The sequence below is a fragment of the Ichthyophthirius multifiliis genome, assembly GCF_000220395.1.
Source record: "Ichthyophthirius multifiliis unplaced genomic scaffold scaff_1120509250976, whole genome shotgun sequence".
In the NCBI taxonomy this organism is placed as follows: domain Eukaryota; phylum Ciliophora; class Oligohymenophorea; order Hymenostomatida; genus Ichthyophthirius; species Ichthyophthirius multifiliis.
This window is the reverse complement of record NW_004086321.1, coordinates 1-114,467: the sequence shown is the minus strand read 5'-3', so window position 1 is coordinate 114,467 and position 114,467 is coordinate 1. Positions and strand designations below refer to the sequence as shown.

At 16.2% G+C, this 114,467-nt stretch overlaps 19 protein-coding genes and 1 non-coding gene across 20 annotated transcripts, besides 231 other annotated features; 7 read left to right on the top strand and 13 right to left on the bottom strand. All coding sequences in view use genetic code 6, as the record gives it.

Annotated features, from left to right (window-relative positions):
• Window positions 1-10: 10 nt before the first annotated feature.
• Window positions 11-88: a microsatellite.
• Window positions 89-454: 366 nt separating this feature from the next.
• Window positions 455-498: a microsatellite.
• A 134-nt stretch (window positions 499-632) lies between these two features.
• Window positions 633-684: a microsatellite.
• A 656-nt stretch (window positions 685-1,340) lies between these two features.
• Window positions 1,341-1,407: a microsatellite.
• Window positions 1,354-1,413: a microsatellite.
• Window positions 1,414-2,648: 1,235 nt separating this feature from the next.
• Window positions 2,649-2,717: a microsatellite.
• Window positions 2,668-2,710: a microsatellite.
• Window positions 2,718-2,817: 100 nt separating the features above from the next.
• Window positions 2,818-2,875: a microsatellite.
• Window positions 2,835-2,884: a microsatellite.
• Window positions 2,885-3,181: 297 nt separating this feature from the next.
• Window positions 3,182-3,245: a microsatellite.
• Window positions 3,246-3,692: 447 nt separating this feature from the next.
• Window positions 3,693-3,742: a microsatellite.
• Window positions 3,696-3,743: a microsatellite.
• A 158-nt stretch (window positions 3,744-3,901) lies between these two features.
• Window positions 3,902-3,935: a microsatellite.
• Window positions 3,915-3,966: a microsatellite.
• A 2,138-nt stretch (window positions 3,967-6,104) lies between these two features.
• Window positions 6,105-6,148: a microsatellite.
• Window positions 6,106-6,149: a microsatellite.
• Window positions 6,150-6,189: 40 nt separating this feature from the next.
• Window positions 6,190-6,233: a microsatellite.
• Window positions 6,195-6,233: a microsatellite.
• A 610-nt stretch (window positions 6,234-6,843) lies between these two features.
• Window positions 6,844-6,899: a microsatellite.
• A 275-nt stretch (window positions 6,900-7,174) lies between these two features.
• Window positions 7,175-7,217: a microsatellite.
• A 379-nt stretch (window positions 7,218-7,596) lies between these two features.
• Window positions 7,597-7,663: a microsatellite.
• Window positions 7,597-7,693: a microsatellite.
• Window positions 7,608-7,676: a microsatellite.
• Window positions 7,637-7,686: a microsatellite.
• Window positions 7,638-7,692: a microsatellite.
• A 1,434-nt stretch (window positions 7,694-9,127) lies between the features above and the next one.
• Window positions 9,128-9,166: a microsatellite.
• A 2,926-nt stretch (window positions 9,167-12,092) lies between these two features.
• Window positions 12,093-12,124: a microsatellite.
• Window positions 12,125-13,432: 1,308 nt separating this feature from the next.
• Window positions 13,433-13,493: a microsatellite.
• Window positions 13,452-13,490: a microsatellite.
• A 102-nt stretch (window positions 13,494-13,595) lies between the features above and the next one.
• Window positions 13,596-13,638: a microsatellite.
• Window positions 13,605-13,638: a microsatellite.
• Window positions 13,639-13,697: 59 nt separating this feature from the next.
• Window positions 13,698-15,343, bottom strand: IMG5_123030 (hypothetical protein). The gene is made up of 2 exons (XM_004032370.1): window positions 15,178-15,343; window positions 13,698-15,120 (listed from the first exon to the last, which is right to left on the bottom strand). Exons 1-2 carry the CDS (start codon window positions 15,247-15,249, stop codon window positions 13,726-13,728), a joined length of 1,467 nt encoding a protein of 488 aa, XP_004032418.1. The 5' UTR covers window positions 15,250-15,343; the 3' UTR covers window positions 13,698-13,725.
• Window positions 15,123-15,171: a microsatellite.
• Window positions 15,344-15,505: 162 nt separating the features above from the next.
• Window positions 15,506-15,551: a microsatellite.
• Window positions 15,552-16,864: 1,313 nt separating this feature from the next.
• Window positions 16,865-16,927: a microsatellite.
• Window positions 16,928-16,939: 12 nt separating this feature from the next.
• IMG5_123020 (WD repeat protein) lies at window positions 16,940-18,373 on the bottom strand (the record flags this gene model as incomplete). The annotated part of the gene is made up of 1 exon (XM_004032369.1): window positions 16,940-18,373. One exon carries the CDS (start codon window positions 18,371-18,373, stop codon window positions 16,940-16,942), a length of 1,434 nt encoding a protein of 477 aa, XP_004032417.1.
• Window positions 18,374-18,772: 399 nt separating this feature from the next.
• On the bottom strand, window positions 18,773-20,155 carry IMG5_123010 (hypothetical protein; the record flags this gene model as incomplete). The annotated part of the gene is made up of 2 exons (XM_004032368.1): window positions 18,773-19,843; window positions 19,903-20,155. Coding segments are annotated over 2 exons (1,323 nt in total), but the record flags the coding sequence as incomplete, so codon positions are not given.
• Window positions 18,952-19,023: a microsatellite.
• Window positions 20,099-20,129: a microsatellite.
• Window positions 20,099-20,140: a microsatellite.
• Window positions 20,156-21,042: 887 nt separating the features above from the next.
• Window positions 21,043-21,085: a microsatellite.
• Window positions 21,056-21,110: a microsatellite.
• A 61-nt stretch (window positions 21,111-21,171) lies between these two features.
• IMG5_123000 (hypothetical protein) lies at window positions 21,172-21,998 on the bottom strand. Its single transcript, XM_004032367.1, has one exon. The coding sequence runs from the start codon at window positions 21,720-21,722 to the stop codon at window positions 21,393-21,395; it is 330 nt and encodes a 109-aa protein (XP_004032415.1). The 5' UTR covers window positions 21,723-21,998; the 3' UTR covers window positions 21,172-21,392.
• Window positions 21,999-22,205: 207 nt separating this feature from the next.
• Window positions 22,206-22,267: a microsatellite.
• Window positions 22,206-22,276: a microsatellite.
• Window positions 22,209-22,275: a microsatellite.
• A 390-nt stretch (window positions 22,277-22,666) lies between the features above and the next one.
• Window positions 22,667-22,724: a microsatellite.
• A 2,407-nt stretch (window positions 22,725-25,131) lies between these two features.
• Window positions 25,132-25,201: a microsatellite.
• Window positions 25,202-25,377: 176 nt separating this feature from the next.
• On the bottom strand, window positions 25,378-26,186 carry IMG5_122990 (hypothetical protein; the record flags this gene model as incomplete). The annotated part of the gene is made up of 3 exons (XM_004032366.1): window positions 25,378-25,682; window positions 25,929-26,024; window positions 26,121-26,186. Coding segments are annotated over 3 exons (462 nt in total), but the record flags the coding sequence as incomplete, so codon positions are not given.
• A 451-nt stretch (window positions 26,187-26,637) lies between these two features.
• Window positions 26,638-26,671: a microsatellite.
• A 540-nt stretch (window positions 26,672-27,211) lies between these two features.
• Window positions 27,212-27,274: a microsatellite.
• A 149-nt stretch (window positions 27,275-27,423) lies between these two features.
• IMG5_122980 (hypothetical protein) lies at window positions 27,424-32,330 on the top strand (the record flags this gene model as incomplete). The annotated part of the gene is made up of 10 exons (XM_004032365.1): window positions 27,424-27,504; window positions 27,573-27,669; window positions 28,219-28,358; window positions 28,422-29,623; window positions 29,689-29,923; window positions 29,986-30,922; window positions 30,970-31,101; window positions 31,144-31,340; window positions 31,392-31,999; window positions 32,053-32,330. The coding sequence occupies 10 exons, from the start codon at window positions 27,424-27,426 to the stop codon at window positions 32,186-32,188; spliced, it is 3,765 nt and encodes a 1,254-aa protein (XP_004032413.1). The 3' UTR covers window positions 32,189-32,330.
• Window positions 28,088-28,149: a microsatellite.
• Window positions 29,636-29,683: a microsatellite.
• Window positions 29,637-29,682: a microsatellite.
• Window positions 30,447-30,496: a microsatellite.
• Window positions 32,331-32,888: 558 nt separating the features above from the next.
• Window positions 32,889-33,762: a microsatellite.
• Window positions 33,763-33,814: 52 nt separating this feature from the next.
• Window positions 33,815-33,876: a microsatellite.
• A 765-nt stretch (window positions 33,877-34,641) lies between these two features.
• Window positions 34,642-34,680: a microsatellite.
• A 1,085-nt stretch (window positions 34,681-35,765) lies between these two features.
• Window positions 35,766-35,833: a microsatellite.
• A 512-nt stretch (window positions 35,834-36,345) lies between these two features.
• Window positions 36,346-36,384: a microsatellite.
• Window positions 36,349-36,385: a microsatellite.
• Window positions 36,386-38,266: 1,881 nt separating this feature from the next.
• Window positions 38,267-38,315: a microsatellite.
• A 183-nt stretch (window positions 38,316-38,498) lies between these two features.
• IMG5_122970 (hypothetical protein) lies at window positions 38,499-42,304 on the bottom strand (the record flags this gene model as incomplete). Its single annotated transcript, XM_004032364.1, has 8 exons — window positions 41,898-42,304; window positions 41,387-41,613; window positions 41,211-41,344; window positions 40,805-41,060; window positions 39,834-40,746; window positions 39,491-39,739; window positions 39,290-39,362; window positions 38,499-39,249 (listed from the first exon to the last, which is right to left on the bottom strand). Exons 1-8 carry the CDS (start codon window positions 42,223-42,225, stop codon window positions 38,499-38,501), a joined length of 2,931 nt encoding a protein of 976 aa, XP_004032412.1. The 5' UTR covers window positions 42,226-42,304.
• Window positions 38,778-38,819: a microsatellite.
• Window positions 39,388-39,489: a microsatellite.
• Window positions 39,389-39,489: a microsatellite.
• Window positions 41,062-41,199: a microsatellite.
• Window positions 41,062-41,205: a microsatellite.
• Window positions 41,063-41,168: a microsatellite.
• Window positions 41,065-41,193: a microsatellite.
• Window positions 41,346-41,384: a microsatellite.
• Window positions 42,305-44,932: 2,628 nt separating the features above from the next.
• Window positions 44,933-44,998: a microsatellite.
• A 113-nt stretch (window positions 44,999-45,111) lies between these two features.
• Window positions 45,112-45,178: a microsatellite.
• Window positions 45,132-45,174: a microsatellite.
• IMG5_122960 (hypothetical protein) lies at window positions 45,140-46,127 on the bottom strand (the record flags this gene model as incomplete). Its single annotated transcript, XM_004032363.1, has 2 exons — window positions 45,140-45,223; window positions 45,708-46,127. 2 exons carry the CDS (start codon window positions 46,125-46,127, stop codon window positions 45,140-45,142), a joined length of 504 nt encoding a protein of 167 aa, XP_004032411.1.
• A 189-nt stretch (window positions 46,128-46,316) lies between these two features.
• Window positions 46,317-46,355: a microsatellite.
• A 1,102-nt stretch (window positions 46,356-47,457) lies between these two features.
• Window positions 47,458-47,498: a microsatellite.
• Window positions 47,499-47,811: 313 nt separating this feature from the next.
• Window positions 47,812-47,874: a microsatellite.
• Window positions 47,830-47,879: a microsatellite.
• Window positions 47,839-47,877: a microsatellite.
• A 228-nt stretch (window positions 47,880-48,107) lies between the features above and the next one.
• Window positions 48,108-48,156: a microsatellite.
• Window positions 48,157-49,589: 1,433 nt separating this feature from the next.
• Window positions 49,590-50,005, top strand: IMG5_122950 (hypothetical protein; the record flags this gene model as incomplete). Its single annotated transcript, XM_004032362.1, has 2 exons — window positions 49,590-49,808; window positions 49,886-50,005. 2 exons carry the CDS (start codon window positions 49,590-49,592, stop codon window positions 50,003-50,005), a joined length of 339 nt encoding a protein of 112 aa, XP_004032410.1.
• Window positions 50,006-50,143: 138 nt separating this feature from the next.
• On the top strand, window positions 50,144-52,425 carry IMG5_122940 (protein kinase domain protein; the record flags this gene model as incomplete). Its single annotated transcript, XM_004032361.1, has 8 exons — window positions 50,144-50,170; window positions 50,852-50,906; window positions 50,953-51,399; window positions 51,580-51,617; window positions 51,663-51,727; window positions 51,773-51,863; window positions 51,913-52,065; window positions 52,309-52,425. The coding sequence occupies 8 exons, from the start codon at window positions 50,144-50,146 to the stop codon at window positions 52,423-52,425; spliced, it is 993 nt and encodes a 330-aa protein (XP_004032409.1).
• Window positions 50,270-50,339: a microsatellite.
• Window positions 50,368-50,399: a microsatellite.
• Window positions 50,558-50,601: a microsatellite.
• Window positions 50,922-50,951: a microsatellite.
• Window positions 51,409-51,482: a microsatellite.
• Window positions 51,448-51,561: a microsatellite.
• Window positions 51,448-51,576: a microsatellite.
• Window positions 51,483-51,578: a microsatellite.
• Window positions 52,091-52,129: a microsatellite.
• Window positions 52,091-52,135: a microsatellite.
• Window positions 52,203-52,280: a microsatellite.
• A 91-nt stretch (window positions 52,426-52,516) lies between the features above and the next one.
• Window positions 52,517-52,554: a microsatellite.
• Window positions 52,555-52,935: 381 nt separating this feature from the next.
• IMG5_122930 (initiation factor if-2, putative) lies at window positions 52,936-54,976 on the top strand (the record flags this gene model as incomplete). Its single annotated transcript, XM_004032360.1, has 3 exons — window positions 52,936-53,568; window positions 53,610-53,819; window positions 53,912-54,976. The coding sequence occupies 3 exons, from the start codon at window positions 52,936-52,938 to the stop codon at window positions 54,974-54,976; spliced, it is 1,908 nt and encodes a 635-aa protein (XP_004032408.1).
• Window positions 53,825-53,891: a microsatellite.
• Window positions 54,977-55,135: 159 nt separating the features above from the next.
• Window positions 55,136-55,201: a microsatellite.
• Window positions 55,137-55,188: a microsatellite.
• Window positions 55,152-55,188: a microsatellite.
• Window positions 55,185-55,233: a microsatellite.
• Window positions 55,185-55,238: a microsatellite.
• Window positions 55,239-55,563: 325 nt separating this feature from the next.
• Window positions 55,564-55,625: a microsatellite.
• Window positions 55,626-56,394: 769 nt separating this feature from the next.
• Window positions 56,395-56,419: a microsatellite.
• Window positions 56,420-56,538: 119 nt separating this feature from the next.
• Window positions 56,539-57,203, bottom strand: IMG5_122920 (hypothetical protein; the record flags this gene model as incomplete). Its single annotated transcript, XM_004032359.1, has 1 exon — window positions 56,539-57,203. Exon 1 carries the CDS (start codon window positions 57,196-57,198, stop codon window positions 56,539-56,541), a length of 660 nt encoding a protein of 219 aa, XP_004032407.1. The 5' UTR covers window positions 57,199-57,203.
• Window positions 57,204-57,418: 215 nt separating this feature from the next.
• Window positions 57,419-57,499: a microsatellite.
• A 1,938-nt stretch (window positions 57,500-59,437) lies between these two features.
• Window positions 59,438-59,473: a microsatellite.
• Window positions 59,474-59,847: 374 nt separating this feature from the next.
• Window positions 59,848-59,891: a microsatellite.
• Window positions 59,892-60,327: 436 nt separating this feature from the next.
• Window positions 60,328-60,394: a microsatellite.
• A 23-nt stretch (window positions 60,395-60,417) lies between these two features.
• Window positions 60,418-60,447: a microsatellite.
• A 34-nt stretch (window positions 60,448-60,481) lies between these two features.
• Window positions 60,482-60,537: a microsatellite.
• A 62-nt stretch (window positions 60,538-60,599) lies between these two features.
• Window positions 60,600-60,725: a microsatellite.
• Window positions 60,726-61,885: 1,160 nt separating this feature from the next.
• Window positions 61,886-61,922: a microsatellite.
• Window positions 61,890-61,953: a microsatellite.
• A 9-nt stretch (window positions 61,954-61,962) lies between these two features.
• Window positions 61,963-62,012: a microsatellite.
• Window positions 61,989-62,058: a microsatellite.
• A 778-nt stretch (window positions 62,059-62,836) lies between these two features.
• Window positions 62,837-62,871: a microsatellite.
• Window positions 62,858-62,890: a microsatellite.
• A 456-nt stretch (window positions 62,891-63,346) lies between these two features.
• Window positions 63,347-63,388: a microsatellite.
• Window positions 63,361-63,409: a microsatellite.
• A 16-nt stretch (window positions 63,410-63,425) lies between these two features.
• Window positions 63,426-63,492: a microsatellite.
• Window positions 63,493-64,022: 530 nt separating this feature from the next.
• Window positions 64,023-64,067: a microsatellite.
• A 110-nt stretch (window positions 64,068-64,177) lies between these two features.
• Window positions 64,178-64,222: a microsatellite.
• Window positions 64,223-64,341: 119 nt separating this feature from the next.
• Window positions 64,342-64,373: a microsatellite.
• Window positions 64,374-64,413: 40 nt separating this feature from the next.
• Window positions 64,414-64,449: a microsatellite.
• A 1,568-nt stretch (window positions 64,450-66,017) lies between these two features.
• IMG5_122910 (vacuolar ATP synthase subunit e, putative) lies at window positions 66,018-66,931 on the bottom strand (the record flags this gene model as incomplete). Its single annotated transcript, XM_004032358.1, has 4 exons — window positions 66,018-66,174; window positions 66,258-66,451; window positions 66,523-66,679; window positions 66,726-66,931. The coding sequence occupies 4 exons, from the start codon at window positions 66,929-66,931 to the stop codon at window positions 66,018-66,020; spliced, it is 714 nt and encodes a 237-aa protein (XP_004032406.1).
• A 468-nt stretch (window positions 66,932-67,399) lies between these two features.
• Window positions 67,400-67,441: a microsatellite.
• Window positions 67,442-68,631: 1,190 nt separating this feature from the next.
• Window positions 68,632-68,739: a microsatellite.
• Window positions 68,740-68,958: 219 nt separating this feature from the next.
• Window positions 68,959-69,113: a microsatellite.
• Window positions 68,960-69,008: a microsatellite.
• Window positions 68,996-69,069: a microsatellite.
• Window positions 69,085-69,126: a microsatellite.
• Window positions 69,127-69,502: 376 nt separating this feature from the next.
• Window positions 69,503-69,602: a microsatellite.
• Window positions 69,507-69,594: a microsatellite.
• Window positions 69,541-69,632: a microsatellite.
• Window positions 69,633-69,717: 85 nt separating this feature from the next.
• Window positions 69,718-69,768: a microsatellite.
• A 733-nt stretch (window positions 69,769-70,501) lies between these two features.
• Window positions 70,502-70,584: a microsatellite.
• Window positions 70,507-70,546: a microsatellite.
• A 40-nt stretch (window positions 70,585-70,624) lies between the features above and the next one.
• Window positions 70,625-71,371: a microsatellite.
• Window positions 70,753-70,806: a microsatellite.
• Window positions 71,122-71,179: a microsatellite.
• Window positions 71,372-72,643: 1,272 nt separating the features above from the next.
• Window positions 72,644-72,689: a microsatellite.
• Window positions 72,687-72,746: a microsatellite.
• Window positions 72,693-72,753: a microsatellite.
• Window positions 72,754-73,249: 496 nt separating this feature from the next.
• Window positions 73,250-73,295: a microsatellite.
• Window positions 73,263-73,301: a microsatellite.
• A 692-nt stretch (window positions 73,302-73,993) lies between these two features.
• Window positions 73,994-74,058: a microsatellite.
• Window positions 74,059-75,418: 1,360 nt separating this feature from the next.
• Window positions 75,419-75,477: a microsatellite.
• Window positions 75,478-75,721: 244 nt separating this feature from the next.
• Window positions 75,722-75,777: a microsatellite.
• Window positions 75,734-75,932: a microsatellite.
• Window positions 75,734-75,934: a microsatellite.
• Window positions 75,766-75,921: a microsatellite.
• Window positions 75,935-76,394: 460 nt separating the features above from the next.
• Window positions 76,395-76,428: a microsatellite.
• Window positions 76,429-76,563: 135 nt separating this feature from the next.
• Window positions 76,564-76,642: a microsatellite.
• Window positions 76,567-76,641: a microsatellite.
• Window positions 76,608-76,642: a microsatellite.
• Window positions 76,643-76,810: 168 nt separating this feature from the next.
• IMG5_122900 (hypothetical protein) lies at window positions 76,811-77,334 on the bottom strand. The gene has a single exon (XM_004032357.1). It carries the CDS (start codon window positions 77,204-77,206, stop codon window positions 76,892-76,894), a length of 315 nt encoding a protein of 104 aa, XP_004032405.1. The 5' UTR covers window positions 77,207-77,334; the 3' UTR covers window positions 76,811-76,891.
• A 128-nt stretch (window positions 77,335-77,462) lies between these two features.
• Window positions 77,463-77,524: a microsatellite.
• An 875-nt stretch (window positions 77,525-78,399) lies between these two features.
• Window positions 78,400-78,436: a microsatellite.
• A 185-nt stretch (window positions 78,437-78,621) lies between these two features.
• Window positions 78,622-78,699: a microsatellite.
• Window positions 78,700-79,310: 611 nt separating this feature from the next.
• Window positions 79,311-79,356: a microsatellite.
• Window positions 79,357-79,553: 197 nt separating this feature from the next.
• Window positions 79,554-79,592: a microsatellite.
• A 15-nt stretch (window positions 79,593-79,607) lies between these two features.
• IMG5_122890 (hypothetical protein) lies at window positions 79,608-88,851 on the top strand (the record flags this gene model as incomplete). Its single annotated transcript, XM_004032356.1, has 19 exons — window positions 79,608-79,869; window positions 79,965-80,714; window positions 80,769-80,977; window positions 81,133-81,307; window positions 81,361-82,264; window positions 82,313-82,456; window positions 83,080-83,170; window positions 83,783-83,906; window positions 83,956-84,128; window positions 84,198-84,608; window positions 84,658-85,073; window positions 85,207-85,366; window positions 85,439-85,703; window positions 85,761-85,986; window positions 86,199-86,696; window positions 86,741-86,804; window positions 86,910-87,154; window positions 87,318-88,345; window positions 88,457-88,851. The coding sequence occupies 19 exons, from the start codon at window positions 79,608-79,610 to the stop codon at window positions 88,849-88,851; spliced, it is 6,540 nt and encodes a 2,179-aa protein (XP_004032404.1).
• Window positions 79,965-80,043: a microsatellite.
• Window positions 80,261-80,327: a microsatellite.
• Window positions 80,721-80,750: a microsatellite.
• Window positions 80,987-81,115: a microsatellite.
• Window positions 81,049-81,124: a microsatellite.
• Window positions 82,609-82,673: a microsatellite.
• Window positions 82,761-82,795: a microsatellite.
• Window positions 83,630-83,689: a microsatellite.
• Window positions 83,655-83,751: a microsatellite.
• Window positions 85,075-85,142: a microsatellite.
• Window positions 85,076-85,145: a microsatellite.
• Window positions 85,081-85,155: a microsatellite.
• Window positions 85,091-85,160: a microsatellite.
• Window positions 85,368-85,420: a microsatellite.
• Window positions 85,921-85,961: a microsatellite.
• Window positions 86,000-86,051: a microsatellite.
• Window positions 86,657-86,706: a microsatellite.
• Window positions 86,819-86,905: a microsatellite.
• Window positions 87,186-87,259: a microsatellite.
• Window positions 87,230-87,260: a microsatellite.
• Window positions 87,692-87,740: a microsatellite.
• A 2-nt stretch (window positions 88,852-88,853) lies between the features above and the next one.
• Window positions 88,854-88,941: a microsatellite.
• Window positions 88,859-88,941: a microsatellite.
• Window positions 88,942-89,380: 439 nt separating this feature from the next.
• Window positions 89,381-90,540, top strand: IMG5_122880 (hypothetical protein; the record flags this gene model as incomplete). The annotated part of the gene is made up of 3 exons (XM_004032355.1): window positions 89,381-89,492; window positions 89,610-89,789; window positions 89,978-90,540. 3 exons carry the CDS (start codon window positions 89,381-89,383, stop codon window positions 90,538-90,540), a joined length of 855 nt encoding a protein of 284 aa, XP_004032403.1.
• Window positions 90,541-91,193: 653 nt separating this feature from the next.
• Window positions 91,194-91,232: a microsatellite.
• Window positions 91,233-92,489: 1,257 nt separating this feature from the next.
• Window positions 92,490-92,531: a microsatellite.
• A 1,424-nt stretch (window positions 92,532-93,955) lies between these two features.
• Window positions 93,956-94,019: a microsatellite.
• Window positions 94,017-94,049: a microsatellite.
• An 86-nt stretch (window positions 94,050-94,135) lies between these two features.
• Window positions 94,136-94,171: a microsatellite.
• A 118-nt stretch (window positions 94,172-94,289) lies between these two features.
• Window positions 94,290-94,327: a microsatellite.
• Window positions 94,296-94,362: a microsatellite.
• Window positions 94,314-94,374: a microsatellite.
• Window positions 94,319-94,368: a microsatellite.
• Window positions 94,331-94,399: a microsatellite.
• Window positions 94,355-94,397: a microsatellite.
• A 189-nt stretch (window positions 94,400-94,588) lies between the features above and the next one.
• Window positions 94,589-94,630: a microsatellite.
• Window positions 94,631-95,707: 1,077 nt separating this feature from the next.
• Window positions 95,708-95,797: a microsatellite.
• Window positions 95,708-95,818: a microsatellite.
• Window positions 95,710-95,863: a microsatellite.
• A 705-nt stretch (window positions 95,864-96,568) lies between these two features.
• Window positions 96,569-96,605: a microsatellite.
• A 383-nt stretch (window positions 96,606-96,988) lies between these two features.
• Window positions 96,989-97,068: a microsatellite.
• Window positions 96,989-97,087: a microsatellite.
• Window positions 97,055-97,091: a microsatellite.
• Window positions 97,092-97,260: 169 nt separating this feature from the next.
• Window positions 97,261-97,299: a microsatellite.
• Window positions 97,265-97,304: a microsatellite.
• Window positions 97,305-97,726: 422 nt separating this feature from the next.
• Window positions 97,727-97,769: a microsatellite.
• A 103-nt stretch (window positions 97,770-97,872) lies between these two features.
• Window positions 97,873-97,927: a microsatellite.
• Window positions 97,928-98,048: 121 nt separating this feature from the next.
• Window positions 98,049-98,089: a microsatellite.
• A 215-nt stretch (window positions 98,090-98,304) lies between these two features.
• IMG5_122870 lies at window positions 98,305-98,376 on the bottom strand. The gene has a single exon. It is a non-coding gene; the product is annotated as a tRNA-OTHER (tRNA).
• Window positions 98,377-99,496: 1,120 nt separating this feature from the next.
• Window positions 99,497-99,532: a microsatellite.
• Window positions 99,502-99,532: a microsatellite.
• A 47-nt stretch (window positions 99,533-99,579) lies between these two features.
• Window positions 99,580-99,623: a microsatellite.
• Window positions 99,580-99,625: a microsatellite.
• Window position 99,626: 1 nt separating this feature from the next.
• IMG5_122860 (hypothetical protein) lies at window positions 99,627-100,612 on the bottom strand (the record flags this gene model as incomplete). Its single annotated transcript, XM_004032354.1, has 1 exon — window positions 99,627-100,612. A coding segment is annotated over one exon (909 nt), but the record flags the coding sequence as incomplete, so codon positions are not given.
• Window positions 99,770-99,835: a microsatellite.
• Window positions 99,835-99,910: a microsatellite.
• Window positions 100,571-100,612: a microsatellite.
• Window positions 100,574-100,628: a microsatellite.
• A 90-nt stretch (window positions 100,629-100,718) lies between these two features.
• Window positions 100,719-100,761: a microsatellite.
• A 20-nt stretch (window positions 100,762-100,781) lies between these two features.
• Window positions 100,782-100,886: a microsatellite.
• Window positions 100,824-100,855: a microsatellite.
• A 360-nt stretch (window positions 100,887-101,246) lies between the features above and the next one.
• Window positions 101,247-101,329: a microsatellite.
• A 393-nt stretch (window positions 101,330-101,722) lies between these two features.
• Window positions 101,723-101,771: a microsatellite.
• Window positions 101,772-102,677: 906 nt separating this feature from the next.
• Window positions 102,678-102,702: a microsatellite.
• A 699-nt stretch (window positions 102,703-103,401) lies between these two features.
• Window positions 103,402-103,467: a microsatellite.
• Window positions 103,468-103,853: 386 nt separating this feature from the next.
• Window positions 103,854-103,899: a microsatellite.
• Window positions 103,900-104,046: 147 nt separating this feature from the next.
• Window positions 104,047-104,085: a microsatellite.
• A 193-nt stretch (window positions 104,086-104,278) lies between these two features.
• Window positions 104,279-104,345: a microsatellite.
• Window position 104,346: 1 nt separating this feature from the next.
• Window positions 104,347-104,412: a microsatellite.
• Window positions 104,370-104,395: a microsatellite.
• A 503-nt stretch (window positions 104,413-104,915) lies between the features above and the next one.
• Window positions 104,916-104,946: a microsatellite.
• Window positions 104,947-105,019: 73 nt separating this feature from the next.
• Window positions 105,020-105,048: a microsatellite.
• Window positions 105,022-105,068: a microsatellite.
• A 29-nt stretch (window positions 105,069-105,097) lies between these two features.
• Window positions 105,098-106,948, bottom strand: IMG5_122850 (hypothetical protein; the record flags this gene model as incomplete). Its single annotated transcript, XM_004032353.1, has 2 exons — window positions 105,098-106,782; window positions 106,930-106,948. 2 exons carry the CDS (start codon window positions 106,946-106,948, stop codon window positions 105,098-105,100), a joined length of 1,704 nt encoding a protein of 567 aa, XP_004032401.1.
• Window positions 106,949-107,014: 66 nt separating this feature from the next.
• Window positions 107,015-107,093: a microsatellite.
• Window positions 107,094-107,449: 356 nt separating this feature from the next.
• IMG5_122840 (Ran binding protein, putative) lies at window positions 107,450-110,295 on the top strand (the record flags this gene model as incomplete). The annotated part of the gene is made up of 3 exons (XM_004032352.1): window positions 107,450-107,611; window positions 107,649-110,079; window positions 110,120-110,295. Coding segments are annotated over 3 exons (2,769 nt in total), but the record flags the coding sequence as incomplete, so codon positions are not given.
• A 1-nt stretch (window position 110,296) lies between these two features.
• Window positions 110,297-110,371: a microsatellite.
• Window positions 110,297-110,465: a microsatellite.
• Window positions 110,417-110,470: a microsatellite.
• A 1,533-nt stretch (window positions 110,471-112,003) lies between these two features.
• Window positions 112,004-112,035: a microsatellite.
• Window positions 112,036-112,156: 121 nt separating this feature from the next.
• Window positions 112,157-112,195: a microsatellite.
• Window positions 112,196-112,646: 451 nt separating this feature from the next.
• Window positions 112,647-112,727: a microsatellite.
• Window positions 112,710-112,759: a microsatellite.
• Window positions 112,760-112,932: 173 nt separating this feature from the next.
• Window positions 112,933-112,960: a microsatellite.
• An 837-nt stretch (window positions 112,961-113,797) lies between these two features.
• Window positions 113,798-113,831: a microsatellite.
• A 254-nt stretch (window positions 113,832-114,085) lies between these two features.
• Window positions 114,086-114,131: a microsatellite.
• A 260-nt stretch (window positions 114,132-114,391) lies between these two features.
• Window positions 114,392-114,464: a microsatellite.
• Between the last annotated feature and the right edge of the window lie 3 nt (window positions 114,465-114,467).

The window sequence follows — 114,467 nt, the reverse complement described above, 5'->3', positions numbered from 1 at the left end:
ATATATATATTTATAATTATTTTAATTATTATTATTTTAATATTTATTATCTTGTTCTATTTTATTTTTATATATTATTTTTTAATTAATTTTTTTTTTTTTAATCTTTATATCATTGTATAAACTATTTTTTTTATAATTTATTAACATTTATAATTTTATTATTTATCATTATAAGTTAATTAAAAATATATATTTTTTTACTTTTGTAAAAAATACATAATAGATTTTTTATTTTACATTAATTTAAATTATTATAACTTATATAACTATTGCAAATTTTATTTTTTATATATTTTTACAATTTTATATAAATAATACTTCAATTAATATTTGTACATTATTTTTATAGTTTTTTTAATTATTTACAATATTATTATGTTTTCCAGTTTCCCTTTTTATTTTATAGATTTTTTTATCAATTAATATTTAATAATAAATTTAAATTTTATAATATTTATTACAAATATTTTTTTATTTATTATAAAAACTTTTTTTCTATAATTAAATAATAGTGAAAAAAATTAGCTATTATTATGTAATAAATTATAAATTTAAAAATTTATAATAATTTAATATTATACTTAGAAATTATTCTTTTTTATTAGTTTTTAGTTTATTTATATTTAAAAATATTAAAATATTAATAATTTATATTAAATTATTATATAAATAATATTAAATAAAGAAATAGTATATTATATATAATTTATTTATTATTTATAATAATAAATTATTATTATTTTTATTTAAATACATTATATATACATATCAATATTTTCTTTATTTTAATCTTTTTTAATATATTTACTGATATTTCTAAAATAATTCATATACAATTTAAAAAAAAAAAAAAAATAGTTTAAATTTATTCCTTCTTTTTATTTATTTCTTGTTTATTAATTTTATAATTTGTATGGGCATTTTATTTAAAATTTTATAAACGATATATTTAAAATATTTTATTATTTAAATTATTTATAGAGATATTATTCATTTAGTTTTTATATATTGTTTTCATAATTCTTTTCACCTGAACTTTATTTTACATATTAAAATATGAATACAAATAAATTTTATTATTTAATTTTTATTTTAGATATAATAATATTTTTAATATTTAATTTTAAATTTGAAAATACGTATATTTATTTATTCATATTATCATAAAAAAATTAATTTTATGCTTATTATTTTGTATATTTAAATAATTGCATTTCATAATATTTATGTATGTAAATAAACTAGATTATATATTTTATATCTATCTATTCATACTTTGTTTTAATTTAATAACCAGGAATATTAATATAATTAAAATCTATTTATCGATTTTAAATAAAACTAAAGAAAAAAATAAAAAGAAACAAATTAACAAAAAAAAATAAAAAAAAGAAAATTAAAAAAGCAAAAATACATTATTTTAGATAAATTCGAATAAAAATAAATGCAAATTAATAATAAAAAATCTTTTTATTTAAATAGATCTATAAATAAAAATATCCTATTATATTTATTAAGATTAGATTATAATTTATAAAATAGAATAGTTTTAATTTATTTTTATATAATTTAAAAATTTATATAAATTATATTAAAAATATTTTATAATATACAAGATTTTCTAATATTAATAATTTATAAATTAATAAATTCTAGAAATATTTAATTTTAAAAATTAAATTAAATTTGAAAATAAAATGTTTGTAACCAATAAATTGGTAAATAAATATATTTATTTTAAATAAATATATTAAAATTACATATATTTGAAAAAAAAAAACTAATAATTTCATAATTAATAATATAAATAATTTATAATTTAAAAATGAATTTATGTAATTCGTACTGTTATTTTGCTTTTCTATATTATTTGTTATAAAAACTCAATCAAATAAAAAACGATGAGAAAAAATGAAATTATAGCCTTTTTTTATTTATTTAAGTTATTAAAAAAAAAAAAAAAACACATTAATTGAGAAATTTTAAACGGTCTTTTTAAATTCATGAAAATATATATAATATATCATAAAAACCTAATAGAAAAATAATTAATAAGAAATCAAAAATAAAAAGATAATTATAATAATTTTATAAATAAATCTATTTACTTTTTAATTTAACTTACTTTAAAATTAATAATTAGTATGATTTTTATAATAATTTAATGAAGTTAAAACATTTATATAAATTAATAATTTTAATTATAATATTAAAATATAAAATAAAAAAATAAAATAATGGGAAATTCAACGTCTAACTATAAGAATTAAAAAAAGACATTTCCAATTCCATAATAATAAACATAATAATCCACAATAATGACTATTAAATATGAAAATGACAATCTCAATAATAAAAATAGTTTGGTTTAATTTATTGATGATAAAAATAAACAATTAAATACATAAAGTACTTTAAAATAAGAAGCTTAAGAAAATAAAAAAGAAGATAATATACAATAATCACAAAATAATATGAATACTATTGAAAACTAAAATAAGTAAAAGAAAAAATATTAAAATCTTTTTGATGAAGATGATTTTGACTAATAAATAAATAAATATTCGAATTTAAAATAAAATAAAGAAATAAAAGTATTAAAATATTATTTTTTATAATTTATTAAATTTATTTATAATTTTTTTAAATAGATAAATATAGAATAAAAAATAAATATTTAAAAAAAATAATAATATATTTAAAAAAATCATAAAATAAAATTTATTTTATATGATGATTATTAAAAATAGAATTATTTAATTTATAATTTAATAAATTAGAATATAAATATAACTGACTACATAATTGGAAATTAATAAAATATATAAAAAAATATCAAATAATAATAAATATAAAACTAATAATAATATAATAACAATAAGAATTGTTAAAAAGAATTAAAAATTCAATTTACAGAAGAATGGGATATATTAATGAAATAAAATGCTGAAAATGCAATTTATGCTTGATATAAAAAAAAAAAAAATATAAAAAAAACTATAATTAATAATTATATTACTTTTCTAGAAAAAATTAAAAATTTAAATAATAATGTTTATATCTTAATTAATACATATAGTTTTTTTAATTAATAATAATTATATATCAAATTTACAATAATCAAAATTATTTTTATAAATAGATTTTAATGAAAATTACTATTAGTAATATTATTTTGTATAGAAAATATATAATAGTATATAAATTATATAAAATTTTGTAAAATTATAAAATATATAAAAAACTATTTAATTTAAATAACTTAAAAAAATATATATTAAAAGTTAAAATACTAATTTAAATTAAGTAGATTACTTATACTTACATATAAAAAAAGTATAAAATAATATATTTAAATTAATAACATAATATTTTAATAATAAAAAAAAAATATATATATTCGATAAGATTTTAATAATATTAAATTATTTTACAAAGTAAAATTTTTTATAATAATAAACATATTTTAAATAATTATTAATATACAAAATAATAAAGTTTGAATTAAAAAATAAAATTATCATATATATTTTTTGATATTTATTTATAAAGTGCTTATTTAATAAAAAAAATATGTCATTTTTAAATGGTTTAATGAATATCAATTTAATATTTATTCTAATAATAGAAATATATAAATTAGGTTAAATCTATAATTATTAATTTAAATATAGTATAAAAAATTTAATTAAAAAAATAATAATAATAAAAATTATTATAATAATAAAATATATAATAAATAGTTATTAATAAATATTAATATATAATGAATTATATATTTATTTATGTATAATAAATACGTATATTTTGTTATTTTTATTTTAATCAAAAAAAAATATGAAAATTTATATGGATATTAATAAATATTGAAAGCAATTTTAATAATATTGATAATTAAAAAATGATATAAAAATTTAAAATATATATAAATTATAATTAAAATATATTTAAATTTATAATTTATATTTTATTATACACTTAATATTATATTTTTAAAGTATGTAATTTTTTTCTTATAATCTATTTAAAATATCCTTTTATTTAAATTAATGATTTTTATTAATATATTTGTAATTGATTTAATTTTTGCTATTTAAAATATAATTCATAAATTAACATTTATATATTTAAATACATAATTTTTCGTTTAAAAAGTAAATATGGGATCATAACCTATTAAAAATATAAATATTAACCATTAAAATAAAGCCAATCCTTAAAATATAATTAATATATAAAATTAAAATGAAATATAATAATATAACACAATAATTGATTAAGTTAGAGAATACTATCCTTAAAAATGTATAACTTTTCTTTATTTTTTAATTATAATTATTTTTATTAATCATATATTAATTACATTCATTTTTTTTTATATAATTTATATCAAATTAAAAAAAGAATACGAAAGAAATTTGAAAATATAAAAATTACAAGAATAATTGAATTCATAAGACCCTTATTTTGAAAAATACTTAAATTTTTTAGAAATAGAAAATTAAATTTAACTAGGTTCTTAAGTATTAGGTAAAGGTGGTTTTGGTATAGTTTTAAGTGCATTGGATGAATACAACGATAAAATAGCTATAAAAATAGTTAAATATAATAGTGAATAAGAAAAGGAGTAAACATATAAAGAATTTTTGTAATATTAAAAATTTAATACTTAATATGTTGTTAAGTAAAAATAAATATTAAACTATTAAATTAATAAAAACGAAGGAGCTCACTTTTTTATTTTAGAAATGTGCAAATGTATATATTTATTATTGTTATATTTTTTAATTTTTTTAATTTTAGATGATCTTAAAAAAATTATAAAAGAAATTGATTTTAATTATAATATTCAATAGGTTTATAATATTTGTTTATAATTGGCTTTAGGATTAGTAGAAATTCATGAAAAAAATTTATTACATTTAGATATTAAACCTTCTAATATTTTATTGGGATTTGACTAGATTTGGAAATATAGTAATTATCAAAAATTATTCTAATAAATTATTTAAAAATTAAAATAATATATTTTTATTTATATATAAGCTGATTTTGGTATTTCTAAAAATGTTTCATAAATTTATTAATTTACAAATAATGCTGTATGAAATATATTTTTTTTTATTTTTATAGAAATTATAATTTAGTTTATTTAAATAAGTAAGGATTTACAGAAAATTATTCTTCTCCAGAACAATATTAATCTTTTTTATTTAAATCAAATAAAAAGATATCGAAACAAGTATTACTTATTTTTTTAACAAAAATTAATAAAAATTAATAATAAAAAGAGTGATATTTATAGTTTAGGTATAGTATTCTTAGAATTAACTGGGGTAAAAGTAAATAGCAAATGGATAATTAAAATTAAATTAGAAGATAAAAACTATGATAGATATTTAAATTAAAATTATGAAAAACTTAATGAATATGTAATTAAAAATATGGTATAATACAATCACTAATAAAGAATAGAATTAAAATAAATAATATATTGTCTTAAATAACTAATAAACAATGAAAATTTGATTGAATTAAAAACGGAAGAAAAAAATAAAAATAGAAGTATTACACGAGAAAATTAACTAAATATAAAAAATGATCAACTAAATAATTAAAATGATAATAAAAGTTAACTTCCTATAATAAATGCTATTTAAAAATTAGATAAAAATTAAAATAAAATAAAAAATTCTGAAATGAATTTACAATTTGAAATAGATAAATATTAAATTTAAAATAATATAATTAGACAATAGCCATAATTTTCTAGAAACAGTTTTTATTAAGCAAACGACTAATATTATAAGATTTAAACATCACCCTAAAGTGCTAAAAATATTTAATTTAGAAATGAATTCAATAATAAAAATGTAAATATTTAAGTTAATCAAATATTTAGTTCTATTGAAAAACTTAATTAAATTGATGATAAATTAAATAATATATTAAATAAGTAATCTAAAAGAATAAAAAATAATTCCTTAGATATTAATGTAATAATTATAAAATGCTTATTTATTTAAATATATTTTTTTTTTAAAAAAGGTTAATTATGATAATAAATAATTATTTTAATAATAATAATAAATTGATGATAAATTAAATAATGTATTAAATAAAGTTTAAATAATGTATTAAATAAATAATCTTCAAAAATAAAAAATAATTCTTTAAATATTAATGTAATAAAAATACATATTTATTAAAATATATATTTTAATAAAATAAATAAAGATTAATAATGACAATAAATAACTTTTTTAATAAATATATTTAAATTAATTTTAATAATAAAGATAAAATAATTTGAAACATATTATAAATAATAATATTAATTATTTATTAAATTAAGAGATTTAGTAAAGTAATTAAATATAGTATTCAAATTGTTTTACTATTGGAATTTAAGAAAGATCTAAAAGTAATACTAATTCTAATAGAATCCAGTATTTTCCATAAATTTAGACACCAGAATAAAAATATCAAAAAAATCAAAAATACTTTTAAGATAAAAAAAATATAGATAATATTGATACTTTTGATTAGTAAAATATTTTGAATTAAAAATCAAGCAGGAATAATAATATTTGAAGTATATGATGAAAATAATATTTTTTTATAATTTAATAAATATATAATTTAAATATATAGGTGATAACAATTAATAGTTTTCTATTTATATATATTTACATACTAATAAATTATTATTTAATAAAATGATATTAAATAAATTTATACTAATTTTATCAAGTTAATTTATATAAAATAAATATTAAATAAATAAAATAGATATTTTATAGTCTTTAATAATATTTTTTATTTAATATGAATAAATTTTAAATATATATTAAATAAATATTTTCAAATAATATATATTTATAATTTAAATATATATATAATAATATTTTTTTTTTTATTTATTAAATTAAAAAATTAATATAAAATAAATATATGTTTATTTTGTAATTTTAAAATGACTTAAATATATAGACTTAAAGTATATTTTACAATTAATATATTATTTTATTAAATATTAAACAAATTTTAGTAAATAAAAACTTATAAAGCTTGTTCAATATTGAATTCAATAAAAAAAAAATTGAACAATTGATATAAGACTTTAAAGATAACAATATAACAAAAGCGCTATTATAATCAAAATAATGTTTTATATAATTTTATATAAAAATTATATATATATATATATAAAAGTAATTAATAATTATTATGAATTTGATGATGATTGTGTTAATACTGTTAATAAAATAATTAAAATTTTAAATAAATAAGCATTAATATAATTAAATAAAAACTAATTTTAAAAAAGTTAGTAAATTTTAGAAGAATGTCATCAAATAACAAAGGATATTTATAATAATTTTAAAGAATAGATTCCTTTATATGCTTTAACATTAAATAATATTGCTATTTTGTAAAGGAAGTAAAATTAATTGAATAATTCTTTATAATCATTAAAATAAGCTTTACTTTTTATAGAAAAATATAAATTAAATAAATATTTAGGATTAACATATTTAAATATTTGTACAACTACTTCATAAATGAAATAGTATTATAAAATTATAAAAAATAAAAATAACATATAAATATAATATATGAATATAAAAAAATATAAATATATATAAATATATATATATATTTATATATATTTTATATATAATTATAACAATTAAGTTTTGAGCCTTCTTTAGAAAATGCTTAAAAATCTATTTTTTATCTTAAATAAATATAAAAATAATTTCATTAATAAAGCTATTAAGAATAGTTAATAAATTAAGAAAATTATATTGAAGTTTGTTAAGGATTAGCAGTTTGTTTTTATAATTTGGGAATATAATAATTTCATTTAAAAAAATATTCTGAAACAAATAAAAGTTTTATAAAAGCTGCTAAAATTGCAGAAAATAATTTAGGCGATTCAAATAAACTTACTTAATTTTTAAAATAATTTTATTTTCATTTTAAAAATGTAAAACATTTTTTTTATTTTTTTATTTTTTCCTATTTTTAATATAGAATATTTAATTTTCATAAAAATGTTTTTTTTCTACTTAGGATATAGATATTTCAAATGAAATGCCTTATAATTATTGTTTATGTTAATTTTTTAATATTTAAGATGAATAATAAAATAACTGTATTAAATTAAATTAACATTAGTCACATGTTTATCCAATTAATAATATAAAATAGAAATTTAAAATTAATTAAGAAAATAACTATTTACTTATGAACTAGATTTAAAATAATAAATTTAAAGAAGAAGAAAAATAAATAAAAATTAATTTGAGTACTTTAAATTTTAGTAAAGTAAAAGAATAAAAAAAAGACTAAAATTTTTCTTTCTAAAAATAAATGGAAAATAAACTAGCTTAAATAAATGTTAATAATAATAACTATGATTGTGTTTAATATTTTTAAAAAAATCTAAATAATATTTCTTAAAAAAGGATTGTAATAAAAAAAAATATATATTGTAAATTAAGAAGGTTTTTATTATTATAATAAAAATATATTTTATAATATATATATTTTAGGTATAAAAAAAAAGTGAATTGTACAATAATGTTAATGTTAATTCAAAATAAAGGGATTATTTGAATGATTAAGATATCAATAATTTATAATTATAATTAAGCAAAATAAATTAATAAAAAGATTTCTTTTACAATAAAATGAACTAAGATTTTGTTAATTTAGATTATTAAGAGTTAATTTAAAACATTAATGATAATAATAAGGAATAGGAATAAAGAAACAATTAAAATATTGTTTTTTTAAAATAAATTATTAATGATTATTTAAATAAATAATATTACTAATAAATTTAAAGCTTTATTATTTTAAGTTCAAAAAAACTTATATAAAGAAATATTCTCTAATTTTTAAAATAAAAAAAATAAATTTTTTTCAAATTTATCTTTGAAAAATACTGTAGAAAATGGCTAATATAAATATAAAAGAAAAATAACAAAAACTTTTTATTATTAAAAACAATTGATAAATTATAAAAAATTTATATCATTTAGTAAATACCTATATTTTTAAAATGGCATATTAAAAATCTTAAGGAATTTAATTTTTTTGAAAATGTAAAATTTATTATTAATTTTGTTTGTATTAATTATATTTTAGTTTGAAATAGATATAGAAAAAAAGAATTTAATTTTTAAAGAAAAAATAAAAAATACATATGTTAAATTCATATAATAAGTATTTAAATTTAAATTTAGGCATATTTAAAAAGTTTGGAAATTTAATATAAAATAAGTATAAGTGATTTTTTTTTAAAGAGAAAACTATTTTATAACAAATATAAATATACATAGAATTATTTAGCTTGCTTTTATTATAAAAATAGATATTTACAAATACCTTTGTATAATTTTTATGCTAAATAAATCTTAAAATATATGATCAATGCCTAATAGTTTAATTATAGAAATTATGTAAAGAAATAACATTTTTTTATATGATTTTTAAATAGTTTGAGTTTAATGATTAGAATTAAAAATTTAATGTTAGTATTGATAAAGCTTAATTTATTTGTAAATATAAGCTTTTTTAAATTCTAAAAGGAAAAATATTATACTATATCTAATATAAAAAAGTATAAAGGAAGTTTTCACCAACTAACATTTAAATTAATTCTTAGTTAATTATATTTTTCTAATTATAAAAGTAATTAAATATCATAAAATATAATGCCTAAATGACTTTCATTATTAACCTTAGTTAAAATAATATATTGAAAAAATTAGTCGAATGTAATTAATATTCAATTAGTTTAAAAAGTTATGAATTTAAATATTTAAAATATAAATTAAATTAAAATTAATTAAAAAATACAATTATTTTTTCATAATATGTAAAAAAAAAAATATACATATATAAATTTTTAAATTTAATAAAAAAATTAGTTTAAATTTAATAAAAATGAAATGAAGTTTGCATTTAAATAAAATGCTTAATATGAAATTAAAATTTGCATTATTTAATTGTTTTTTAAAATGAGAATTGCCAAATATAAATTAAAAAATAATAACAATTGCTTAAAAATTACTTGCTTAAAATTAATTAAAAGAATAACAAACAATTGTGTATTATTCCTAATTAATGATATATAATAAAATAGATTTTGGTTAAGTTTAGAAAGAATTCAAAGGATTAATAAAAATTAAAAGTTTATGTATTAATTGTAAATAAATTAATAATAATATAAGTACTTCTTTAGGAATTCAATTTCTTAAAAAAATTATGATTTTATATATGAACAAGTATTTTCAAAATTAAAAATTAAAATTTAATTTTTATTAAAAAAAAAATTAATTATCTATTTATTAAATAATAAATAAAAAATTAGTTAAACTTTAATTTTTACTTGTTATAAATTGAGATAAATCAGAATTAAGATTAAATTGAAAATTAGATATAAATATAAAATTTTACTGAGAAATTTATTATAAATTTTTTAGTAGTAAATTATTTATTTTAAAATGAAATTTATATTTAAAAATAAAATAGGCTGAAAAATATATTGTTAGTTGTATTTTAAAAGAGTTTACATTAGAAATATCAGATAAGTAATATAATAATTTTTTATAGATAAATAATTAAATTATATATTCTAATGATGTTTTTGATTCACTTAAAACTTTAAAAGATAAATAGAAAGATTTATATTAACTTTCAAAAAATATATTTTACAAAAACTAATTTATATTTAATAAAATTCTTATGGATGAAAAAATAATATAAAATAATATTATAAGTATTTTTTTAATCACAGATATTAAAGGAGTTTAATAATTAGAATTTAAAGTTTTAGATAATAAGAATATTCAAAAGGAATTATTAAATATTGAAAATAAAAAAACAAAAAAATTAAAAACCTAATAAATTATATTAATAGTCTGAAAATTTCTATAATAATTATTAAAAAAAATTAAGAGCAATAAAATGCTACACACAAGACTAAAAAAAGTAAGCCTAAAAAATATCAAATAAATTTTACTTTTAAATATATAATAAATGTTTAGAATTTGAAATAAATAATAATAATATAATATTAAACGTAAGAATAATATTAGGAAAATTCAAAAATATATTATATCTTAAATTATATTTATTGAAAGAAGGAAAATTTATATATGATAAATTATTAAAACTTTATAATATTGATTAATATAATTTAATGAAATATAAATATATAACTTTAAAATAAGCTATATTTTATAAATACAACTAAGGTTTATTTATTGATTTATCAAGACTAAAATTAAACTATTTATTTTTATATTAATTAAAAAAAATTTTGTTTGATACAAAATAATAAAAATTAATAAAAGCTTTTTATGAAGAAAAAAACTAAATTTTATTAATTTCTTAAAATTAAAAATTTAATTAAATTTATTCAGTTTAAAATATAAATGATTGTATTAAAATAGTTAATAACATAATTGTATTTAAAGATAAATTATAAATATATAGCCTAGAATAAATTGACAGTATTTTAAAACTGTAAAACTTTTATAAAAATTAAAGACTAATTAAAAAAGAAAGATTTAAATTATTTATAAATGATATTGATGGTAATTAGTAAATAATATAAGGTGAAGCTCGTTTAATTTAAAAGTTTATAAATTGGAATATTTAATTATATATAATTGATTTTCATAATTAAAAAAATAATTTTATAATTTAAGAAATTATAAACTTGAATAAAATAGATAAAACTTAAAAATAATTATTAATAAAGTATTTTTTCTATTTTGTAAACAGTAATATTGAATAATCTGAAAATGATAACTAAAAAATAAAATTTAAAAATTAAAATATTTTTAAATATCCATTGAAAGCAATTTAATTATTCTAAAAAAACTAAATTTGAAGAAATAAAATAAAAAAAATTAAATTTTTAATAAATATAATTAATTAAATATATTTTTATTAATTTTTAGAAATTTATAATAATTTAAAAATAATTATAATAAAATTAATTTAATTTAGTTTAATTATATATAACTTTTAATATTTTTTTTAGTTTTTTTTTTTTTTTTAAAATTTTTATTTTATATATTTATTTTCTATATTTATTCATATAATTGTATTTTTTTCTAATTTATGATAATATCTAATACATTTAAAATTAAATAATTTTTAAGAAATATAATAAAATACGTAGTTTAAATTAAGGTTTATAGGTTTTTAGCAGATGCAAGCTGTTTTCCATTTATAAAAAGAGATTAAAATATAAATATATATTTTGATATAATTTTATTTTTAATAATAAAAATAGTATTAATTAGTATTAAAGGGGTTATATATTAATAAAATATAATTTATAATTTGATTCCTTTAATTTATTTTACATTTTTATTTAAATACATTATTATTATAATAATGTTCAATATTTTATTTATAATTATACAATAAGACATTCATAAATAAATTTGGTTTTTTTTTATAATATTATTTATTAATATATCCTTTTATTATTTATATAATAATATAGAAAAGAAAAAATATCTTTAATAATAATTAATTACATTTAAAAAATGTATCGCATTCCTGAATATAAAAAAATATTAATTATTATTTTTATATATATATATTATTAATATTTATTAAATTATTTAATTATAAGATTTTTTCTTTTATAATAAAAAAATTATTTATTTATAAATATTTTTTTCTTTTATATTTTATATATCTATATATAATTTTTTTATTATTTTCATTTTTTTTTATTTATTAAAATTTACGTTTTTAAAATATATAAAAATCTTTTGTATTCTTTATCATTCTATAGGAATAATAGTTTTTTATAGTAATATAAGTAAAACACTATTTATTTATATATTTAAAAAAAACATTACATATATTATGTTCTATTAAAATCAGAATATTTCAGAAAATTATGTACTTGATAAGCTAAATTAAAGATTAATGGGTAATATATAAGATATAAAGAAACAAAGGGGAAAAGTTTTAATGAACAATAATAAACAAGGTTATAAATAAAAAAATAATTAAAATTAAATATTTTATAAAAATATATAGGATGAGAATCTATTTTTCGAATAACATTTCAAATTAATACTTTTAATATAAAACATTTAAGATATGTGTAAAATACATATATTTAAAAAAAAATATTTTAAGTTAATAAAATTTTCTGTATGTCAAATCATGGGGAAAACTCATCCAGATTATTCATTACTACAGAATAATGCAAATAACTTAATGAAAAAAAAAAAAAAAAAACTCTATTTTTGGAAAAAATTAGTTGAAGATTAATAATAATTAATTTTTTACTTTTATAAAGAAAGTAATATTAGTGAAATAAATAAAAAAATTAGTAATTAAAAATTGTGGAGAATTTTAGAGTATTAATTTTATAATGAATTAAATAATATAAATTGTTAATTTATAATTAAAATAATTAATTTTTTAATTTAAATTAATAAATTATATTGTAATATTTTTATATTAATTTGAGTTTTATAAAATTAAAAGGAAAATAATTATCATATATAATAAAAAATACTGTTTGAATAAATATAAGAAATAAAAATTAATAAAACAAATAATAAAAAAATAAAAAACAAAATCTTAATTTTTATTATAAAATTTCGAAATAAAATATATATATATGATTTTTTTATCTTCTAAAACTAAGTATTCTTAAAGAAAAAATCATTTTTTTTTCTTTAGCCCTGTATCAACCGCTTCCCTTGGTTTTCTTTCAATTTTTGTTTACCTAACATCACTAAGTGCTGTTTTTATTTTGAATTTAGCGTCAAGAAATTTATCTTCAGCAATCCCGTTTCCACCATAATCACCAGGACCTGGAGATTATTCAATATTTTCTTTGAACCTTTGTTATTCAGGAATAGAATATTTAGGTACACTCATTTTAAGAGAAGTGGAACTTTCAATAGTTGAAAATCCAGTTCCATGAACATTTCTGAAATATTCTTTTGAATACAAAACAGGGACTAATAGATGATTATTAGTAGTTACATAAGGAAGTTTTACAGGGATAGTATCTAGTACAATATCTTTTTTTTCAAGTAATAACTATTAGTTTATTTTTGAAAAAATAGAGCTAGATTAGTTTGCTTTTTCTAAATGTGTAAATGATCTCATATTCATTTTTCTTTTTTCGAGTAGTTATTTTTTTTTTAGCAATTCTTATAATTCCTGTCTTTCGGGAGATATCCAATATTTACTTTATTTTTACATTTATTCTAATTGTTTCTATAAATCCTCTTTTGTTAGCTTGTTTTTTAATAATATTTATATGTTATTATTTGCTTTATTGTTTTATTGATATTATATATATTAGGTTTCAAATATTAACTTCCCTATAATTTTTCCCTATATTTTTATAATTATTTCTTATTTTAAAGGATTTTATTCTTCTTTTGTGGCTTTTTCGATTTATAAAATTGCTAATCCTAAAAACTCGTCGACTAAAACTTCCTATTTATCTTCATCATAAAGTACTTCTTGTATATCAAAATAAATAAGCTTTTAATTACTTATGTATATATTATAAGAATTCTAAAATTAAATCTGTCCTTGCTTTCCTTTTTAAAAGTCTGATTTTTGGAATGTATCTCCGCTCCTTATTTTCACATAATAAGATAAATCATGTATTTTTTCAGAAATTATTTGTATTTTAGATATTTAGATGTGCCCTTTATGATTTTTACGCTTTTGATTTTCCTCTAGTTCTCTCTATAGTTTTTATGAATTGCTGGTTTTTTCAAATTGTATTTCAGCGTATACCTTTCCTGCTAGTTTATTATCATAATCAAACAATAAGTCTATTTCAATTTACTGTCTTCCCTTTTGCTTTGCGTTTTGCATGGCATTATATATTCCTTATCCAATTAATATATCTCTTTCTAACAGATTCTTTAACGGTCCATAATAATATTCCTTTTTGAATATTTATATAATTATTTTATAATCTGAATTTCTTTAAAACTCATATTCAATGTTAAATTCTGGCTCTAAATTTCCATTTTTTACTTCTTCAGTTGTTTTTCTTTGACCATCAAATTATATTACAGCCCAAGGACTCTTTTTTTTTATTATTGTTTTTTTTAATATTAATTATTTTTAATTTTGTTTACTTACCATACTTTAAAATTAATCACCTTTTCTGATTATTTTTGCATTTAATAATTTAAAAATTAATTTTCTGAGCATTTTTGTTATGTTTTGATTATATTAGTTCTTTGGTTTATTTTTTTGTATTTTAAAAAGTGTAAAAACTTTTATTTTTAATTATTTATATATATATTTTGGTATATAAATTTATTTAATTATATTAAATTATTATAAAATATTTTATATTGTTTCATTTTTTATTTGTATTATATTAATATACAAATTTATAATATAAATAATTTAAATTATTTAAATTTTAAGTAAAAATATATTTAATTTTTCAAAAACAAAAATTATTTAATTGATATTAAAAAAAAAAATTTATTTCATATAAATAAAAATCAATTAACTATTATATTTATGCTTCCTGTATATCATCAAAATAAGGTTCTTTAAATAAAATTGATTTCCTGAAATCTTACATGGACACTCTTTTTTAAAATTTAAAACTTTAATTAGAAATATTAATAACCAATTTATTGATAACTCTATAAATAATTTTATCATTTTTTTAAAAATAATATTCCTCAATACATCTAAAGTTTATTAAAAAGAAAATCAAAATTGATTTTTTTTTAATTATTTTATAAAACTTGATAACTAAAAATATAATTTTTAAAACTTATATGCAAACAATATTTATATTTAATTAAAGTTTAGCGATATAATTAATTATCTATCTAAACTAATATACAACAAAAAATCAAGTTTTATTGATTTTTTATATCTAAAATAAATAAAATATGAAATATTTTGTAAATAAGATATTAACTATAATGTTATTTCTTCCTTTTAAATATTAAATATTTTATATCTGGGTTTTTTTTATTGATCTTAATGAAAGCCCATAATTACTTAATTTTTCGATTTTTGTAAATGAACTTTCAATTTATGAGTTTTTGGAATTTTCGAAAATATTTTAATATAGAAATATTAAGATACTAATCTTTTATATATTTTTATTTTCTCTAAATATGTTAAATGCTTATATTTTATTTTTTTATAAAATTTCAATTAAAAAAAACTGAATTTATATAGAATAAGTATTATTAAATTACTCTATGTTATATTTTTTTATCTATTGACATTAATTATTTAGATTTCTTATAATTAAGGCTATTAAGTAAATATAACTGCTTTCTTATTATATTCAATTAATACGTTTACATATTAGGCTGTTTTTCTTTTTAATATTCGTGTGTTTAACTGTGTTTACTTTGTTAATCATTTATATTTTTTGCTTTTCTTATACCTTTATGTTGTTTTTATTTATCTATAGTTTATTTAATTTTAAATAATTTTCGCTTTGATTTTTATTCCACCTATAGTGCTAATTATTAATGATCATAAATTTTATTTTAAAGCTTATTCTGACAATATATTTAAAAATTTATATGTATTTAAAAAATTGTTTTTATTTGATTACTTTTTATATTGATATATGTTTATCCTTATCCTTTTTATTTTTAATTTTTTAAAATTAAATAAAAAATCATAGTTCAGAATATTAATCTAAATTTTAAAATGCTTAGACTATATTTTTAAAAGTGATATTTTTTTAATCGAATTACATTAGAATTTAATTATTATATTAAGATATTAATTAAAAAAAGAATAAAACAATTAAACTAAAAAAAAAAAAAAAAAGCTTTACAAAATAATACATAATAATTATAAAATAAAAAAAATACAAATTAATTAATTAAAAAAATAAATAAAAAATATGTAATCAATTATAATGCTTAAAATTATAAATATGAGTAAGCCCAGCATCATTACCTATAGCAAGATATTTTCCATTATGACTAAATTTGCAGGCACTAATAAGCTTAACCTAAGTTTTGAAATTAGGCCAATTAGCAAATACTGTAAAAGAGGGTACATGAACTAATCTAATAGCATTTATTTTCCATTTCGAAGCACAAAGAAGAATTTCATTTTATGAATTAAATGAAAGATTATCAATTGATGTAGTGAGGTTTTATATTTCTTTAATAACTTCCTTTTTCATTTTGTTTGTATTTTTTTCGTATTCAAATACATTCACAACTCCACTATCGGAAGAAGCTGCAAAAAAACCTCCGTTTGAAGACATTTTTATATTATTAGTACATTAACTTCCTTCATTAAGAAATACATCAAAAATACTTCTTTTAGAAAGATCCCATTAGTATATTTTGTTAGTTTTTCCTCCTGAAAAGAGGAATTTACTATCAAAGGAAAAGCAAAGAGATTTACATTCTTCATTCATTTTAAATTCAAATAAGAATTATTTAGTATGAGCATTAAGAATCATAATATAGCCCTCTGAACTATAAACTGCGATGTAGTTTTGGTCTGGAGAAATTACGAATTTGTCGATTTTGGATGAAAATCTTTAAGTAAATAAATGAGAGGATATTTTTTCGACTTTATCAGAAACTAAGTCATAATATAGGAGGTGTCTTTTATTTTAACTTGCGAGTAAAATTTAATTTTTTTAAAGAAGAAATTAGGCTGTAGATATAGGAAAGTTTTCTACATAAACTTATTTTAAAAGTTTAATATTATCCCTAAAAGCAGGTTTATTTTCTCTTATAGTGAAAATTTTGATTAATTAATCTAATCCAGAAGTGAAAAAAACTAGATTATTAGTGTGAAAATCTATATCTTGGATAACTGCGTTGTGTTTATCCTTGATTGGAATTTATCCTATTCTTTCTATATCGACTATTTCGTTTAGAAGATTTTAGGGTTTGTAGTTATCAGTGTAAACAGAATATTGTGTTTGGAGCATTTTATCTAATATTTAGTTTGGGTTATTATCATATTCGTTGTCTTAAATTACGGATTGTTAATGGATTTAGTTTTATTCATCATCAAATGCCCAACCGTAGAAATTTGTGGTTTTTAATTTATCGTTGTAAAATTATTTTAGACGGGTTTAATATTCTTGGCCGGTTATAGTTTTTTCTTCTTCAGTTTTACGTAGTTTTCGTAATCTCGCAACTTTTGTGATATCGATTTCTATTTTAGAATCTTCTACGTCAAACCATGCTGCGTCTTCGATTTGGTTTGTTATTTTTATATTTATTGGTTAATCTATTTAGGGCTTTTTTGTGGGTATATTGGTTAGACTTTCATCATTTATTATGTCGTCTAATTTTTCTAATTACTTTTCCATTTTTACCTTTTTTATTGCTCTTTAATTTAAGAGCTTGGACATTTTTTTTATTGTTTTTTTATTTTTATTGCCAGACTTGTTTTCAGGTAGAGTGCTTTTCAGTGTTTCTTTTGCCATTATTTTATTTATGTTATTTTTTATTTAATATTTTATTCTTTATTAATAATATAAATTTATTTTCTTGTTATTTTTATCCTACTTTTATTATAATTTATTTTTAAAAAAATTAACAATTATATTTTTAATAGTTTTACCAAAAAAAAAGTAATTTATATATTTTTAACAAATAAAGAATAATTAAAATTTAAGTATTTTTTTTTAAAAAAAAAATAAATAAATATAATTATAATAAAAGTTCAGAAAAATAATCGGCTATATAAATATATAATTAATACACAGTCATAAATATTCTAATTTCTTATAATTTACATAAAAAAATTATTTATATATTTTGATAAACTTTTTTAAGTAAAAGAAAATAATAATTTAATATAAATTTTTTGTTGTTTAAGAGATATTTTAATTTTTTACTGAAAGGAAAATTAAATTATATATTTTTTAAAAGATTTAATAAGTTTTATAATATATTATATATTAATTATATATACAATTGTGTAGATAATATTTATATAATATATATATATATATATTTATTTTAAATATATATTTTTTATTTATTGAATATTAATTATTATATAAAATCAATTTATTCAACTCTAAAATTAATTAATACTATCTAAAAAAATAAAAAAAATATATAATCAATATTATTATAATATAATTTTAATTACTATTTGAATTTATTATATATTATTTTTTTCTTTTCTTATTTCCTTCACTAATCTCTTCTGTGACTGTTTTAGTGCCATCTTGATTAGTAACAACAGTTTTTCTAATTGTTTATTACTATCCATTTCTTTTAAATAATATACTAAAAATTAAAATATATAATTACACTATTTTCGTTGAACTTTAAATACTCTAAGAAGATCCAAATCCTCTTCCAGAGCTAAACTACTATTACGTTTATAAATTTCCTTATTATCCGGAGAAGAAATCATTACTAACAAAAGGACCATTATTAAAGAAATTACTACTTCCAAAGAAATTATTATTAAAAAAATTGTTATTATTAAGTAAAGACTATCTTTACAACATATCATTTTAATTATTAAAATAGTTATTATTAAAGAAATCAGGTTAATTATTAAATGCTTATTATTGGAAAGTATTACTTTTAAAAAAGCCTTATTTTTGATTTGCTTTATGGACTTTTTTAAACGGAAAATTGTTTCCAAAAAACTAAGAAAGAAAAGGATCATCGTCATCTCCAAATCCAAAATTAGTAAAGAAATTTTTAAATATATCATTGGCATGTTGATAATTTTATTAATTAAATTAATAATTTTATTATTATGCTCCTTATCCTAATCCATCGAATCCATATCTATCATAAGCAGCCCTTTTTTGCTGTTTTTTTTGTTTAGTTTTTAATATTATTAATGTATTTATTATATTATATTATTTACTGAATCAGATAAAATTTCATATGCTTCTGAGATTTATTTAAACTTAGTTGTGGCCTCATCTTTTTTGTTTTGATTTTTGTCTGGATGCCATTACAAAGCTAATTTTTTATATGCTTTTTTAATTTATTCTTCTTTAGCATTTTTATTAATACCAAGAGTTTTGTAATAGCATTCCTTTTATTAAGATTTATTACTCATATTTTTTATATATTTTTTGTATATTTTTTAATTTGTTTTTTTTTAATTTAAAATTAAATATATATTGATAATTAAATAATTTTAATTACATATATAAATATTTTTTTTTTTTTTTATATTTTTAATTTATATTTATAGAATAGAATATTGAATTTTGTTTATATTAAAATGAAAAAAAATCAATTTATATTAATTTTTTCATATAATTACGAATTATTTTTAATTTATGTGGATAATTATTTTTTTATATCTTTTTAAATTAAAAAATAAATGTTTTATTTTTGTTTTTTTTATGGAAATATATATATATAATAAATTAGTTATTAAATTATTTAAAAAAAAAAATTAATAAAAATATAAAAGAATGAACAAATATATATAAAAGTAAATTTAATAATCATATCAATTATTATCTCCATTAAGGCATTTTTAATTTCCCTCCAATTCCAAGGACATTACCTCCAAAAGTATTACAAGAAGGTCCAAATCTATCAACTTTACCTAGATTATCATATTTTTGAGTAACTCTTCTTTCAGCAGTTTTTGTTTAGTCTTGGAATTTAGTTTAAACATAATTAAATTTATCCTTATTAATTTATTATAAATGATTAATTTTTTCTTATTCTTCTTAAACTATAGCTTTTTTAAGAATAGATTTGAATTATAATTTTTTAATAAGAAAATCTTATTTTTATTTAAATTAAGTAAATTTATTTAAGTCGAAGTTTTTTTTTTATTTTTCAAGAATTTATTATTATAATTTATCTTAAAATATTTTTTTTTCTTTATTATATTTTTAAATTAACATTTTCTATTCTTCTCTTTTTTTTTGGAATTTTTTATAATTTTCCTTTTCTATTATTAATTTTTCTTGTCTTTAAATTTCCTCTATTTAATTTTATGAAAAAAACTTTTTTTTTTAATTTTCTTTCCATTTATTAATATTTTCCTTTATTTCTTTTTTATTTTCTTATATTCTTTTTTACTCTTCTATCATTTTTTATTTCTCTATATTTTCATTTTCTTTTTTTTTTTTCTTATTATTTCTTTTTAACCTTCTTTTATATTTTTATATTCATTTATAGTTTTTTTTTTCTCTTCTTCAAGTTCTTTATACTTTACATAATCCATTGTATGTGCTATTATTTATTGTTTAGTGAATAAACCTAATGTAATTATGCATTCATCTACAAATTTTTGATTTTAATAATCATTTTTATATTTAGATACTATTTTTATGTAATCATTATGATCTTCCTTCTGCCAATTTAAATATTTGCCACCTAAATCCTTCATTTTTTTTTCTAATTAAATAATTTTTTGTTTATATTCTTCCATTTTTTATTCGAAAATAAGAAATTCTTCGCTCTATTGTTCATCTTCATATTCAAATTCATATTCTTTTTCAATTTCCTTTTATAATTTTTCATTTCTATCTTATTATTAATCTTCTTAATCAAATTCTTCGACTTCTTCATTATATATACCATATTATTATAGAATAAATTGTATTTCATCTTCTTCTTGAAGTTCTTATAGTAATTAATTATTTTCTAGTTTTTAATTGGAATTATTAATATCTAATTAATTAAAAAAATTTTCGTTATCATAATATCCGTCATTTATATTATCTTAAATTTTATATAAAATATTATTTATTTCGGTTTATTTTGTTTCTAAATCTTAGTATATTTTTTGTTGAACGCTTTTAAAATTTTCTATTTCTAGTTTTTAATTATTTTTTTATTTTAATTAATTTCGGATATTTATTATTTTCAAAAATAATTCTTATCTTTCTATTTCTCTATCGAATTAATTACATTCTATTTCTTCATTCATTTTTAATATTACACCTTTAAATTTTTATGTGGCATAATTAAAACCGAGTTATTTAGTTAAATTTAATTATTTTTGTTCAAAAATTTCATGGCGTAATTAATTATATTACATTTGCCATTATGAAATGTCCATTATTAAAATTGTATATATGTTTTTAAATTTTTACAATAATTTGATATATATTAATATTTTAAAAAAACATAATTTAATTATTATTTTTATAAAAAAAGTTTTTATATTTGAAAGAATGTTGTTAAAAATATTAAATATATATATATAGATATATATATATATATATATTTATATATATTTATATGTATTTATATATTTTTATATAAAATACTTATAAAAATATAAATATATATTTATTATTTTTATTAATTTTAAATATATTTTTATAAAAAAAATATTTAAATATTTATAATTATTTATTTTGAAACCCATAATAATTAAATTTTATCTTTTATATATAAATAAATAATATATTTCAAATCAAAAAAAAATTTCACCATCACAGAACTCAGTTCATAACGATTTAATTTTTCGCCTTTTACTAAAGATTACCGTGGACTGGGTTTATAAATGTGAATATTACAAATTTTTGTAGGAATCTTTTTAGATTCCTCTAACCAAACACACCCTTAAAATAATTAAACAAAATTTTTTTTTTTTATATAAAATTATTTATATATAAAGAAATAAAAGTAAATAAAAAATAATGTATAAAATAAAAATAAATATATTTTTATATTTATATAAAATAAAAATTTATTATATATATTTATTTTAAATAAAATAAAATAAAAAAATCTATTATGCATACAATTAAAATAAATTTCTAACTCTAAAAGCTTTTTAATAAAAAATATAATATTGTTTAATTTAAGAAAACATATATAAGTTATAAATATATAAGATATATCTAATATCTAATACATTAATTTTATTTAAAAAAATATCTTATTAAAAAATATGAAAATAATAATAATATTAAATTCAATATACATATTTTAAATATATTATATTAATAAGTCTATATTTATATATAGTTTTTCAATTATTTAATTTATATATAGCAGCGGTATATAAATACTATTTAAATTTTATATTAATATAAATACACAACATAATTTTTTTTATTATATAAATAATATAATAATTACAAAATACAAAAGATATTTAATATAAAAAAAATAAGTGTATTTTTTAATATATAAAAATATTATTGATTATTAATGAATTATTTTTATAATAATACTAAAAATATTATTTATTAAAAATTTAGTTAGAAATATTTGATTTATTATATTTAAAAGTTTTATTTAAAAAACCTTTTCTTTAATTATATACCATTTGTATTCCTATTATAATTAAAAAATTAAGAAATATTAAAACATGAAATTTTTTAATTTAAAACGAATTTAATATTATTTATAAGAAATAATTTTTTTTTTTTTTGAGGAAGTCATATATTATTTTATAAAACTAAAAATTTATTAATTTCTTTTTAAAATAAATAATAAGATTTTAATTATTTATAATAAAATTGAAATTTTTATTTTATTTTTATATATTTTTTTCCTGCGTTAAAAATAATAATTATTGTTTATACAATAAAATGGAAGAATATATTGATTAAATAAAAAACTATTTTAATAGCTTTTAATTAAAATTAGATATTGATTATATAGCATATCAAAAAAGTTTAAAGTAAAATTTAGATTGGGTTGTAGATAATGTTAACCCAGTCCCATATATCAAAGGAAAATTCGATGTAAAATAATAAATTATAAAATATTATATTTTTTTTTTTTAAAAAAAACTAGATTATGTTTACTTTTTTGAGTCAATAAAAAAGAATATTATAAAATTAAAGTTAATAGTACTAAAGAGAATTAAAATTATAAGTTTTAAAACCAATCGTTGTCAAATATAATTAATTACCAGTATAATTTTCTAGTAAAATCAAAAATAATAATTTAAAAAAAAAAAAAAAAAATTAAAAGAAATTAAAGAGGACTATATTATCAATAATCTTACTGAAAATTAGAGATTATTTGCATTATTAAGTTTATCATATATGAGTTATTATATTAGTAGAAGATGTATTTTTTTTTTATTTTAAATAATATTTTTTATTATTTAAAAGTTTTCCACAAACGTTTTGTCAAAAATTCTAAAATATTTTTAGTAAGTTGGTTTGGATTAGGATTAATAATTTACCCTTCAGCCTATAATATGATTTTTTATTTAGAAGGAAAATAATTTAATAATTAAAAAGATGAAGATGATGAATGAAATATATAATTTTTATTTAAAATAAATATCTTTTTCACAGATGATTTCTTTTTAGTATAATTCAACTATTTATTATATTTTTTTTTTTTTTTTTTTTTTTAAGAAAAAAATAAACCAAATTGCTTTATTGCAAATATTTATAAAAATAAGTAAATAAAATATAATATTATCTGTGTCAAAAAAGAAAAAAGGACATAAATAAATATTTTAATAACTTAAAATTTAAATATATAATATTTAATATCCAACTTTTTAAAAAAATATCATTTATATTTCTTTTTATTTAAAATATAAATAATAATATAATATAATAAATATTTTTATTAATTTTTAAAATTTAAATTAATTATATATAAATATTTTTTATATTATAAAATAATCTATTTAATAAAAAATAAAGGTATAAAATGTAAAACTATAAAAAAATTTAGAATATTTTTTTATAATACTTTTATATATATATTTATATATTCATATTAAATTTGAATAATTATTTCTATTAATTATACCTTTATATTATTTCCATATTTTATAATGTGATGTAAATTTCCAAAATAAATAAAATTAAAATACATCTCTATGATTTTTAGTGCCAATCTAAAATAATATATTTAATTAATTTAGCATATATTTTTTTTATATACTAATGAAGAAATAAATCCAAATTATTTGCCAAATTTACAAATGGCACATTCGAAAATTGCTATTTCTTTCGGATTCCATAATTCTTTTTTTTTATGTGTTTAATACATAAAAAATAAATTAATAAAATTTAAAAAAAATTAATAATTATAAATTAAATCTATATTATGTTTAAATATAAATATATTAGTATACTATTAATTTATTATTATAGTTTTTTTTTTTTTTCATATAGTAGTAATCTTATCATTTAATATTAAATTAATTAATTAAAAAATAAAATAAAAAATATTACAAAAAATTAATAATAATTAAAATAAAATTACCAAACACGTAATCCGTCTTTAATGGATTCAATAATTAATCAAGTATGCCCAATTAAATATCATTTTAAAAAAGTATATTGTTTTGCTTTTCTTCATTTTTTTCTGAAGTTTTACCATTCTTTTTTTCATTTTTTGAATTTGAATTATTAATATTTTCTGATGTCCAATTTAATATTTCATTGTTATTTTTAGTCCCTTAACTATTTAATGTTTGCTTTATATTTATTTTTCGTCCTCTTTTTTTTTCTCTAAGTTACATTATTCATTTTATATGCTTTAAGGATTAAAATCTTTGTTTTCTCCTGGAATTATTAGTAGATCTTTTATATTAAAATTTTTTTATAATACATCTAGCAAACTATATTTAAATAGTTTTCAAATGCTATCATCCATTAAGGCGTTTACTTGCTTTACCTTAAAAGATTAGTTTATTTTTTTGTAAATATTAACGGATTAACTTCTTGGCTATCGCTTTATCTTGATTTTTAATAAAAAATAAAAAAAAATATTAATAAAAAAAAATATATATGAAAAAATAAAAAAAAAAAAAAAAACTTATATATAATATTTATATTTTTATCAGCAATTTATAAAAAGCAAAAAATATTTAATTGAAATTATTAATTAATGATAAAGAATGTTTTTTTTTTTTTTTTTTTCAGATTTATATATTTTTTTTTAATGTCTTATATTTATATTTTTATTTTTTATATATAGTTTTACCCTTATAATATTTCTTCGTTTATTATTAAATCCATGGAGTTTTATTTATATTTTTTTATATATTGTAAAGATCTTTAGGATTCTTATGTTAAATTGCTATATGTAATATTAATAAATAAAAAAATAAAATATAAAGGGTATATAAGGATATTAAATTATAGAAAATGTAAAAATAAAAATATATGTTTTTACTATTTATTTCCCAAAGAAGCAATATTTTTTAGTTACTTTAAGACTTCCATTCCTTAGTTTTATATTATATTTTATGAATTATTTTGATTTTGAATATCATTCAATTTAATTTTTTTTATAAAATAGGTTAACTAAAATGATTTATATTTATTTTATTGATTTTTTCAGTCATAATAAATAAAAAAAGTTTTTTTATTTTTTTTTTATATATTTTTTAATTTTTTTTGACTTAAAAAATTTATATTTATATGAATGAATCTTTTTTTTTAAAAATTATATATATGCTATTATTAATTATTTTTGATTTATATAAATTTAAGAGTTTCTATTATTGTGTTTTTACATAAAAAAAATTAAAAAATGTTTCTTTTTATATTTATATTCTTATAAACCATTTTTAATCTGAATTTGTTTTTATTTTTATAAAAGTTCATACTATTTTTTATATTAAAATAAACAAAAAAATAATTAATATATAAAGAAAATAAACTAATTTTTTTTGGAATCAAAATAATGATTTTGATTTTGTTTTTGTTTTTGTTTTTATTTTTAAGACTTTCAATATAAATTATTACTTAATCCTAATAAGTTTTTTTTGTTTTCTAAATGTAATAAAGTTGTACATTTAAAGTTTAAATTTTTATATAAATTGATTTATATCTGCTATATATATATAAATATTTTATATTTTAATGACATTTAAAAAGAAATTAAATTTGTAATAATCTATTTAAATATGAAATTCTTAAATGAAACAATTATATTGATCATTAAAAACAAAAGGTTTAAAGGCTTGTTTTTATTTAAGTAATTTGTTTTGCTAGGGTTCATTTCATTTTTTTATTTTACTTAAAAAAGAATTAATTTTTTTTTTAATTCATTTGTTTATTTATTTTTCATATATTAGTAATAAAAATAACTATATGTATTAACTTCATACATAATATTAATTATAATGATGGAAATTAAAATTTGTAAATCAAAATAAAGAAGTAATATATATTACCAAAAATTAATTAAAAAAACAATTATTTATAAAAATTCTTTTTTTTTTTTTATTTTAGAATTAAAAATAATAAAAAATAGATTTTATTTATTTAAATTAGTTTTCTTATTAATTTATTAAATATTTTTTTTTATTATTTTAATTTAAAGCGCGAAAAAAATTATTACATTTATGCGCCGATAATAATTCACTTTTTTTTTTATGTATTTCAATTTTTTTAATATTTAAAATATAATTTTATTAAAGAAAAACCTTTTTTTTAAAAAGAAAATAAATTAAATTATTATATTACAAAAAATGATAAAAAACATAGAAAATTTAGATAAAAAATCAAGATTAGCACAATTAAATAAATAAGTTCAGAAAGATATTTAAAAAGTAAACAAAAAATTAAATATTTTTATATATCAAAATCAATTACATTTTCAAATTTCTATTTTTGAAAGAGAGAAAAAAAGAAAAAATAATTAATTAATGATGATTCTTATGAAAATGACGAAGTTTAAGAAGAATAAGAAAATGACTTTATTGATGATTAATATGGTAAATTAATAAATTATAAATTTGTTTTATATTAAATAAAAAAAATTAGATGATAAAAAATGTAAATAAAAATAAAAAAAAATCTGAAAATATATATTAAAAACATAAATAATTGAAAAATAATTATAGATAAGAAGAAATATAAAGAATATTAAGAAATTGATGAAGAAAATGATGAATTTTTAGTTAATAATACAAAGAAAAAAACCAAAAACACTATTTTAAATTACACAAATACAACAAAAGCTTTCGCAGACCCAAAATAACATAAAACAACAAATAAGAAATTAGAAGAATTAGATGTTGAAAATTTAATAAACTAAATAGAAAGAAAGAAAAAAATAGAATAAGAAGAATAAAAATTAATGGAAGAAGAAGAGGATAATTTAATGTAAGAATAATAATAATAATAATATATATAATAATCTTATATGAAATAATAATCCTAAACTAAATAATAATTTTAAATTTAATAATAATAATTATAGTAAACATAATCTTCTTAAAATAAATAATAATAACATAATATACAATAATAATAATAAAAAGAAATAGCATAATCTAATAACGTTTAAAAAAATGACAAAAAAAATGATATTTCCGAAGATGAAGGTACAAATTCAATATAATAATTTGAAGAATATTTATCGAAAATATCAAAAAATTTATAGGAAGAAAAATAAAAAAATGTAAATGAATAAAATTAAATAAAACTCTAAATAAATTCTTAAACAATATAATAAATTAATTAGACTATAATAAGTTAGCCAACAGATATAAATTATTTTAAAAATGCAGAAGATGGCTCTTTAGATGTTTATTTATATGATTATTATTATGATAATGTAGTTAAGCCAGGAAAAATATATGCTTTTGGTAAAGTCAAAGACCCTTAGTTAAATAAATATCATTCATGTACAATTGAAATAGAAAATATTATCCGATATTATTATTTATTGCCTTCTTCCGAATAAATAACAGAAGAAGAAATAAAGAACGAAGTACATTAAATTTTTAAAAACGCACAAAAAATGTCCAAAAAAGTCGACTTTGTGGGTTAGTTTGTCTAAAAAAATTACGCTTTTGAACTTCCTATACCTAAAGGAAACTAGAAATGGTACTAAATAATGACTTCTTATGAATTTGAAAGCTTAGATCCAGATGTAAAAGGTAAAACTTTCAATTATTGTATAGGAAGCACATATAGTAGTTTAGAAAGTTTCCTGATTTAAAAAAGAATTAAAGGCCCTTGTTGGGTGAAAATGCGAAATATAAAAAATACACCAAACTTAATCAGCAATAGGAAATTAGAATTCAAAATAGACTATAGTATAAATACTAATATTTAGGTTTTGGAGGGATAAAAAAATTCGCCGGTTTTTTCAGTAGTTTCTTTGGGTTTAAAAAGTGTCAATAGAATAGATTTGAAGGGGAATAAGAAAGAATATAAAAAGGAAATTTTTATTCTTACTATGAAGTTTAATTAAAATGTTAATATAGATAACAGTATTGTAAAAGAAATGCAAAATTATTAAAAAATAGCATTTGTTTGTCATCCAAATAATCAAAAAAAATAAGATTCAGTATTCTAGAAAGGAGTTTTGGATAAATAAACGGTTTTTTGTTAAAGTGAAATGGTGCTATTAGAAAATTTTCTGAATAAATTTAATGAACTAGATCCTGATATTGTAGTTGGACATGATCTTTATTAGACATTGTTAGATATTATTTGTAATAGAATTAAAGAAAGAGGACTTTAAAAATGGGTTTATTTATCTAAATTAATTAATGTAGGTAGTAATGAGATCCCTAAGTATGGAAATGCAATGTAAAAATGTAGATAGATTTTAAAAGGAAGACTTATTGTGGATACTTTATTAAGTTGTTAAGAATTTCTTAATTCAGTCGAGTATACTATAGAACATTTAGCAAAGAAGATTTTTGATAAAGAAATGTAAAGAATTTTTTTTTTTTTTTTTTAAGTTTTTTTTATTTTAAGTTTTTTTTGTTTTTTTATAGAACTAGAGTTGATTAAAAAGATTACGAAAAAAAATTTGCAACTAATTTTTTAGTTAATTCAATTGTTGAAGATACATATTTAGATAATGAGTATGCTTTGAAAATTATGTATCATTTATAAATTATTTAATTGACTAAATAATTGACTATTATTTGTGGAAATTAATGGATTGGGTCTTTATAAAATTAAAGAGCAGAGAGGAATGAAATGCTTCTTTTGCATAAATTTTATGAAGTAACTTTTTTTTCTAAATAAATATTATTTAATTATTAACAAAAAAAATAAAAAAAAATAAGCTTAATTATGTTTACCCTGATAATTTTAAAAACTTGAATTTTTAATATAAGAAAAAAATGTAACTAAAATTAAGTGAAAATACTGGAAGTTAATAATAATAAGGAAAATAAAAAAAACAAAAATTCAAAGGAGGTTAAGTTTTTGAACCTTAAAAAGGGCTTTATAATGAATATATAGTACTTTTGGATTTTAACTCCTTATATCCATCTATTATATAAGAATTTAATGTGTGCTTTACTACAGCAACAAGAAAATCTCTTAGCTTAGAATAATAAATGTAGATATTCATAAAGAATAAGAAAGATTTAAATGAATAAATAATATAAAATAATTAAGAAGAAGAAGAATAATATAATGATATTTAATAAGATTAATAAAATGACGATCAAATTGCTTAGATCGAAAAAGTGAAATATATAGCTGTTTTGCCAGGAATATTGAGAGATTTAGTCGATTAAAGAAAAAAAGTAAAAAATTAATTAAAAAACGCGAAAGATTAATTAGAAAAAGAAACACTAGACATAAAATAAAAAGCATTTAAATTAGTAGCTAATTCCATATATGGGTGTTTAGGTTTTTCCTCTTCGAGATTTTATGCTATGCCTATAGCAGCTTTTATTACTAGTAAAGGTAGAGAAGTACTTTTTAGTTCTAAAAAAATAGTAGAAGACATGGGATATAATGTGATTTATGGAGATACTGATAGTTTAATGATTAGACCTAATACTTAGGATCTATGTGAGGCTATTAAAATTGCCCTTAAAATTAAGATTGAGGCTAATAAATAATATAAAAAATTGTAATTAGATATTGACGGGGTATTTAAAAATATGTTGCTTATTAAAAAGAAGAAATATGCTACTTTAAAAGTTTGTAATTGGGAAGAGGCTTATTAAAATAAAAATATTTAGGAAATCACTGTTAAAGAATTAAAAGGTTTGTTTATGATTTATTTTTTTAACTTTTTTTATTTATTTTTTAAGGTATTGATATTGTTAGAAGAGATTGGTCATAAATATCAAGAGATGCAGGAAACAAAGTTTTGGATATCATTTTAAATAGTAAATCTAGTGAACAAGTCTAGGAAAATATTATTACTTATTTAACTGAATTAAGTATTTTTATTTTTTTATTTTTATTTTATTTTTTGTTAAAAGATAAAGAAATTGATGAGAAAAGAATAAAACCAAGTGATTATTATATTACGAAAAAACTTACTAAAAGAATAGATTAGTATGGAGAAAAAAACATTCCTCATGTAGAAGTTGCGTCTAGAATGATTACGGAAAAGGGGTTAGATCCTTAATCTTTAGTTGGGCATATTATAAATTATATAATTTGTAAAAATTAATCGGTAATTTAAAACAAAAAAAAGAAAGTTTATTTAACAAAAATAAAAATATAGAGTAAATTAATTGATAAGGCTTTCAGTCCTAAAGAATATAATGACCAAAAAGATACCTTAGAAATAGACTTAGAATATTATAAGAAATATTAAATTTTTGAACCTATAAAAAGATAATTAGAAGTAATCGAAAATATAAATATTTCTTAAGTAGCAAGTATTTTTGCTATAAAGTATACTGTAGTATAAACTAAAGAAAATATAGAAGAATAAGGACACCAAAATAAAGATATGAGACGTATTTATTTATAAAAATATATGCCTTAGGTTAATTTAATATGTAAATCATGTAAAAAAAGCTAACTTTTTACAGGATGTTTTAAATATGAAAGTGAAAATAGCGATAGTTAATAAAATGAAAAATAAAAAAATATTTTATAATGTAAGTTCTGTTAAGAAGATAACTTTATTAATATTAGAAACGGTGTTATTTTCTGTTTGAAGAATTTAATTAGATATAAATAATAAATGGAATTAGTTGATGAAAATGAAATTGATTCATTCACTTTTGGATTCAGTTTATTAAAAAACTACGAGCTTAGAATTACAAATAAATTCTTTAATGATTAACTTTAAGCTCTTTAGTCTATGTTCGAGTTAAGCATATAGTATTTTTTTTTAATTTATATTATATATTTTAATTTATTTTATGTTTGTGAAGGGAAAAAAATGAACTTTCAGTTGATATTTAACTTAAAATTTAAAATATTAAATAAATTGTTGACAAAGAGTTAGAAAAAAGTGATTATTTTAATGTTCCTGTTTTACAATTTATGAATTCTTTTGGAATTTAATGAAAGTTTTTTAGAGTTTATTTTTCCCTTGTTTTTAATATGAATAAAAAATATTAAATTTATTTTTAATTTTTAATGTGTTTTTTAAAATTATTTTTTTTTGTTTCTGTTTTATTCCTTTAATAATGTAATTACTTTTTTGTTATTGTTTATAATTATTATTATATTTTTTTTTTTTAAAAAAAAAAAAAAATTAATTTAAAAATTTTTTATATGTTTTTTTTTTTTTTTAAAAAAATAAATAAATTAATTTTCGAGTAATTATTAGAAGTTTTAATTTTTAAATTATGAAATTAAATAATAGTTCATCTCAAACATCTCTTAGAAAAATCACGAATGTAAAATATTATTAAAACTATAAAAAAAACGAAACATAATATTTGCCTTAAAAAATAGTATTTAAAAAAAAACAATTTCAATTATTTTAATGAAATATTTTACTATAAAAAAAATAAAAGAATAATATCACAAGGATATTTTAAAAAAATCCAGAAATAAATTTAAATAAAAAAGATTACTAAGTGAATAATAATAATTGTTGTTTAAAAGTAAAATCTATAGACAAAAATATGTATTTAATTATAATTATATATAATATAATTTAAACAAAAATAGTAATATACAAGATTATGCTATTTAAATATAATCAAATATAAGAGACTTAGAATATAAACAATTAAAAAATTTACTTAATTATCAAAAAAATTAATAATGTTAACATAAATATTAAATTAGTTTTTATAATAAATCTGTAATTTTTTATTTTTATTTTTTATCAAAATATAAATTTATTTAATATTTAATAGTATGTATAAAATAATAATTAAATTTAATAAAATGACCATACTAAATCAAGTACAACATCAAAAAGTCCAACATTTAATAATATAGAGCAAAGTAATAACTAATATTTTTTACATAATTAAATAAATAAAGATAATATATAAATAAATGATATTGATAATAATAAAAGTTATAAGAGTATAAATTTAAATATAAGTGCTGAAAATCGTATCAATAATATAAAAGATGATGCTTAAGAAAAAAAATAGACAAATAATTAACATAAAAAATACAATAATATTATATGACATAATTGGAAATGCAAAACAAATATTATAAGAATAATAATTGTCAATAGAATTAATAATGTTAACATAATATTAAATTAGTTTTTATAATAAATCTGTAATTTTTATTTTTATTTTTATCAAAATATAAATTTATTTAATATTTAATAGTATGTATAAAATAATAATTAAATTTAATAAAATGACCATACTAAATCAAGTACAACATCAAAAAGTCCAACATTTAATAATATAGAGCAAAGTAATAACTAATATTTTTACATAATTAAATAAATAAAGATAATATATAAATAAATGATATTGATAATAATAAAAGTTATAAGAGTATAAATTTAAATATAAGTGCTGAAAATCGTATCAATAATATAAAAGATGATGCTTAAGAAAAAAAATAGACAAATAATTAACATAAAAAATACAATAATATTATATGACATAATTGGAAATGCAAAACAAAATATTATAAGAATAATAAAAGTCAATAGAGAAATATCAATAAGAAATTAAAAAACAAAATTATTAAATCCAATTTATAGCCTAATAATAATAATAATAATTATAGTAATAATAGTAATAATAATAGTAATAATAATAGTAATAGTTATCAGTAAATTAAATATAGATTTAATGTTAATAAGACTTTAATAAAAGTGTAGATATAATAGAAAATGAAGATGAATTATGGAATTTGTATGAAAAACAAACAAAATTAAATATTTAAAAAAATAATAAATATTGTTGCGGTTTATCTTCAAGTTGTTTTTAGAAAAAAGACGACTTTTCAGATATTTAAAGTAGTAATATAAGTAATAACTTTAAAAAAGAAAGAAGAAAATGGCATTTAAATTAAAGGGCTTTTACTTAAACTGCTTTCTTGGTTTATGAAAAAGATTTCATATAAAATAAAAAATTAATTGAAAATGATTTTAGTAATGAAAATGATTAAAATCAGTTTAATTAGTAACAATATTTATAAATTAATTTAAATTAAAATAAAAAATGTTATTAATAATAATATAGTTTTTAGAATTAAAATTTAGTATAAATTATTAAAAGCTAAAATTTTAATTAAAAAAGCGATTATTTATAAATATAGAATTGTAATTATTAACAATTAAATTAATAAATGTAATTCAAAAATTTACATTTGAAATAAAATTAGGGAAATTAATGTTCTATATAAAATATTTAATAATAAAAATAAGTAGTATAAAATATATATGGATTTTAAAATGATTTGTAAGATTTAAATTTAGATAATTTAAGTCCTAGGAATCTAAATTAAGTATATAAAAGCAAAACTAAAAGTAAAAGTATTTAAGTAACAAATATCAAATAAAATAGTATTTAAATAAATGTAAAAACATATATATATATATATATATATATATATATATATATATAATTATTATCAATTACTTAATTTATATATAAATATTTAAGGTAAATAATTAATATAAATAATAATTTTAAGTTAAAAATTTAAGATGTTGAGTTTAAATAAATATATTAATATTATCTATATAAATTTTTATTTTTAAATTTAAAATTTAAAAAGCAATTAATTTTATTTTTTTAATAATAATTATTATGTAATTTCATTATTTTTATAAAAATAAAATAAAACTTAAAAAATAAATAACTTTTTTTTTCATTACTTTTACAAAAAAAACAATATAATAATTTAAATATAAAAAAAATAAAAAAATTAACAATAATATGATATCAATACTAAATTTCTAAGATTAAGATGAAATAAATAGGTTATTGAAAAAAAATATCTATTTTTAAACATAATTTTTATTTTCTTTAAAATAAAAAAAGTCCTATATCTCAACATGCTATGAATTAGTTAGGTTATTCAATGGAAAATATAAGGAGTAAAACAAAAGAACAAATAAAATTAGAATATAAAGGGAAAAATAAAAATATTCCAAATCATTTATACGAATAATACATAGATTTAAAATACGAAAATTATATTGAAAAAAGGAAACATGCAATATAAGAGATTACATAAGTAAAAATATATAATTATAGTAAAATAATTAACAAAAATAAACAAATAGTTAAGATAATAATTAATATAAAATAATTAATAAAATAAATCAAGAATGTCTTAAATGAATCGTTCAAATGATTTATCTTAAGAAGAATTAAAAGAAAAAGAATAATAAAAATTAAGAGTTTTAAAAGTGAAATAAAAAAATTAAATAGAATATTTGATTAGAAATAAAATGGAAACTGAAAATTAAAGATTAAAAGAAATAGATAAAGAAAGAAGAATTTAAGAAATGGAAAAGAAAAGAGAAGAGGAAAAAGAGAAGAGAATAAAAGAAAATGATTATAATAGATAGATAAGAGAATAGAAAATATAGGAAAAAGAAATTTAAAAATAGATTGAATTATAAAGAGAGTTAGAAAAGGCAGAAGAAAATGAAAAAATTTTTTAAGAAAAATTAAAATAAAGAAAATAATAAATTATATATTAAACTTAAAAAAATGATTTAGAAAAATAAATTAAAAAAGAAAAATTAGAAAAAAAACTTAAAGAAATCGAACTTGAGAATTAGATTTATAATTTGTAAATGTAATAAAAAACTATTGAAAAATTGAAAAAATTAGAAGAAAAAAGTAAAGAATAACATACTCTTAAATAAATGCAAAATCAATAATAAAGAGAAAAGTCATTAAGAAAATTATAAGAAAATCAACAAATTTAATAATAAAACCTTTAATAATAATTAGAAATTTAGGAATAAAAGGAAAAATAGAAATATTTAAATAGATTATAATAAGCAGAGAAGTTAAAATTATAAATATAAATTCATAGATTAATGTAAGAAAAGAAAGATTTAGAAATTTAATAGACTTAAGCTTTATAAGAAATAAAAAAAATAGATAATAAGAATTATTAGAATAATAATAGATGCAAAAAACCATGTATATATAAGAAAGTTAAAAAAGGAAAGAATTGGAAAGGTAAAATGAAAGTTTAAAAAGAAGAAAAAATGAAGAAAAAATAAGGAAAAATTATGAAGAAGAGAATAGTATTTAGAATTAAAAATCAATATAATAATATAATAAAATATAATAATAAATATAATAAGCTGAATAAAGAAGATTAGAATAAATAGAAAATAATAAAATAATATTTTTAAAAAATCAAACTAAAATGGAAGATGCTTTAGATAATATTAATAGAATAAAAAAATAAGAAGAATTTAAAAATTAATAAATATATTTCAAAATTTAATAAAGTAATAAAAGATAACTTGAAAAATAAATTGAAATTTTAAATGCTTAAAAAGATAAATTAAAATTGTAGGCGGAATTCCAAAAAGAAAAATAAAAAATTATTTAAGAAATTAATAATATTAATGGAAATTAAGATTTTAAAATTTTGTAAAAATCACTTGCTTAATTAAATGACTATGAATCTATTAATGAAAGTTAATAGACTAATAATCTTTCGAATAAATAATATAATTAACCTATTCCTTAAATTCAATAAAAAATATAAGAAAATCGACCCATTTAATAATAAAATCTTTAAAACTCATAAGATATTTAAGAATAAAAGGAAAAATAGAAACATTTAAATAGATAAAAATAAGAAGAAAAATTAAAATTATAATTAGAAATTCATAAATTAATGTAAGAGAAGAAAGCTTTGAAAATTTAATAAGCTTTAGCTTTATAAGAAATGATAAAAAGTCAATAATAAGAATAATTAGAATAACAAAAGATGGCAAAAGATATGTATATACAAGGAAATTAAAATAAAAAGAAATGGAAAGGCAATATTCAAGTTTAAAAAACGGAGAAATCATATAAAAAATAAAGTAAAATTGCGAAGAAGATGATAGTATGAAATGCAAATAACCAATATAATAATCTGAATAAAAAAGATTAGAATAAATAGAAAATAATAAAATAGATTTTTTAAAAAATCAAATTAAAATGGAAGATGTATAAGATAATATAAATAGAATAAAAAAAAGAGAAAAGTTTTAAAATTAATAATAATCTATTTAAAATATTCAAGAAAAAAATCATAGTTAACTTTAAAAATAAATAGATAATTTAATTGCTTAAAAAGATAAATTAAAATTATAGTCTGAATACACAAAAGAAAAGATTATATAAAATAATGATAATGGAAATTAAAATCATACAGTCGGGTAAAAATCGCTTGTTTAATTAAATGAATATGAATCTGTTAATAAAAATTAAAAAAATAAATAATATAATTCATAACATAATTCTTAAAATATTCTAAGTATTAAATAAAAATAATAAAAAATAAATAATAATAATAAATAATTGATTAATACAAATTTATAATAAAACAATTATTCTATAAAAAATGTAAATAATATATAACAAGAAGAAAATAATAATAATTAAAATTCTATTTAATAAGAAAATACAAAAAACAATTATAAATCTAAAAATAATAATAAAATGAATAAAAGACTTGCTTAATTCTTAAATAAATAATTTGCTTAAAAAATATTCCCTTATACTAATAATGCAAGAAGTAATTATAAAGTAGGGAATTAAGAAATTTAGTTAAATTATATTTCTTTGGATAAAAGAAAGAAAAAGTAAAAAATTGATTATAAGAATTTAAAAGGATTAAAAAAAATGCTGCCTAAAAATTACATTAATGATATGAGATGTCTATAAAAAGTTGTCAATTAAGAAACTAATATTCATATTGAAAAAACATTAATTGCTAATAGATATGATATTAGCTAAGTTAATATTTAGGAATTATCAAAAGGATTAATTTCTATTTATAAGTATTTTTATTTATTATTAAAAAAATATAATATTTATTAAATTTTCTTTTTTATTTTATATAGTAAATATGAAAATAAATAATCTAAAATGAATGAATTATTTAATAAATGTGATATCTTACTTTGAAAACATTAATAAAAATGTTTTTTTTTTATTGTTATCTTAAAAAATAATATTGATTTATTTGTTTTATATATAAATATATTTTTTTTTTAACAAATATTATTTTTAAAGTCAATTATTAATAATTTTTTTTAAAAAAAAAAAATGAATATTTTCATATATTAAAAACATACAAAATATAAATATTTTTAGAAAAAAATAAATAAAAAAAAAAACTATAAATATTTTAAAATAATAAATAAATATATATATATATATATATATTTTTTTTTTTATTTTTTTTTCGAAATTCATTCTTCTTCTTAATATATTTTCAAAATTTTAAATACTGATTATTTAGAAATTTCATTACCCATAACAGATCTAATAGATTCTTTTCTTTATTTACTAACTCTATCAACTTATTCATTAATTGATTTAATAGTTTTAACAGATTTTATAGATTTAGCAGTAGCATATTTTTATAATTATAAATTATTATTATTAATTAATTAAACTTAATCATTAAACCGTTCATGAATGTTATCATGAAATAATTTTAAAGATGAAAATAAAGAACCAATTTAAAATTCTTCTTCTTCTAATTCTTCTTCTTTGTCTTCTTCTTCTTCATTTTCATCAAAAGAATCTTATATATTTAATTTATTTTCTTATTCAAGGTTATATGATTCTTCGAATAAATTATCTTAATCAAAATATTCTTCTTTTTCTGATTCTTCAGAAGATTATAAAGATTTATTATCATTATTAATTTTTTATAAAGTATATCTATTCCAGGTTTTAAAAGTTATTTGTAAAAACATAAAGGCAATCATAGGATTAAATTTTTTAGAATTAAGAAGAGATTAATTAAAAATTTTTTTACTGTTTTTTAAAAGACTTTTTTTTTTTTATTCAGCAATTTTTAATTTTGTTTTTAATTCCATTTCTTGAAATAATTGCTATATTTCTCCTCTGACGTCATTTATTAATTCTGATCCATATGCTTTTCTCATACATGCAAACAAAACATCATTAAAATATATATTTCCAGAGCCATCACTATATATTTTTTATTTTATTTTATATTTTTTTAATTTACTCAGTTAAATTCCATTACATAACATCTTTAGCTATCATTTTTTTACTAATTGTTTTATCTGGCCTATTATAACCTAAAAAAATTAAAATATTATTTTAATATATATATATAAATGTATATATATATATATATATATATATATTATTTATATTTTTATATATTTTTATATTTATATATTTATATATTTATATATTTATATACCTAATGGTTCTTCTAATTCATGCAGAAAATTTACTAAATTTACTGATTCTATTTTTTCACCATAAGAAAAGGCTGTGTATTTTGACCAGGTTGCTCTAAATATTTCTACTTTTTCATTAAAAGCCTACAACGGGTTACCGTCTTTCATATAATAATCTTCGAAATATTAAATAATAATAAGAATAAAAAGGTTAAGCATTATAAAAGTACACATTAGAATAAAAGTTACATAATAAATAGTACTAAATCCTATTTTTATATTTTAATTAAATAATCTTTATAAAATATTAAAAGTAAATTATAAAAATATAAATTAAAGTTTTTTAATATACAAAATATTTACGCGTTCCACAATCAATTCCTTATATACAATTAGTAGTTTTTCCACAATCAAACATAAAAATATACCAGTTTTCTCCAGTAGAACACCTAAATAATGTAATTAAGGCATTAACGAAATTAAAGAAATTGTTATAATTATTAATTGCATTTCCTTTTTTAATATCTTTAAATAGAAAAACTCCTAAAATAGCGTAAATAAAAAATAACAAAAAAAGTAAAGCACCAACATTCATTAAAGAAGGAAAGGAAAAGGCCAATGTATCGATAATTTTTTGTAGTTTTTACATACTTTTTATCAATTTTAAGAGCCTAGATATTCTCATAACTCTCACTATTCTGACTAATTGGGGTCCTATTCTTAAAAAAGCTATACCAGATCCCAATTAATTCATTACTATATCAATTATACTTGAAATAACTACAAAAAGATCGAATTTATTCCATGATGAAATCCAAAACCCTTCTAATCCGGTCGCTATTAATTTAAGAATTAACTCCATAATAAAAGTAGCTGTGAAAAAGTAATTAATATTTTCTAAAATGCTTTCGTATTATAAGCTTGAACCTTCATATGTTAAACCCATTGAAATAATGTTTAGAACTATACAAACCATTATTAGTACTTCAAATACTCTAGAATTTACTATTCTGAATACTTTTAAACGAAAAGCGCCACGGGGTTCACGGTTTGCGGCAAATTCTGCTTTTACTATTATGATCATTTATTGAAATTCTATCCAACGGGATTATTCTTCGGTTAAAAAAAGAGAACTTTAACGCCTTTCGCTTTATTAGGCTTTATTAAAATTTAAAAATATAACACCGACAAATAAGTTTACTAAAAAAAATGAGCCTACAAGTATAAATGAAACGAAGAAATATTATATTATTTGATAATTATCCTTTACTGGGCCCTTTTTATTTTATTATAGTGTTTTTTTTTTATTATAAAAAATATATATATATATTTACTATTTCCGGTAAATTAGAATCTATAGCTTAAAACATGATTCCCGGCCAATTTTCAAGAGAACTTATTATATATAAAGTAGTCATACTTGAAATTATATTATCAAAATTAGTATCATATGTAGACCATCTGCAATCAGTTCTTTAAGCACAAGTTTGTAAACATTATTGTTAGTTTACACCATAAAATTCATTTAATCCTTAACAATAACTCATTCTATTTCCTATTAAAGAAATGCTTAAAATAGCAAACATAAGCCTTATTTTTTATTATATTATTTATATTATTATTATTTTAATATTTTTTTATATATTTATTTTATTATTTTTTTATGATTTTTTTATTATTTTTTTTTATCATTTTTTTATCATTTTTTTACTTTTTTTTTTTTTTTTTAATTTTTAATACCATATTAAAATAATAACAATAAGAACATTCAAAATGCCACTAACAGATTCGAATAAAGCAATTACTACAACTTTCATATTTACATTATGACTAATAAATCTTAAAGGTCTAAGAGTTCTTAACATTCGAAGAATCTTTTTTATTTTTTTTTATTTTTTTAATAATTTTTTATTTACCTTAATAGCAGGAATATTAACATTATCAAAAGACATATCTACAAGTGCAGAAACTACAATAAAAAAATCTATTTAAGACCAAGATTCAGTCAAATAAGAATTTTCATTAAGAATAAAACCAAAGGCAACAATTTTTATAAAAGCTTCTAAAGTAAAAATTATATTAAAACCAATATCTATATAACTAGAAACCTCAAAAGCTTAAGTTCCTTCATCAATATATGTATCTATTACAAGTTTAAGTGATGAAATTATTATAAAAATAAGAATTGCATGTTCGAAATGGCTATGATTTACCACTTTATAGCAAAAAACTCTAAAAAGATTTTATTTACCGAAAATAAAGCAGGAATAATCGCATTCAATATCTTTAAATAATTATTATTAGTTAAACGATTTCCCATTACTAATTAATATCTGCATTTCTAATTATTCCATTTCATCTGAATCCATTCTTTAGTAATCAAAATTTTCTTAAAAAGACATGGCTTTTATTTTTTGTTTTTATTACTATCTCCTTATGCTTCTATAGGAGCATCATCTTCATAAATATCTTCATTTTCATATTCAATTTCTATCTCAGAAGGACTTGAGAATCCGTCCAAAAGAATAGCTAAGAAAAGGTTAAGGAAAATCCAATTACCAATAAATATCCAAGAAATTAAATAAAATGAAGTTATTGCTTTATGTACATTTGAATTAAATGTTTTATATAAAATATCGTTCCAGTTTTCTAAGGTTACTACTTGGAAAACTGTAATAAATGCGTTTTGGAAAGTATCAAAATTTTGTCTTATTTAAATGTTTTTTTAGTTTAATTGTCCTCCATAAATTTACATTCCAAGTAGAGTATATATATAAATGAAAAGAAATAATAAAAGGGCTATATAAATAAATGAATCTAGTGTTTTTTAGATTACTTGGATAATTGTGTTCATAAATTCTAAACCTCGAAGAAGTCTGGTTACTCGAAGTACTCTAAAAGTACGGAAAATTCGAACCGAACGAAAAGCTGAAACTGCGGAATTTCCTCCTGAAAAAAAAGTCAATTCGAATATTGATAAAAGGACTATACTACAGTCAAATAAGTTCATTCGATCCCTCAAATAGTTTACTGGACCCAAAGCAAGAATTTTTAAGCCCATTTCAGCTATAAAAATAAACGTAAATACCTAATTTAGGTTGTCTAGTAAATCATTTGTTTTTTTATCAGTGAATGAGCCATTCAAAGCCAATATTACAGTGTTAAATATAACACATATTGTTGATATGTTATTGAATGAGTTGCTCATTATTAAATCTGCATATTTTCTGTGAAATACCTTTGTAAAACCAATAGGACCTTTCAACCAAACTTTTAATTACTGTTTGTCTGTTGATAGGACTTTTAAGATTTTATTCAAATGACGAACACCGCTTTTGTAGCTTTTAAATATATCTAAACCTGAAAAAATGTTATTTTATTTAATTCCTTCAATGAAATCTGTTTTTTTTATTTATAAATAATCGGCTTTATATGATTATTTTTCGAAAATGGCTTAAGTTTCGTCGTTTTAATTGTTTTCTTATTAAACTATTTATTACCTAATTAATCTTCTTATAGATGTATAGTCTTTTATATCTTCTAAAATTTGTTGGTAGATTTTTTCTTATTCTTATATTTTTAGATTCTGCTTTTCTTTCCTTTTAAATCTTAAATTGGAAGTGTTCTAAGGGATTATTATTCCACTTTAGGAAAAACTATTTTATTCAAATTTTGAATTCTCTTAATTTTCAATCATTTAAATTACAAAGCTTTTTTTTACTGGGATATTTATTTACACAATAGAATAATTATTTGATTTAATAATAGAGTTGTTTAAGGAAATATTCATACTACGGCTTACATTATTGAATACTTTACTTTAAGTTTGGTTGTTTTTGATTTTACTACGGTTAATTAGGTTATTTACATTACTGTTTGGTCTTTTGCTTTTTTTGATTTATTGTTTGAGTTTTTTAAGTGCGGCTTTTTTTTATTTTGTCGATTTTACTTTTTTTAGTTTGTAGAGCATTTTATATTTTAATTATTTTATTTTATAGTCTTCTTCTTCGAGTTTGGTTTCTTCTTCGAATTTTATTCTGTTTTCTAGAATTTCTTTTTCGGATGTGGATTAATATTCAAATTATAAATTTAAATTTATTTTCCAGAATTTGGCGTTTTCGAGCATTTTTTTCTCTTTAATTATTTTAAGTTCTTAGATTTTTCGGCGTTCCTCAAGTTCATTGTTAAGATTAAATTAAACTTGGTCAACATTTCTATTGGTTATTTTTTTCTGGTATTATTGTTGGTCAGACATTTGTTATAATGTGCTTTAGTTTTTTAAGGTTTTTCTTATTATACTTTTTTATTTTATTAAAGGAGATTAGATAATAGAAAGTTTTCTTGTACTTTTTTATTTTATTTCTTGACTTTTTCTTTTTGATAAAGGAATATTAATATTAGATTAGCTTAATTGATTTTATGACGTTTTTTTTGAATTATCCTCTGGTTTTGTTTATGGCATAATATTAAGTTATTGAAGTTTTTTAATGCTTTCAGAAGAGCGAACTTATTTACCATATTGCATGTTTTTTGTAACTTAAATCTGTTTTCCGAACTTATTTTCTTAATTATTAGAATCACTTGAAAAAGAGCTTTATTCACTTTCCTAAATTTCTTCAATGATGGGCTCTTTAATTGTATTATTCCAGTTAGCGATACTAAATTTTTGAGATTTTGGAGATGTTTCTTTATTTTATAGCTTATTTTAATATTGCTATTAAGAGTTTTAATATATACTATTATTTATTTAGTTTGGATGAATATATATTTGCTTGCCCATTATTATATGATTTTTTAAACTTTATTTTTCATTATTATTTTTTAATATCCCAGATTTTTCGTTATTTTTTTGTTATAAATAGCTTCTTTAAATATATAATTATTATAATTTTAATTCATAATCAAGTATTTCTTCATTATTTTCATGCTCTTCATCATCATAGTATTCTTATTTAAAATCTGAGTCTTGACTAAGGCTTTCATTTAGATTATTTTTAGAAGAATTTTCATAATTTTTTAATTAATTATGGACTAATGTATCTGAAATTTAAGAAAAACTTAAAGGCATTTATAATTATAATTTATTATTAATATTATTTTTATTGAAAAATTGAATTTCGAATCACTATAATTGAATTCGGTTTCTTTTATTTTTTTACTTTTTAAATCCAGAATAGAGAAATTTTTAATTTTTAATTATTAATGTTATTATTTGTTTTATTCGTTATCTGTTTTAATTTATTATTATTTCTAAGAATAGCTTTAATTTAATTAATCCATTTTAGATAAATCTTCAATTTCTTACCAAAATTATTAATCTTCTTATAAAAAATTTTATTAAGAATTACCAGAAAGAGTAGTTTTAGAAGAAAAAGCTTTTTTATAATCTTCAAAAATATTAGAGTTTCCCATAAACATAATTGAAAGTTTATTTTATTAATCTTAAAAAAGAGGAGTTGAAATATTATTATAAATATAATTATTATTATTATTATTATTATTATTATTATTATTATTATTATTATTATAATAATAATTTTGTATTGAATTATTTGAATTATTGTCTTATTATATGTTTATTTTAGAATTTCTATTTTTAATATATTAATAAATAATTCTTTAAGTAGGTAAAATTACTCTATTTTTATAAATATTATTTGTATTTTTTATCATTTTTTATTAAATTTATTATTATTTTTATATTTTTTGTATTGCATTTTTAATCTCAAGTTTTTTTTTCTATCTCCATAAATCTATTTTTTTAAGAGTATATTTTTTATATTTTTAAATAAGAGCCTTTTTTTTTTTTTGATTTTGTATATTTATTAATTATTGAATTCCATCCCATGTAAATTCTTATTTATTATTAGTTTTATTTTATTAATTTTATGAGTTAATAGATGAACCTAATTTTTATTTTTTATTTTCATTATTTTCTTTATCTAGCTGTTTTTTATATTGTCTCCTATATTCTCTTATTATTTCTAACGTCATCTTTTCCTCCTCGACTTTTTCAGTATTTTAACATCCTTAATTTTATGAAAATCTTGCTTTGATTATGGCTAACATTAAATTAAGAAGGAAAAAAGAGCCAATAAAAATCAAAAAAATGAAATAAAATACCACATATATTGAAAAAGCATCAAAAAGATAAAACATAATATTTGTCCATCCTTCTAAAGTCACACATTAAAAAACCATTAAAAAACTATAAATTATATCATCGAAATTAGTTACTCCATAATCTGGATTATCCATCATTTTTCCACATATATAACCACTAGGGCAGTCTATTCCGCCACAAATTATATCATCTATATGAGGTATCCCTGTATTTATTTCAAAGCATCTATTTTTTAGCATTCCTTAGAATAATTAGAGACCTGCTATAGCAAATATTAAGAATAAGAAAATTAATATAATTAATGTATTTATAAGATCAGGAATTGCCCCAAAAAGTGTTAATAATAAAACTCTTAAACTTCTAATAGTCGAAATAGCTCTAAGTGGTCTCAGAATTCTAAATGAACGTAAAGATGAAAGATTTATGGAATTATTATTGGCTACTAAAGGTAATAAAGAAGATACGACAATTGTAAAATCTAGAACATTCCAACCATCACGTAAATAAGCACCTTCAACAAATACTAAACCCATCCCGCATATTTTCAACACACATTCGACTGTATATGTCCATAAAAAAAACTCTTCTATATAATATTATGTTAGTGATTATGTATTAGTTGTTGGATCATCAAAAGCTAAAAAAATAGAATTTGAAATGATAACTAAAAGGATGAAATTGTCAAAATATTTATGTTAAACAATACATTAACAAATATAACTTATATATCTATTTTTTTTATATATATATTATTTATTTTAAATTTATTTACTTGAAAATTAAAATTATTGACTTTTATAATTATATGCATGGAAATTTACTTTAATAATATTTTAAAAGCTCAACTGGATTCTTTTAATGACATTAAAATAATATCTATTAATAATTAAGTCGATTATGCTTTTCCATTTCAATTGTTTCGTGTTCATATATTGCTTAATATACTTCTATCATATTTATATCTACTTTTGTTTTTTATTCTTCCTAATACTAATAATTCTAGTTTTCATCATATAAATAAAATTCTTCTGTATTTTCATCTTCTTCTTATTATTGAAATAAATCTTTGAATTTGTTATATTATTGCTTTTATTTTATATCTTCAGTATTATTTTCTATTATTTAAAAACTAACATTCTTTCTAAACCTACTGTATTTGTTTTTTTTATTTTTGTATAAATTCGGGACTATGTCATTTTCTTCGGAGGCTGAATAGAGGGATTGGGCTTCGATTGAGTCGTTTTTTTAAAAATTTTATTCTATAATTCTATCTTGGGAATTTAAGTTTTCAGTTTTTACCTCATCCTTTAAATTAAATTCTACATCTTAGTACATGTTTTATGGTGAATGGTTATTTAGTTGATCTTTTAAAGAATTTTATTATTCTATTTTGGATTTTTATTTCGAAGGGTCTGATATTTTGCTCTATGAGGTATGTAATTAAGGACTTTTTTCAAAATTTAATTGATTTTTCGAATCGTTTAAAGGGTGTTATTAATCCATTTATTTGGTATAAAAAACAGAAAAAAAGTGGAATAAATTATTATATTGTTTTTTTTTTGATTTATTTTTATAAAAGAAAGAAATTATTTTATAATTATTTGCTTCTTTGTTTTGATTTACTTTTTTTTTAATTTATTGAAAAATATTCTATTGTATAAATATTTACTTTTATTCTTTTTAACAAATGCAAGTTTATTTTATTTTAATAATATATTTGTTATTTAAAAAATTATTTTATGTAATATGTGATTTAATAAATTTTAATTTATAATAAAAATTATTTTTAAAAAAATGAATTGCTTAAAAATAAAATATAATTAAATTTAGTTTATAAATATAAAAAAAACAAAATATATATTTATAAAATATATAATAATAATAATAATAATAATAATAATAATTTAAAAAATAAAAAAATATTTAAACATAGTAAATATATAAACCTTTTTTAAATTATTATTAATTTTTAATATAACTTTTTCAATAACCATAAAATATTAAAGAATAAAATAAAATTTTATTTAATTTATATACATTTAAGTATAAAATATTAATTTCAATTATTTAATTTAAGAAAATATTCCCATACCATAAAAAATAATAAAGACTGAAAGTATTACAAATTAATTAATTTAACCATAATTGCTAAATTATAACTAATAAATTTTTTTAAATACAAGCTAAAAATTCCTAATTTTTTATTTCATTTCTGCATTTTATTTATTTCAATAATTTTATTTATTTCTATTTTTTTTTTTTTTTTTCCTTTTTTTATTTTTTATAAAAAAAATAAAATATAAAAAATAAATTTTTTATTTTTAAAGTAAAAAAAAAACTAAAAATAAAGGAATATATTTTTTTTCACCGTTCTAACGTTGACTACCTTCTTATCTATCATATCCTGCGCCTTTTGGTATTATCTTCTTAAAAATTTAACTTGCATCAAATGTGCTTATATTGAGAATATAAGAAGATTTTATCACATCGGTCTGTCGTCAAACAACAACAAAAATAATATTAATAACAATAATTTTAATAATATTAATAATAATATTAATATTTTATTTATAAAATATATGTATTAAAATTTTAAAACCACTCCATAGTTAATATTTGAAAATAGTCCATAAATAGCACTTTTGTTAAATCCAATTTTAGAACCTTCTGTAATTGTTTTAATAAACTAATAACTCTAATAATGTGGATTGAATACATATATAACCAAAAACCTTTAAAAAAGTCAATAATTAATTCTTATTGAATTATCAGATTCAAACAAAGTATTCTAAGAAGCCTAGGAACTTCAAATATTAAAAGACTATAAAAGAATATCAAATAGAATAAAAATAGATGAATAAAATGAAATATCACCTGAGTTACTATCACCTGAAAGTAAATAAAAGTTTAGACTTTTAGAAAGTTAAAAAAAAGCAATTTTAGATTAAATTGATCATCGTATATATAAATATGAGTAATATAAAGTAATAAACGCAAATTATTTTACAAAATAAATCTAATAAAATATTGAAAAAAGTAAATTTCTACTTAATATATTCACACCAGCAGAAAGATTGAGGATTACTCATAGTTTTTTATATAAAATTTAACTGAAAGATTTAAAATTAATGAAATTTTTGCAAGAATAAAAAGCAGTTAAGTGTGTTACACCTCTCCATGATCATAATATACATATATCGGGCAGTTTATAAGATTTAGAGGACTATTATGGGGAAAATATATCTATATATTTCGAGTTTTTATAGTTTTATTAAAACAAATTGAAAATTTTGGTATTTATTTGTGTTTTTTTAACTTTTATATAGGTTTTTGTACATGAAAAATATTAAAAAAAAGCTGCTTTTTTTGCAAATTCAATTTATGCTTTTTCTGTTTGTGTTTGGATTTCGTATTTTTTTTTTTGTTGGAAAAGATTTGAAAGCGAATTGTAGGTTAAATGGGGTGTTTTGGCAAAAAAAATATATAAAGAAGATCATAATTTTGATTTCTAGGGATAAAAAAGAATTAAGTGTACCACTTTTGAAGAAGAAGAGGGATATTCGAAAACTAAAAGATTCTATCTTTATATATACAGCCTTTTTGAATCTTTTCCTTTATTAATAGTGGCTTTGGGAGTCAAAATTATTATTTTTAATCTAAATGGATTAATTAAAGATATTGATTCATGGTTTTATATACATTAGGTGGCTAAATATGGATAAAAGGGTGGATTACTTGAAAATATTTGGCTAAAAGAATAAATATTGAATATTCTAATGGTTATTTTGATAATTATAGTGAATAATTATTACACTTAATTGAGTTTAAAATCATCAAAAAGAGAAAATCATCGAACTAATTATAATTTACACAATAGTTTAATTATAAAGAGGTTTTTTTTCGATTTAATAAATAGATTTACTCATTTTATTTTCATTGCATTTGTAATTAGGGACATGGAATATTTAAAAAGTTTACTAAACTCACTATTTTTAATGGACGAAATAAGAAAAATATGTTCAGAATCTTTAATCCCTTATTTAATAAAATAACAGAAGAAGAAAAAAAAGAATACTGGTTACGAAAAAGATATAACTTTTTAAAAATTCATAAAAGAAATAGAACTTTGGGATTATGATGATTTCGATGATTATATTGAAGTTGTGGCTTAAATTGCCTTTATTTGCTTATTTGCGTATGTTTCACGTTTTGCTGTTATTTTTTCATTTTTTTTTAATGTTTTTGAAATAAAGAGTGATAAATTTAAACTTTAAAGAAAATTATATAAAAGGTCAGTACCTTATAAAATTTAGGGGATTGGAGCGTGGAATTTTGTGGTAAAACTTTTGGGATTTTTGTGTATTTATACAAATATTGCGTTCTTTTGTTTAGATTATTTTCAGGTTTTTGAATTTTAGAGTATTTAATAAGGAGAAAGTAGTGAAGAGGTTGTGGTGTGGATGAAAATTTATTTAGGGATTTTTTGTTTGGAACATGTGTTTATTTTCTTTAAGATTTTAGCTGAGTAGTTTATATCTTTTCTACCTAAATGGGTTAGGGTTTATAAAAGAAGAATGTATTTATAAAATTCTTAAAATATTATCATTAATTAATGATTTTTAATTATAATATTTATTTATAGTTTTATATATAAAAATATAAAAATTTAAAAATATATATATATATATATTATTTTATATTTATTATATTTATTATATTTATTATATTTATTATATTTATTATATATTAAACTATTAAGAATATATATAAATAATTAATATTAATATTTATTAATATTATTATTTTTTATTTATACATAATTTTAATTAAAGTTTTTATTTTATTTATTATTTATAAAAGTAAAATTATTTTTTATTCTAAATTTTATATATTTAATATATTATTATTTAATCAAGATCTTAAGACATTATATATTTTATAATATATATAAATTAATCATAAGATAAAAAAAAGTTTTATAATAATAAATAAAAGTTGAATAATAATGGGTTGCATAAACGAAGTTTGTCTTCAAAAAAATATTAATCCAATATAAAATTATGATGGAATATAAAAAAGGTTATAATTTAATCTTATAATTCATAAACTACTGATGATTCATAAGAGAATTTAGAAAATGCAATTTAAATAAATATAGATAATAAAGAAAATAAATAAAATATAAGTTTAAAAGATTTTGAAATATTAAAAGTAACAAAAAAAAAAGTAATTTAAAAAAAAAATATAACTAAAATAGTTATTGGGAAAAGGTTCTTTTGGAACTGTATATTTAGTATAAATGAAAAAAACTAGTATTTTTTTTTTATATAAAAATAAAATAAAAATAAAAATAAAAAGAGTAATTATTTGCAATGAAGAGATTAAATAAAGAAAATATTACAAAATAAGATTAAATATTGAAAGTTATAGAAGAAAAAAATATTATGTCGAATTTAAAATGTTTTTTTATTATTTAGTTAATATATGCTTTCTAAACACCTAAAAAATTATATTTTGTAATGGAGTTTATGTAAGGAGGTGAAATGTTTTTATATATAAGATAAGAAAGATAATTTAGTGAATAAAAAACTAGATTTTATATTGCAGAAATTATTTTGGCATTAGAATATATACACTCAAAAAATATAATTTATAGAGATCTTAAACCTGAAAATATTCTAATTAATAAAGATGGACATATAAAAATTTGTGATTTTGGGCTTTCTAAATAAGGAATTGGTGATAATGAGACAACTAAAACAGTTTGTGGAACACCTGAATATTTAGCACCTGAAATATTAAGAGGTAAATATAATAAATAAAAAATAAACTTATATATGTAAAAAGATAAAAATACTATATATATATATAAATATAAAAATATATATTTATAAACATATATACATATATATATATATACATATATACATATATAAATATATACATATATACATATATACATATATATACATTTATATATATTAGGAAAACCTCATGGAAAAGAAGTAGATTGGTATAGTCTGGTATTTTTTTATTTTATTATTTATATATCATATTTTTATTTAAAGGGATGTATTTTCTATGAATTTTTAACGGGATATCCACCTTATTATAATCGAAATAAATAATTAATGTTATATATTAATTTTTTTCATATATTTTATATTATAAAATGTAGGTTTTAAAATAGACTTAGTAGATAAATTGAAATGAAGCCTTATTTTTCTAAAGATGCATCTGACATAATTTAAGCATTACTTTAAAATGATGTATTTAATAATAATTATTTTTATCATATTAATAATATAATTTAAAAAGCCTGATAAACGTTTAGGAAAAAACGGATGCAAAGAAATAAAAGAACATATTTTCTTTTAAGACATTGATTGGGATAAATTGAAAAATTTAGAAATTTAACCGCCTTTTGTTCCAAAGTTAAAAAATGAATATGATTTATAATATATTTCATCAGTAAATAAATAAATAATAAAAAAAAAAATTACATTAAATACATATAAATTAAATTAAATTACATTTAATTTTATACTGGGATATTAAATAATTAATTTTATTATTATGTTTTCTAGAATATACTATTAAAACTTTAAATATATATATAATTATATATATATATATATATATATATATATATATATATATATATATATATATATATATATATATATGTATGTATTATAAAATATTTTTATATAGGAATTCAAAAATTAAGTTATAGATGAAACTTATTATAAAATTGGAATAACTAGTCAATAATAAAATGGTAACACGTTTTAAGATTTCTCATATGTTAATGATTCTAAAATTTAATGAGAAAAGCATAAGAAAGATATATATAATATATATATATTAATAAATAATATTCAAACAAACAAAAATTATTATAAAAAAAAGAGTTGAAAAAATATAAAAATAATTATATAAACATATATATAAAAATAAGATTTGTGTAAACAAAAAAATATGATAATTTAAAAAATATTTAAGTATAAATTTCTTCAAATAATTACATAAAAACACCCTATAAAAATACAGAAATTTAATTATACGTAAGTAAAAACAATTTTAGGTAATTCTAAAGTAATTTAAAATTCTGTAAAGCCTTAAATAACTAAACATGGAGTAAAATTAGGACAAGACGCAAATTAGACACAAAAAGCATTACATGAATTAGATAATTAATTTGATGAAATTTAAGAAATAAAGAATCCTAATAATTTCATTTAAAAAAAAATAATAGAGGATTTCGTAGTAGAATCTGAGTTTTTAAAAGCAAAAGAAATAAGCGAACTTTTAGATGTAGAAGAAGAAATAATAACTAAAATGGCCCTAGAATTGAATTTAAAACCTGAAAAAATTCCAGTAAAAGATGCAAATTTAATCACTTTAGTTTTCAATGCAAAAGTATATACACATGGTTAATAAACTTTTCCGAAATCTCGTTATCCTGTAGTTACTATAATGGGACATGTAGATCATGGTAAAACCACTATTTTAGATTATCTAAGAAAAAGCTCAATCGCTTCAGGTGAATATGGAGGAATTACATAAAAAATAGGTGCTTTTCATGTAATTACTCCATAAAATTAAAGAATTACATTTATAGATACACCTGGTCATGAAGCTTTTTCAAATATGAGGTTTAGAGGGGCAAATTCGACTGATATCATTATTTTAGTCGTTTCGGCTATAGAAGGTTTATAGCCACAAACTTTGGAAGCTATTAAAATGGCTTATTAAAGTGAAGTTCCTATGATTGTGGCTATTAATAAAATTGATGTAGATGGGGCTAGTCCAGAAGATGTCGAAAAATAACTTTTTGAAAAAGGAAAACTTTAAATTGAACCGTTTGGAGGAAATATTCCAGTGATCCATGTTTCGGCTTTGAAAGGTATTAATATGGATTTATTATAAGAATTAATTCTTTTTGAAGCAGAGTTATTAGATTTAAAAGCAGTATTTTTTTTATCTTTTTTAATTACTATTTAATAATAAAGGAATTTGATGTATTAGCTGAAGGAGTTGTTATAGAAAGCAAAAAAGATGCAAATAATGATCAGAAAATTTGTTCTGTTATTATTTAAAAAGGAACTCTAAAAATTGGAGATAATGTAATAATTGGAAATTAATATTGTAGAATTAGAAGTATTAAAGATGATAAAAATAATAATCTAAAACATGCCTATCCTTCATTTGGAGTTGAAATTGTAATTATATATATATATATATATATATATATATATATATATTATATATATATATTTATATATATATATATACATTTATTTTTATATAAAAGACTGGATTTAAATAATTACCTTAGCCAGGTGATGTAATATTTGCTTTAGAAAATGAATATATATCTAAAGTTATTAGTAATTATAGAATTAGAAATCAAAAAAGTTTTTAATTTTAAGACGAATAATTTATTGAAGGTTCACAAGCAAAAATAAAATTTAAGTAAATTATAAATATGCAAATTTTTATAACAAAATATTAATAAAGAAATCGTCGTGACAAGAGATTATTTTTTTCAGGAAATAAAGAATAAATAAAATAAAAATTTAATGAAATTGAATAAAAACTAATTATAAAGTTAGAAGAACAAAATTAAAAATTATTGGATGCATAACCAGATCATAAAATAAAAATAGAAACGGAAATTGCGAATATAGAAGAAGATATCGAAAAAAATAGACTATATATAGCAAATCTTATAGAAGACGAAGAAGAAGATAACGTATTAAATATAATAATAAAGGCTAATGATTATAGTATGAAAGAAACACTTGTTAGTTAGATATTAAAACAATAAAATATGAATAAAGAAATGAGTTTAAATATAACAAACGCCTCTGTAGGATAAATAACAGAATAAGATTTAAGAGAAGCGGAAATGTTTAAGGCAATTATCATAGGGATGGATATATAAATACCCCCTGAATTAGAAGGTTAAATAAAATAAAAAAACATAATTATAAAATCTCATAAGATTATTTATAATTTACTTGATGATATTAAAAGATTCTTACAAGAAACTAAATTTGGATTAAAAGAAGGCGAAAAATAAATAAGCAAAGGATAGGCTACAGTATCAAAGTTATTCGAAATATAAGGTGCTAAAAAAGAAAGATTAGTTGTGGCAGGGTGCAAAATTTAAAGTGGAGTTATAAATAAAGGATTTATGTTTAGATTAATAAGAGAAGATAAAATAATAGAAAAAAATCTAGAAATAAGTAGCTTAAAACATTTCAAAAAAGAAGTTTAGTAAGTAAGGGAAGGAAATGAATGTGGAATTATGCTACTTAAATATAACGATATTGAAGAAGGTGACATAATTGAAGGATATGTTATTGAAAAATGAATTATATATTATTATTTTTTTAAAAAAATATATATATTTTTTATAATAATATCTAAAGTAATATAAAAATATTTTTTTTATTTTTATACAAATATAAAAAAAAATAATAATAATAATATTTATATAAATATAAAAAATATTTAAATTTAAAATTTTTTATTATATAATAAAATAAATATAAATATATAAATATATAAATAAATAAATATATATTTATATTTATATTTATATTTATATTTTATTTATTTTTTATTTATGTTTTTTCTTTAATTCTTATATTTATTTATTTCATATTATTTTTGAACAATATTATTAATTATCAAACAAATTTTAATTATGATAAAGCCTAGCATAATTATATGAATTTTTCTTCTTCTTCTATATCGTTTTATTTGAATATTATTTATCTTTCATTATTTGTTTATTTTTATTGTAATTTTTTTTTATTTTAACTTGCTTATTTTAGTAATTCCTAAGTTACATTTGTACTTTCTGTATTTTAACTTTAGCTGTTATTTTTTTACATTTTAATCGTTTTCATTTATATTATTTGTTTTTATTCGTTATTATTATCATTTTGTGCTTAGTTTATATTTTCTATATAAAAATTGCTTTTATTATTATCTTAAATACAAAATTCTTTATTATTAGCATTTTAGTATTATTAATATTGCTCTTGTTTTATTTATTTAGTCTTTTATTCGATTTTATTAAACTTTTAAAAATAAAAATTAAAAAAATAACTAATATCAGTAAAATAAAGTTAAATTATTGATTTTTTTTTAAATAAATTAGGTATTTTTTATAACATATTTTTATTTTTTTATTAAAAAAAATTTAAATTTTTTTTTTTATTTTTTGCTGAGAAAATTAATAATAAAACAATTTACCAAATACCTATTGTCATTTGGTTTATTTATATAAAATTTAAAATTTGTTAAACTTGTCTTAAAGTTCATTTTTGGCTTTAAGGTTACTTTATTTTATATTAAATCCTATTGTTCAGGTTTAAGTATTAAATTTATTTTACTACCAATAACATTATCTTCAAATGAGCCGGTATTGCATTAAACAAAACCCTTTTAAATTTAACTTTTATTTCTAAACTATGATCTAGAATTTAGTTTTTGTTATGATTAATCTTTTAAAATGGCATATAAATTATTATTTTCTGTATCCATTTATATTTTTTATAAAAATATAAAAAATATTTATATATATGTATTGCTTTTTATGTAAATAATTATAATAAAGATAATATAATTTATTTTATATTTAATTCATAATTTCCATATATAAAAATTATAGTTTTTTTTTTCTTATTATTTTTTAATCTATTTTATATAATTTGTTTAAAATTTTTTATAAAGTTATTTTTTTCTTGTATTGATATTATTAAATGAAAAAAAATAAAAATCTAATAATAATAATAATAATAATAATCTATATATTATTTATTTTTTGCGTATTTAAAAAATATAATGTAATCATATAAATTACAGAAGCTAAAATAATAATCAAAAAAAATTTCAAAAAAACTATATTTTTTTTCCAAAATTTTATCATTTATAAAATATATGTTTATTATCTTCTGAATTTTCCATAAAAACTTTAGTATTAACTCCATCTAAATATATTCCGAAATTAGATTTTACCATAAACACATCAACATTTTCATCATTAATATTTAATTAAAAAAACTTCTTAACTATAGTATTATTTCCTAATTAAAAAAATTCCCCATTATTATATTCTTATTATAAAGGACCATTATTAAGAAACATTTTCTCCAATAAATAATTAGAAGAAACTGCTGCCCAATTTCCCATAAGTAAAGTCATATGAGGTATTTTATTTTCAATTAAAACATCTTTAGGTTTATCTGGAGTACATATAATTCTTCCTGGAACATAAAAGAAACTAAAGCCATTTAAATCGACATGTTATCCTTCTTTGAATTATAAATAATATTCTGTTTTGGCTTTTTCAATATTAGATCCTATATATAAGACTGTTGTATGCCATGAATCAGGAAGTTACCATAACTTATTGACCTTGTTTTAGGAAGATATTAAATCATAATGAGTTTAGATTATTTAAGTGTCTACTGATTATATAGATATGTCTTAGGAAAATATCAAATCATAATCAGTTTGGATTACTTGACGGTCTTCAGGCTATATAAATGGGTCTTTTAATATTAGATCAAATGATTATTTCATGAAACTAAATATAAGAGGCTTTGATTGTTTACTGTCTGCTACTATTCCTAAGTATGCGGGAAGGGATTAGGCTATTATTAGACTTATTAATATAGATATTATTAATAATTTTTTCATTTTTTTTTTTTTTTTTAAGTTTTATATTTTAATTAAAAAAATTCATTTTTTTTTTAATTTTATTATTTATTAAATAAAAAAAATTATAATATATTTAAAATTTTATATAATAAATATATATATATATATATATAAATATATTTATATATATATATATATATATATATATATATATATTATATATCCACAATAAAAAAAATTGTTCAAAAAGTTACCGAAATGCTTTCAGTGAAGGTTTTTAACAAAAAATCAGCAATTTTAAAGCTTTCATTTTTTTCAATTTTAAGCTAAAGTAATGCTCTTTTTATTCCTTTTAATTAAAAAAATACTACCTTCTAATCTATTTAAAATGCATTTAAGGCAAAATGTATATATTCGGAATCAAAAAGGTTTTCTTATAATACTAATATGAGAAAATATTACAAAAAATCCATATTTTTGAACATATTAACTTAATTAGGTGAGAATTAATTGAGTTATTTATTCTAAATCATCATATCTATCCAACGTTACATAATATTTAAGAGGTTATCAAGTTTCTCTAGAATATTATATAAAGAAGGTACTATAAGGAAGAAAGCTTTCATCCAATAAAATTTAATATCTATATTTTTGAAGAAAAAATTGCCTAGATTTGCTCTTTTAAAAGGCTCTACGAAAAGAGGCTGGAGCATTGAAAAAAAAAAGCTGTCGATTTTCTTAGATTTGATTTATTCTAATAAAATACAAACATTTTAGGGCTACATCTAATTCAATAAACACTAAATGAGATATTAAATGAATAAACTAACGTTTTAGTTTTTATTTTATTCACTAAAATAATCTAATAGGGGCTTTTTGGTCAAAAAATATCTCTCTATGTCATTTTAGATAGACATTTAATCTACTAGAGCATTATAATTGGATAAATATAGATTTTTTATATGTTAAAATTTCTACAAATAGGCTATTTTGAATCTTTCGTTTATTTCGAGGTTAAAATCCTTATATAGGAGTATAAAAAGAGTATACTTAGAGTAGAAAACAGTAGATTAGCTTATATTAATGGCTTAGTCTTTTACAAATTTTTATATTTTTTAAACATCTTCGGTTAAAAAAGAGAGAGCTATATCAAGAATTTCTTATTAGTTTTAAAAAATGCAATTATTTTGGTATAAAGTTGAATTTTTATTGTATAAAAAAGAGAACATTTTTTCTACAAAAAGTTAAGATAAAAATTCCAGATTTTATATTCCGCCTAATTCTTCGATTATATTGGATGTATTTAGATCTAAAATTTAATAAGTTTCCTATAAAAAAAATATAAAACGGTTTATTATAGCCTCATTTATTTTATATTTTTTATCTAAAATAATTTCAGTACATATTTTTTGGATTATTTCTTATATATTATTATGTATTTTAAATTAAAATTTTTTCATTGTTGTTTCTTAAGATTAATTAGTAAAATAAGTCTTCCTTAAACTTATATTATATACATATAGTATTATTTCTTTAAATTAATCCCCAGTCATCCCTTTGCAATAGAATATAAAGTTTTTTCTTAAAAGAGAATTTTATATTGTGAGTTAATCTTATAAGATATTTTAAAGGTCAGTTTATATGTTTTATATTATAGTTTCTGCGTCGATTTTTTTATATTGGCTTTGGTTAAATTAAATTAGTTGTTTTTATATTTATAAATTTTCTTGTTTTTATATAAAGTTAGTATTATTTTATGATATTTGTGTTTATTAAAATGATTTTTAGGAGTACTTTTATCGAATTTTATTCATAAGGTTTTCATAAAATAGCTATGTTTCTTTATTTAGGTTCATAAGTGGGTTGTTTTGGGATTTTTATTCATTATTTAAAGGTGTTTTGTTAGCATTTTGGCCTTTTTCTTAGTCTTCTTCTTCTTTTGTCTCAATTAATATTAAAGAACCCATTCCTCTTTGTTTATTTAATTATTTAACAAAACTATCAGGTAATTATGAGTATGATGTTGTTTTTGGAATGACTATTTTTTTTTTGGATTAATAATTTTATTCTAAATCTTTAAATGAGTCTCTTTTTGTTATTTAATTTATTGGCGAATATGTTTATTCTATAAAAGAGAATCTTTAGCCTATAAATTATTTAGGAGATTATTGAGATTATTGAGATTACTAAGATTATTTTTTTATCTAATATTAATATTGGGATGTACATCGACGACTTATGAGATTTTTTTCAGATAATTTTTTATTATTATTTTGGTCTAAAATAGAGGGAAGTTTATTTAATATTAATTTTTGGGAATTTTAGGACAATATTTCTTATTTTATATTTTATGGTATTTATTTTGGTGTTTAGGTATTTAGTTATTAACTTGGATATCTTTTTAAATATTTTAAAGGAAATTTTGGAGTACAATAATCTTATAATATTTAATAATTGTCATCTGGTTATTTTTAAGTTCGATTTTTTAATATTACATTTAGACGCTATTATGATATATCTGAAAATGACATTTTTTTTTTTAAATAATATAATAAAAATCTTTAAATTTAAAATTTTAATATATATGTATATAATTTTAATATATATTTATTAATCATTAATTTAACAACTTAATATTTTTGTTTTTGTTTTTTAAAAAAAAAAGATATAAAATAAAGAAATATTAAAATTTATTTTTTTTCAAACTTTTTTAAGTTTCTTTTCTAATTTATTTTCATATTCATTAAAAGGAGATTTCTTGTATTCTTTTTTTAAATTACCGTAAAGTTAGCGAGCAAATTCGCTTTCTTGTTCTTCGTAATTTTTTTCGTTTTCTTCATTTTTATTTAATGAATAATTTTAAACATCAGCTTATTATAATTTATTAGATTTTTAATTTAAATAATCATCTTCTTAATATTTTCTATTAAAGCTAGAATTAATAGATCCATCATCAGAATTATCTGTAGAATTTTTTTCTTAAGTAAAGAAGCAAGACCAGTAAATTAAGTAGGCTTTAAATATTCATCTAAGATATTTTGTTAGTATGACTATTATTATTATTATTATTATTATTATTATTATTATTATTATTATTATTATTATTATTATTATATTAGATATTTATTATATATTTTAAAGATCATTATTCATATTATCATTATTTATATTTGTATATGATTTATTTTTTTTATATCCTTAATTGTTTTTTTATTAATTAAAATTGTTATTATTTTATAAATTTTTTTTATTTTATAAATTCATTATTCCACTTTAATATCCATTTAAACTATTTTATTTTTGAAAATTTATATTTTATAAACTATTACTATTATTATTAATATTATTATTATTATTATTATTATTATTATTATTATTAGTATTATTAGTATTATTATTATTATTGTTGTTATTTATATTAATATTGTTATTATTATTTTTATTTTATTTATCAAAAGCAAAAGATCCTACATATATATTATTTCCTTTTCCAATTGGTGGTATTCTATCTGGTGACTTTGATTATCTTTTTACAAATTAATTTTTTTAAGACATTAATACCTAATGTCTATTTTTACTATTTTTAAGTAATGCTTCATGACATTCTTCTTTTATTTTTGGCATTTAATTAATTTCTAATGGTAATGGTTCACATTTAAAGTAATTATGATTTAGACACTATTCTACATTAAACCTTTTATTTGGATTTAAGACCATAATTCCATCAATTAGATTAATTAATTCAATATCCAAATCTTTTTTTTTGTTTACAATTCTTCCCTTAATTTTCTTTCGAATTACCTTCTTGGTTTTAAATCTTTATAGAATTATAATTTTTGTGCTTCAGGCCAACTTTTACTATCTGGAGATCCACATAAATCATATATTTTTTCTATTTATCTAGATTCATTTTCTCCTTTTAAAAGATTTTCATTTACAGCCAATTCTATAAAAACACAACCTACACTCCACAGATCAATCTAAGAACTATATTCTCTCGCTCCTAAAAGTAATTCAGGTGCTCTATACCATAAAGTGACTACTTTATTTGTATATTTAGGTTAAGAAGGATTTAGAAGACGTGCAAGACCAAAGTCTGCTATTTTCACCTCTCCTTGATTATTATAGAGTATATTTGCTATTTTTAAATCTCTATGTATTACTTTCTTTTAATGTAAATATTGAACTCCTAATAATATCTATTACATTATACATTTTAATTCCGGGAGGTTAAAATGAAGCTTATTTCTATGTAATCCTGCAAAATCATGGTCCATGTAATCAAATACTAAAAATGTAGAGCCTCGAAAATCATTTCTTTCGGAAGGCTTAGATACTATTATTTCACGTAGTTTTATTATGTGTGTATGATCTAATTGTTTCAATAATTTAATTTCTCTAATTGCTGTTATAGGAAATCCATCTTCTTTTATTTTCTCGTCTTTACTTTCGAATTTTTTTAATGCTACATATTATTTAGTTTTTAAACATTCAGCTTTGTATACTCGACCATATGTACCTGAACCTACTTCAGCTATTACTCGGTAGTATTTTTTTATGTTTTTTGTACGAATTGGTACAGTTTTTGCTATTGTTTTTTCCATTTGTTTTTATTATATATATTTAATTTATTATATATATTAATTCTTTGTATTATTTTATATATATTTTTATATTTTTAGATTATTATTAAAATATAGATTGTTTTTATTAAAATATATAAAGTTTTTTAAAATTAAATAAAAATATATAAAGTTTTTTAAAATTAAATAAAAATATATATATATACGAACATATTTTTTTGTTTTTTTAAATAATTTTTTTGCCATTATAATAATTAATTAAATTTTTTTATATTATATATTTTTTTTATATATAAAATTATCTTGATTATTATAAAAATGTTATAAAATGAATTATATTTTTTAAATTATTGATAAATTATAAGTATTATAAATACATTTTAAAGGAATAATTTTTATTTTTTAAAAAAATAAAAAATTAAATTTTAAATTTTTTTTATTTCAATTAAATAAAAATACATAAATTTATAAAATTGCTAATATTAAAAAAAATTTAAAACATAAACTAATAATTATAAAAAATAAATTTAAGTTTTTTGTTAAAATATGATTGTCAATTAGTATTATAAATAAATATACTTTAAATTATTATTATTTCAGCTATTTATTTATATTTTTTTTCCTAAAATTTTATTTCATCATCTATTTATTTTTAATTCTATTTTTTAATTATAATTATTCTTATCACCTTTTTTTAAAAATCTAGATACTTAAGATTACATTTCATTTACTTAATTACTCGAAGAGATTTTACTTACTGATTCGTTTCTATTTAAATGCTATTATATTTATGCTTTAAAAAAGTTAGTATTAACGGAATTTTAATAACTATTATTTTAATTAATTTTACTATCATTTGAACTTTGGTAATTTTTTTATTAATTTTCATTTTAAACTTAGATTTATTAATTTTCTTATTAAGCTAATTCTGCATTTATAATATTTTTCTACAAAGTTATTCCGTTTAATAATTCTAAAAAATAAATAAATTTTTAAAATAATATATTTTTAATTTATTTTAATATATTTTTTTAATTACTTATAGATTATAAGGCTGCGCTTTCATTATCAAAATATATAACACAAATATCTAATTAATCTTGCTCTCTCTTTTATAAAATTTTATAATTAATAAGTTAATATATTAATTATTTAAAATTAAAAAAATATATATATATAAAAGATATAAATAAATATAAAGATTTATATCTTTTAAATATATACAAATTTATAAATTTAAATATAATAATAATGTAAAAATAAATACCAAAATATGAACGATATTGCTATTATATTTTTAAATAATATTGAGTAAATATTCATTTTATGTGTTTTTATTTAAATTACTAATCAAAATTGGAAATGCATTTTAAAATATCCTTTATTAGTTATTATATTAATTATTATCTAAACTTGTTAAAGATTCAGAATAATTAAATGTTTTTATAGGACTATCTTAAGAAATTTATCCTTATAATATATTATTTTTATTTTTATTTTCAATATTATTTTAATTATAAATATTATTTATTTTATTATTAAAAATATTTTTGCTCTCATTTAATATATTATTATTATTATTATTATTATTATTATTATTATTATTATTATTACTATTAATACTAATATTATTTTAGTAGTTTTTATTTTTTTCATTATGTTCAATATTTATTTATTTTAATTTTACATTTTTTCTTAAATTTTAAATTGAAATTTTTTTTTTAGGCTATTCTATAACTTTTTACCATTTTCCATCTTCTCCTTTTTTAAGCTATTTATTTTTAGTCCCTTTTATTCTTTCATTTAATTTTTCTTTTAAAGTAAATGATTAGCTTGAAAATTTTATTTTTTTATAGATTCCTGTTCCTTTAAATCTTTTTATTTTAAGTTTAGTATTTTAATTTTCTTTAGAATTTTTTTTTAGAATTGTTAATCTTCCTACTTTTATTTTTATATCGCTATCTATTTATTAAGAATTCATTTTTTTTATTTAATTTAATAGATTTAATTAATTTTTATATATTTTAATCATAATGTTTTTTTAATTATAGTTTATAAGTATATAATCTATATATATATTTAATTTTTTTCTTTTATTTATTTTATTATATAAGATTTTTTATTCCCTCCTTTATACTATAATTTAATTTAATATATAAATAAATTAAAAATGTTTTTTTTTTATTAAATATATGATTTTTTTATATTTTTTAATATTTAAATATATAATATATTATTTATCTTTAAAAAATTTAAATTAATTTATTGAATATAAATATTTTAAATAAAAATTATTAATTTACTTAATTAAAAATAAAATATATATATATATATATATATATATATATATTATATATATATATTAACAATTTTTATCTATTAATAATTATAAAATTCTAATTTTTTTTTTTTTTATAAAATATATATATTAGATCAATATTAAATATTTTATATTTTTTTTTTTTTTAAATACTAAAAAATTTATTATTAAATATATATATTTTAAATTATATAATATATTTTTTTTTTTTTAGAATAATAATATATTAATTATTAAAAAAAATTAAATAAATAAAAAATATTATAATAAGAAATACTTTTAATAATTGTTTTATATTTCTATTTAATAATAATTATTATAAAATGATTACAATTTATTTTTACCAATAATCTACGGATCTAATAAATTCTCAAAATTTAAAATTAAATGATTATTTTTTATGTTAATGTATATTAAAAAAAGCTTAAAAAAATTCTAATATATATAAATAAAAATGATTTTCTTTTATAGGATAAATAAATTTCATTGAAAATTTGTATTATAAACAATATTTTATTCTAAGTAACTAAAATTTTTAAAACTAAAATTATGAAATTTAAGTTTGTTATAAATAAAAACTTTATAAAATTTTAAATAATATTTTAAAACTAATAATTTACTATGATTTAGCATTTTTTTCTGTAATTTAATTTTAAATAAAAAGAAATTATATATTAATAATGCTATATAAATAAAAAATAATAAATTATAGATATATATATTAAATTAAAATATCTTTTTTTTAAAAAAAATAATTAATAGATATTTAAGAATTTCATATTTACAATATATTACTGATTTAAATGATATTTTTTAATTATTATTAATATATTTAAGATATTTTAAACATTTTTATTTCTATTTTTTTTTATAACAATATTTTGTTTCTATTTTTTTTTCTTTAGGTTTTTTTATTGTTTTTTCATTATGAGATACCACAAATTAAATTAAAAATAAAGAAAAAATAGATTTTTTATTAAATATCTATATATTTTAAAAATACAAGCTAATAGCCCTATAATAATAATTAGAATATAAAACCTATATAAAAAAATATATTATTTAAGTCTTAACAATGAAAAATCTTCCTTAAAATAATTATCATATAATAAATAATAAAGAACATCTTTATGTAAAAATTTCCCTTTTTTTATTTTTATCAAGATTATCTTAAATTAACTTTCTAAAAATTCTGATATCAATATATTAACTATAAATTATAATCACTAATTTTTTTATTTTATGATAATTTTTTTTTTTAGAAAATTTAATATTTAAGAATTTCTGTTTTATATTGGTTCTTATTTAATTGATAAATCCAGTTTTTTTTTTTATTTTTTTATAAATTAAATAAATAAATTTTTAAAGTGTCTTTATGATATTATAATATTTAAAAAAAATATAAAAAAATCTCATTTTTTTTTATTTAAATAAATAATATGAAATATAAATTTTTTATTTAAAGTTTAATGATAAATATATAATATTCTTAATTATAAACTTATTTTATAATATAATATTTAAGGTTTAACATATATATTATATAATTTAATTGAAATAATTATTATTTAAAAACAAAAAAAAATTATTGTTATTTTATATATTTCATATTAAAAAATAAATATAATATTTTATATTAAATGCATTATATATATAAATATTTATGTTTTTGTAAAAAATCATAATAACCAATATTAAGTTAAATGTATATTTTAAATTATTTAAAGGAATAAAGGATTTTATAAATTAAAATAAAAAATATTTATTTTATTTATTAAGATGATATAACAAATAATTATAAAAAAAAAAAAAAATCATCAAAAAGTTTTTTTATTTTTTCAAATTTTAGCTTTTCCTCCATCATTATTAAAATCAGGATAAAGTCCATTTCTAATTTCTGGTAAAAATTCTTAAAATGATTATTCGATTCTTGCATCTAAAGTATTTGAACAAACAATTTTTCCATCATAACAACTAATAACTACACCTCCTAATCTTTAATAATAATACAAAAAAAAGGAATTAATAGGTATTTTATATTATTTTTATATAAATTAATTATATTCGTATTTTTTTACATATTTTTATTTTTGTCATTAAGAAAATAATCTTTATTAATGCTTATTTTACAATTAAAGTTTTTAAGTTTACATTCTTTAATAACTAAAGTATTAAAATTACTTTCACATTCATAAATAATGCTTTATATTAAATCCAAATCTTCTTTTTTACATTACAATTCAACATTTTATTCCATTAATTTAATCATAGCCTATATTAAAAAAAAAAAAAAAAAAAAAGTTTTATTCTAAATATTATCTTATTATTATTTTATTTTTATACTTAAATAATAAGATCTTTAAGTAATTTTTTATATTATTCCTTATTCTAAATTAAACTCTCTAATTGTTTTTTTACATCTATTTTCAAAGTTTCTAAAAGTTCATATCTTCTAGTCATTTTTTTTAATCTACATTCATTAATAACAGATGAACGTTCACTTTATTAAAATAATTAATTTTATTTATTAAAAACTAGTTGTTTACATTTTTTTCTAGGATTATACTTATTCCATTTTTTTATAATATTCGGAAATCACTTTTTGCTTTTCATGATCAAAATATTTATTATATTCTTAATTATAAACAGCATTTCCTGTCTCAATAATTCCTTATGATACATGATTGGCTTTCCATTCTATTGCTTTTGTCATTTCTGCTACTCTTTCTTAAGGATTATAGGTAGAAGTCATTTTAAATATATATTTATTTATTTTTTTATTTTAATAAATATAATTTATATTATAATCTTATATTTTTGAAATAAAATTTTTAATAATTTTTTTTTTACATTTTTTTATAAGTTTTAATTTTTCCTAAATACGATTTATTTTTAATAAATAAAATATATATATATAATATCAATTTATATTATAAATAAATATTATTTTTTATTAAATTAAATAATTAAAATTTATTACAAAAAAGCAAATAAAAAATAATTTAATATTTAATATATTGTTTATTTTTAACAATGTATTTTTAAAAGAATTAATTTTATTTTATTTTAATTTATAAAATAAAATAAATAATAAAAATAATAAATATTTGTTTTGAAAATGTCTAATTATGATAAAATATTTAATTAGTGTATATAAAATCAAGATTCTTATTATGAAAATATATTTACTTTAGTAGAAAATGCATCAGATATGTAGAAATATATATAATATTTATATTTTATATATAAATTTATATATTTAACTACAAAAAAATAAAAAATAGCTAATGTTGTAAATAAATAGTAAAAAATGTAAAATAGACATTATAAAATAAACAATTAAAAGCTATATAAAAATATTTTGCTTTATAAGTATAAAATTAAAAAAAAACAAACAAACAAATTACATACCATACACTATTATCAAAATTAAAAATAAAAAAAATAGATTTTAAAATCAACAATATAATCAAATAATAAATAATTAGCATAATTAACGGCAGAAAATTTAACAGAAATATTTGTTAAGTACGCATTACATAATTCTAAATCTAATGATCCTAAGCGAGGTGAAACAGTATTTGGAAAAGATTAAGGTTTTTTTTATTTATATAAAAAAAAAGAAAAAAAGAAACTTAACAAAAATAAAAATAGATAAAGATGCATCAAATGATTTTTATTTTTTATTAATAGAATGTATTAAAGCTTGGCCTATATTGTTTCCAAATATAAAAGCATTAAATTAATTATATTAAGATTTATTAAAAGAAGGAGTTATTTTTCCAAAAGAACTAACGAATTTTCAAGATGAACTTAAAGAAATTAAAAATAATTAATAAAAAAAAATAGATTATACAAATAAATATACAGAGGAAACGTAAAAAGGTGAAATATTAAATACTGAATCATAAAATAGATTGACTTAAAAAGGAGATAATTAAATATAACCTTCATAATAAATAATAAATATAAATGTATAAGAACTAGATATAGAATCTTAAAGATTACATAAGTTTTTGTAAAACATAGATGAGAAATTATTAATTATTAATTAATAAGAAAATGAAATTTTAACGATAGAATGTTTAAATATTTTTTAAGTCTATATTTTATATTTAATTTTTTTAAAAAAAAAGATTTATAATAATTAATAAAGCCTTTAATTAAATAAAATTAGAAAATTACAGAGACTCTAATAAATACAGTATTAGGGTTACCTTAAAGTAAAAACAATGAGATTTTGTAATCGAAACTTTTTGAAAGTAAGGAATTACTTGAATTTATAATTGGTGAAAATGAGAAATTGACAAAAAATAAAATATAAGTTACTAATTATGTAATAAGTTTAAAAAAATAAGTATTGAAATATTTAAAGTAAAATAATATGTATATATAGTAAAAAAAATATTTTTATAATTAAAAAAAGAAATTATTATACGAATGATATTCTTAAATAAAATAATTAATAATAATAATAATAATAATAATAATAATAATAATAATAATAATAATAATAATAAAATAATATATAATAAATAAAAACAATAATAACTATAATAAAAAGATAATTTTTAAATTTCAAATTCTTTTAAATCATAATAATAAAATAATAATTAATTTGATGATTTCTCATAATTTAACGTTTAAAATTAATAAAATGATATTTTTACTGATTATGGTTTCGGATAAAATGATTGGGACAATCAGATATAAAGATAATAAAATACAAATAAATAAAAAGATGATTTTTTAAATCAATAATAAATATAGTAATAACTTTAATAATAATAAATATAACAATAATAATTATTATTAGAATAATAATAAATGGAATAATAAAAATAACTACATGAATAATAATAAAATTTATAATATAATGAATAATAAAAAACTAAATAATCTTTTCAATAATAATAATCAGAATAATAATAATAGCAATAATTATAAATTTAAAAATAACGATTCTAATAATAATAATAATTTTCAAATAGTCAAATTCAGCAAGCAACGCTTGATAATCCTTTTCAATCTTAAATAGAATAAATTCCTTATAATAATAGTAATATTAACAACCCATTTAATTTTGAATACGAAGAAAACTAATAATCTTAATTCGAGCAGTAATAGAATTAATATCCGAATTAAGAAATTTAATAAAATTAATTATAAATTTAATAATAACATCAATAACTAAATAATACACAATAAGAAATATAATAAAATGCTATTTAAAATCAATAAATATAAAACGATAACCCGTTTGATGATAATGTTTATTAACAAAATGATGAAAGCTATCACGATTAATTTTTTGATTAATTTGAATAATAAAAATAATAATAATAATATGAAATAAATTAGTAATAATAATTAGAATAATAATAATAATTATAAATATAATAATAATAATTATAATATTAATAGTAGTTATAGAATTAAAATATATAATAATAAAAAATAAACAATTAATTGCCTTAAATTTAAGTACATTAAGAAGAAAATCCTGTTTTTGAAAATGATAATAATTTTTCTGTAAACTAATCATAAAATATAAATAATATATAATAATAAAGTTAAAATAATATTAATTTTCAACCTCCTTCTTAATAAGAAATTAGCAATACTTTAAATTTCAATTAGAATTTGAATGAGAATAATTTTTATTAGCAAGAAATTATTGAAAATTAATAACAATAAATTTTTGGAGATAATAATTTAGAAGACATTAATTAAAATATTGATTAATAAAATTAAGTATTTAATAATTAATAATATTAAGGTAATGATATGAATCAATAAAATGATTTATTCCAATAAGTATTTTAAGATAATCATTATTAAGAAAATAATTAACAACCATAAATTTAGTAAATTTAAAATTTTCAAAATGAATAATATTACGAAGAGAATGATTAATAAAAATAATATAATTATGAAAATCAATAATAAGACTAATTTTTTTAATAATAATAATATTATGGCAATGAATAAAATGATAACTATTTTAATAATGATTAAAAATAAGTAATAAATTAATAAATAGATGAATTCTAAGAAATTACATACAATTAAGAACAATAAGTATAAAATTAAAATTAAAAATACACAGAATAATATAATAATGACATTTAATAATAAGATTAATAAAATAATTAATAGGATTTTGGATTCGATTAATTTCCTTAAGAAAGTAATTTTTTTGATGAAAATGAATTATAAAATAATAAAACTACTCAAAAAGAAAAAAATTAAAATACATAGGATTAAATATAACAAAATAGTCAAAACACTTTCGAATAATTTAATCAAGGATATAATATATAATATTAAAAATAAAATAAAGAAAAATAAAATACATAAAAATAAATATAACAATAACAATAAGAAAATTTAAATATATAAAAAATTCAAAATAATAATTATCAAGATCAATTTTTTGATGATTAACCTATTTCATATATAAATAATGATACCAAAATTGCTGATGAAAATTTTGATTTTTTTAATTAAGAATAATAATAATAATAGCCTAAAGAAAATTAATAAGATATTTTTTAAATTTTTACACAAGAAAATAATTAATAATAATAATAATAATAATAAAAATAATAATAATAATAATAATAAATAGATTTTTCATAATAAATATTTAAAGAAAATTAATAATAATAATTTTAAAATCAATAAACAATTAAATAGCAATAAAATAATAATGATGATTTATATTATAATTTAAATTAAGAATAAACTATATAATAATATATTTATGATAAAAAAAAATTATTTATCATCTAAAAAGCTTAATCTAATAATTCTGAAACCTATTTATATATAAATAATGATACCAAAATTGCTGATGAAATTTTTGATTTTTTTAATTAAGAATAATAATAATAATAGCCTAAAGAAAATTAATAAGATATTTTTTAAATTTTTAACAACATAATAAAAATAATAATAATATAATAAATAATAATAATAATAATAATAATAATAATAAATAGATTTTTCATAATAAATATTTAAAGAAAATTAATAATAATAATTTTAAAATCAATAAACAATTAAATAGCAATAAAATAATAATGATGATTTATATTATAATTTAAATTAAGAATAAACTATATAATAATATATTTATGATAAAAAAAATTATTTATCATCTAAAAAGCTTAATCTAATAATTCTGAAAATATTTAATAAATAGATAAAAAACTTGAAATTATTAATTAATTTTATTTATGTATAATATAAAACCAAGATTTTAATTAAGATCCATTTTATTTTTCACCTCTTAAATCAGGAAGAGCTAAATCTAAATTTATTAAGAACATTTAAAATTAAATTAATATAGTAATAAAAAAATGTTTTTTTTTATAAAAAAAAAAATATAAAAAGAATGAAAATAGTCAACAATAAGAAATACTAAAATAATTTTAATAACAAATAATACTGTTAAAATAAGTAAAAATAATATTTATATATATTTAAAAATAATGTAAATTAAAAAAAATAGGAAATTAATGAAAAAAATGAATTGAAAGAATAAGAAAATCAAAAAACTTAAGAATTACAAAAACAGTTAATAACTTTAATAAAATCATAAAATAAATTAAAATAAGAAATGGACTAAATACTTGAAGAAAACAAGAAATTACATAAATCTTAACAACAAATAATGCAATAAAACTCAACAATATAAAGCCAAAACATAACTATGTCTTAAGAATTATAATATTTAAGATAAATATTAAATGAAAATAGTATTTTATATGACCCTTAAAATAAAGATTTATTCGAAGAATACTAATCCGTATAAATAAATAAAAATATAAGGGAGAATTTTAAATAAATAGAAAATTAATTAACTTTTTAAAAAAGACTTTACTAAAATACTAATATAACAGAAAATCTATAAAAACTATTATATTTTAATCTTAACTCTTCTCCTGTAAAAGACGATGCCATTGTTAAATTGATAGGAATGAATAAAAACAAAAATTAATAAAAAGAAAAAAAGAAAATATACTATGATGTTTCTCTATTTAAGAATATTCTTTAATCCGAAAACTATTATTAAAACAGAGAAAATTTAGATAACTTTAAATATGCATGTATTATGAACAAAGCTATATTGTTTGAAAATAAAATATTATAAATTGGAATAGAAAATAGTAGTTAAGAAGGACAAATTTAAATTGAAATGACTTTTCATTTTATTAATAAAAGCAAAGAATTAATTTAATTAAATTTTGATGATAAATGTAAATAATATTTTAAAAAAAAAATATTTTTTATATATATATATAAATATATATATATTTTTTAGAAATTAGTTAAGGATTTTTAATTAATTTAATTAATCCTTTAGAAATAAGAGCAAGAAATAAGTATAAGCATAAAATTGAATTAAATTAAATAGATATAAATAAATAAATTCCTCAAGCAAATATTGCTTTAATGTAAAATAATAACAAAATAAAAAAATTAATATAAAAATATAAAAAATATAAATATATATATATAAATATATATATATATATATATATATATATATTTATATATATTTTTATAATTTAGTGCATATGAAGAATAAACAAATCTTTTAATAGGAATACCTATCACAATAACAAAATTAATAAAATATGAGTTTTTAGAAAAAACACAATTTAAAAATATATGGAAATAAATGAAATAAAAAAGCGTATTTAATGAGCCTAGAAAAATCAATTAAAAATTTGGAAATGATGTTACGGATTTAAAAAAATATTTATAATATATGATGGAACTTAATTCTAAAAAATAAACTTATGGGTTATTTTTTAAACTATTTGAAAATAATATGTATATGATGAAAATTAAATAATATTAAGATCAATTAATTACTTTTAAAATTTAATATTAAGATGATGATTAGGAAAATATAGCTTAATATTTATGTAATTTATTTTGTTTTTTATTTACTATATGATTATATTATTGGTTATTTATATTTTATGTTAAATATTTATTTTTTTATTTATATAAAATTATATATATAATAAAATTTAAATGAATTTAAATCCTTTTTTTTAATTACAAATAAAATTATTTATTTATAAAAAAATGTATTAATTTTATAATCTAATAAAAAATAAATAAAAATAACTTTTAATTAATTTAATTTATATTATATTATTAATTAATTCATTTACTATATTTATAATCATATGAAAAATCATCATTTTTTTTCTAAAAGCATTTTAAATCAGGTTTAAAAGTGCATTATTATAATTCTTTTGATTCTTTATACATTTAATACATATCTTTGATAATTTCTTTTTTGAACAAAGCATTTTTGTCATAAAGTCTTTCAGCAAAGTTTATTTTATTATTATTCAAAAAAGATGATTTTTCATTAAATTTTTTATTTAAACTTAAATCAGGTCTAAAAGTATAATCCTTCTTATTTTTTTCAAGTAAAAACCCTTCATGATCATAAAAACCCTTTTTAAAAAATTTTTATTTACTTTTTTATGTTTCACTAGATTTCCTTTAATTACTATTTCTGCTTGAATTCAATTATCTTTATTTTTGATTTTCTTTTTTTTTAATAGTTTTTTAATGTTAAAAATAAATATTTTTAATTGAAATATCTGTATTTTATTCATTTTCAGGGGAAAATTCATTTGTATTTTTTAAAACTTCTAAACCAGTCTGTTTTTCTTCTATTTATTTTAAATTTTTTTCACTTTCTTCATTTTCTTATTTTTATTTGATTTTTTAGACAAATTATTTTATAGATTTTTCATTTATATTATGTTTTTGTAGACTTTATATATAAATATATATATATATATATATATATATATATATATATATATATATATATATATATATGTTTTTTTTTATTATTATTAAAAAATAAAAAATATTACTATAAAAAAGATTCCCTTTTAACTTCTGTTTATATTTATTTAGCTAAATTATTTATATTTTAGGTTTTTAAAATATTTATTATTTAATTTAAATGATACTATTTTATTTTTTCATCATTTACTTTTATTAATAAATTCCATAAATCATCTATATTTTCATCTTCGAGTTTATTTTTAAAATTTTAATTCATTATATCTTTATATTTATCTATATTTAATAATTATTTTTTGTTGTTTCTTTAATTAATTTTGTTTTCTTTTTCGGATTCTCTTATTGATCTTTGAATAGATACTTCTTAATAAAATAAATAATTGGACATAAATTAATTTTTAGTATAAATATGTTATATATGGTATATTTTTGTTTTTTTAATTTATAATATATTTTTTATTTTACTTTTCTTATAAATATATAATAATAAATTTTTTTTAAAAAAAAAAACAAAAATTTTAAAAAAAAAAAAAATTAATTTTTTTTTTTTTTTTTTTCATTTAAAAAATATAAAAATATAACATCTTTTAGTTTTTGTAAAAAAATCATTTAATATTGTTTTAATTCATGCATTTTTTAAGCTTTTTAAAAATACACCTTCGAATTCTTTAAGACTAACTTTATTATCTTTAATTTAATCATTTTATTCAATCCAATTAGTAATATCTTCTTATTTAGGAATAAATTTTTCCATACCAATATCTATATAAGTTTATTTAATAAGATTAAATGTTTCATCTTTATTAATATATCCGGATGAATCTTTATCAATTTTTTTAAATATTGTGATTGCAATTTATAACTTTTACTATATACTATCATTTTCTTCATTTATATTATTATTTAATTACATTAAATATTTTATTGCTAATTATTCAAAATCATCAACTGTAACTTTTCCATCTTTGTTATAATCTAAAACTTCTTTTAAATAATTTTACTATTCTTCTTAATCTGGAGTGTATGAGGGATTTCCTAATAATGATTAGGCATCTTTTATCATTTAAGATGGATTTAATTGATTTTATTTAAAATATTTTTAAAATAATTCTCTTCCTATTTACGCTGCATCTTATTCACTTAACATTTTTTAATTTATTTTTAGTTAATTTTATATTTTATTATTAAATAATATTTATATATTTTTGAAAATTTATGAAATTTTTTCTTAAGAATCTATTATATTTAATTTTTAAATATAAATATTTTAAAAAATAAACTGATTTTAATAATTTTTTTTTTTTTTAATATGGGGATAATTTTTTTTGTTAACAAAAAAAAAGAAATATAATTATATAATATATTTTCTTTATATCATAATATATTTAATATAATATAGTTTAAAAAAAATAATGAAATTAATATTAGTTAAAAATAAATAAAAATAATGTTTTTTAACCGAAAAAAACATATATCTTTTAATTAAGATTAATAAATATTAAATTTTTTAAATTAAGAATATTTTAAATATATAATGAATTAAAAAATAAATGAAATAATTAAAATAATTTAATATGATTAAATAAAAATATAATTAAATCAATTAAGATATAATAGTATATATAAACAAAAAATATAATATATAATAAAATTAAATATTAAAATGATTATTTATTTAAAATAAGAATAACAAATATAAATACTATATATATATATATATATATATATATATATATATATACATATATAAATTTATACATTTATACATTTTTATATTTATACATTTATACATTTATACATTTATACATTAATACATTTATATATTTATATATTTATACATTTATACATTTATATATTTATACATTTATACATTTATACATCTATACATTTATAGATATTTATATTTTTTGATTTTGTTTTATTCTATTATTTTTATAATTTTTAAATTTATGTTCTAATTTTTTTTATTTTTATTATTATAACTATATTATATAGAGAGTTAACGTACGATTTTTTAGCCTTACTCCTACTTTCCGTATAAAGCTTATATTAACAAACATTTTCCTAAGTTTTATCCTTTTAATTTAAATAATATATTTATTATCGCATTTAAATTTTTTAAATTTTTATATTTTTTATTCTATATTTTCGATGATATTAATTATTATTAGGATTATTTAGAATTTTACTTATTTTATAATACTTCGTAAAATACTTTATATTCTAATAATATCCTAAATTTAAAATTATTTTTATTTAATTTCCTAATTTAATAGAATCAATATTGCACCTATTAAACAGATTAAGTAAAAAAGAAAATTTTAAATAATATTTAATTAAAAAAATATATATTAATAATATAAAGAATATATATATATATATATATATATATATATATATTGATTTTATTTTTAATTAAATAATAAATATTTTTTTTTTGTAATAAAAGTAAAATAAATTGTTTCAATTCAAAGAATTAAATAAATAAAAAGTGAAAAATAAAAAATACTCAATAAATTAAATAATAATATTCTTATAAAAATAAAAATAAAACATAAATATATAAATATAAGTAAATCATAAAAAAAAAATAAAAAAAAAATAAAAATAAAAAATATAATTATTAGTATAAAAAAAAATGTAATAATAAGAACTACCAAATAAAATAGCCCTATAACTCTAAAAACCGAACTCTAAATAATAAAAAGATTATACATAAGCCAATTTATAGACAGCCATATAATTACCTCAACTTTAAATAGATTCAGATAAAATTTAATATGTAAAATTAGAGAAAAAACACGAAGTAGAATTAGAAATAACTTTTATTCATAAAATATGTTTTATTTCTTTCGGAATAGCTTCATTTGCTGGTTGGAATTCTATAGTGACTGCCTTTGATTTTTTTTCTAGTAAATATCCAAAAGAACAATATGTAGATATAACTTTCTATTTCCCTTTTGCGGTTATGGTAGGTGATTTTTTAGCTGGAATAATCACTCCAGCATTAGCAAAAAAGACATCTCATTAATTAAGAATAACTATAAGTGTTCTAATAATAGCTATTTTATGTCTTTTATTATCTCTAGTGGCTGTTTATTATAATAACTGGAATGGTTTTTGGATTTCGATGACCATTTTATTCTTCGAAGGGCTATTTGAATGCATAACTACACATTCTTTAGTTGCTTTAGCTGGTTAAGTGCACCCTTATTTAAATAATTTATACTGGACATATACTGGAGGGTCAGGATTGATGATGAATTTATTAAGATTCATAGTTTTGGGAGCTTTTGGGGAAAGTGAGGAAGCTAATATTAATTTAGGGACGATACTTTATTTTTCTTTTGCAGCTGTAGTTTTTCTTATTTCGATTTTTTTTCTTATTCTTTTTTGTAATAGTGATTACTATAAAGCTATAGAATTAAGAGATTTAAAAAAATATGAAGAAATAAACTAAAAAAATAAAAAATTAAACAAATAATAATATTAAGAATTTTAATATTATATAAAAATAAATTTAATATATTAAATTATTATTTTCTATAAGATAATATGTGGGTTTCTTACCTGTTTTTTTATGGTTATCTTTTTTTAAACTTTCCTTATGTTTCCGGCTGTCTCAGTTTTCTAAAAACCTACTTATACAGTATTAAAAGGTGCTTGGGCTACGTATTTATATATATAATTATAGATATGTTTTTATTTATTTTTTGTTCAGAGTTACTATGATTACTATTTTTAATTTTTCTGATATGATGGGGAAATGGATAGGAGATTATAAATGTCTCTAGAGATTATATTTTATTTATAGTTTAGTTATTTTAAGATTTATTTTTATTGTTTTCTTTTTATTTACAACTAATTAAATTGGAGGGGAGTTTTTCTAAAATGATTATTTTGCTTTTTGTAATATTTTGTGTTTTCATTTACTAATGGATTCGTTACTACTAGTTTAATGTATTTGGCACAAAGAAAAACTAATAATCCAGCTATTAGGGATTTAATTAATTATATAAATTCTTTTATTATGTCTTTTGGTATTGATTTCGGAATTATTTTTGCTATATTTTTAGTTCCTTAATGAAGTTTTATTTTATTATTTAGAATAATAATATATTATGTTTTATTTATATAATAGATTGTTCTATTTAAAATAATTAAAAAAAAGTATTTATTAAATTAAGGATGTTAGAATATTAATTAAAGTTATTATTTGTATATTTTATTTTAAATCTTATTTGTATTTTTTTTATATATTATTCGTAAATAATATGTAGAAAAACTTGTATATAATAAAAATTTATACATATTAAATTAGTGTATGACTATTTTATTTAAAATTTAAATCAAATAAAAAAACATATTATTTTAATATTTATAAATATTAAATTTTAAAATATTAATAAAATATATAATTATAAAATTAATTGAAATAATTTTTTTTTCATTTTAACATAAATAAATAAAAAAATATAATTAATTTTATATTAAAATAATAAAAAAAATTAAAAGAAATAATATGATAAACAAATTAATATAAAAAATAAATATAATAATATTAATAATTAGTAAGATAAATTAAAAAAAAAAATATATATAAATAAATATATATTTATATATATATATATATATATATATATATATATATATATATATATATATATATATTTTTTAATTAATTTTTTAATATTCCCATATTAATTACATATTAATTTTTCTTAAAATAATATTTAAATAAAAAAGTTAGGTTAAATACATTAAGAATAATAATTATTTATAATTATTAGTTAAAAAAAAAAAATTATATTAAGGATAATTATAAATATACTTTAATTTGTATAAAAATAGATTTAATGAATAAAAATAAAAATAATATTATGATTTATTAAAATAATGTAAATTTTTTTTTTATTAAATATAAATATTTTTAATAAAAAAATTAAATTAGTTAAATATACTATTATTATAAAAAATAAGAAATTGAAATTTTAAAGTTTATATAATATATTTATTTAAAAAATATTTGTATTACTTTTTTTTTAATATATTTATTTAATTATTTTATATATTTAAAAACATATCTTTATTTATTAAAATTAATTTATAATTGCAATCTATTTTTTAGTAATTTCATTTTTATTTTTTTATTTAGGATTTTTCTAGAAATTTAATTTTCAAAATAGAAATTAAAACTTGAAATTAAATGTTTATATTTTATTATATAATATATTTTTTTTTTATATAAATAAATATATTAATATTATTTATATCAAAAAATATAAAAAATTTATATTTATTAAAAAATATTTATTTATCTAATAAATAAATTAAAAATAAATAATAAAAAGATGTTTAGAAATTTTTTAAGGATAAGAAATCTTAATATAAGATATCTTGCTAATAATTTAATTAAAAATAATAAGTTTAATTTTTCAAATAATAATCCAGAAGGTATATAAAAAAAAATTAATAAAATAAAAAATAACTATATAAAGGATTTGATAAATTTAAAAGAAAATCAGTAAAAAATTAAAATGAAGAATAAAAAAATATAAATGAAGGTAAGAGAATAAAAAATGCAAACACATATATAAATATTTATATTTAATTTTTTTTTTTTTAATAAGTATATAATTTTTACAAAATATTAAAAATTAAAACAAAAAGATCAAAAGTAATAGAAAATCGAAATTTTATAAGATAAAAAAATAGAAGATTAACATAAAAATCAAAAATAAAAAATTGTTGAAGAGGACATATTTAAAAATGGATGCCAAAAATAAGATTAAAAATAAGAAGAGAAAAAAGACTTATAGGAATAAAAATAACAATAAAAAAGTGCAAATAAAAATGAATAATATGATTTTAAGAAATACTTTAATCTTTTTGGAGATAACACAAACAAAAATAAAAATAAGAAAATAAAAAATTAGAAAAAGAAAGTAAATATGAAGAAGAAAAGTAAAAAAAAATAGAATTAGAAGAAAATAAATAAGAAGTAAATGAAGAAGACGAAGATGAATAATTAGAATAAAAATAAAAAAAAAAGAATAATAATAATAATAATAAATAGATTTTAATTTCGAATAATATTATAAAAAAGCTAAAGAATTTATAAATAATAATGAAAATTTATAAAAATTAGGAGGAGGTATTTTAATGTTAATATTGGGTGGTATAATTTATTATTAATATTAAAAATATTAATTAATTTCATATACTGTAATAAATATATATATATATATATATATATATATATATATATATACATATATCTATTTATATATATAATATATTTTTTTAGGATTTTATAAAAAAATACTTGGAAACAAATAAAATAAAAGAAATTATTATATTAAAATAATATTCAAATGGAAAAGAATTTATTAATATAGCAAAAATAAAAACAAATGATGGTGAAACAAGAAAAATGATGTTAGGAAATGTGGATCATTTTTTATAATAACTTGAATAAAGGCAAAAAGAAAAAGAAGGAAATTTAATCCCTGTTAAATTTGAATATTTACTCGATAATTCGAAAATTCTTAATTAATTTTATTCTGTTTTGTCTTCTATAGTTTCCATAGCTTTCTGTTATGTACTTTTTAAATAAACCACCATGTTAAAAGGACTAGGAAATAAAGGAGGTGGTGGTGGAGATTCTAAAGATATATTCAGCATGGGTAATTTATATATATATATATATATATATAAATATAAAATAACATTTAAATTAGGAAAATCAAATGTAAAAGTATTTGGATTAGAAACAAAAATAAATATAAAATTCAAAGATGTCGCCGGTTAAGATGAAGCTAAACAAGAAATATAAGAATTCGTTGATTTTTTAAAAAAACCTAAAAAATACAAAGAAATAGGTGCTAAATTACCTAAAGGAGCACTCCTAACAGGCCCACCAGGAACTGGTAAAACTCTTTTAGCAAAAGTAAAATGTTAAAAATATAAATAAATTATAAATATGTAAAAATATATAAAAATATATAAAAATAAATAAAAATATATAAAAATATATAAAAATATATATAAATATATATATATATATATATATATATATATATATATATATAATATAATTATTAGGCTTGTGCAGGAGAAGCCGGAGTTCCGTTCTTTTTTATTTCTGGCTCTGATTTTGTCGAAATGTTTGTAGGTGTAGGAGCTTCTCGAGTACGTGATTTGTTTAAAAAAGCAAAAGAAAAATCTCCATCAATAATTTTTATTGATGAAATAGATGCAGTAGGAAGAAAAAGAGAAAGTAAAATATATATATTTATATATTTTAAATATATAAATAAATATACATATTAGATAAAGTCGGTGGAAACGACGAGAGAGATAATACACTTAATCAACTTCTTGTTGAAATGGATGGTTTTGATACTGATTCTAATGTAATAGTTTTAGCCGCTACAAATAGAAAAGAGCTACTAGATTCAGCCTTGACACGTCCTGGTAGATTTGATAGAAGCATAGAAATAACTAATCCTGATATAGAAGGTAGAAAATAGATATTTATGGTACATTTAAAGCCTATAAAGCTTCATCCTGATCATACAATGGATGAATATGCTAAAAGATTGGCTACTTTAACACCTGGATTTTCCGGGGCTGATATAATGAACTTATGTAATGAAGCTGCTATATTGGCTGTCAGAAAAAATAAGAAATATGTTGAATCTATAGACTTTGAAATGGCTTCAGAAAGAGTAATTGGTGGTTTGGAGAAAAAAAAAATCGTTTCAGAAGAAGAAAGGAGAATCGTAGCAGTTCATGAAAGCGGACATGCAGTTATTTCTTGGTTTTTAGAAGGGGGATATCCTTTATTAAAATTAACTATCATTCCAAGGACTAAAGGGTCCTTAGGATTTGCTTAATATTTACCTAATGAAAGTTCATTGGAAAATAAAAGTGAATTAATTGACAGATTATGTACAATTTTGGGAGGAAGATGTGCAGAAGAAGAATTTTTTTAAACTATAACTACTGGAGCCTATGATGATTTAAAAAAAGCATATGAATTATGTCACGCGATAGTTTCGAAATATGGAATGAGTGATATTATAGGCAATGTAGGATATATTGAAAATGAATATAGTAAAAGTTATTCAGATTCTACTAATAAAGATATTGATGACGAAATAAAGAAAATTATACTTGAAGCTACAATTAGAACTAGGGCTTTGGTTAAACAATATAAATAATAAATTGATAAGTTAAAAATATATAAATATAAATATTTTTAATTTTTATTTTTATACAGTTTATCAAGCGAATTGTTGAGTAAAGATACACTAGATTTGAAATAAATAACAAGAATTTTAGGTAATAGACCTTTTCCACCAAAATCTAATTATAAGGCTTATTTGGAAATTTAGTAATAAGATGAAATTTAAGATTAAAAAAAGTAATAATAACAAGAAAGTTAATAATAATTATAAAAATATGAAAATATTAATTAATAGTAGTAATAAAACGCTGCTTGATTTTTTTTTATTTTGGATATATTTTTAAATTATAAATACTTAATTTTATATATAAAAATATATTGATTGAAATTATATTTTTTATTTAATTTTAATGAAATATTATTTTTTTAAATTATATATATATATATTTTTTTATAAATAAAAAATTTAAAATTCATATATTATATATATATATTTATTTATTTTTTAAAAAAATCTAATATTATAAGAATTAATGGCGTAATATATATTAATATATATATAAATATATATATAAAAAATTAAAGTTTAGTAATAAACCAAAAATTTACTTCAGATAATTCTTTTGCTGAAAAATTTGAACATCATTTAAAGTTTTTATCATTTCGATTTGTAAATGAAATACTTGAAGCCTAATAAATAAATTAATTCATGTACATATCATTAATAATAATAGAATTCTTTTAATTTCAATATTATTTAATGCATCCATTTATGAATTCATTTCTATTTACATCTCCCATATTATAAAATTTAAGGGATTTTATTAAATACTTTTAAATATCCTTTATCTTAAATTAAGGAGATTCTACAACAATTCTCATAATATTATACACATTTACCTCAGTTATGATAATAATGGCCCTAATAGCCACTCACATAATAATAAAAATGTAATAATAAAATATAAGATTAGTAAACACATCTAATATGACTACCTTAAGTTTAAAAATATTATCTTATTTTAGTATTGGGACATTAAATATAATTCCTATACCATTTTTTAACATTTTTTTCGCAATACTAATATGTAAACAAGATTCTTAATAACATTAAGATTTTGAATGCTATAGTGGTATTTATTTATTGCATTGCGCATTCGCATTTATAGGAGCATTTATTCTATTTGTTTTAAGTTTAGTTTTCGCACTTTTTTTAACAGAAGGAAATCCCTTTTCAAATTTTGCATAAGGATAAACAGAATCATTCATGCCTTTATTAAAATTATTTATAAAAATGATTATTATTATTTTCTTTTAAGTTGATTATACGGGAAAATTAATAAAGGAATTTACAGTTGTTTTTTTAGGAATTAATATAATTATTCTAGTATATAGATTTATTTTACCAAGAATATATAATAAAGTATGATAATAAATATAAATAAATATATATAAATATATATATATATATATATTATATATATTTAAATATAAATATAAAATTAATATTATATCTATAAATATATAAATATTTTCAATATTTTTTTTTTAATCTTTTTATAGCTTGTTTTTTATATGACTGTATTCTATGAAGTTATTATGTTTTATACAAATATTTGTTTGATTATTACATCTTATTTAGATTTTGATGATATCGATAATATGGGATTGTTTTATAATTATTTTAGTATTTATATATATTTATAATTAGTAATTTTTATTTAAACAAAATAAAGTTGCTCCTTTTCTTTTCTATTTTTATATTAATATGAATGATTATTTTAACTAATATATATTTTCTAAAAAATCTAAAGAAATCAAAGATTCTAGCGAAATGAAAATATATATAATAAATTTATTATATTATATAAAAGAAAGAGATTCTTTAAAAGAAAGAATTATTCTTGAAGTATATTACAAATGAAATATATATATATATATATATTTATACTTACATATATTATTTTATATTATTAAGGGTATGTTCAGATTACATTATAAAAATTGTATTATAATAGATTGTTATTGTCATAATATAATAGATGACTAATTATTTAAGCAAGATAAATTATATACTTAAGAATAACAGAGAGAAATAGAAAAAAAGTGGTGTATATTCAGCCAATAAATAATTATAGATTTCATTTCAAGAAGCAAAAAAGACTATTATTTACATTTAATATTTTCATATATATTATATGAAAAACTATAAAATACATACAGAACTTTATTGGAATCAATGCTTACAATAGATTCTAAGCCAGCATTATAGTAAGAATTTTCAGTTTATAGATATTAAATGTAAATATAGTTAAATATGTAAGAAGATGAAATAAAAAGTGAGAAAAAAACAGTTGATTTTAATAAAATTGTTTAATTTTAGAGTTTAGTAATTTTATATAAATATTTTAAAATTTTATTTATTTATTTTTAAAAAGTTTGTTTAATATTAAGAAAAAATTGACGAATCTTGTTATCTCCATATTAATTTTTGGAGAGAATTATTAGAATAAAATCCTGATATATAAAATCTTGAATAAATGGGTTCTAAAATTACATATTCAATAGAATAAGTATAAAAATACTTCGAATTATGTAAAGAAGTTTATCCTAATAATCTATAAGTTTTATAAATCTATGGATTATATTTACAAAATATAGTAAACGATGAAGATTAAAGCTAAGTAATAATGGATAGTTATAAAAATATAATAAATTAGTAATAATAAAGTAAGCTATCGAATAATTTTGATTATTATAAATATGGAGAAAACTCTAAAATTTCAGTAGTAGTGTGTTCAGCATAACATAATAAAGTAGGAACTATAATAAATTTAAATTTTAATACGAAAACGTAATAAATATAATAAAATATATAATTATATATATAAATTATTAAATATAATATATATATATATATATATATCTATATATATCTATAAATTTTTATTTTTTATATTAATTTAAATTTACATATTTAATTTTAGTTTAACAAATTATAATCCCCATGAATTAATAGATTAAAACATATCTAAATTAATGCCAAAAGTAATCGGGGATTTACATGATGGTTTAATATATAAATTCTTATTAACTTCCTAATCTAATATAATAGTAAAAGAAAGGCTTATTTTAATTTAAAATAAGGTATAGATATATGAATATATATATAAATATATATATATATATATATATATATATTAATTTAATTATATATAGAATTTATATATGATTCCTTGTTCGTTAATTATAAAAATTTTAACAAATTTAGAAGAAGGAATTTAAATTGTTGGTATTTTTAGTGATAATATAAAATCTTAATAATTAATATAATCTTAAGATGAAAAAGAACATTATATATTATATAGATATGATACAGAAACTGAATTAGTTTAAGGTATAAGTAAATCACTATTAGATATAATAGGTATTTAAACTTAATAATTAGCATTAAAAACATAATTTCATTCAGAATTATAATTAGGTATAATCTATTTTAATCAATATATATATATATATATATAAATATTTATGTTTAAAGATATTATAATACCTGATATTGTTAATGAAAACTTTCAGGAATAAATATATAAATAAGGGGCTATTGTTGATATAAACTTGAAGCTTTTACACGAATATTATAATGTTGAAGATTTTGATGAAGAAAATTCTTATGATGAATAAATACAAGAATAAGAATAATAATAGGAAGATGAAAATTAATAGGAAGATATACTATAATTAAATTCTAACGTATAACTTTTTTCGTAAGATGAAAATTAATAATAATAATAATAATAATAATAATAATAATTATAATAATAATAATAATTAGTATTCATAGAGAATTAAGATATAATTGAAGAATAAAGCGAAAAATCAAGTTTTTTAGAAAATTAAAAATAATAAACAAAAATAAACTAAAAAGCATTTAAATTTAAAGCAAGAATAAAAGTACAATCTTAATATAATTATGAAGGAAAAAAAGTATTTAAAAATAAAAATAAAATATAAAATAAAAAAATAAGATTAATTTATTAAGTGTTGTAGAATTACCAAATGAAAATAATAAATAAGAAAGTGATAATAATATATACAATGAATAAGATTAAAATTTTAGCATATATACAATTAAATATAAATAAAATGAAAAAGAAAACTAAAATGAAATTTAAAATAAAGATAGTATTACACATGAAGTTTATTCTTCTGTTTAAGATGATTAAATTAAATAATTAAAAGATTTTAAAGCAGTTATTTCAGAAAAATAAATACCTAAGAATATTATTATATTAAAAAAGGCAATGATATTTAAACTTTTAGCTATTATTACACTTTATTCAGTTGATTTTAATTATAAAAGTAAATAAAATGATTCGTTTAATTAAGGTACAAACGTTATATACTACGGACATCAAAGATAAAATATTATGGCAGAAATAAATTATTATGCAAGAAAAATATAATTAATAGCAAAGTAAAATAAAAAAAATAAATTACATATATATAAAATATTAAAAGTGATAAAATAAATATTCCTATTTAATTTACGGCAGAAAAATTTTATTAGAATAATCAAAATAAAGTAATAATGAAGACATATATATATATATATATAAATCCATATAATATATATATATATATATATATAATATATTTATATTATAAATATTTATATAAATATATTAAGCTTGAAAAATATGTTGATAATTTATAAAAAATTTAATTTAAAATAATCGAACATACAATAAAAATAAATAACGAATTAGAAAATGAATTTATTGATTAAAAATATGATTTTTAATTCAAACTTTAAAATGGATAAACAATCATAAGTACAAACATTTTTTCAGATGCTATGTTTTAATTTATAACAGCATCTGCATCATTAGCAAATTCAACATAAAAAAGTTTTAAAGAAATTTATAATTAAAAGTAAAAAATAAAATAAAATAAAAATTAATAAAAATAAATATATAATATATTATAAATATATTAAAATATTAAAATTATATATAAATATATATATATATATATATATCTTTATTCAATTTTTTATTTTTATATATATATATATATATATTTTAATAATATATAGAGATGGGTATTTAGATTCTACATCTAAATACTTCTTTTATGTTAGTACTAATGGTTTATTTATTCTTAGGTAAGTTAGTGAACAAATTGCTAAGTAGTTTTATGAATATTATGTTAAAGTTAATTCATAATATTTTTTAATTTTTGAAATTATAATGATAGTAAGTATTTTGTTTATAGTACTAAGCTTATTTATATTAATTCCGATAATATTTTAAATACATAAAGCTAATAATCGAGTACTTTCATTGTTTGGAATGATTGAAATAGCAGATATATAAGATTTAGGTTAGAAATGTGAATTATATTAGTAATAATATTTAGAAAAAAACCAAATAAATAATTAAAACCTTGAATAATTAAAAGGATAGGAAAATAATAGTTCAAAGAATACAATATAAAAGTTAAAAGAATAGAATTAAAACAATTAAGAAAAAAAAAAAACAAAAGATACACCTTCGCCTTCTTCTCCTACTAAAAAGAAAAAAAAAAGCGCTTTTTAATTATAATAAGAAGCAAGTCGTTCATAAAAATTAATGCAATCTAAATCTTCAAATAATAAAACAGAATTATAAAAGTTTTCTTTTTTTGCAATTATTTTTATCTCTACTTTTGTAGCTTAATTTGTTCTTGAAATCTATTATTTAAAACATATCTAAAATGCATATAATTTATTAGATTTAACTTCGCAAAGAAATCCTATTTCTAAATATAACCTTCTCTATTTATTAGAATAAATCTCCTCAGCCAAAAATCTATAGGAAGATAATTAAAATTTAAATGATATATTCATACAAAGAGTATATTAAAACGAATACAATATTTTTGAAAATGTCAAAATTAGTTTTCCATCTTAATTTGATTAGTTTAAGAGTATTTTTATTTAAAAAAATTACGAAACAGCATGCCTAGATAATTATAATGTTATTGAAAGTATAGAAACTAATTTAACTTAACAAGAATGTATTACTATTAATTATGAAATATTGCTTAAAGGTTTAAGAATGTCTATAATTAATTTAACAGAAAGTATATTATATATATATATAAATATATAAATATTAATAATTTTATTTATATAAATATATAAAAATATTTTTAAATATAATTTGTATATTAATTTTTATTTTTTTAATATAGATATTAGAGTTATTTTAAATTTATTTAATTAAGAACAATAAAAATAAAATTTTTAAACATAAAAACATTATTTAAATGATTAATCTTTTACTAATATTGAATCTTTAATGATTTATATAAAATATTTAAATGAATTTTTAATTTAAATTCTTATTGAAAATATTTAACAATATTAAAAATTCTATTTAAATTTAAGTATGTATTTATTTATTTCTTTTTTATTTTCTAGCTTTTTTATTTATTTATGTTTATGGAACCCTTATTTATATGAATTAAATATTAAAATATGGAGAACAAAAGGTATGCTTAATATGATTCCTATAAAAATTATATTTAAAGATAAAAAATTAATAGAATATTTCTAAAATGAAGAGATTTTGAAAGCTGTAAAATGATAATATTTATACATATAAATTTATATATATATATAAATTTATATATATATATATAATATAATATATATATAATATATATATATATATATACATAAAAATTTATTTTAATCTTTTTTTTTATATTTTTTTTTATGTAATTATTAAAATTTCTTTATAATTTAATATTTATTGATATTTATATTGTTTTTTATTTAAATAAAAATATAATTGCTATATATATATTGTTATATATCTAAATAAATTTAAATCAAATTATTAAAATTATAATTTTTTTTATTGATTATTTTAATATTAATAACCAAAAAAATTCAAAATCAATTATTTATAATTTTATAAAAGAAATTTATAAAAAACAATATTTATAATATTGTACAATTTTATACAAAAAAAATTAAAATTATATAATATTCATTATTATTACATTACTATTTAAATTTAAATATATATAAACAAATAATTTCTCATCTATAATATATATAATAATTATATTTTTTCATTTAATATAATTTAATTCAAATAAAATAAAATAATGATATAATTATCATGGGCAGATGTTATACTAAGTTCCTTTGGAGGACTGCTTATAAGCTTAAGTACATCATTCCATCTTCTAACAAAAGGTCGAGTAACCGGTTTTTCAGGTATATTTTACTCCCTAATAACATTCGATAAATAATAATACCATTACAATCTTTCTATAATTTGTGGTTTAACCATAACATCATCTATTCTATATAATATATTCTAATTTAATATAGTATGGTACAATACCTAAATATTTGATGACCCAAAATTGATGATTTCTCGTCTTAATTATATAGGCTACGGTCTATCTGGATTTTTAGTAGGTTTAGGTACTAAATTAAGCAATGGCTGTACAAGCGGACATGGAGTTTGTGGTTTACCTCGTTTTTCAATAAGAAGTTGGGTATCTGTGGGTATATTTTTTTTGTAGGAATATGTATATCTACATTGAGACATTACTAAAATTTCCTTTATGAAAAAATAGATGACTAAAAATCGAATATAATTGAAGAATTTAACTATGAAATATGCTCAAATGTAATTTTAGGGATTTCTATTTTTTTGATTTTATTTAGTATTTTCTTAAAAATAAATAAAAAAGATTAACTTCTGGAAATATTAATAGGACTTTTAACAGGTATTTTGTTTGCTTTAGGACTCGGCTTTGGAGGGATGCTTAGAAGGTCTAAAATTAACGGTTTTTTATCTCTATAAGAAAACTGGGATCCTTCTTTGATGTTTTTATTATGCTTTGCAGTCGGAGGAAACATGATTACTTTTTATTTTATATAAAAAAAAAAAAAACCTTTATATTCTGATAGATTCTATATAACCACAAATAAATAAATAGATCTTAAATTAATTATGGGTTCTTTTATTTTCGGTATAGGATGGGGAATAGGAAGCTTATGTCCAGGTCCAGCTTTGGCTCTTTTTTCGATTTTTAGTATTTAAATTAGTGTTGTTTGGATTTGTTTTTTGGCTCTAGGGTAGCTTATTGTGGGTTTTGGTGATATTTATTTAAAAGTGATTCGTCAAAAAATAAAAATAATAGGAATTAATGATAACGTTAAAAAATAATAAAATTAATAATTCTAAGCAAATGATATTATAGCAGAAGATTTGATATATTAAAATACAAATAATAATGAGAAAACAAAATGATATAATTGTTCACAATAATATTTATTTATATAACTATTGCTTATTTAATTTATGTGTTTAATAATATTTTAATTAATAAAAGAAGACATGATATTAAATTTATCTTTCTAAGCAAAATATTTTCGCTATGATCTATAATTTTATTTTTATATTAATTATAATTATTGAAATAGTTATTTATTAGTTTTTTGATAATATATTTAATATTAAAATTATTAATATTCTAAATGTTTTAATTTTTAAATATATATAATTTAATTGATTATTATATTTATAAACTAAGATATTTTTATTTTTATTTTTATTCTAATAATTAATTAAAATTGATTTTATCTATTAATAATTTTTTTTATAAGAAGTTAAACATCTTCTACTTATATAGTTGTTAATTATCAAAAATGTAATATTTTTATTAATAATATTTATTACGACAAATTATTTTTATAAAAAAAAACTAATAAAATTAGAATTATTATGTTTATATTTTAAAAATTTAAATAATATAATTATATAGAATTATATTCTAATTAAAATATTTTTAAAAATTTTAATTTGCTATATAAGAATACTTTGAAAAAATATATTAAATTTATATAATTTTAAATATTTTTATAAATAAAATAAATAAATTATATATTTGAAATATAACATTAATATATAATATATATATATATATATATATATATATATATTTTATTAAAATCTAATATTTTTTTTTTTTAGAATATTCATAATATCATTTTTTTATTTTAATTATATCTATTTTTTTTTAAATTTTAAATAGTTTATATTATAAATAAAAAAATATTTTTATATTTTTATAAAAAATAAAAAATATAATTATTAATAAAATTTTTGTGCAAATTTTTTTTTTATCATAAAAAAATAGAAAATCCATATAATCAAGATCAAAGTTCAAAATAACCACTAAATAGATTTTAAGTACTCCTACTATTAGTTAAAAATTTATGAAAAATTTTTCTAAATATATGCTTATAGGATTATCTATATACTAGATTTACTTAGAAGTGCTGATAAAAAGCGCCACAATACATATTAAAATAATATCAGGATTTTTTTAAGAATAAATAGTTAACAAAAGAATATTTTTAATTTAAGAAGCAAAATTTTTATGGATATGAAATTTCGGAAATTCTGTATGCAAGTTGTATAATTTAGGTTTATAAAAAAGATTTTTATTTTAAAAAATATTTCCTTATATATATAAATAATAATTCTGATATTTATTGTCTAAATTTTATACAATAATAATTTAGAAAAAAGCTAATAATGCCTTTTTAAGACTTAAAATAACTCTAGTCTAATAAAAAAGCGATTAAAACTGTATATATAATTTTAGAAAACGCCAAGCTAACTATAATATTTATATATCAATCAGTCTTTGATTTATTGCAATTAAATAAAAACTACAATAAATAAATATAATATTGCATTTATAAAATTTTATTTTTCATTTAAATATTCTTTATAATAAACTTTAGATAATTTAAATAAAAAAGCATTAAATTAATATCAAAAATAATAACTTTAAAATATTTATATATTTATATTAATCTAACACAAAAAATAAATCTAAAATAATATGAAAATGAATTACTTTTTATAAATGAAAAAACAAAGATATACAAAATACTAAATGAGAAAAATCTAATATTTTGTAATAAATTGAAATTCTATATGAATTTTTTCAAAATAATAATTACATATTTATATCAAATTAGCGTTATTCTTAATTTTTTAAATACTTTGTTTGCTTTTTGATTTATATAAACTTATTTTTAGGAATTAAATAATTAATAAGAATTATATATTTTAATTATTTAGACAAACTTTAATAAATTTTTAGACATATTTTATTATTTATTCTTATATTTTGATATTAATTTTAAAAATTATTTATATGTAAAAAATTATATTTTTATGTTTATAACAAAAAAAATAAATATAAAAACAAAAAATTAATATATATATAAATATTTATAAACAAATATATATATAATATTTATTTTTATATTATATATTTTCTAATAAAAATTTTCATTTTATTTCTTCTTCTTATTTATCTTTTTACTTATTTTATAAAATTTATTTAAGTTCAATTTCTTTTTGATATATTTACAACTATTATTTAAATCCATAATTAGGATTTATATTTGGTCTTTTTTCTTTTATTAAAAGAAGACAATCATCAGCTGTTTTATTATATTTTTTCATTAAATAAGCAATTGCAATTGTCGCACTTCTTGAAATTCCTGCAAAGCAATGTATTAATACATTTCCTTATAAAAGTCCATTATCTATAAACGAGAAAGAATCTTCGAAATAACTTTTAATTTCAACTTCTATTTCATCATTAATAGGGATTCTTTCATGTTTAATTTTTAAATCTTCATCATATTTTAAAAAAGAGAAATTACCTACTGTTAAAACATATTTTATTTTATACATTTGACTAGCTTATATCCTAAATGCAGCCTAAATATTTCCTAAATAAAGGCAACCTTTTTAATTTTAATCTATATCTAATTATAAAATTAAGTTTATATTATTTAATTCTAACATAAATTTTTTAATATTAAACTTTTTTATATATTTAATTTAAAAATGTTTTTTATTAAATTTTTATTTTTTCAAAAAAAAATAAAAAATAACAATTAAAAAATTAATATATATATTTGTTAAAAAAAAAAAAATATCACTCCAAAATTATATCCACCTTTTAATTTTATCTTATTAATCAAATATATTAATACCACAAAAAATATTATCAAAAAGTACTTAGAAATAGTTAACCCTAAAACCCATAACAAAATCGAAGCCTTTAATAAAGTAATCAGAAACATTATATATATCACATTTATAATTCTTGAAATCTCTTAATAATTTATTGCTTTAAACATAGCAGTAAAATATCTATGTTTTTTTAATCTATATTTCATAAGATATAAATTTTTTGATTTTTATTCCAAATATATAAACCTTCGTTATATAGTATCATTATTTAGCATCCTTATTAGTAAGCTTACAAATATCATTACTATTCGGTTCTCATCGTCTCTACGAGGAATCATATGATTTGAAACTTCAGGAAAGTCTTATTCAGAAACTATACAATTATCTTGTACATAGTCAAATTAAGCATAAGTAGTTTCAGAATTACATTGTCTTAATTAATGATAATGTTAACAATCTAAAATTTCTTATACTGTAAGTGGATTAACATAATAATAAATATATACAGAAAAAAATGGCTATTTTCTTAGAGGCGAAAATCAGATTAAATATTAATAATAAATTAGTTTGTAAAAAATTTATTATATGATATATATGTTTAATATTAATTTTCTTAAATATTGTAATAAAGCATAACTATTATTTTTATTCCACATTAAACTATAAAATATAAAAGAAAAGAAAAAAAATATACATATAAAGATAAAAAGAATAAATAAAAATATTTTAGTATTTTAATTATTTTATATTTTAATAAAATATATATATAATAAAATAAATTTCTTTTATAATTTTATCAACAATATTAAATTTTTTTAATATAATTTAATAAAAAAAATATATAATATTTAAATAAAAATAATATTAAAAAAAAATATTAATTGTATTTAAAATAATTGAAAAAGTAAAAAGATTTTTTTTTAAAATAAAAAAATTAATATCTATAGAAAAAATAATAATAAATAATAAATAAAATATTAGAAATAGAAATTAAATAAAATAAATAAATTATATTTAAAATAAAATAATTATACAAATATATAAATATATAAAATAAATATATATATATATATATTTATATTTTATATATATTTTATAAATATATTAATTTTAATAACTTAAATATTTAAAGAAATTAATAAATTTTTAATTGATTTTATTTCTTAAAAAAATAGTTATTAAATTATTAATTTTATTATACTTATAATTTTTTTTTTTTTATACAAAATGTTAATAAATAATATAAAAATCTTTTATAATTTAATTTTTTTAAAAAAAAACTAAATATTTTTTTATATTTTAAAATATTAATTAATATTTATATAAATATTATTAAAATAGTTATTTATAGTCTTAATAAAATAAAAAAATTAAAAATTTCAAAAATTTATATAATATAATAATTATATTAATTTATTTATAAATATTAATTAAATAATATAAAAAATTAATTTTTTTTTATACTTTTATAACTAATTAATTTACACTAAAATTAAAAAAAAATCTCTATCAATCAACTTTTTTATTACATTTATAGTTTAAAACAATATTACCTACTCCTAAATATTCATTTTTAGAGTATTTAATTCTAACAGACTAATGTTAATAATCCTATATCCCTTAAAGTAGCAAACACAATTCCTTTGCACAAACTTTAACTTATCCTTCACTTAATCCCGAATCACAATGCATTATATCATTCCAACAATTAATTTTCCCATTTATTTTATTAACTAAATAAACGGCACTAGCAGCCACATTACTAGGCATAAATTATAAAAACTTACAATCAATCAAGGACAATTCAATAATATAAAAAACTAAAAATTAATTTTTCTGATCGAAATTGTTAATTCTACAATACCATTCAGCAAATCTAAGAGCTGAAGGCACTGTAATTTAAAAATTTATGCTTTTAATAATTTAAATTTCCATTTTTATCAGGCTTTCTTTTGGAAAGGACCCATCTGTAACTTCAGCAAATTTACTTAAAGAAGGAGGATATATTTCTTCGTATTTTGAAGCTATAAAAAGTGCAGTTATTCCTACTAATTGAAGCCTGTTTCTTTTAACTTCTTATATATTTAGATACTTATTGATTATATACACACATAAAAATAATGTCTCGGGTTTAAGTTTAAAATTAAAATGCACAACAACTAACCAATCGATTAATATTGAACGCATATTTTCAGTTAATTCAGGTTGTTCTTTGATAATATTCGTGTTTGTTTTTATTTATTTTTCTCTTTTGATTAAATGCTGAAATATTTCTTTACTATATTAGGCTACTTTTTCAGGATTATTTAAGTCTTCTTACATTATATTCTCGTATTCTTTTCTACTGACTTCTATATCAAATGAAGAGTCATATCTTAGCTATTGTTGTATGTTTTTAAATGGACATTAATAATATTATTATTATTATTATTATTATTATTATTATTATTATTATTATTGTTTTTAATTTTGTTATTATTATTGTTATTACATTTATTATTATCATTGTTAATTTTATTGTTATAGTTAATATTGTTTATATTGTTAATTTTGTTACTATTGTTATTATATTTATTACTAATAATGTTATAATTTTTATTTTCATTTTTTATTATAGTTGTTTCTTCAGAATTATTATATATTGTCGATTTTTTTTTTTAGCTTGTGCTAGAAATATTATTTGTGTTTATATCCTTTTTACTTTTGTAAGCATCTTTAGTAGATGGTTGATTTCGTTAAATATCTTTTTTATTATTTTAATTATTGTTTATATTTGAATTTTAGATAATAGTACATTTATGTCGAGATTCTAATGTATATTTTTATATCTTTTCTACAAGTTATATTTATGTTTAAGAGTCTTTTTTATATTATAATTAATTTTAATAAAATAATTAGTTTTGCTAAGTCTATATTTATTATTATGTTATTTCTTCATGCTATGTTATATATCTTTTACGAATTGGAGCAGGAGGTAAGTTTATATTAACTTAATTTGATTAATTTGATAATCTTTTAGAATATGGAATTTGGAAGAGAATTTCTTATTTTAATTATTTAGTTTAATTCATTTTCTTTTTAGATATTTTGATATTTTTATAATTTTATAATTTTTTAATTTAAAAAAAAATATATTTTTTGAGTTTTTTCAAAAAATATGTAATATTTTTATAATTTTTTTATATTTCAGTATTTCAATAATTTTATAAGAAAAATATATTTGTAATAAATTGCTTTTTTTTATATATTAAAATTAAATATACTTTTTTTAAAATATTCTTACTAAAATTATTATTTTACAAAAATTTTATAATAGATAATAAATATAAAAGAGAAAAAAATTTGTATTAAATCTATAGAAATAATTTTTTCTTTGTTTTTACTTTGTAATTATTAATTAAATAATAAATACATTATTTAAAATTAAATATTAAATTCATTATCATATCTAAAATATGAAACAAACATATATCATTTTATAAAAATTAATAACATAAATATTAAATAAAAGTAATAAATTAATAAAAAATATAAAAAAAATTTATTATTTAAATAATAATATTTATGTTAATTAATATTTATTTCATAAAAATATATAATATATTAATTTTTAGATAATTATATTTCTCATTATAAAAATGGTAATTATGAAAGATTTTAATTCAATAAAATATTTATAAAAAAAAAAAATAATTATAAATATAATATTAATAAATATTTATATAAAGTATATATTTTTATATATATAAACATATAAATATAAATATATATATATTATTAAATATATATATATTATTTTTTGCAAGTAAAAAATAAAAAATCGTTAATATAAATAATAATATTTTATTTTAAAAATATATATTTAAAAATGATTTGTGACATATCATTATAAAATAATAATAATTAATAAAATGCCTTTAAAAAAGAAAATATTTTAATGCATATAAATAGTTTATCATTATAAAGAATTATTACTAATAATTAATTATAATAATAAATTACTAAAATAACAAAAAATCCTATACAATCAATATTTTCTAATTAAACTTAAAGTTTTAAATTATTAATTAATCAAAAAGAAATCGATTAAAAATAATAAAATACAGAAAAATCATTTAATAAAATCAAAAAAGGCTGCCATTTAAAAAGGCATAGCAGTATAAATTTAAATGAAAACACTTAAAATGTTTTTTTTGATAAAAACTAAATATTAAAAAAGAGTAAAAAATTAAGCTCTACAAATTAAATCTTAACTTAAAAAAGTTCTAATAAATAATTTGTTTTTGAAAACTAAAACAATAAAATTAAAACTTAAAATCAAAATAAATAAAAAGATTTTAATTAATAATGTGATTTAAGTGTGAAAGAAATATTTAATACTAACAAAAATTTTAAATAAAGAGAAATTTTATATTAAAATAAAATTAAAGAATTAATTTAATAAAATAATATTTTTAATTTTTAAATATAAATTTAATAATTACAAAATTAATTATACTATTTATAAAATAATGTTTAAATAAAAGAATTAATAAATTAACAATATTTCAATATAAAAAATAAATGCTTAGCCCTTTTATAATAACATCATTAATTGGAAATTAAACATAATTAAATAATTAATGAAAATTAATACTACGAGTAATTTTTTTTATAAACTTAATGTAGTTGTATATAAAAAGCATTAAAAACTAATGAATTATGAATTCTATTTATTTCAATAAAATTAAAAATGTAATATTAGTAATATTTAATTAATTAATAAATTTTTTATTTTAATAAATAAATTATTTATGTATATTTAATTTATTTGTATAAATTTGATTTTTTTTAAATAAAATTTAATTTCTATTTATTAAACTTTATTAAATAAACTATATAAAGTCTAAATTTTATAAAAATATATTAAAATAATAAATCAATTATATATATTTTTATAAAAGAAAAATATTTTATAAATTAATTATATCATTTTAATTACAATAGATATTAAAAAAAAATAAAAAAACTAGGTCCCACTGGGATTCGAACCCAGGTCAAGGGATTTAAAGTCCCCAGTACTAACCACTATACTATGGAACCAGTAACTGAATAATTAGATAAAATTATAATTGATAAATTAAAACTTAATATATTTACTAATTCTTCTTAATGCGAATAAGTATATAATTATTTTATAATATAATATTAAGAAAAAATAACTAGTTTATATTATAAATATATTTTTAATATTTTAATTAAATAAATTTAGAAATTATATTTATTTATATACATTATCTTTTTTGTTTATAATTTATAAATACCTTTCTTTATTTTTGTTAATAATAAATCAAAAATATATTATAATTTTTAATTTTAAAAATAAGATGAATTACATTAAAAACAATACATCCATAAAAACTTTAGAAACAAATAAGTATTTTAAAAAGCAATTATTGAAAATTATAATCGAATTTGTCTGAAAGTAGAGCAAAACCACCAAATAATACTGAAAGAAATTCAAAATTAATATAAAATTTATTTGCTTTTAGTAGGAAAAAAAAAGCCTAGTATTGATTTTTATGTTGGAAATTTAATTCTATAATAAAATACTCAGAGTAACCTAACGAAAAATATTATTTAAAGAATGAACAACATATTATGTTTGATATAATTAATGACTTAAACAATTAATTATTATAGTGTATTAAATATATTATATGATAACATTTTTATATATAGACAACGAAATCGAATATTAATTAATAAATTTTATTGATACTTTTAAGAATTTTTTATAATAGGCTTATAAAGTGGGAATAATATTTTTATTTTTAATACGTAGACTAAAATATAAACGATATTTCCTTCTATAAAAGTTGTTTAAAAACACGGTAGTAATTCATCTCATAAAGATTGGCTTTATTTTGTTCTAGATTTAATTTTTTAGTTTGGGGTGAAGTTAATTTTTGTTGACTTTTTTTTCAATAATTATATAAATAAGACTATTAAAATTATATAAAAAAATAAAAAGAATTAATAAATAAAATATACTAAACAAGATTTTTAATAAAATTATTTAAATAGATGATATTTCGATTATATTTATATATAAATATTATTTTTTTTATAAAAATAAATAAATAAAACAAAAAATTTAAATAATTAAGAAATTCTCTAAAACGAAATAAAAAAAAAAACATATAAACTTTAAATAATTAATAATAAAAAAAAAAAATAAAAAAAAAATAAAAAAAAACATATATACAAAAACTTTTAGCTTCCATATATGCTTTATCTGCTATATTTTTTTTTCTTTTTTTCTTTCTTTTTTTTTTTTTTTTTTTTTTCTAAAATTTACTAAAGTTTATATTTAAAAAGAATTTTTTTTTACTAAAACAAAAAAAAATATCTCAAATTAAATATTTTCAATTTCTTCTTTATTATCTTCCACCTTCTCTATTTCCTTCACCTCCTCTATTATTATTTCTTCTTTCTCCTCTATTTTCGTACTATCTATCACCTCCTCTACTTTCATATTATCTTTCACCTCCTCTATTTCCTCCTCTATATTCATTGTTATAACCTCCTCTATTTTCATTGTTGTAACCTCCTCTGTTTTCATTATTATAACCTCTTTGTCTATTTTCGAAGTTTCTTTATCCATTATTATAACTGTTTCTACCACCAGAGTAGTTATTGTTGTAGTTTCTTTTGTTTTATCTTACTACATTTCCTTATTAGTTGTTGTTTCTGGGTTAATTTCTTCTTTATTCTCTTTCTTTTTCTTATTATTATTAATAACTAGTATAGTCTTAAATAACATTCAATTATCCATCGCCCAAGGGTTATTATAAACCAGGATGGTTAGCAAACTTAGAAATTTCATCATGATTTCTGTAAATAGTGACGGTCAAAACAGTCAAATATCTCTATTTACTTGTAGATTCTTTAAATCCTTAATCTTTGAATTCTTCCTTTACTTTATAGTTATCATTTACTAATTTATTCTAAATTTCGACAACTGAAAATGCTCCTTTAATCTTAGATTAGATCACATTTGCGCTTTTCAATATATTCAAAAATGTTAATCTGGCTCCAGTTAATACAATATGGTCATATAAGAATTAGTCTTTATCGTTCTTTTCGAATAAAATTTTCAAACCATAATCAATATAGTTACGACATCCACGATCTCCCTTAAATCTAATTTCGTTTGCGTCACGGTTTTATTATTAGCCTCTATCTTTTTCATAGTGTACAAGATCTACTCCTCCTCTAGTATTCATTTTCTTTATTTCTTTTTTTTTTCTTTTTCTTTTACTTTTTCTTTTTTTTTGTTTCTAACTTTTTCTCTTAATTTATTAAAGATTTTTTTTTTTTCCTGATTGTATTTTTTTAAATTATTTTATTTATATAATTTTATACTTTTTTTTTATTTATTATTTAGATATATAAATAATTTTTATATATATATACAATTATTATTATTTATTTTTTACCCTTTTTATTTTTGATAGCTAATATTTTATTTTTTTTATATTATATATATATATTAATATTTTTAATATATAATATTTTTTTATTTTTTATTAAATACAATATAATATTTTAATTAATTATTTAAAAATTTCAATAAATATTTTTTAATTAATTTTTTTAGAATTATTGTATTAAAATTATCATATATAAACCAAATTAAGTGTAAAAATATTGATATAATTTTTTGAAAAAATATTTTTATATTTTACTGAAAATTTAGATTCTACTTCTTCTAATTTAATATGTATGGATATAAATGATTTTTTATTAAAATTATGTTATTTTTTAATTTATTAAATTTTAATTATTTCATATTAATTTTAAATATGATATTCAAACTCTAACCCAAATAAATTGCACAAAAAAAAAGATAATTTTTAAGTATTTATAAATAAAAAAATATTATTTATATGAATAAAAAACTATATTTGTATATAATAATATATAAAATAATAATAATATATATATATATATATATATATATTTATATATATAATAAATTATATATTTATATTAATTAGTTTACTATTTTTTGTTTCTTTTTTATCTATATTTACATCCTTTTATTAAATAAAACAACATTATTTTCATTTAATTTCTTTTTATTATATAGAAAGTTTTATATATATATTTATTGTTAAAATAAAAAATTTTATAAATGTATTTAAGAATATTTAATAATTATATTTATTTAAACAATTTATTTATAATATTCCTTCATAAATTAATAAAAATTCTGAATTTTTTGTCTTATATATTTTGGCTTTTCAAATAAATAAAAGATACTTAAACTTACATATTCTAATATGTAAAAATGATCTATAAGTTTTTATTTTACTAAAAATAAAAAATAAAAAATCAATTAAAAACATTTAAATTTTTAAAATAATAAAATATCAACAAATCGAAAATAAATATATTTAAAAAATAATATATATTAATAATAATGAATATATCACAAAGTAATTTCGAAATAAAAAACAACACCGAATTTAACGATATTTTAGTCATAAAAATATAAGAACTCTAATAAATCCAAGGTCATAAAATAAAGTAATTAGAATCAAAACTAATTGAAAAAAATCAATTATATAAAGACATATAAGAAAAATATAATCAATTATAAGAGAACTTTAATTTTAATTTATAATTAATCTAATAAAAAGATTTTGATATATAACTACTATCTACGAAAATGTAAGAACTGAAATAAATAACAGACCAAAAAAATATACAAATATAAGATTTAAATACTTATTTATAAACTCTAAAAAAATAAAAAGATACTAATAAAGAACATTAGGATTAGTAAAATCAAACATATATGAATAAACTTGAAGATATAAAAGAACTTTTAAATTAATAAAAAGCAATTGCAAATGAAGAAATAGCCAAAAATAAAGAACTTTAATAAGTTATTCATTAATAAAATATATTAGCAAGAGAAGAATTTAAAAAATATGAAAAAGATTATGAATTTAAAATTTAATAAAAATAAAATCTGCATTAAACTGAAGTTAATAAATTGAAATAAACAATAGAAGACCTTCAATTTTAAAAATAGGAAATTTGCAAAGATTTATAAGTATAAAATAATCGTTTATTAAAATAAAATGACGAACTAATACATGAAAGAAATAATTTAAAATAAGAAATTTTAGAAAAAATACAGGAATTTTAAAATGAGTCTTTTATCCAAAAATAACGCATTTAGGAACTTTAAATAAACAATTAATAACTTTTATAAGAAGTTAATAATATAAAAAGTTCTAATACAACATTTTAAAACAGTTTATAGGAAAAAATATAAAAATAATAAAAAGAAAAGGAAGATTTATAATAAGAAATGGCCCAATTAAAACAAAAAAATTAAAAAAAATTAAAAAACTTAAAAGAAGAAGGAGAAAAAAGATTCAATGAATTAATATAAGAAAATTAATAAAAACACAAAAAAATTATAGGTCAAATAAAAGATTTTGAATATGAAAATGAATTTTTAATATAAACATAAAAAGAATTAAGGGATAAAATTAATGATTTGAATATTTAACATAGAAGAGAAATTGATGAAATACATTATAAAAATAACCAAAATATAAAGACTTTGGAAGAAGATAGAAGACAAGTTAAAAATTAATATGAAATTTTGAATTATTAATCAAAATAATTAAAAGAAGATAATAATTCTTTAACAAAAAATATTTAATAGTTAAATATTTAACTCACATAATAAACTAATTAAATTGAAACTTTAGAAAAAGAAAATAAATTACTCATAGAAGAAGTGATCTAATATAGAAAAAAATAATAAAATAATAATAATAATAATTCGTTTGAAAATTTACTTCATTTATAATAAGATTAATCTTGTTAAAATTATAATGATAAATCTCCAAATAAAGCATTTTAATAAATGCAAAAAATAAAAGAATTAGAACAAGAAAATAACTCATATAAAGAAATAATAGATAATATAACAAAAGAAATGGAAAATGTTAGACAAAAAGTAATTTTTTATTTAAAAAAAAAATATATATAACATTTTATCATTGTTGTGTTTCGAATTAAAAAAATAAAAAATAATGCATATATATATGTATATATATATATATATATATATATATATATATATATATATTTCATATATTTATAAATAGACTTTATTTAATAATTAATAATTTGAGTTAAATTAATAAGAAATTATGCATTTAAGAAACAGAATAAGTGAATATTAATAAGATTTATTTAATTATAAAGAAAGAATTTAAAGACTAGAATAAGAAAATAAAGACCTTTTATATAAAAAATCTGAAAATTAATATATGGAATAAATTTAATAATAAATAAAATCTAAAGATATATAAATAAATGATTTAGAAATAAAAATACAGAAACTAAATACTATAAATAATAAAATCTAATAAGAAAAAAATTAATTAGAAGAAGTTTGTAGTAATTTAAAAGTTAAATGTTTAGAATATGAAGAAAAAATAGAAACTTTTTAAAACTCTGTTGATATTAATTAATTAATATCACTTAATAAAAATAATTAACAATTAATAAATTAGTTAAAATAAAAATTAGAAGAATAAGAAAATTAAATAGCCTATTTTATTAAATAAGATTAGGATAAATAAAATATAATATTCTAATTAAACGAATAAATCAATTTATATAACACATTAAAGAAATAAGGTGGATGTGTACCTTCATTATCTGTAGTTTCACATTATAATCATTTAAAAAAATAATAATAAGATAAAAAAATAAAAGCAAATAATAATATATAAATTCCTAAATACTAAAATTTTGAATAAATAAAAAATATTTCAGAAAAGTAAAATAACCTTAAATGAAAATAATTAAATATATTTATATAAATTTTTTATGTTTGTATTTGTATTTTTATTTCTAAAAATTATGTATAATAAAAATTAAAATAAAATAAAAGAAAATTCATTTAATATATAGATATATGAATTAAATATTTATATATATATATATATATATATATATATATATATATTATAGTTATTTATATTTTTAATATATTATATTTTTTTTTTTATTTTTTTTTTTAAAAATATTATATGTTTTATATATATAAATTAATAAAATTAAATATTAAGTAACATAAGTATAATTCTATTATTTAATTAATTTAAAAAAAAAATATATTTTTATTTTAAATATAATTATTTAATATTATATTTTTTTAATATATCAAATTAAATCTTTTTTAATTTACATAAATATTTTTTTTTTCTTTTAATATGATTATATTTATTTAAAGATAAATATATTTTTATTTAAATCTATTTTTTACCTCTAAAATATATTATTTATATAATTCAGTATATTATATAATCTTTATAATCGAAATAGAAAATATCTAAAAATCTACAATTCTATAATTATACAGATTCAATTTATAAATTTAATAATTTTTCATTTGATTTATTATATTTAAAAACTGTGAATATATTAAAGTTATTTTTTAATTTAATATAAATATAAATAACTTCTATATTTTGTAAAAACTTATATAAAAAAAATATTTTATTTTATATATATGCATAATTTATATAAAATATATCATAAAAATAATATTAATAAAATATTATTAATAAATAAAAAAACAAAAAATATATATATTTAATTTAAAAAATATGAACTAATATAAATTATCATAATATATATATATTAAAAAAAAAAAAACTAAAAAAAAAAAAAAAATTAATTAAAATAAAAAACTTTTCCATATATAAAAAATAAGTATATATCATATTTTACATTTACTTTATCTTTTACACTTGCACTATCTTGCTGCTTCATTAACTTTTTTTTAAATATCATCTAAATTAACTCTCCCCTTCTTAATATCCATAGCTGAAGGTAATAAATTTAATCTCATTGCCTCATTAATTAAAATCCCTACAGGTCCTTAATTGACACTTGCGACTGCCAATACCTTATCATTTTTTAAATACCAGGCCAAAAATTCTAATTTCTTTAAATCTCCTTGAATATATACTTCATCATAATTTTTCACAAATCCCGTATAATGTAATTATTTCCCGAAAAATCCTGTCCAAAAAAACGGTATTTATTAAACCGGAGTTAGTTTCCCGTACATATTTAGAGCTGCTATATATCCCTAATAGACCGAAGAATTTATATGTTCTGATCTAATTCTTTCCCCAGTAAAATGATACGGATAACAAGCCACATCCCCTGCCGCATAAATACTTTCATTACTACTTTATAAAAAGCTATCAGTTTTGATTGCTCCAAATTCATCTTTTTCGACCTCCTAGCCTACAAACTTAGTATTAGGAAGAGTTCCAGTACCCAATAACACTAAATCAGGTTTCAAAACTTCCCCTGTAGACAATGTAACAGTCTATATTTTATTATCTTCTTCTTTAAAATCCTTTATAGTACAATTCATTAAGAAATTAACCCCATTTTGCTTAAAATTTTCCTTAATGGCATTCCCTACTTCTTTTCCCAAAAGTCTTTCATAAGGTTATTAATTAATATCTATGATAGTAATATTAGCATTTTCCTTTAGAAATTCTTTAATGGAAGACGCACTTTCCATCCCATTAAAAGAAGCTCCGACAATTAAAATATTTTTTTTTTATTAAATTTTGGGTTTTTTATTTTTTTCATTTTAAACTAATATTTATTTTCTGATTTTAACTACATCCTAGTATTCTCTTAAAGTAACTAAATTATTTATTTCCTTATTTTATTAAAATAATTCCTAAAAGCACTCAAAAACAACCGGTTCTGAGCCTGAACTAATTAACAATTTGTCAAAATGAATATGATTTTTATTTTTAGTTTCTACAAATTTCCTTTCAGAATTGATTTCCACAACTTCTTCTTCATTTAAAATTTCGATTCCATAATTATCCAAAAAATCCTTCTATCTAAATTACAAGTCCTTAATTCTTGAAAAAAACACATTTTTAGACAATACAGTCCTATCATAAGCTAAATACTTCTCTTTATTCACAATAATTATCTTTCCACTAAACCCGCATTACCTTAGAGTTTCAGCAGCACTTAAACCAGCTGGCCCTCCTCCTATAATGACATATTTTTATTTATTATTGATGTCATATTTAACCATTTTCATATTTTTAGGTATATTCAGTTTATTTTTGGGCACCTTAATTCTCAATTTACCATCTTTCTCGGTTATTTAAAATCTTTAGAGCCCATCAAATACCGGGCCGCCTTCAACATATCCACTTTTGACTGAAAACTAAGTATTATGTTATGGACAAACAATCTTATCTTTAAATAAATGACCTTTACTTAAAGGAGCTCCAAAAATGGGGCATTTATTAGAAACGCAAAAATAAGTTTCATCCACTTTGCATACTAATACAGTAGAATCAGGGTCTTCTGGGTCTAATTAGACTTCGATTTTTTCACCTTCTTTTAAATTTGCGGCTATTGTATAATCATAAATATCATCAGAGTATATAGGCTTATTTAAATAGTAAGTTGTGCCAAATGTTAATAGAGAAAACGCGGATATTTATTTGATTTTTTATGTGTTTATTTTTATATTAATTAAGGATTATTTTAATATATTACGGAACACAAATGAGAACATGCTTTTTTTAATTTTTGGATATTTTATTTTTTAATTTTTTTTAAATAAAAGAAATATTTTACATTTATATATTAATTAATTTTTTATATTATATATTTGTAAACATATATTATTAATATATTTATATAATATTTTTATTTAATATTAGTTAATAAAAATTTAATTATTATTTTTGTTATAATTAATAATCCGATATTTTTATTTAGTATTTTTAAAATCTTAATATATTTTTTTACAAAAATACATTATTAAAAATGATATTATGAATATATTTTTATTTTTTTATTATTACTAAATAATGCTAAATAATATAAATATTTATTATTCAGTCAATTTATTTTATAGAAAATTAATAATCAAAAACAAAATCTAAAAATAAAGTATTTTTATTAATTTTAGATATATATATATATATATACTAAATTTATTTATTATCTAAAAAATAAAAATAAAACATCTAAAATAATTTTAATAAAAAAATATATATATATATATACAAAAATGTCATATAATTCAATCCAATAAGTACTTGAGTCATTTTTATTTAATCAAGACTTTAACCAAAGAAAAACAGCCGAAGATTTTTTAAACCAAATTCCCAACGTTGATTTTTACGGAGGATTAAACCAATATCTATCTGCCTTATCTCTTCCCAAATCAGAAGTATATAAAAAAAAAAACCCAAAAAAAAAAAAAAAAGTTATCTGAATTAGCCGCCTTAATGCTAAAAAAGCAATATATAGATAATGAAGATAATTTACAAAAAATCTCGATTGAGCAATAAACTGAAATATTACAAAAAGTATAACAATCAATAACCTCAACTCCCCGAAACTATCTCTATATAAAACGCGCTGTAGAAATAATCATAAAGCTCTACACTCTCCAAAAGCGTACTTTAGATCTAATAAATTTTCTAAACTAATAAAAAACCACCTCTGATATAAATTTAAAAAAAGGCTTAACTTATTTAATAGAAACAATGTGTGAATATTCCCTAGATGATGATGATTTAATGAAATATTTTAATGAAATTTCACAAATATTAACCATATATATGGAAGATAAGGAAATCTAAGTCCGCGCCTATGCGTTTAAGAGTTTAATAGGTTTTTTATGCGCAGTATAGGAAGACAAATTATTAAAAAATTTTGAGTAAATTTTCCCTAATTTAATAAAAAAATGTGTCGAATGTATATAAATAGACTAATTAGAATCTGGTACTATTACATTAAATTCTCTTATAGACCTAATTGAAATTCACCCCAAGTTTACAAAAAACTTCACTAATGACTTTTTGGCTTTATTTAATGAAATTCTCACCTCTAACCTTTCTTAATCTATTAAAATAAAAAGTCTATCCGGTATCATGGTTTTAGCCTAAAATAATCCAAATTTATTGAGAAAAAACACTGATTTCAAATAAAAGACAGTCCCTATATTCATCTAAATGATTTCCTTGGCCAAAGACCTCCCATTTGACGAATGGTCTGAATAAATATTAGACTAAGCCTTATCTAAAAATGACTTAAGTAGTGCCGCGGAAGACATTTTAGGTAAAATCGGGGAAAGTTTAAGCAATAAGTTCCTCTTCCCGATTTTCTTTCCTTTAATAATTTAAGCATTAAATTAAGAAGAATGGAATTTCATACGCTCTGGTCTTGTATGTATTTCCCAACTAATAAACGAGAGTGGCGAGATGATAAAAAAAGAAATAAAAAACGTAATGAGTTTATTATAAAAAATCTAAAAAAAGTCCTTTTAAAAAAAAGAAGACTAAATAAGAATCCAATACGACATCCTGACTACTTACGCCTCTCTTTGTGTAGAATACTACCCTAATATACAATACGAATACTTTGAAACAATATTTTCATGTGTGCTTGAAAATATAAAAAGTGATAATTTAAAATTGTAATTTCGTGCTGTTTCCACAATAATAAATTTCTTTAAAGAAATAATAGAAGAGGATGAAGATGAATAATCATAAAAAAACATTAAATTAATTTTTGAAAAATACTCAGATAATTTATTAGAAGGAATTGCCTTTGTATTTTCCTAAAATTTAAATTCTAAAAAATCCTATTCTCATCTAAGAGTACTTGAAGAGACTTTAATTGCACTTTCAACAATAGCAATTTCTCTTTAAAATGCTTTTTCTAAATACTATAATACATTTATGCCTGGTTTAACTATTATTTTATAGACTATATAGCCCACAACTCCTTAAGAAATCAGTATTAGGACCTACACTATAGAATGTATGGGCTATTTATTAACTTCAATTAAAGAAAATAAATAGATTTTTAACTAAGACTGTCCTGGAATAATGAACGAATTGATAGCTATGTAAAACAATCCCAATATAGAAGAAGACGACCCTCATCATGCTCCTATTTTTCTAGTTTACGGCTAAGTAGCTGAAGCTTTATAGGGAGATTTTTCAGTTTATTTACCTTAAGTTATTAATAAAGTTTTAAAAGGAATTGATATTGAAATAAACGTGAAAATTAGTGAAGATGAGAAAACTAACGTAAAAGATAATAATAAAATTCAAAAACTAAACCTCGATTTTGGTATATATGGGGGACTTAAAACCCTATAAATAAACACGTCAGCCCTAGAATAGAAAATAGAAGCTTTTAACACACTCTAAGTAATAATAAATGTGATGAAAAACTACGATTTTTCTTAATATATATAAGTTTGTGTTTAGAAAATTTCCTAATATATAGGATTTAAATACTCTTCCGAAATCAAAGAAGTGGCCATAAAGTCTGTAAAACACCTTATTTTAGCCTCCAAAAACGACAATCCTTAAAAGGAATAAATTTATAACATTTTTTTACCTTTATTATAAGTTTAATTACAAAATTGTATAAAAGAAGAAAATGTAGATGATTGCATTTTAATTATATCCAATTTGGCTGAATGTTTGAAAAATATAAAATCTTTTAGTCATGATAATAGTATTATTTTTGAATAAATAATTGATTTATGTTTAGAATGTTAAAAACTGTCAAAAAAATAAAAAAAAAATATAATTAAAGAATACGAAAATTAAGATATGGACGAGCACACTCAGGAAGAATTCGAAAATAAATACGATGAAGCAAATGAAATAATGGAATGTAAATATAAAAAAAAAAAAAAAAAAAAAAATTTTTTTAGCTATGATAGATATTATTGGACAAGCATTGAGATTATACAAAAATCTGGAAAACAAAATCGTTAATAATCTACTTCCAGATTTTTATGAAGTTTTTAATAAAGAAAAAAGTTCTGATAATGAAATAAATATAGCTATTTGCGTATTTGATGAAGTCTTTTAAAATAGTTCTTAAAACGTATATATATATATATATATATATATATATATATATATATATATATATATATATATATTTATATATATATACATATTTTTATATTTATTAATCAATATTTATATTTTTTTAAAAAAAATAATATTATATTTATATAATTTATATAATAATTATTTATTATATATATATTTTTATTTTCGAATTTAGATTATTGATAAAATATATAATGATTTGCTTCTTTTACTTATAGATTATACACTTTAATATGATAATAATGATATAAAATAAAGTAGTATTTTCGGAATAGGAATTCTTGCTATGAGATGTAAAAAGGAATAATTTATTTAATTTTAAGACAAAGCTTTATAAGCATTATTTGATTTAGTAAATAATAATTAATATTAATAAAATGAAAATAAAATCATATTAGAAAACGCTGTTTCATCTATAATTAAAATTGCTTTTTATTAAATTGAGGATATTAATATAAGAAATTAAGCTTTAAAATTAGCTATAGGACATTTGCCTTTATCAAAAGATGTTGAGGAAGCTTAGAATATACATGAATTATTGCTTAAGTGTTTAGTTGGAAATATTTAAATTAGTTTTGATATAGGAATTTAATAAGACTTATTATAGGTTGTTGGTAGAATTAAAAATGTTATATAAAATAAAGAATATTAAGATATTTTAAATACTAATTCTTTAGAATTAATTAAATAAATTAATATTTGACAAAAATATAAAAAATATATATATATATTGGTTATTTATTTATAAATAAAATTTTATTTTAAAAATTAATTTAATTTATCATAAATATATTGGTAATTAAGAAAAATTAAAAAAATGATATAAAAATATATTTAAGACTTAGATTTTTAAAAAAATTAATTATTTTAAGACTAATATAGGCCTATAAGAAATATCTAAAATTAACCAAAAAAGATATTAAAAAGCAATTTATAAAATATATAATAAAAACAATATTATTTAAATAAATCATTAAATATAAGCTATTTCACATAATAAGTAGATTTGAAAAAGAATCCAAACAAGTAATAAAATAATATAATAATTGAAGTAATTAAATATTTAAATATAAAAATAAGATTTTAATAAATTTAAAGAAAACAATATTTAAATAATAATTAATCATTTCAATTAAAATAGTATCTATGTATTAATGATAATAATTATAATTAATAAGATTATTTAATTCCAAAAATAATATACTAAGATAAAGAATAATTATACTTAGAAATATTATAATATAAATAAAAAATTAATTAAATTTAAAATGAAAGTATCAAATTAAAAACAAGAATACAATAATTAGAAGTTTCTTTTTTAAAAATAAAATAAAAAAAAATACTTAAAATATTTTTATATAAAGAAAGAAAATTTAAAAATGAAAAAAACCTTTGTTGAAAATTAGAAAATTAAAGGTTAATAATAATAAATAATTCCCAAAACAGAAGTATATAATAAAAAAATATATATATAATCTTATAAAAAAAAAATATATAAGGAAAAAACAGTTTAAATTATGTAATAATAAATTAAGGACTTATAAATCCAAATCGAATATTTATAAGAAACAAATAATAAAATTAAAAAATAAGCAAAGTTTACTAAAATTTAAGAATTAGTAATATAATATTAAGCCTAATAAGAAGAATCGTAAAGGCTTTATAAAATACTATAATAATATAATAATAGGTACTTAATAAAATAAAATTTATATAAACATAAAATTTAAAATAGTCAATATAATACAAATCAGAATAAAAATGAAAATAAATAATAATAATAAATAATTGATAAACTGTAAATAGATAATTAAGAATTAAATCAATAATTTAAAAATATAACAAAATAGAATATTTAATTAAATGTAATATTTAAATAATATTAATATAAATAAGAATTATATAATTTAAAAATAAAATAGTAATAATATAATTAATTAGAATAATAAAATAAAGTTTAAGTAAATGCTTTAAAAATAAATTTAAAAGATAAAGACTAAGAAATAAATGTATTAATATAAAAAATAAAAAGCATAGAAAATTAATAATCATAAAATACTTAAACAAATAATTAAGATAATACAGATTATAAGTAAAAATGTATTAATAAATTTTTTTCATATATTAAATTTAATTAAAAGTTAAATAAATAATTTCTAAGAAATTTTAGAAGAAAAAGATCAAATAATTAGGTGTTTACAAGAAAATACTGAAATTTAAAAAATTTAATTTTAATAATAATAAGAAAAGTTAGAAGAATATAAATAAAAATTACAAAATTTAACAAATAAACTATAAAACTAATAAACGCCAAAAAATGATGTTTAATATAAAAACTCATAAATAAATGAAAATTATTATTAAAGAAATGAAAATTAACATTAAATAAATGAAAATTAACATTAAAATAATTAAATTTAATAGTAAAAAATATAAAATAAATAGTAAAATAAAGAAACAAAAATATAATAGTAAAAATATTTAATATTATATATTAAATAATAAATAAAATATATATAACAAAAAAGGTTTATTTAAAAAGAAATTAAATAAGTATAAAGAATAGATATAAAAATAGCAGAATAAATAGGTAATTAGTTTTATATAATATTAAATTTTATTTAACTAATAATAATAATAATAATAATAATAATTAAATATAAAAAAGGAGATGAATTAAGATATAGATTAATGGCGAATGGTTTAGATAAATAATAGGTTTTTGAAATATATTTTTCTGATTTAAATGCATAAATTTCATATAGTTCATTAGAAAATTTATTTATATAGTTTTAATTTTTTATTTTTATTTTATAAAAATTTTTTTTTTTTTTTTTTAATAAAGAGAACCATTTAACTTAAAAATTTAAAATTCTTAAATATTTACTTAATATATAATGGAAAATAATAATTCATAATAATAAATATAAAATAATAAATTTTAAACTAAACAGGTAAAAGAAATTAAACAAATTTTATAATAAATGATTCCATAATATGAAATATTTTCTTAAGAAGAAGCAGAATAAATGTATGAAGATATAATAAATGTAAACTAAATAAATTCTTTTTTTGTTTTGTTTTAACTAAAATAAAAATAAAAATAGTTAATAGGAGATGAACTCTTAAATTTAAAAAATTTATTTGATTAATGTAGTAATGAATTATAATTAATATCCAAAGAAAATTTCATTTAATAATTAAATTAATTAAACATTAATTTAGAAATTTAACATATTGACTTTATGGTTATTAACATGATTGATGATTCTTAAAATTTAAATGAGTTAAATTATTTGGTTTTATTATCTATTTTAAATTAAAAAAGTCAATAAAAAAGTTATTTAATTTATTCTTTTATTTAAAACTTAAAAAATATTTAATATAATATTAAGATTAAAATTCTAATACAAAATAAAATTAATAATATAATGAAATATAAAACAATATTTAATAAGATTAATAATAAGATATCTATGAATAAGGTTTATTTAATATAATATTAAAATTAAATAATTATTAAAAAATAATATTTTTATATAATTAGATGAATTTTATGAAGATGTTGAAGATATTAATAATTAAAATAAAAATTATTAATAAAATGATGTCGATGAAGTAGAAATAAAAGAATATTAAGAACAAAATAAAATTGAAAAGTAAACTAATGTAAAAAATTAATAAATTAATTAATACTTATTATTATATATATATATATAAAAGGATAATTATGACTATGATGAAGAAAATGAAATTTTATCAGAAGTAGAAATAATGTGATAATTTTTTAAAAATAAAATTATATAAATTTAAAAATATAAAATTTTAGATTTTTTCGAATATAATAAATATTTAAATCATAATAAAAAATTATATATATTTTTTAACATAGATATTTATTAGTATATAAATATTTTTAAAAATTAAATTTAATTATATTTTATTTGTATTATGAATAATTTAAATTTTATATTTATTAATAAAAAAAAAATTAAGTCTATTAAAATTGTGAAAAATAAAATAAAAAATAATTTAAAATTAACATATAAAAAAAAATATATATATGTAGTATATAGATAAAAAAAATATATATAACTATATATATATAAATTTATTAATATATATATATATATATATATATATATATATATAATATATTAT